At 41.5% G+C, this 144179-nt stretch overlaps 3 protein-coding genes and 1 long non-coding RNA gene across 6 annotated transcripts; all 4 read right to left on the bottom strand.

Moving 5' to 3' along the window:
• Nucleotides 1-33887: 33887 nt before the first annotated feature.
• Nucleotides 33888-129233, bottom strand: LOC308308743 (protein NLRC3-like; the record flags this gene model as incomplete). The annotated part of the gene is made up of 11 exons (XM_080754196.1): nucleotides 129138-129233; nucleotides 127869-127982; nucleotides 59978-60083; nucleotides 55842-57613; nucleotides 51865-52038; nucleotides 50872-51024; nucleotides 50188-50230; nucleotides 49678-49851; nucleotides 46773-47309; nucleotides 34597-34680; nucleotides 33888-34001 (listed from the first exon to the last, which is right to left on the bottom strand). Exons 2-11 carry the CDS (start codon nucleotides 127934-127936, stop codon nucleotides 33888-33890), a joined length of 3225 nt encoding a protein of 1074 aa, XP_080610322.1. The 5' UTR covers nucleotides 127937-127982; nucleotides 129138-129233.
• On the bottom strand, nucleotides 72263-74994 carry LOC308309072 (uncharacterized protein). 3 transcript variants are annotated; one of them, XM_080754535.1, is made up of 9 exons: nucleotides 74817-74994; nucleotides 74559-74630; nucleotides 74256-74312; nucleotides 74037-74107; nucleotides 73836-73913; nucleotides 73643-73722; nucleotides 73405-73491; nucleotides 73220-73297; nucleotides 72263-72988 (listed from the first exon to the last, which is right to left on the bottom strand). In XM_080754535.1, the coding sequence occupies exons 6-9, from the start codon at nucleotides 73679-73681 to the stop codon at nucleotides 72884-72886; spliced, it is 309 nt and encodes a 102-aa protein (XP_080610661.1). In that variant the 5' UTR covers nucleotides 73682-73722; nucleotides 73836-73913; nucleotides 74037-74107; nucleotides 74256-74312; nucleotides 74559-74630; nucleotides 74817-74994; the 3' UTR covers nucleotides 72263-72883. The 3 variants fall into 3 exon arrangements, with proteins under 3 accessions (XP_080610661.1, XP_080610663.1, XP_080610662.1); XM_080754537.1 differs by having other exon boundaries at nucleotides 74256-74309; XM_080754536.1 differs by lacking the exon at nucleotides 74817-74994 and having other exon boundaries at nucleotides 74559-74779.
• Nucleotides 92586-97807, bottom strand: LOC308309073. The gene is made up of 4 exons (XR_013963305.1): nucleotides 97228-97807; nucleotides 97050-97104; nucleotides 95963-96104; nucleotides 92586-94440 (listed from the first exon to the last, which is right to left on the bottom strand). It is a non-coding gene; the product is annotated as an uncharacterized lncRNA (long non-coding RNA).
• Nucleotides 100842-125043, bottom strand: LOC308308435 (protein NLRC3-like; the record flags this gene model as incomplete). Its single annotated transcript, XM_080753851.1, has 9 exons — nucleotides 100842-101018; nucleotides 112278-112831; nucleotides 115565-115614; nucleotides 116247-116399; nucleotides 116483-116529; nucleotides 117287-117362; nucleotides 118669-118817; nucleotides 121575-123493; nucleotides 125034-125043. 9 exons carry the CDS (start codon nucleotides 125041-125043, stop codon nucleotides 100842-100844), a joined length of 3135 nt encoding a protein of 1044 aa, XP_080609977.1.
• Nucleotides 129234-144179: the final 14946 nt, after the last annotated feature.

Below are 144179 nucleotides of genomic sequence, written 5' to 3'. Positions count from 1 at the left end.
ATGGAGGCATTGTGAGCTATTTTGGGCAAAGAGGTTGGTGTAGACTGTAGAGGGGGAAAGAGCAGACTAAGTACAGAGTGAAATGTTACGTGTATTGACAGTTCAAGTGGTTAAACATGCAAAAACACAAATTGACATGAATCCAAAATGCACTGATGATTGTGCTGCTAAGGGGTCCTCGGCCTGAAAACGTTGAAGACCCCATGGCTTAGATGTTCTGCTGTTTGTTTCCACACCGATAACCTTGTCAATAACCTTGTATGGGGGACTGGTAGCTCGATATCCTTGGATAAACAAATGCTGAAAAGTTCAGGCTCAGTGTGCAGTAGTCTGATAATCATAGATCTACACCCACTGATACAGTATGCCTGGTGCATCTACAATTCAATCGTAGATGCCGCCAGAGGCAGAGGTAGTTATCACTTCTCCAATAGACAAGCGAGAACTGAGCACCCCCACCCCCTTACCTTAGCCCCACCCCCTTGTTTCCCCTATCCTGTACATATAGTGTTTCTATAACTCTGATGATATTTGAATGTTTATATATATATATATATATATATATATATATATATATATATATATATATATATATATACATACCGTATATATATATATATATATATATATATATATATATATATATATATATATATATATATATATATATATATACATACCGTATATATATACACACACACACACACACACACACACACACACACACACACACACACACACACACACACACACACACACACACATACATATACATATATATATACATACATTGTTTCCACATCAGTTTTAGACAACTACCTGTAAATGAATTTAGATGGACAATGGTCCGCTCGTCCTAGAATCTTCGCTCTCCTGACCCCCAAACTGTGGAATAAACAGTATACTGGAGATGTGGCGTAGCGGCATGGATTTCTACACGACAAGGCAATTCTCTTGAATGCTGCTTTCAGGTAGCCTATGGCATGGAAAGAGAGCATTTGCTTTTCTTTCACCATAGTAAAATAGATAGATAGATAGATAGATAGATACCTTTATTATCCCAAGGGGGAAATTTAGTTGTCCAGTAGTAGCACAGCAGTATACAGTTATTTTCAAAGTTACAGAGACGTAAGAAAGATAGATAAGAGGGAAAAAAACAAAACAAAGACAAGAGCAGTACAGTACCAATAAGGAGAAGGTGCATCAATAGAGGGGGCGAATAATATATAAGTATATATACATAAAGTGTCTTGCAAAAGAGACCATAGCAGTCAATGCTAGTTAGTGCAAACAAGTATCTCACTGTCATTGTTAAACAAAGCAAAATACTCAGAAACTACCAACACTAACTGCATTCATTGTCTGGAGAGGGCACTTTTTACAGACAGGTCAAAAGGCAGGGGCTCAAGCCCCCTTTGATGTCTATGTGTGCATGTGCCTGCATTTGAATACGTTTTTTTCCACCACTGGTGAAAACCAGATGGGTGGAGGAGAGGGGCGGAGGTGTTCATATGAGAGAAGAGGAGAGGAGAGAGCATACATGTACTTTTGCAACCCATTGGTTTAACCCATTTAGAACGGTTACACATTATTGCGTATTATTATTTTATGCTTTAACTATTGAAAAATAGCAGATAAGCTCACAGCGCGGCACCGAGTGCCGCGCTGCGAGCTTGTAGATCAACTATTTTTTTTTAATCGAGAACATTTGAATTTTGACCCGATTCTATAAGTGTCTTTTGAATCCTTCTAAGGTTTTTTGATAAACCTATGTTTCTGTGTCAGCAATCTGGCTAGCCATCGTCAAAGAAAAGGTCCTTTTCACTTAACTGGAGCTCAGTTAGTCTGTTCTTGAGAGACTACTTTGTCAGTGGTTCTCAAACCTTTTCATGTGAAGGACCCCCAAAATTATATGTATTGGCCACGGACCCCCATCTCAAAAATAGGCCTATTTACTTCCAGGGACCACCCACCCAGAAGCCAAATTTGAGTTACAAACGTTTGCTTTAAAAAATAAATGTATTCAAAGATTTGCACACATTTTCACGACTATTTCAAAAATGGCAGATATACAAGCTCCGAGCTTGCATATCTGCTATTTTTCAATACTTAAAGCATTCATTAATGTTGGGCCTAGATGCTTTAAGTGCCATCAGTGGCTCCCTGCCCCTCCCAGATAAAGACGCTCCGCTGTCAGCCAGTGCCGCAGCGCGGACGGACGCCTCTCCCCCTCTGCCTTCATTAAAACTCCATCATATTAAAAAATCATTACAGCCTCCCCTCGCTGATGAGCCTTTTATTGCCTTCTCCACAAAATCCTTTTCCTCACTTCAGAGTCCATGAGTAATGAAAAGCTATAGGAGTTAGGAGAGAGAGAGTGTAAGAGATAGAGAGAGAGGGAGAGAGAGAGAGAGAGAGAGAGAGAGAGAGAGAGAGAGAGAGAGAGAGAGAGAGAGAGAGAGAGAGAGAGAGGTTAAATAAGGGTGATTTGTTGAGTGCTTGGGAGGCCCATTTAGATTTCTCTTAGACCATTAATTGCATTTTAAGCCATTAACACCGGGAATTATTTTCTACTTTAGCTATTGAAAAATAGCAGATCTACAAGCTCGTAGCGCAGCACCGAGTGCCGCGCTGCGAGCTTGTAGATCTGCTATTTTTTTTTAAATCTTTTGTGCAAATCTTTGAATGTATCTTTTTTTAAAGCAAACATATGTAACTCAAATATTTGCTTCTGGGGGTCCCTGTAACAAAAATGTTTGAGATGGGGGTCTGCGCGGCCAAATACTGTACATATAATTCTAAGGGTCCTTTGACGTGAGAACCACTGACATAGAAACATGCGTTTTTCAAAAACCCTAAGATGGATTTACAAGACATTTATAGAATCGGGTCAAAAACTTAATTCAAAAGACTTTTTCATTCCTCAAAAATAGTAGATCTACTGTATATCTGAGACTTTTCAATCGCTAACGCATACACTAATGGTTAATAATACGTAATAATGCGTGCCCGGTCTAGATGGATTAATTTAGAAGCTGTGTGATACACAAACACCCTCCGTCATATTGTTTTAGATTGTGTATACAAAGCCGAGAGAGAAGGAGAATGGAAGACTGAGTGTCAGTGAGAGAGCATTGGATCTTTTTCACAGCAGACATTTTGATGGGAAAACACAGCAATTAACACACATTAATTGTGAGAGTGTTTCATTTAGGCATTTTGCTGTGCCAGCATGAGGTTAACTGTATACAGTAACAACTAAATTACACACACACACACACACACACACACACACACACACACACACACACACACACACACACACACACACACACACACACACACACACACACACACACACACACACATTAATGTTAATCACTTGAAGCCTATCATTAATTGACTGTGGTCCCCCAGGGGTCTGTTCCTTGTATTTCCCCTTGAACCCCAATCTCGTCTACAAAAATACCCCATATGTAATGTAGATGCTCACTACGCATCGCAACGTGCCATGTTATGAGCTTGTAGATCGGCTATTTTCAGAATAGGGATTCTCGAGTTCATGTGGTTAAAACCTTCAGCTGTGTTTACCCGTCAAGATATCTTCTGTGAAAGGGGTTTAGAAAAATCTATATCTATTTTATTTACTGTAACTCAGCTTGTATTATGACAGACTGAGCCCTGAGAAATAGATATAGCTCCTAACTCCATGAATGATATTCTCATAATCCACAGCAGTGATTCCCAAACATACTGTATAGGGTCCTGACTGTGTTTCTGTCAGTAATTCGTTCCCCTGTACACAAAATCTCTGCCAAAAAATAGCCCTTCTACAAGCTCATCATAATGCATTGAAATGTGATATGTTGTGAACTACAGAAGTAGGTCTGCCATTTTGTGCCACATCTTCGCCTATTACAGTATAACGTATCCAGAATAGGATATAGCTATAGGGCTCATGTTTTTAAAAACTATAGATGGGCTTTTTTTGTTTGGTTCAAATCTCTTAATTGTAATGAAAAAGGAGCTTACATATTTATTTTTGTCTGTGATGGCCTGTCGTGATGCTTAAAGGAGAATTTTGGCCTAGAAGGTTATTTTACCTTGAATCTGCATTCTTCTCTCCCCAAAACAGTAATCTAGATGTTGTTTTTTGTTTCGTTTATCCTTACCGGCAAACTTGTCCTTTCATAGCATTTGTTCCTACCCGACCAAGGCTTCAGACAGGAGCGATTGGTTATATTGTTAGTCTGCTTATTTCTCTCGCTCAATTTTTTTCTATAGTGCAGAACGAGACCGTGGATTTACCAGAGTCTTCTTGTACTACAGACATGACTAAAGGAAAAATTACCTTCTAGGCCGTCAACAGGCATATCTAGAGTATTCTATACTGCAGACACATCTATCTGTTAATTAATGTTGCAGACCATAGATTTGAATTTGAAAGGAAATTAAATTGCTTTCATATAACACACTAACAGACACACGGCACGCACATACACACATTCACATGACCAAAGGCTCCCATTATGCAAAGATGTGCAGGCAAATGTTCTTACATCTCAAACACACACACACGCACGTACACACGCACGCACGCACACACCCACAGAGAGAGAGAGAGAGAGAGAGAGAGAGAGAGAGAGAGAGCGAGCTCTGTTTAATAATAGCCAACAATGAATGTCTCCCTGTAGAATAGTCATAAGGACTTGATTAGTCTCATGGGATGCACTACTGTACCTGTAACGTCCTGGGAGCCAGAAAGCATTATCCACACATGAGCCAATTTGGGGAACCCCCAAGTCTTTCTCGATTACATAATATGTAATCTCTCAAGACAGATTTGGGGTGAGCTAACATTTAGGCTTTTAACGTAAAATGTTGAGGTACTTTTACTTTACTTGAGTATTTCCAAATTTCAATACTTTTACCTCTACTTCACTACAATAATTTCATAGTTACTTTGTATATTTGGTTTATTATTACAGCTCTGTATGCATTTCGGCCATTTGAAAATAGCAGATCTACAAGCTTGTATCTGCTATTTCTGCTGGTTTCTGTTGTGTGACGTCAGCCTGCGCTGTGCGCAGTGTTGTACCCGAACGCGTTCAAAGAACGATCGTTCATGAACACGCTCATATTTTGGGCGAACGTGAACTGAACGTAATTGTTTTCGCTTGATGAACGATATTGTCGAACGCGGTCATTCTGACGCCCGTGAACGACGTTCGTCGGCGTTCGTCGGCCGTTCATGCGGCGGTCCGCGCCTCCGCGGTCGTCTGTCCTCTGCTCCTCTCCTCTCTCTTTTCATTCACATGCTCCAATAGTAGGCACTGCACGCAGCTCCTCGTGAACGTTCCTCCGTTGATATGCGGTGCTGTCTGCACTCTGGTGCTGCACTGTGAATCTCCTCCTCGTCTCGCAAGCCTGACTGACTATACTTTGTCCTACGTGTGTTGCACGGCGAAAATAGCTGATCTGCAAGCTCACAACGCGTCGCATCCACGAGACAACGTGAGCTTGTAGATCAGCTACTTTAACCAACGCGGAAACATGCTGTGCACGAGAAACGTCTGCCTTCTAGTGGGGTTCCTTGTACATGTAATTTTTTGTTTTTTTTCTAGTGGGGTTCCTTGTACATGTAATTTTTTGTTTTTATTTCAAATGTGTGTTAAAGTTTCTTTCACTTCCAATTTGTAGATTATGGTCTATAGAACAATTTTGGTTAGAGTGTCAAGACAGTAGATTGAAGAAAAATATATTTTTTGCCCTATTTCCAAAATGACCAAAATCGGAATTGTGTTTTTTGAACAATGTCTTAGTTTTCCCACAACTGCTGTGTAATATATATATATTTGTATTGCTATATCAAGTCAATACTGTGTGGGGAATCAATTGGAGTCAAATATTTGTTTTGAATATTATGATATTTCACACAATGAGACAATAACATGGTTATTACATTCAGCCCTTCACAATAAGGGTGCAGGAAGACTGGGAACTAGGCAGTGGGCACATAAATATTGTGGGCACCTCAATGTTAAGTTGGATGAAATTATTGCTGTGTGTGGTTCTATATGGGCTGAGTCAATAATTTTGACAAATAATAGCATGCAGCAACGTCTAAACATTTATATATATATATAGACCTTTATATATATATATTTTCCTTTTTTTCTTTTTCTTTTTTCTTTTTTTTTGAATAGCCAAAAGTATAAAAAAATATGGTTAAAAAAAGAACTAAAAAAGAACTATGTAGTTCATTTTGGGGAACCATGAACTTTAGTTCATAATGGGGAATTATGAACTAAAAATGAACTAGTTCATTTTAGAAGTTCTGAACTTGAACTTGAACTAGTTCGTTTTTAAAGTGAACTTTCCCAACACTGGTGTGCGTTGCCTAAACGGAAGTGCTTGTGCACAGCGGAAGCGCTGCGTTTAAGGGAAGTTACGTCATGCGGTGCAGGTCTGTTTACATCCCCCAGTGAAACAAACCTATATAGATTATAGCTCTTAACTCGCTCTTAAAAGGTACGTAATTTTGTCAGAATCCATGTTTTTGTTTGGATATTGTTTATTACGAGCGCAACCGAAGGAGAGGAAGAAGTAGAACAGATTTTCTTTCCAGCGAAGTAAAGCCCTGCTTCATCCTACAAGGCGGTCGCACATATGTAGTGAAAACAGCCGATCTACAAGCACCGAGAGGCGTTGTGTGCTTGTAGTTCACTAGTTAAGTAATTTTTTTATGATAAATACAAAACGAACAGTTTTGGACATACAAGGTTTCCATCCGACAACGACGATATGCTGCTATACTGAAACCTGCCATAACCCCGGGCCATGCCGGGTAAATCTCTTTCGGACGTGTAATTGCGACTATGAAAACTGCAGATCATGTGCGCGGGTGTGCCATGCCTCTGCCCATATATGGACATATTGTGTCAGTCTCATGTTGTCTATGATTTCAGAGGTCAGTCATCTCCATATTTCTGAAAATATGGACACATTTTTTCCGACTTAAACAACCAACCGCGAAGCGAGTCACACTTGAACATGAATTCCGTCCTTGTTCCTTTTATGCCCATATATGGAGATCCTTGATCTCAATATATTATCATCAATATTAAGCCCAAATCTGGGAACGCCCATATATGAACATACCGTATTGTGTCAGTTTCTGTTGTTTCAGCGTGATATTGTGTATTTATTTGTCTACGATTGCTTAGGATGAAGATGAGCTCATGTGCTTGAACTATACTCAGATAAGTTTAAAATTAAACAAATAATCTGTAGCCCCATTGTTGTCACCATGCACCGGCAAACCCTAAAGTGACATTTAGAATAAAAAAGAAATACTGTTAAAGTTGGAGTTGATCCTTAATATTTTAACTTAATACCACAACTGTGACCGTTACCAAAGCAGATGTGAAAGTAAATTCACCGATTCAAAACTATTCTATGATGAGCAGTTCTAGAAAGAGAAAAGTTACAGTAGAAATTGGGTACAGCAGCCCACGCTGAGAGGAGTGATATAAGCGTGTCAGATGGATAATTGCCCCATTCGTCATTCCTCTCTACGAGGCCACATTGATCAGAGCTTGGAAAGCACGGTGAAAGATAGCAGACGAAGCAGGAAGCAAGGAACAGGTAACCTCAGCCAAACGTTTTAACAGAGTTCTTGGAGGGTGAATGACCCTGTTAGGAGTTGTCTTCACCAAACCACTTGGCTTTGGGGTTTAAGCCATCAAGAGCTGGAACCTGGCACGTGCACACATAGACATCAAAGGGGGCTCGAGCCCCTGCCCTTTTTCTGTAAATAGCACCCTCACCAGACCATGAATGCAGTTTTTACTATGGTGAAAAAAAAGCAAATGCCCTCTTTCCATGTCATACCTGAAGGCAGCATTCAAGAGCCTTGTCCAAATTCTCCTGAACTTGAATGCAGCATCCTACCGGTATGTTGAAAGAATTGCCCTCTCCGTGTAGAAATCCATGATGTATGCCACATCTCCAGTATTTACTTGATTATGCTTAGTTCAGTGTGGTATCCGACCTTAGAGATTTCAGCCCCTGCCTCTCTAACATTCTCTGCACGTCCCTGCCTGGAACGCAGCTGTGTCACTTTTAGATTTCAACCACTTTAAACCATTATTTTGTATTTTGATTATGTCTTCCAAATCCTTCTGAGGCTTTTGAAAATCTCATGTTTCTATCATCAATGGTTCTCATACCTTTTCATGTCGAGGACCCCCAAAAAGATAGGTATTTAGCTGCGGACCCCCGTCTCAAAAATATATTGCTCTAGGTACCCCCTCAGAAGCAGAGATTTGAGTTACAAATGTTCGCTTTAAAAATACATTCAAAGATTTACATTCAAATATAGCAATTTTTATAGTAAAACATAAAATAGTGGTTAAAAAGTGAACCGGATGCATTCCAGGACTAACTGGGTTTAATCGAGACATAACGTTGAGACAGATGACGTTCATTTTGATTGTATCTTCATTATACATTCTGGCCAAGTGGAGGCCGAGGACTCCAACCTGAGCTTTCGGGGGTTCCTGGTTGGAATAGAAGGCAAGTCGTCTGCCAAGTCGTCTGCGTGAGCTTAGCTCATTACTCACTTCACAACATCACGCTGGGTGTTTGGACACGGCTAGGAGGAGCTCTGAGACTAAATATCGCTCGTTTGCTCTTTCTCTAATCTTGCGTCATTGTTTAGAAAGTATTATGTGAAACAAAGCAAGTGGCCACTTACGCTTAGTGTCCACTTTCGCTATAACGCTTTAACCCAAGCTCCCCATTTGTTACGTGGATGTAGGTGAAAGTTCTCTCTCTCTCACACACACGCACGCAGTACACGCACGCACGCACGCACACACACAATTAAACAATGCGCTTAACCACTTTCTAGACTTAGAAGAGGGGATCTGAGTTGGTGAGCTCACCACGCGTTGATGTTGTGACACGTTGTAAGCTCGTGGATAAGGTAATGTTCTCCGCAGAATATGGATGCTGGGGTTCAACTGGTTTAAGAGTTCAAGGGCTCCATTTTGATTGTCTTAAATTAAAGGCCTGTCCACACTGTCTCCGACCACTGAACTTTTCGTCGGAAATGTCCGGTTCAACTACAAAATGACGTCGTCACTCACATCTTCTGAAAAGCATTACTCCGAATTAGAGTTCGGAAAGCTGCATGTCGCAAAGTCCTAACTCTCAGATGAAGAGTTTGGTGGTCAGAGACCGTATGGACAGGCCTTTAAGTTAAGGCATAAGAGCTGGTACTTAAGACAATCAAAATAGGGCCTAAACAGGCACATGCACACATAGACATGAAAGGGGGCTTGAGCCCCTGCCATTTTATCCTTCCCTAAAAAGTGCCCTCTCCAGACCATGAATACAGTTTTTACTATGCTGAAAGGCCTCTCTTTCCATGCCATACCCGAAGGCAGCATTCAAGAGAATTGCCTTGTCCAAACTGAACTTGAATGCAGCGTCATATGTTGAAAGGGGGTGGTAAGGGGGTGGGATGGGGGTGGGATGGGGTTGATTTTTAAAGAAGATTTTCGTTTTAGTCCATAGTCTTTTGAATACAATTCCATTTAATTTTAGTCTAGTTTTAGTCGACCAAATATCTGATATCAGATTTGAGATTTGATCAGATTTTACACTTGCATGCTGAAAACAGACGATCTACAAGCTCACGTGTTGTGAGCTTGTAGTTTCAGAACGCAACCAAACATAAAAACAACTCCTCTTTTAGTTCTACTGGATCTCTTCTCTACTAATAGTCCCTTTCTAACATTTTAGTTGGTCTTAGTTTTAGTCATAGCTTAGTTTCTATTCAGTTCTCATTGAAGCAATAAGCCACAAGAGTCATGTGTTTACCAGGTATTTTATAACGGCTGAGAGGCATGGCCGAGTGTCTCCAACCCTCTCAGCCGTTATAAAATACAAGTAACCACATGCCTCGCGTGGCTGATTGCTTTTCTAAAACGGTTACAACATGGCAACATGAACAATCTTCGACATGTACCAATTAAAACTGTTCTATTTCACTAATAATTCTCTACAAGAAAGTATTTCCCAGCTTTTTTGCCAACAACACAGGTGCAGATAATTGGTGCACTGTGGAACTCTGTGGAAAGAAATATACGCACCTGGGTTTGATATGAACTGATTCAAGGTGTGGGTTATAGTTTCATATACCACAGCAATTAAGGGAAACCAGCCAATCAGAATCAGGGAGTGGAACTAGCCGTTTTAGAATCAGTTTTTGTCACTGAAAAAAAATAAGTTAGTCGAACGGTCGACGAAATCAACACTAGGTGGGATGGGAGTGTGTGTGTGTGTGTGTGTGTGTGTGGGGGGGGGGGGGGGGGGGGGTAATATAAAAGCCTGCCAAACCAACGGTGGGTGGCCTCATTACTCATCGTCCCCGCCACCCTCCCCGTTGCCTCCTGGCCCGCGCCCCGTCTTCTAATGCAGATTACAGGGATGTATGAGGGCTATTTTGTTCGCCGCGGGGCAGAAATGATGGCTTTGGCAAGAGGAGCTCCCCGCATCCCCCTCTCCCATGCGCGCCGCTACATCTGTTGCACTCCGCCAAGGAGCCTATCTGCAGATCCATCAGCGCAGCGCCAGGAACTTATCAGATCCCGGGGACCGCAAACATCTATCGTGCATTAATTATGGATGCTTGTGAGTGTGTGAGGAAATTGGGTCGCTCTATCAAGGTACTGCCATAACCCCCTCGATGCCATAGAGACGGTGTTTGGTTAAGTGTTTAGAATTAGAAACTTTGACTCGATGCTTGCCAGGGTACGGTGGGCACTGGGCAAAGGCACTTCTTCAAATGTTCTAGCCTCTTTGGTAGAAACTGTATTCTAAGTCGTAGGAATCTAGCGAAACGGCAAGAAGCGAGCATTGAGTGTGTAGGTTGAAGATATAATACGGTAAAAGGCAGTGTTTAGTCGAGTGATTAGTGAGACATGGTTAAGTGATAGTATAGGCCTACAGTAAGTATAGTTTTCTGTCAGAGAGTTTGCTTGTTATTTAGAAAGTATGTAAGTTAAAGGTATGGTAAATGATTTCATTTACGTTTCAGTTTCAGTTTTCATGTACTGTAGGTGACAGGGGGAGGCCTTCCTCCGACCATGATCAAGTGCCTTGAGGCGCGTAAGGCCCACCCCCACTCTATCCTGATTGGAGGAAAACCTGTCTCCTCCACCAAAACTGAAACTGCTTTTTTTTCCTCCTCACAGGATAGGCTGAAGTCCAAATATGGACCAAACAATCTATAGTAACTAGTATTATCAGAAATAATTGAAATTACTTAGGTTACAGTATTTTTAAGAGGGTATTCATTATACAAAAATCCCTATGAGGGGTTTCATAAACATCAGGCCAGTTACAGTAAGAGAGAGCAGTCATATATCTCTGACCGAGAGGCGGGACAAACACTGGTACTTGTTTCTATTTAAAGTTATTTCATGTATGCTCCCCTCATATATTTGTTCCATGCTAGAACCGAGTGAAAGCACTTATCACACCCGCGCCATTGATCTCCTTATGTTAAAGGCTCCTCTAGCGCACACAGTACTACTTGACGAGGCAGCTTCCTCCGTCAGCGGCCCAACAACCTGGAACTTAACTTCAAAAATCCTTAAAACTGTCCTCCCTGCCATCTCTTGGCAGGTTCAAAGGATTGATTCTTATACCACCTTTAATCATGATTGCACATGTTTCACTTGATTTATTAGTTGCTGTTCTTTTGTAAATGACTCTGTTTAACTCTCCCCACGCTTTGAACGTTAACGTTCGCCCCATTTTTTGCAGAACCTCGATGCCAATACGGCGCTCGTTCGGTTCGTTCGTCTGATGACTGTAAGCTGATGAGGTGTCGCGCGGCCGTCTACTGTAAACACATTTTCCGCGGTGATGGTGTAAAAAATCCATTATGCGTTAGATCAACGGAGAACAATTCACTTCCTTGTTGATTTCCTCTGGCTGTAAGGCTCTGTGGCCAGTGACTGGTCTTCTTCTTCTTCAACACATAACAGGCAAATTCACATTCATTCTCGCATGACGCCGCCCTCTGCTGCCTGGCAGACCAAAGTGCACTATTGCACAACCAAAAAAAATAAAAATAAATAAATAAATGTCTGTCTGTCTATCTACTATAACGTCGCAAAGGTAAGCCGCTTTTTGATGGCGCCAGACCCAATAAATAAATAAATAATCTGGCAGTAGGAGAGTTAACCCTTAAGTGCTGTTCGGGTCATTTTGACCCGTTTTACATTTTCATTTGGAAAAAAAAGGTAGAAGTTAAAAATGTTTCCACCTGAAACTCACTGGCCTTAAAGATTCTTCTGAGATGAACATGTAAAAAAAATATTTTTGCACTACACCCATGCTACACCCCCCTCATATTTTTTGAACCTTAAGTGCTGTTCGGGTCATTTTGACCCGGAAGCACAGAAATACACAGTATTATGCCAAAACACAGACACACAGTCACCCCCACTTCTAACACCCCCCTTCCGAAGCCCCATTCCGAACCCTCCCCCCCTTCCTATAAGCATGAGCAATATTGCCCAGTATTAAATGAAGTAGTTTTTTTTACATGGATTTCAGCTAAATCAGTAAAAACGCCTAGCTCTTTCAGTGTTTAATGTGATATAGCAAAGCAGAAATGCAAACATTTACCAAATATATCATATGAATTGTTTGGTATTGAGTCAAAGTCAATGTATCATGATGATTTGTTAAGTTAAAATTTATATTAGTGTTGTTTTTTTTAAACCAAATATCCACCGGGTCAAAATGACCCGAACAGAACGAAGGTGTAGTGAATCTGAACAGAACTTAAGGGTTAATGTATAATGTTTTATTTAACCCATTTAGAACGGGTACACATTATTGTGTATCATTATTTTATGCTTTAACTATTGAAAAATAGCAGATATACAAACTCACAGTGCCGCACTGCGAGCTTGTAGATCTGCTATTTTTGAAAAATCGTGAAAATTAGAATTTTGACCCGATTCTATACGGACCCGCATCTCAAAATGTTTACTTCCAGGGACCACCCACCCAGAAGCAAAATTTGATTTACAAACGTTCGCTTTGAAAATACATATATTCAAAGATTTGTACACATTTTCATATCTTTTTCAAAAATAGCAGATCTACTGTACAAGCTCACAGCGCGGCACTCGGTTCACTGGTTAAAGCATTCAATAATTCTAGGCTTATATTGTGTTTTGATTGTTCTGTATTGTAACCTCGGTCACATTGAAAATGAGGGCTTGCTCTCAACTGTTTATACAAGTATAAATAAAGGTGATGATGAAGTGCATATTATTGCATACCTAATCTCAAACAACCTGATCAGATATGCAACAATTGTTTGTTTTTAGTTTTACATGATATTTCCAGGCACTTTTACTTTTCTACAGAAAGGAAAATAGATTGAGGCCTCGCTACCTGTTGCACATTAAGAACATCCAATGCTGCCTCATAATAAAAAGAAAATCTCAACCGCAAGACAACAACATAATATACATATTAAAGGGATCCCTGGCTAATACGACAAATTTGCCTTAATACATTATAATTGTCCTCTATAACTTCAATGTAAAATTATAAACACCTTACATTTTTTACTTCTTCTAGAAATAGCTTTCCATAAATTCCATAGGGATAGACCACACATGGTTTTATGATATCATCAACTTGCGACGGGCATTTCCCCTATTGAGTGAAAGATTAGCCATTTCTAGAAGGAATACAATATTTAAGGTGTTTTTAATTTTATATTGTAGTTATAGAGGACAATTATGTATTAGGGCATATTTGTCGTATTAGCCAGGGATTCTTTTAAATTAAACTCAAGCCGGGTAAACTCTCTCTCTCTTTTATCTCTCTTTCCTTAGACTCTGCGTCAACCATGATCCCTTTCCGAGTTTAACTGTGGTTTCAGTGACAATATAGATATATATATTATTCACATTTCCAGCTGAACTGTCAAGCGAACTATACACATTTAATCTTTACGCGGGCCCGTTACTCATCTGCTCTGTAAATAGACCATTCGTCTTATTATTGGGTTTTTACGGCTTGACTGTTTGAGCGATCTGTCTCTCAAACAGCCTGCCAGGCTGACAGGCCAATCAATCATCTTTTCTATGAAGATGTCAGGGCTCATTGTGTCGGAGAGTTATGACAAACAATTTCCCACGATCCTTTTCTTTATGGACGATAGATCTTAAAAAACTTTGAAAACTTTTTTTTATGATACGCGGAAGACGTTTATTGTCTCGGCGTGAGTGATGTGCCGTACTTTGCGCCTCCATCTGGGCAGGCACTAAAGCAGGATTATTTAGCCATAGATGCATTTTCATTCAATAATCAGAATCGCTTCAGTCAAGAAGCAACGGTGGCCTCTTTACAGATATTTGTGTCGGTGTAACTCCGCGACCCCCCAAATAATCATATTTTAACTGGGGACACCCCCCACCCCCCACGCCCACCCTGTCGAGCACTAAGAGTTGAGTTATTACATTTTGTATAACACGGTTCTAGTGTGGAAATCGCCGATCTACATGCTCACAACGCCTCCCGTTGCGAGGCGTTGTGAGCATGTAGATCTGCTATTTTCACAATTTCTACCTCTAATATTTGACAATTTGGCCAATGTTTAATTTGTCATTTTATAGGTATTAAAAAGTCCTTAAATTGTCACTTTAGAAACATGCAGATACCCTCTATACACTCAAACTCTATGTTGGTTTGTTTACTGTTGAGTGAGAAAACAATTTTGCACATTAAGTTAATCATCTGGGGACCCCCCAAAATAATTTGGGAACCACTGGTGTAACTAACTTTGCAGTATGTTTATTGACACAATGTAATGTACAATGTTCCGCTCCCTCCACTGGCTCCCGGTTGCTGCCCGCACAGAATACAAACACTGATGCTGGCCTTCAAAGCAGCCAAAGGTACGGCTCCTCCATACCTCCCAAACCTGATCAACCCCTACAACCCCACCCGTTCACTCAGATCAGCTGACACAGGGATGCTGACAGAACCCTCGCTAAAAACCCCAGGACAACGATCCACACGCCCTAGACTCTTTGGCCTCCTGGCCCCCAAACTGTGGAATAAACTCCCTGTTGCACTTAGAACAACAGACTCACTCCCCTAGCTTCTGCCGTGGTCTGAAGACCGTTTCCATCAGAACTGACTGAAAAGAACTATATTCTTAACGTTTAATCACTTGAACCCCAGCATCCCTATTCTGCGGGGAGGGCTCACCAAAAAATAGCCAATCTACATGCTCACAACGTGTCACAACGTGTCACAACGTGACGTGTTGTGAGCGTATAGATCTGCTATTTTTGGTGAAGAGAGTTGGCTGTAGAAAAATAACTCATCAAGTACAGAACAAATCAGGTATTTTTTTACTAAGCATAGTGAAGTGATATTGATGTAGTAATTCCAAATGTCCAGATTATTCTGCGTCACCCTGGACTGGCACCACGGCACCCTAGGGTGCCACGCCACCCACTTTGGGAAACCCTGCTCTACACTGCAACAAAACCACGCTACAGGCGAATCAGTCGCTAACGACTATTCTAAGACAAGTCGCTCGAGCATGTCTTAATAAATCGTTTCATTTTGTTTCCGCGCGCCTTTTTATTTCAGCACTCAATACTGTATGTGTAACAGGTAACAGTTTTATTGCGAGGGAAACCATTACGCCGGCTCTTGCCTGTGTTCACTGTGTTGGCATTAAGCCTTCATTAGGCGCTGCAAAGTGCGATCAGCTCATTAAGAGGTGGCTGTGGCTTAACAAGGGATGCAAGTGGTTTGTGGCTAATGGCCGATTAAGGCCTTCGAAATGTGCTTTCGTGCAGGCCGACCCACGCAGAGATAAAGACACATGTACAATAGGCACCCAGAGACACACGCATGCACGCACGCACGCACGCACGCACGCACGCACGCACGCACGCACGCACACACACACACACACACACACACACACACACACACTGACTTAATGCAACATGGTAAACGGTTTTCATTTCTATAGCACCTTTATCCAAATTACTTTATGATGTGTATTTCATTCACCCATTCGTTCACTTAAACTTTGTACAACTACACTGATGGCGGAGGAAACCATGTATGGTACCAGCCTCATCAGGGGGCAGTTAGGGGTAAAGGCCTGGGTACCCGAGGCTAGGGGTAAAGTGACTTGCTCAAGGACATGCACTTCGACACAAAGCCAGGAAGACCAAGGGATGGAAATGGGTAATCTAATCTTCTGTTTCCCAAATGGACACTAGCTCCACCTCCTGAGATCATTGGGTGTAAGAAAGTAATGTTACTTTAATGCATGCATTGATCAATGGAATACTTCACAAAAGAAATTACTTTATTTCTGTTGTTAACTTACTAATTCACAGAGAATTTATCTTTGTAAAACATTCCTTAACTCATACAGTGCCTATCCCGAACAAGTTCGGCTTTATTTCAATCCAATACAATTTTTTTTTTATTAATTGACTTACCCTGAGCTGCTTGTAGAGTCGTGGGTGGTCCTGGCTCGTCCTACGCTAGCCAGCTAGCCATTTTACATGGTCCGACGATATATTCCATTAAAAATGGTTTAAAATACATTTTTGAGCCCCCCAATGTTCACTGAATGTTCAGCGCCGCTTTCGGAACGACGTCCAGTGTGCCTATCCCGAACATGTTCGGCTTTTTTAATGAAATGAATAAAATGATCCGAGGCCTTCTGAAGCCTGGGCCTAAATTTTCAATCCAGTGTTCGAAATCCGGCCGCCCCCCGGCCGCCCCCCGGCCGGCCGTTAGCCGCGAACGTTGCCGCGAATCGCCGCTGAATCCAATGAAAAACCACATCTTTGGAGGCCCATATCTCTGGATTGTGTTTTTAGGGATGCGGCGCGAGGTTTATTTACGGCGAAATCGCCTAAAAATGATCTTTTAAATGACAAAATGCTAATAGCTATTCTGTAGCCATTTTCATCCGGGACCTTTCCATGACGTGCACGAACGTGAGCACGCGCGTCACTGCAACGTGAGTCCCCGGATGCTAATACGCTCGCCTATGGGACAAACCCTGGCATTCTTTGGCGCCCTCTAGGGGCTGGCACTAAAACGGTTAACAGCGAATGAAGAATCCAAGAATACGCCCTTGTACTCCAAAATGTTGATCTCCTTCTGCCAAAGTCAGCTGAAAACGTTTCCAAAATGCCACCTATATCTTTTCAAATGGGGCTCCGCGGGGATAATAAGTGTCAATTCGGGGGTCCTACAGTGAAAAGGTTTGAGAACCAAACCACCTCTGAAGGCGATGACGTACAGTATATGTGTGATGCGCTTTCGTACATTACACATCCACAGACAGCCTTCGTCACACACCACAGCTCATACAGTGTATCTCTCTCTCTCCCTTGTCTGTTTTCCCAGCAGGTCCCGGGCTCAGAGGACCCCCCGGCCCCTCTCCTAGAGACCACCGTACCCCAGCGATCCCCCCAGGACCCCCCAGGACCCCCCAGGTCTCCCCAGGAGCACCACAGTCTCCCTCCATCCCTGTATCATTACAACAGTTGCATAAATGCAGACACTGAGTCCAACACTGAAAGGCAACCTCTCTAACACGCTTGCACACGCACGCACGCACGAGGCACATCACTGTTAGGCGTTAATGCATTTTGTTTTGTCCTCAAGAAATGCAAGCATGCGCACAGTACAGCCACAGTCCTAGCTCACTGGCTCACATGCACATATAAAACTCTCAAGTCTGTGCGCCATTGAGTTTGTTTCCTCTCACAGTTTGCACCAAGCACTTTGATTGTCAACTCCTGGGCCAAGCTACACCGCTCTTTCTCACAGTTCCTATTCTGTTTTTCCTCGACCTTCCGTGTCAGCTCACATCTTTCACTTTTTTCTTCTTTTTTTTTTCTTCTCCACTACAAAAGTGCACGGTGTATTTCTCATAATATGTAGTTCAGGTTTCGAGATTTGTTGGTGAAGGGCCAATCAATATAGACAACTATGCAGGCAGCATTGAAAATCAAATTCTCCAGCTAGAGTAAAAGGCCAGTAAAGGTACTGAGATTTTACCGTAACCCTAGGCTGTTAGTAAGAGAGCTGTCCATGCAATGAAAACAAACTAACGATGATAATAATTCTGACATTAGTTGGGCAGACAGACAGACCTTTATTGATCCCGGTGGGGAATTCAGGTGCCATAACAGCAACAGCTATACGTACTGTATGGATACAGAATAGGTACAGATAAGAGTAGAGATGTCAAAATATATATAAATAAACTAGACTGCACTCTGTCGGGGTGCCAACTTGCTCCTAGCTAGTGCACTCATAGTCACTTTCAGAAGAAAACGACAAGTGCGACCAGAAGAGCGCGCAATAGGGTGATGAGTGCTGTCTGTATATGACACCAGAGTGAAGATACAAGACAGGCTCAGATATTAAGTTCCGTCTTGTATCTTCACTCTGGTGTGCTGCTTTTTCCACTCATGTGGATAGGGTATATGCACATACGCCATTTTGTTCTACTTCCGGGTGTCTTTCGACTTCCTTCACAGGTGTTACCAATGATACTAATAATGAAGGGTCTGTTCCATTCTGGTCAAACAGAGTCAGGGTGCTGATATTGTGAATGTTGGCTCATTGGAAACACTCTGCTAAACCAGTGGGTCTCAAAGTGTCCTTGAGTGGGTTCTAAATGTCCCCATACAGGCGTGTAACTCTGAGAGTGTACAAATGGAAGAAATGGACCTGCAAGGGTTCATTTGCTTCCATTTGTTGATTCCATTTGTACAGTTTATGGGGGTCCTTGAAATTAAAGAACCACTGTACAATAAATCAAACAGCCTTAATTAGTATCATCAGTAACACCTGTGAAGGAAGTCGAAAGACACCCGGAAGTAGAACAAAATGGCGTATATGCATATACCCAATTCAGTTGTAGGCCTACCTAGAGGTAAGCACCCACTGCCCAAATCAGTGGCAGCAATCAGAGGAAGCGCACCTGTTCTCGTCTCCTGCTGTCTGTATATGTATGTGGGTGGTGGAATTCAGATCAATCAATAATCAATGAGAAAATGAGACAAGACAATGTATTAGGTGGTGGTGGTCAAGTTTATGTAAACATGATATCATGGACAGAAGTACAGTTTAACACTCTGGTCAGTGGTAAAGTAGTTCTGCCCAGAGGAGTTGTCAGACACAAGAGTTTACTGAAAGCCTTGCAACTCCTAACTATCAAGTATTAGTATCATCATAAAGACCTAGATATTGATATAATCAATGAACACATGATCTACTCTAATACGCACACACATAATCAATCATGATAATATCTAATCTAATACAGTGGCAACCTGCACCTTGTTATTTATATCAGGTTGCACTTGTTGGTGGTGGTGTCACCGTGAATGCTGCTTCCCTCATTGACCCTGCCTTTGTACGGCTACAGACAGCTGGATACTTACACGCTCTGCTGGTGTAACATAGAATCTGATCATAGCCACATGTACTGTCTGAGACATGAAGTATATTCCATAATAAATATTAACTGCTGCATATTACATATCGTCACTGTCGAGCAGAAAGCTCGTATCTCCCAAGTTTCACATTTGTACACTGCTTCATCTACAATAGTGGTTCTCAACCTTTTCAGGCTGTGACTCCCAAAATAATCATATTTTAACTGGGGACCCCCTCACCCTGACGAGCACTAAGAGTTGAGGCATTACATTTTGTATAACGCGGTTCTATTGTGAAAATAGACGATCTGCTATTTTCACAATTTCTGCCTCTAATATTTGACAATTTTGCCAATGTTACATTTTAATTTTAGAGGTGTTAAAAGGTCCTTAAATTACCCTCTATACACTTAAACGTTATGTTGGTTTGTTTACTGTTGAGTGAGAAAACAAAGTTACACATTGAGTTAATCATCTGGGGACCCCCACAAATAATTTGGGGACCCCCTGGGGGTCCCGACCCACAGGTTGAGAACCACTGATCTACAAGCACACAACGCCTCGCATCTCGAGGCGTTTTGTGCTTGTAGATTGACTATTTTCAAACCGTTTTGGACCCGACAACAACGATATTCAATCTATCACCCCGTAAATATGAGCATACACAAAGTGTACCACTTACTAATGCTACTAATCTCTTGTTCCCCCAGTCCTTCCTTCCTCTCTTTCTGTTTCCTCCTGCTGCTGCTGCTGTGAGATTGCTGGTGTGTCTTATGGCTTTTTATTCCTACGTGATGGTCGATGGGTTCATGTAGGGGTAGAAGCCACTAAACACGCGGCGAGCGGTCAGCGCGAGTGCCGCTATGCGCCATGTGGTCAGACGGCGGAGCAGACAGCAGGCAGCCTTGGCACTGTCACGCATCATATTGCTCCCACAGACCTTTGGTGATCATCTCAAAGGTTTCTCCTTGATGTGGCTCAGGATCCTGCGGTCATCAATATGTACATGGACAAATGTGTCCGTGGAAAAGACTCGTCCTTGTCTGTGGTAAATTTTAGATTTTTGAAGCGGTGAAAACCGCTTCCAATGAATGGCTTTGTGTGTATCACGCCCATATATGGTCATTTCAGTCCAGAATGAACAGGCTTTTTCAAAAACAGAATGTCCGTTTAATTACCATATATGGTGATGTCAGTCCAGAATGAACAGGGTTTTTCAAAAACACAAAGTATGTTACCTTATGTCCATATATGGTCACTCCAGGCCAGAATGAACAGGTTTTTCCTGTCCCGTACGTGTAAAATATCAGTCCAGAATGAATAGGCTTTTTCAAAAAGCAAAATGTGTGGTGTCCCTCCCGGTTAGATGAATGGATACTTTGAGGATTGGTCAAGCTTCACATGATAATTTGGCCTTCAGGGTTTATCTGTCTTGTACATGCAGTATCTATTGCAGATTATCAAAACAGATGAAAAATACATTCAGAATAGAGGTTTTATCTGTCCACCGCTTCACTTCGAACCGAGGTTTGATTTTTTGTTTTACATGCCATTATAAGGTTCTTATTTCGATCATAAGACCCTATTACTGAACGTCAAGTCTACAGGTTTTCTTCAGAATATGTATGACACTGACACTTACAACGACACTATGGCACATTATGAGTCCACTAATACTAGTGGTTCTCAAACGTTTTATTTGCAAGGATGCCCATAACGGAGTTACAGACCTGTTATGGTCATTCAGGGCTTTCTCTTTATGTGTTTCTGTAATAGTCTGCTCATTTTGTATGTCTGTGGCAAAAACATTATAGGCTAATCATAAAAAAATGAAGGACCCAAGCCAACATGGCGATGACAACTGCTCTTATCCAATACCATTTTGGCTGGAAAGAAGCAAATTAGCTTATGAGAATGGCTTACAGTGATAATTTTCTCTGATGCAGTACCCTTTGGGTCCCTTTGATTCCCGCTGCACTGCAGCTTAAATATCACGGCCTGGGCTTCTGTTTGTGGACTGTTGCCAACCAAGTTCATTCAATCAGTGATAAAACGGAAACATATAATAACAGCGATGATGAATGAAATAAGAAAGTGAAGAGAATAAAAAAAGATATCCTTGTGTCTGATGAAGACAATGACCCTTGAAATCAAATCCACAATTAAAGAAGATGACAACCAAGAGTCAGCCGCGGTAAGTAGCCAGCTCTTCTTCCTCAGAATGCAAATAAAGCCACACTGTGTTGCTCCATACCATAGGCTGCTGGCCATTCTTTATCCTGGGATAATACAATAATGAAACACCCTAATGTCATATACGGTATAGCATTGTGTTTTTGATATACCGGTGGGGTCCATAAATCCTTATTCGACTTTGTACTGTCATTGCCGAGGCAGTCTAATATTCAATAATTCATTTTACTCTGTTGCTTCTTATAATCTAATATTTAGAGCATGCATAGGATGGAGTTTCTCCCGCTTGCATAACATAATGGATTTATTTTTCAAAGTCCACACATCTGGGTCCATTACATTTTTTCTCCTTTGTAAGGACACAATGAGTCTGAAGAGAATAGCAGAGTAGGAGAGAGAGAGAGAGTGAGAGTGAGAGTGAGAGAGAGAGAGAGAGAGAGAGAGAAATTGTGGATTCTACTTTGGTCGGTAAGGGGTTACGCGTGATGTCAGACAGGGGTGTCGCACCAAATTCTGGGCCCTGAGTACAAGGATTCACTCAAATTTTGTGCTTTAACTATTGAAAAATAGCAGATATACAAGCTCACAGCGCCGGACCGAGTGCTGCACTGCGATCTTGTAGATCTGCTATTTTAAAAAAAGCATGAACATTTGTGCAAGTCTTTGAATATTTCAAATTTCTAAGTTTTTTTGAAAAACCTATGTTTTCTATGTCAGTGGTGCTCAAACCTTTTCATTGTGAAGGACCCCCAAAATTATATGTATTTGACCATGGACCCCCATCTCAAAATATTTAGTTCCAGGCCCCCCCCCCCCCACACACACACACATTTTCACGCCTTTTCAAAAATAGCTTATACTTTAGCTTAAATAGCTAAAGTATAAAATAATTAAGGCCCCTCCCTTCACCTTGGGCCCTAGCAACTCAGTCCCACTACCCCCCACCCCAAAACTTGTGATGCCCCTGATGCCAGAGGTTCTTAAACTGTCATGGCATCTCTTGGCAGAGCGAGCATGAATTATTAAAAGTATATTCTCTGAGATATCAGGAGACAAAGGGGGAACGGAACGGCAGGGGGGGTTGAATATATCGCTGCTGTCCCATCCACTGCCCCAGGGTGCTGTACCCTCTCTTCTGTTCTTACTAATGATCACTGGTACCACTGCTGCTGAATCAAAACCATGTGTTCTTTTTCCAGCCTGGCATGTACACGAATAAAGAACAATTTCCAATGAAGGGCACGGGGTCTTCACTCTTCAACAGGGTGTCCTCCAAATCTTTGTGTGATAGAAACTTTTTTTCTCCTTTTTTATATTAACCATTTGAACCCTGGCCCTAGGGTCCATATTCTGAGAACTTTAGCCAAAAATATATTTTCAGCAAAGAGGTTTGGTGTAGAGGGGAAAAGGAGCAGACTAAGTACAGAGTTGAAGGTCAAGTTTATTAAGTATTGACGGTTCAAGTGGTCTAATATCTGAAAACAGATATTGACATGAATCCAAAATACACTGATGATTGTGCTGTCAAACGATGAAACTGGAATCTATGAAAAGGTTGTGGGGGGTCCCTGCTTCATCTCTCTCTCAACTAAGGGGTCCTTGGCCTGAAAACGTTGAAGACCCCTGACATAGGGTTCAGCGGTCGCTGTCAAAGTCTCTCCTCTCAAGATTTCTGCTCACCATCTCGGGGAAGGAAAAGGCCATCCTTTTTAGATTGAGGACGGTGTATTAGAATTACACAATGGATCTTGATCAGCAATCAATTAAACCATGCATCTCCAAAATGTCAACTTCTCACGGAATAGAAATGAGAACCGACGGGTTTTAAAAGATTTGTTTTGGGGCTTTTATGCATTTATTGATAGGACATTTAGTCCAGGGGTGGACCACTATATCTTCACACTCACTCCAGAGGGCCACAATGCATAATACAGTCAAAAATAGCAAAAATAGCCGATGTAGATCTGCTACTTTTGCTATTTTTTTTATTGGAATCCTGGATAATTTTTCCTTTTGAATTGGAATCCTGAAAATATGTATTTCAAATGTTATATATGTTAACTTTATGAACTTAAATACAAATACATTGGGCATAAAAAAAGACCAGTAGGCTCCTAATATAGATTAAAGCGGGTTCCGATATTAACCTGCAGGCCGCAAAAAGTGAAGGTGGGGGCCGCATGTGGCCCCCGGGCCGCCAGCTGACAGGAAACGGGGAGAGAGAAGGTATTTTGTTGTGTTTTATTTGTATTGTATTGAATTGATGTATTGATGTGACTTCTATGTTGCTGCAACTCAATTTGCCCTTCGGGGACACAAAATACCGTAATTGCCAGACTATAAGCCACAACTTTTTTCCCATGTTCTGAACCCTGCGGCCTATACAACGATGCGGCTAATCTATAGATTTTTACAGCTAACGGCCACCAGAGGCGCTCTAGTAGGAAGCAGGAAGGACACCTGCGCCTTATAGTCAAGTGTGGCCTGTTTATGTACACATTTGTTTTTCGTTGTAATTTAGCTGGTGCGGCTTATATTGAGGTGCGGCTTATAGTCCGGCAATTACGGTAAACAAACCTTGGGATCAGGACTCGAACACGCGACACGCTGTCAGACATCAGAGCCTATCAGGGACGTGCTGGCCATTGGGAAAAGCGGGACAACTCCCGAACGGCCGGTTCATTCCCGGCCTGTCCAGGCCGGCCATTAGGAAAAAATCAAAATAAAATGTCCATTTTGGGGGCTGGGCGGCCAACAAAGTAAATCGTCACTGTCGGGCAGAAACCTTGTATCTCCTCAAATTTATACATTTTTTCGCAAAGCAAAGCCCTGCTTCATCATACAAGGCCGTCGCACAAAAGTAGTGAAAACAGCAGATCTACAAGCACACAACGCCTCGCTGTGTGCTTGTAGATCGGCTGTTTTCACCAGTTTAAATCATTTTTAAAATGATAAATACAAATCAAACTGTTTTGGACATACAAGGTTTCCACCCGACAACGACGAAATATAACTAAAAAAATAAATGAGGGCCTCTCCAACTTTTTTTCCCGGGCTGAATTAGGGGCCCAGCACGTCCCTGGAGCCTATATGCACCTGGACTGGTAGGTCAGAGGGCGCCCAGAGAATGACTGTTTTTGACATACATTGTAAAGCGTATGAAAAAAATGAAAAAAAAGTGAAATGAGATGAAATGAGAATGTGAAACGCCCTTGTAATTTTCAGATTGATGGTCGTGTTCGTGTTCGGAGTGGGTTTTCGCCAGCCCCTCGGACCATAACACTCAAAACCTCAAATCTCCAACATGTCATTCCCAGGGAATAGGGAAAAAAAATACCATCATCTATTTTCAGACTGACAAGCATGCCCTTTGTCCCCTTAATAATGTTATACAGTGTTGTTGAATGGCTTTCACGCCACGGTCCACAGGGCTTTAACTCTGCTACTGAAACCTCATCTCCAAAATGTCTGCTTCTCAGGGAAGAGTGAAATGATAGGCTTTGACTGAAGAAAGTGGTGGAAAAAGTACTCAAATGTAAGTAAAAGTATTAATTCTGCCGTGTAGAAATATTCTGTTACAAGTAAAATTCCATAATTAAGAAAAGTACAAAAGTTTTGGCATCAAAATGTACCTAGAGTACCAAAAGTAAAAGTAGGATATACTCATTATGCAGAATGTCCCATTTCAAGTTTTCAAATGTATAAACATCTTTTGAAAATATTAGATCGACTATTTTCAAACGGGCTTTACTTAAGGGATATTTGTACTTTACTTTAGGGCATTAACGACTTGTGATTTTTGCAAGTCGACTCGACTCAGTAAAACAATTGAGTTGAAGTCGACTTTATCGTTTGATGACAACATCACATCACACACGACCCTCCAAATAATTGTGGGGGGTCCCCAGATGATTAACTTAATGTGAAACATTGTTTTCTCACTCAACTGTAAACAAACCAACATAAAGTATAGAGGGCATCTTCACATTTCTAAAGTGACAATTTAAGGACTTTTTAATACCTCTAAAATGACAAATTAAGCATTGTCCAAATTGTCAAATACATAGAGGCAGAAATAGATCTGCTATTTTCACAATAGAACATTATTATTTTTGTTTTCAACTTCGACTTTCGACTTTCTCTGGTGGGAGTCGACTTGTGTAATGAAGTCGACTGAGTCGACTTGTCGACTTTTTCGTTAATGGCCTACTTTAATTGAGTATTTCCAATTTCCAATACATTAAGTTCTACTCTAATACATCTGAACTTTTATTCCACCACATTTATTTGAAACCTTTAGTTACTTTGTAATCGATAGCCACGTCCCCCAATGGTCATTGCGATATAATGATGTGTGATATTTATATAACCTATTCATGTATCCAGTCCCATTAAAGGCAGCTTTTGTAGTATCTGTTATCCTAACGGTCTGTCATCAACATTGTATATGGATTGATTATGTCTGCTTGTCAATAGAACAAAGGCTGCTATTCAATACTGTTACACAATCACACATCGACACAAACACATCACTGCCTTTTTATGTCTTCACAGGCTCAGCATTAGTCCTCCTTCTGAGATTTAGCTGAGCCCTCTGTCTCACACACACACACACACACACACACACACACACGCACACGCACGGTCGCACGCACAGGGGCGTCACCAAATTCTGGGCCCTGGGTACAAGGATTCACTGCGGGCCCCCCATGAATGTTAACTATTGAAAAATAGCAGATCTACAAGCTCACAGTGCGGCACCAAGTGCCACGCTGCAAGCTTGTATATCTGCTATTTTTGAAAAATCGTCAAAATCTGTGCAAGAAACCTGTTTCCAAGTCAGTGGTGCTCAAACCTTTTCCTGTGAAGGACCCCCAAGATGATATGTATTCGACCACGGACCCCAGCTCAAAATATTTAGTTCCAGGGACCCCCCCCAGAAGCAGAATTTGAGTTACAAAATAATGTTCGCTTAGAAATACACATATCCAAAGATTTGCACACGTTTTCACGTCTTTTTCAATAATAGCAGGTCTACAAGCTCGCAGCGTGGCACTCGGTGCCGCGCTGTGAGCTTGTATATCTGCTATTTTTCAACAGCTAAAGTATAAAATAATTCAAGGCCCCTCCACCTTGGGCCCTAGTATAACTCGATCCCACTCTCTCCCCCCCCCCCCCCCCAGTGTGACGCCCCTGCACGCGCACACAGTGAGGAATCGCCTCCGTCGTTGTCTGTCTTTCTGACGAAACCAGAGGAAATCCACTGGCAGCCTTGGGGAAGACCAAACCTCTCTCTCTCTCTCTCTATCGCTCTCTCTTCTTCTCTTCAATAATTCTTAGTGATGGCGGCCGCCCTTTGAGCCGCTGCTACAGCAGTTAGCGCTGCTCCACTCCAATTAGAGAAAGCCAAAGAAGCCCTCTTTATTTGTCAGCAAGCAAGACGGCGTAATTGGATAATCCCTGAAATTTGGGGGCGAGCACACACAAAAAGGCAATCTTTTTGTAATGTCTGTCAAATATTGACACAGATGAGCTCCGTGCGCGAAGCACAAAGTAAAGATCGGTTAGGAGCGAGGAGTGAGAGAAGGTTTGGGCATTTTTTTTTAGTCAAGGCCATTTACCCGGTGAGACCAAACCATTGGTTTAACCCAGTGCTTTTTCAACCTCTTTCATGATCAAGGCCTGTGTTATTTATTCAACATTTGAGCCACGGAACACTGTTGGATGAGATTTAGCCTCTCAGACCCAACACTTGTCCACAATTCCATGCTGTAGGCCTATTGATGTGGTACCATCAGGCAAACGTGTTCATCAAAGTAACAATTCATCTACCTTCTCTAATAGTGTAGACCAAGGGTCTTCAACAGGGGGTCCGGGACCCCTAGGGGTCCTCAGAGTTACTACAGGGGGTCCTCCAAATCTTTGATTGAAATCTTGCGACAGGGGGTCCTCCAAATCTTTGATAGAACTCTTGTGATATCTTGTGATAGAAACTTTTTTTCCCCTTTTTTTATATTGACCACTTGAACCCTATAGCGTCCATATTCTGAGAGAGAACTTTAGCCAAAAAAATAGCAGATCTACAAGCTCAACGCCTCACGCTGCAAGACGTTGTGAGCTTGTAGATCGGCTATTTTTAGGGGAAAAGAGCAGACTAAGTACAGAGTGAAAGGTCAAGTTTATTAAGTATCGACGGTTCAAGTGGTTAAATATCTGAAAACACAAAATGACATGAGTCAAAAATACACTGATGATTGTGCTGTCAAACAATGAAACTATATGGAATCTATGAAAAAGTGGGGGTCCCCGCTTCATCTCTCTCTCAATAAGGGGTCCCTGGCCTGAAAACATTGAAGACCCCTGGTCTATTGATATGCATTGTTAAATCACCCTGCTGTGACACTACAGTGTATGTATATAATGGTGTGAACTTAAAGGTTGTTTTATATCGACGTATGTCCGATTGTCCGTGCGCTCGAGAGGCACTGCTCAAAAAAGATACGGGACGGTGTGCGTCTACACACGTGACCGGACCAATACAGTACATGACTTGGTATACAGTACTTTTTTTGTGTGTTCAAAAAACTGGACCCTCCATAGCAGGGGTCTTCAACGTTTTCAGTCCAGCAAGGACCCCTTAGTTGAGAGAGAGATGAAGCAGGGAGGGACACCCCCCCCCCCATAACCTTTTAATAGATTCCATTTAGTTTCATCTTTTGACAGCACAATCATCAATGTATTTTGGATTCATGTCAATTTGTGTTTTCAGATATTTAACCACTTGAACCGTCAATACTTGATAAACTTGACCTTTCACTCTGTACTTGGTCTGCTCTTTTCCCCCTCTACACCAAAGCTCTTAGCCGAAAATAGCTGATCTACAAGCTCACACCGCCTCGCTGCGAGGCGTTGTGAGCTAGATCAGCTATTTTTATCAAAAGTCCTCCGAATATGGATGCTAGGGTTCAAGTGGTTAATGTAAAAAAAGTTTCTATCACACAAAGATTTGGAGGACCCCCTGTAGTAACTCTGAGGACCCCCTAGGGGTCCCCGGACCCCCTGTTGAAAACCCCTGCTCTATAGTTTAGAAATATCAAACAAACTTCTGGTAACCCACCCACCCTCCACACACACACACACACACACACACACACACACACACACACACACACACACACACACACACACACACACACACACACACACACACACACACACACACACACACACACACACACAGAGAGAGAGAGAGAGAGAGACATGCGCGCGCACGCACACCCAACAGGCATTACAGGTTGAAAAAAGTACACTGAAATGGCATTTTCTGTAGTCAGCCGATTTTTGAGGAATTAACGTGGAGCGTTCTTTTGCAGAAAACCCATCACAACGAGACACCCCCCCCCCCCCCCACCCCCCTCTCTCCTTTCAGCGTCTGCTTAATGAGGGCATACTGTCTGGCTGCCATCACAGCGCTTAGCAGCAGCTTAATGATATGTTAATGGACTGGCTGAACTGCCTCTCCGCTGCCCAAACAACATTAAACACCCCGCGGTTGATCAATCCAGAGTCCACAAAAAAACCCTGTAATTAGAGAGTGAGAGAACTTTGTCTAGAGCAGACAAGGTGAGAACAAGATTTATTCTCTCCCTCAACATGGACATGGGAGGAGATAGATGTCCCTCTTCACCTTTGTTGTAGGGGTAAACAGGCTATTGTTTTACGTGTTGGGTGTTTTCACCTCATGAATCCTAGCAAATCTACAAGATCACAACGCATTGCGATGCAGCGTGCCGTGAGTTTATCCACTAGATAAGCTATTTTTGGACAACTTTGTTTTTTTTTACAACAAGGGTTCATATTTTAGATTGTAATTAGAGAAAATAAAAAGTGAGTGTTAAAATGTTTTCATTTACTTCGCTCTATTGTTTTATCGCGTTTACCGTGCTAAAATGTGGGGCATGCGTACGCATGGTGGCGTGTGTACAAGTGGCTAAATATGTCTTTTTAGACACAATAAGCTAGGAGTTTCTTTATTGCTATTTACAGTAACACTTCTAGCCCCCATAAGTCACATCCAACCACGAAAGGTTGCGTTGTATCTTGGGAATTGGCTTATTCTGTGTAAAATTACATATTTAGCCACTTGTATGCATGCCACTGAAATAAGAATCTCTAAAACAATAGAAAGAAGTACATGAAATAATGTTAACACTCATCTTTTATATTCTTTAATTACAACCTAAAATATGAACCCTTGTTGTAAAAAAACTAAAGTTGTCCTTTAATGGTATTTCTATCTCTGAGACCCCAATTTATATTGTAGAATCAATGTTAATTTAACTCTGAGGGGGTACAAATGGAACCAAATCTACCCATTGGTTCCATTTGCTTCCTAACTATCATTTAGCTGGGGACCCCCTGGAACTCCCTCAAGGACACCTGAGAGTCCCCAGAACCAATGACACGGAGATCATTTTCATAGATCATTTTCAACACAGAAAGAAAAAGACAAATAAATAGATAAACTGCATTGATGGATCAGCCAAGCTGTTTGCGTTATTATGATCATTATTATTATTCTCATTCCATCTGTCTCTCCCTGACTGATGAATGACAGGAGAACAAGTAAGGTTGCAAGGATGGATGGAGCTTTATGTGGTGGTGAACAATGTGAGGCGGTGCAAATGTACACAAATATCTACAAACGGAGATCATAGATGTGGCGGAGAGAGTCGCAGCCCCAGCCTGAAGCCTCAAAAGTCTAGTATCTGCTCTCATTCCATAGGGATGTCCCTTTGGAATGATGGTTAAGATATTGGACTTTCACGCGGGAGACCTGAGTTTGAAGCCGTGTGGGGATGTTAGAATCACTTCCGTTACATAGATACTATAGCAACACGTGTTTCCCCTTGAGGGTCAGCCAGTCTATCTTTATCTATTTTGTCATCATTCTTATTATCGCAAGTTTGGATCATCTGCACTTCCAAACGCTCCTCCAGCTGTCTCTGGTGGAGGTAATGTGCCGAGGGAACGACTACACAGGATGATGGGGAAGGCAGATTACTGAAGACTTCACATGCAAATAGAATCATACTGACTCAATTCTGTGTGGCAAAAGTTTTACCCATTTAGAACGGGTACACATTATTGCGTATCATTATTTTATGCTTTAACTATTAAAAAATAGCAGATATACAAGATTGCAGCATGGCACTCAGAGCTTGTAGATCTGCTTCTATAAGTGTCTTTTGAATCCTTCTAAGATTTTTTTTTCTATGTCAGCAATCTGGCCGGCCATCGTCAAAGAAAAGGTCCTTTTCACTCAACTGGAGCTCAGTTAGTCTGTTCTTGAGAGACTACTGTGTCAGTGGTTCTCAAACCTTTTCATGTGAAGGACCCCCAAAATTATATTTATTTGGCCACAGAGCCCCCATCTCAAAATATCTAGTTCCAGGGACCACCCAGGAGCAAAGTTTTAGTTACAAACGTTCGCTTTGAAAATACATATATTGAAAGATTTGCACACATTTTCACAACTTTTTCAAAAATAGCAGATCTACAAGCTCACAGCGCGGCACTCAAAAAACTTCTCTCATGGGAAGTCCGTGGCATATCTTTTCAAATGGGGGTCCTTGACATGAAAAAGTTTGAGAAACACTGCTCCACGTAACCATGGAGATGCATGGTATGAGAACTCCTTCACAACTTGAAGGCAAAATTAAAATTGATTAGAAATATTGTCCAAATAACACTGACAACCTGTTTTCCATGGACACGATAAGCTGTGAATAATCCAATTAATTCTGGTAAACAGGCCTGCCACCCTGCAGTATTAACATCAACATCAAATGCACTTTGTTTGTGACATTTTTTCAACAACAACTCAGCTGGTTACACTCGATTCTTGCCACATAATGATTGCTGTTGACTTGTGCCTCACAGGATGATACTCAATTCATTTATGAGAACAGAAGTGTAACACAAGTAGTAGACCAGAATAGTGGTGGTGGACTATAGCAGTGGTTCTCAACCTATGAGTCGGGACCACCAGGGGGGTCGCCAAATTATTTTGAGGGGTCCCCAGATGATCAACTTAATGTGAAACATTGTTTTCTCACTCAGCAGTAAACAAACCAACATAAAGTTTAAGTGATAGACTAGGGTATCTGCACATTTCTAAAGTGACAATTTAAGGACTTTTTAATACCTCTAAAATGACAAATTAAACATTGGCCAAATTGTCAAATATTAGAGGCAGCAATTGTGAAAATAGCTGATCTACATGCTCACAACGCCTCGTGTTGCGAGGCGTTGTGAGCATGTAGATCAGCTACTTTCACAATAGACCCGTGTTAAACAAAATGTAATGCCTCAACTCTTAGTGCTTGTCAGGGTGGGGGGGTCCCCAGTTAAAATATGATTATTTTGGGGGTCGCGGCCTATAAAGGTTGAGGACCACTGGACTATTATAGCATGCTATAGTAGTGGAGGCCTCTCAGTATAGGGTGACCATATTTTCAGCCGCTCAAACCGGGACGCGAACCACTGTTACCTACATCCGGGACCATCAAAGCAATGCGCACGTTACCGCGCACACCCATTCTCTAACGTTCGTGCACGCGCACATACACACTGCAGGGTTGCATACCGGTAGCTTACAGGCAGTAGTGATTGCCAAACAGTCTCAGCGTTGAATTCAGACACGGAATGAATTTGTTCATGTTTTCTGATTGTTTAGGTGAGCATGTTTACATGAAAAGAACATGATAAACGTCTATGCAACCACTGAACACAGCTACTGTTATTTTGATTCTGGAGGAAACCAGGACAATTTTGTAGTGAATGTTGAAAACCAGGACATATTAGTGTTTTAGAGATATTTGTCGGGACACGCAGCTTGAAAACGGGCCAAACCGGGACATCTGGTCACCCTATTATGGTACTGTACTTTACCGTACGGTACTTTACCCGTACCGATACAAATTGTATGATACTATATTACTGACAAATTATGTGATTCTCCAAGCGGAGTCAAGGGACCTCCAGTCCCACAGGTTATCCCAAGGACAATTAAGTTAACTTTATTATCAGTCAACCCGAAAAAATATATGCAAATGAAAGTTGAGGCATAAACCACAACATGCAGATGATGGGGTGTGTTCTAGTAACAGTATGAGAAGACTACAAGGTGTTTTTTCTGGAAAACTGGGCACTCGAGAGAATACAATTCACTGTGACAGAAAAGGGACAACATCGTTAAACGGGTAACTTCCACCAAACACCTACCAAAAAGGTTTTCAGAAACAAGGTTTGTCTCTTTTGAACTTTTTTAATACCTGCGTTCTGTGTGTATGTTCTCATGACACCAACGGTTTCAAACAATGTGCATTCAAAGATACAATTGGATGTTTGAATAAACAAGTTTAATGCTTAACATTTCATGCCCATTTCTCAGACTTCTCTGCTTTAGTGCCCTGTATTCTCCTGGGCTCACTTTGTTCTGGTGGTGCCCACTCTTCATGTATATTCCCTTTAACGTCATATTTACAAATAAGGGTACATGGCCTTAAGGAAACTCATTCTGGGCTTCCATGATCTATTACAGGGGTCTTCAACGTTTTCAGGCCAAGGACCCCTTTACTGAAAGAGAGATGAAGCAGGGACCCCCTACATTTTGTATAAATGCGTTATGCAGATTTTCATCGACTTGTTTGACAGCACTGTCATAAGTCTATGTTGGATTTCTGTTAGTGTTAATGTTGACATTTAGCCACTTCAATCTTCGATACATAGTAAACTTGACCTTTCACTCTGTACTTGGTCTGCTCTTTTTGACCTATACACTAAACAAACCTCTTTGCTGAAAATAGCCGATCTACGGTAGCTCTCAACGCCTCGCAGTGTGAGGCGTCGAGAGAGCTTGTAGATCTGCTATTTTTGACTAAAGTTCTCCTCCGAATAGGGATGCGAAGGTTCAAAGTTGTTAGTTGAAAATAATCATTCTATCACACAAGGATTTGGTGCCCCCCCCCTGTAGTAACTCTGAGGACCCACTAGGGGTCCCGGACCCCTTGTTTGAAGACCACTGATCTATTATATAAAAAAAGTTTTCGGCGGTTCTCAGCCTTCGCCGGCCCAATCCTCTTTCTATTCTGTTATCACAAAACTCATCGGCCCGAGCAGCAAGCCGTTCACCCGGTGCAGGGAAGGGTTGCTGCTTTCCTCCTTATCAAAGCCCTCGGGTTGCTCCAGCTCCTGCTTCTAAAAATAGAAAAGAAAAAAAAAAACGAGGGGAGATTGGCATCGATTTCTCCCTGGCGTCAACAGCCTCCCCACACCACCACCACCACCCAGTGGCGTCAGTTCTGCAAAAGCTAGGGTATGGCAAAGATGGGAGTCCTCGTGGATAAGAGGCACTACATTTGGCACTACGGTTGGTTATATTGTGAAAATAGCAGATCTACATGCTCACAACGCCTCGCTGCGCAAGGCGTTGTGAGCATGTAGATCTGCTATTTTCACAATGTCTGTAAAAACGCATTTTGTCCGTTTTTTACACAGGTTTCTACGGTTTCTTGGGCTGGATATGGCAGCCTGGAACGGTTGTTCAAGTGCAGCTAAACCTGGCATGTTAGTAAACGTGCCACAATTAACAATAATGCATTGCACCTGTGCAGCTGACCTGTGAAACCTGGGAATATACCATTCTGTCAAGATGGGGAGAAGTGTGGAGAATAGTTAAAGTGACCATTTTGTTACATGTTGCATTTTTTTGTTATTTTACTATAATTTAACAACATAATAACCAGCGCAGATAGACAAACCATACCATACACAATTGACACCCCTGCCATACCCAATTGACGCCCCTGCCACCACCGATTGACAGCAGCCGAGGCCGCGGTGGCCCGCCGCTGAGCCGCCGAGGGAATCCGCCAGACTGCGTATGATGAGATGAGATGGGGGGGAGATAACGTCTTCTTGACAAGCGCCTCCAAACAACAACCAGCCTCGGCTCTAATCAGCCCCACCCCCCCCCCCCCCCCCTTCACTAAAAGTAATTACCACACGTGCACCATGGGCGCACGACACACGTGGACACACACACACACACACACACACACACACACACACACACACACGCGTGTACACCCATAGAGGTACACACGCAGGCGTGAACTCACTCGTTGTGCAGGGTGTGCACAGACTTGCATGCACAGGTATGTACGCGGCGCGGCGCGTGGCAGACAGATGCACGTGCGCGTGCACGCACGCATGCACACACACACAAGCACACATCACTGAGCATGTAATAGGATTCTGTTTAGCTGTGTGAACCCACCTGGTGGGTGTCTCCTGCCAAGTTAGATCTTTGACAAAAAAGGCCTTCTGGTTACACTTTTAACATACAGTAATATACACTGTTAAAGATGATGTATGTATGTATGTATGTGTGTATGTGTATGTGTATGTGTATGTGTATGTGTATGTATGTATGTATTATGGCTGCGAATCTTTGGGTATCCCACGATTTGATTTAGAATCGATTCTTGGGGTCACGATTCACAATTTTTTTCGATTCAAATCCAAAAGAATCTAATTCAGAAACGATTAATTTCCGATTTAAAAACAATTCTCGATTCAAAAAGATTCTCTATTCAAAACGACATTTACGTAGCTTTTATAATTGTAAAGGTTTTATCAACTTATTGCAATAATGTAAACAAACAAAGGTAAATCCAAGACAACATGTCTGATTTATGCATGCTTGCACACATTCTTTTAACTTGTACAAACACAACATAATATCTAATAAATTATCGTAATAAAAAAATCATAATAGAAAATCATAAAAATCATAATATCTAATAAATAATATCGAATAAATAAAAAATGGAAAATGAGATCGATTCTGAATCTTACCATGTTAGAAACAGGATTTGAATTCAAATTGTTTTTTTCCTGCATCGCATCCAGTATGTATGTATGTATGTAAATATATGTACAGTGTGTATATGGGTGGGTGACGTGACGTAACGTTTTCGCTGTCCTCGGTGTCAAACATGTATAAATAAAAAATATATTTGTCAAAAACCTTCTGAATATTGTGCAGGACATTAAGCTTTATGTGAACTTACTCAAGATTAAAACATTTCATTCCTCATTTCTTCAGAATCTTCAACCAAACATGGCAAAACTCATATGGTGTGACTGTCCTGACCTTGTTTCTCAAAGTGGGAACTTGAATAAAACTAAGAAAAAGAATTGCTAAAAATCATTTGAAAATGAATTTAGGCTAAGAAAAATTTCTATTTTGAGCCTATATCTTTTCAAAGTCAAAGCATAATGTTTTCAGTCATTTCTGATCAAAAACATTTTGTCCCCCAACCCAAAATCATTTGGTGTGACACTAGTTTGGAAAAATTAAACAGGCAATTATTTGGACACCTATTGGCTAGAGAGGTCCTTCTTCTGTAAGGCTATTCAGCACTCCCAGCACAACTGCAAGACAGGTGTCTGAGGTGAGTTATGATTTTAACATTTTCATGAAATGCCATCTTGTTGAAACGTTGACAAACTCACCATTCTGGATGTCTTTTGGTGTGACACCTTTTCTTTAAAAAAAGCTTAAGTTATTTGAAGTTTTGGTCATATTTCCATGTAGATCTAGGCTGCTTTGTTATAGCTAGCATGCTGTTAGCATGCTAATGTGTACATAGTAGCCTCAAGGTAAACCTAAATGGAGAAAACAGTAATATGGTGTGACACTTAATCATATGGTGTGACATGTCTGCTTGTCACACCATATGACTTGACTGTCACACCATATGATTTATACTGTATTTAACTACAGATATAACAACAAATAACAAAGTTCCATGTTTCTTTTGTACATTTAAACATTTGTTTTAAACATTTTTACATAAAATGTAATTTAGCTTCATTCAGTGATACTTCAAATTCATCAGACAGAGCAGAAACCCCTTCACAGAAACCTTAACATATTGTTTCAATCTAAACAATATTTTCTCTTTGTCTTAAACTATACATTCCATTTTCTTTTGTCAGCTGGAAAATGACAAGTGCTGAGAGAACGAGAAAGTACAGGGAGAAACTAAACAATGACCCAGCAAGGAGAGAGGAGCCAAAGGGGCGAGACTGCATTTTCTACGAAGAGCAGGAGGTTGTCTGTGGCATAGCAGAACCGCAACAAGGCAGCCGGTTTGCTACCCTCACCAAATACGACTGGCTGATGTACAATACAGTCTAAATGTATAATCTAATCTGATCTAATACTTTTGTACTTTGACTCACTGGACTGGACAGTGGACAGTGTTAAGGTAGGACCCGAGACAAAACTAGCAAAAATAGCTGATCTACAAGCTCTCAACACGTTGTGCTGCGAGAGCTTGTAGATCAGCTATTTTCAGAGTTGCGCAACCCAGCACTCTTTAGCTAGTGGAGATGTGGTGTAATGTCATGATTCCTAATTACATTTGTTCAACACAAAATGCTGTGTTCAAGTTCAGGAGACTTCGGAAAAAAGCAATTTACCTGAATGCTGAGTTCTGTTTCCACTAATTGGTGTTAATAAAATGTTGCCTTCAATGCCTTGGCTCCAAGTGTGGCTATGCGCCTTATTGTCCCTTTAGGATCCTTCTGCCGTGGGCCGGCAGAAGACTTAGGTGTGCGTAGCATTCCTGTGCACATCCTCATCATCCATCTACTACTACAATTCTTTCTTATCCCATGTTAAAGCCCTACAATAATATCCTGTTCAGAAATATTAAGGCCATGTTATCCTGGGTAATTGTTTAATCAATCAGTAAAGTTCAGTACTCACTAATAGGTAGGTTAAAACACAGTTTGCTTTGACACATGAAGATATGATCATACGGTGTGACACTAAATCATTTGGTGTGACATTCCAAATAGTGAGAAATCATACCTTTATTAATGATTAAACCAAAAAAATGTTTATGGATTACATAGAGAATATTATCAGGAAGAGTCACAAATATTTGTGTAATTTTAGAGAAAGTTTTGACAGAATACATTTAAAATATGTTGTAAGATCATGAACATGGGCCTCACACAGAGTGTCGATTATGAAAAAAATATACAGATATAATTAATTTTCAAAAAACTATAGTGGATCACTGGTTAGTTATGATAAAGGACTTTGATAAAGTGAGTAACTTAAGAAAGATGTACTCCATTTTCATTTTATGAACAATTATTTTCATGTCACACCATATGACGATTTTAGGCACAAGTACAACAAACTGCTGAATAAAGTCTGATTCCAATAAAATATCTAAAAACAAAATGTATTTCCATAAGGTTGAGAGTGAGTAGAACAAAAGTAAATAACTTTTATGCCTGCAATTTAAAGTTTTTTTAAAAACACATTTTTTGGGGCGTCACGTCACTGACCCATATGTATGTGTGTATAAATGCTAAGATTTTCATGAATAAATATAACATGCAATGATTTGTATTATGTAATTTCATTCATGAATATAATTGCACAAATTAGAAAACAAACGTTTAAGAAGTAGTGAAAATAGCTTGTGGATCGGCTGTTTTCACCGGTTTGGGTCCTGTGCAAACTGCAGGGTCTGATCTCTCTTTTGGGTCTCGACTTGAAAAGAGTGGGAAACATTGGCCCAGACTAGAGAGACAGAGACACAGACAGACAGACAGACAGACAGACAGACAGACAGACAGACAGAGACAGACAGACCTTTATTGATCCTGTGGGGGAGATGCTGTCACCATTCTGTCAGGCTGAATGGTGACAACGGTTACAATACAGACACAGAGGAAAAGAACTACTGAAACAAACAACATAAAAAGACACTATCAGCAATGAACAACCAGCATCCTTCACACACAGCACAGGAGCAGCAGGTGTTTGTTTCCTTTGTGGACTTGAAAAGAGTCCTTTGTTGTTGTTTGAGCACCAGATTGGTGTAATGTTCTGGGACGTGCAGAGAATGTTAGAGGGGAAGGGGCTGACATTTCTAAAAGGGCCTTTTGGTGAAAACATTGAAAATAGCAGACCTCCAAGCTCACAATGTGTCGCGATGCGACACATTGCATCTGTTCTAAAAGGGCCTTATGGTGAAAACATCGAAAATAGCCGACTTCCAAGCTCACAACGTGTCGCAGCGCGACGCATTGGAGGTCGGCCATTTTCGATGCTTGATTTCTACACATTTCTTGATTTCAACCTAAAACGCTGCATTCAACTTCAGGAGAGTTTGGACAAGGCAATTCTCTTGAATGCTGCCTTCAGGTATGGCATGGAAAGAGGGGACATTTCCATTTCTTTCACCATAGTAAACATTCATGGTCTGGAGAGGGCACTTTTTTATAGACGGATAGAAGAGCAGGGGCTCAAGCCCCCTTTGATGTATGTGTGCACGCACGTGCCTGGTAATGTTGTATACTTAAGCCTCCCCACATAATGTACTGTATAAATATATCCCGATGAAAAATAAATGCCTTGAGATTGAGAAACACAAATAATATAAAACAGTCGCCAGGGTTTGAGCTGGCAGTTGTACAATATACCCCTATGTGTATAGGCTACATTATTATATTTCATTCAAAGCTAACACCATTGAACCTCTGATTAGGCAATTATAAAGCTACACTAATGGCCCTGCTGTAATGCACTTCACGTAAACAGCCATTAAAAGAAAGAGAGAGAGAGAGAGGAAAAAAAGCCACTCTGAGCTCGGGAGACATTTTAGAGGAGGTTTTGCCGTTGCCAGGGGTGTCGCACCAAATTCTGGGCCCTGGGTACAAGGATTCACATGCGGGCCCCCCATGAATGTTCATGTGCTTTTAACTATTGAAAAATAGCAGATATACAAGCTCACAGCGTGGCACCTTTGGCGCTTTGGAAAAATCATGAAAATTTGTGCAAGTCTTTGAATATTTTTGACACGATTTATTAATGTCTTCTAAATCCTTCTATGGTTTTTTTTTTATGTTTCTATTTCAGCGGTGCTCAAACTTTTTCATGTCAAGGACCTCCAAAATGATCTGTATTTGGCCACGGACCCCCATCTCAAAATATGTTGTTCCAGTGAACCCCCCCCCCCCCCCCCCCCCCAGAAGCAACAATTGAGTTACAAACGAACGTTTGCGTATAAAATACATATATCCAAAGATTTTGCACACATTTTCACATCTTTTCAAAAAAATAGCAGATCTATAAGCTCGCGGCGCGGCACTCGGTGCCGCACTGTGAGCTTGTAGATCTGCTATTTTTCCAATAGCTATTAAGTATAAAATAACGAAGGCCCCTTCACCTTGGGCCCTAGTAACTCAGTCCCACTTTCCCCCCCTTGTGACGCCCCTGGCCGTTGCTTCCTGGTTGCATCAGAACAGCAGACCCATAATGAATTCAACAATCCAGAGGCTACTGCTGGGAACAGATTGTAGCAGAGGCAGGCAGCTCTAATAAGTAATAATAACACTGCGTCTATGGAACTGGGATTATTTCACAATAAGCAGCCTGTTCCACATTGGAAAGGCTGATTGTTTCCAAAAGACGAACAATCTCTAAAACTCTGTAGGCTATAAATGTCATTTAATTCTGTATTGTGTCTTCTTTGACATCGTTATGCAATTTACTGTAGGCTACGGCTATAGCCTATACCTCGTCTATCTGGCTGCTGCTTAATTTCCCTCTGAAATGAATAGTATGATCCGCTATATGTAAGCTTGTCTCGCTACTCTAGGACAGTGGTTTTCAACCTGTGGGTCGGGACCCCCGTCCCCAAATTATTTTGGGGGGTCCCAGATGAAAATGTGCAACATTGTTTTCTCACTCAACAGTAAACAAACCAACATAAAGTTTAAGTGTAGAGGGTATATACAGTAGCCTATATGCACATTTCCAAAGTGACTATATTTATGGACTTTTTAATACCACTAAAAATGACTTTAGGGCCAAACTGTCAAATATTTTAAGCAGAAATTGTGATGTAGATCTGCTATTTTCACAATAGAACCGTGTTATACAAAATGTAATGCTTCAACTCTCTTAGTGCTTGTCAGGTTGGGGAGGGCCCCAGTTCAAAAGCAAGGGCCTTTTCAATTTGAACAAGACATATGAATGGTATAGGGTTTTCTTGGGAAATTACGTGCTGCGTTGTCTACTTTGCGGTGTAGAGGTTTGTGAGCAACGAAACAGGATTACGACACTTTTATAATAAACACACAGAATGCCCCAATATGTCAGGCTGAGGCCAATACATTGTTGGCAGTCGATATGGCCAACAATAAAGGTTATGTGTCGCCATCATGTGGTTAAAATGAAGACCTTCAATCCAGCCAGACCTCTGCTTAGTGCAGCCTAGTGAAGATTGGTGGAAAAAAGGAAAACAAGTCTGGCCTAGGCACTGAAGCATATTATACCCTGTTATGTAATTTTCAGATCGTATAATATAGTATATAATATATAATATAGAAATTGAATTTCCACAAGGTAGAGTGACAATGAATACAATATATCCATATATATAGCTGTTGTTGAGTCAATCTTTTTGTGTCAAGTAACTTTAACTTACTGAGGTAAAGGTGACAGATACACATGCTGGGCCCCTGATTCAGCCCGGGAAAAAGAGTTGGAGAGGCGCTCATTGCACGGTATAGACTAGAGAGAGATCTCTCTCTATAGCGCTGCTGCTACTCAAAGATTTGCCATTTCAGATCATGACAAGTGACAAGCCAGTTGGCCAATTACTGTACATGAGTTATATTTCGTCGTTGTCAGGTGGAAACCTTGTATGTCCAAAACCGTTTGTTTTGTATTTATCATTTTAAAAATGATTTAAACTAGTGAAAACAGCCGATCTACAAGCACACAACGCCTCGCTGTGCGAGGCGTTGTGTGCTTGTAGATCTGCTGTTTTCACTACTTTTGTGCAACGGCCTTGATGAAGCAGGGCTTTGCTTTGCGAAAAAAAATGTATCAATTTGAAACTTGGAGATACAAGGTTTCTGCCCGACAGTGACGATTTACTTTGTTGGCCGCTCAGCCCCCAAAATGGAACGAAGGCCGACATTTTATTTTAATTTTTTTCCAGGAATGAACCGGCCGTTCGGGAGTTGTCACGCTTTTCCCAATGGCCAGCACGTCCCTGCATTGCACATACATTAACAGTTTTATAAAAGTCTATTACAACCCATTGATGTACTCCGTTACCCTGGTGTACAGGGATACAGTACAGTATACCGGGGGTGTTTAGCTCCCTGGTGTTGCCACACAATAGAAGTGTTTTATCTATCTATAAATGCGAGAAGTCTCTGCGTGTCTGCGTGTATGTAATCCGCGTATCTCGAGAACCGTTCGTCCCACCGGCTTCAGATTCGGCACGCGCGTTCTCTGCCGCGGCGCGGAGTGCAGTGCCCGGCCTCGACCCGACCCGACGCGCGTTTTTTCCGAAACGGCGCAAAACGTTCGGAATCTCCTTATGCGGAGCTGATTGTTGACATCAGGCTGTTCCGGAGGAAATCGGCGAAAGCTCTGACTCATTGTGACATCACTTCATAAAAGGCTCTGACATCACGTACGCCACATGAGTCAACAAAAAATCTCTGTGAGTGTGTATGTATGTATGTAATCCGCGGATCTCGAGAACCGTTCGTCCCACGGGCACGCGCGTTCTCCATATATGGGCATAAAATGAATGCCCCCATATATGGGCATAAAATGGATTGCAGACAGACAGATACAGATATCTCCATATATGGACATAAATGGACAGAGGCAAACAGATGGTCAAAGATCTCCATATAAGGCATAAAATGGACGCAGACAGACAGATACAGATATCTCCATATATGGGCATAAATGAACACAGGCAAACAGATGTTCAAAACGGGTCCTATGACAACAGGTATAATGAGGTTTGCATTAAAGGGGGAACCGGCACTGTGTCTGCAACACAGTTGGAGGCACAGACAGATACTCCATATATGGGCATAAAATGGACGCAGATAGACAGATATCTCCATATATGGGCATAAAATGGACCCAGAACTATAACTGCAGTGATCTCCATATATGGACATAAAATGGACGCCGACAGACAGACAGACAGACAGATATCTCCATATATGGGCATAAATGGACACAGGCAGACAGATGGTCAAAACGGGTCCTATGAAAACAGGTATAATGGGGTTTGCATTAAAGGGCGGGGCATTCATTCCCTATTTACATTGTTCCGAGTTGGCCAGGTCGCCGACTAGACGCTGGGCCGCCCGAAGGGCGGCCCAGCTTCTAGTATTATAAATGGTGCATTTGTATAGCGCCTTCATCCAAGGCTCTTTACATAGATTGTGCAACTGCTCCCACCTCACTGTTTGGCAGGGGTGTCACACCAAATTCTGGGCCCTGGGTACGAGGATTCACTGCAGGCCCTCCATGAATGTTCTTCATAGGGGAGGGGGTTTAACCCATTTAGACTAGGAATGCATTATTGTGTGCTTTAACTCTTGAAAAATTGTAGATAGCGCAGCTTGTAGATCTTCTATTTTTGAAGAAAATGTGTCTTTGAATATTTCAAATCCTAAGGTTTTTTTTTTTTAAAACCTATGTTTCTATGTCAGTCAGTGGTGCTCAAACCTTTTCATGTGAAGGACCCCCAAAATGATATGTATTTGGCCACGGACCCCATCTCAAAATATGTAGTTCCAGGGACCCCTCCCCAGAAGCAAAATTTGAGTTGCAAATGTTCGCCTAAAAAATATATTCAAAGATTTGCACACATTATCATGACTTTTCAAAAAATTGCAGATATGCAAGCTCGCAGCCTGGCACTCGTTGCCGCGCTGTGAGCTTCTATGTATGCTATTTCTAAAGAGCTAAAGTATAAAATAATTAAGGCCCCTCCTCCACCTTGGGCCCTAGTAACTCAGTCCCCCCCCCCCCCCTTGTGACGCCCCTGCTGTTTGGTGTTGCTGCTGCTGTCCTGTCTACTGACAGCTGTGAGAAAAGCAAACTTACGTTAAGATTAAGATGTTTGCTTTTCAAATGTTTGCGCACATTTTGAGATGAATGTATGTACTGTATCAACTCAGTCGCCACATGAAAACGTTGGCTCGTCACTAAATTGCGCTAGATGAAAACGTTCGTATATTAACGCAGGGGTTCCCAAACTTTTTTGTCTCAGGGCACCCCATAAATATTTTTTTGCATTATAATTTTCAACACCTTCTATTTATAGCATATCGTCGTTGTCGTTGTCGGGTGGAAACCTTGTACATGTCCAAAACCGTTAGTTTTGTAATTATCATCTAAAAAATTTACTAAACTAGTGAAAACAGCAGATCTACAAGCACACAACGCCTCGCAGCGCGAGGCGTTGTGCGAGGCGTTGTGTGCTTGTAGATCGGCTGTTTTCACTAGTTTTGTGCGAGTCAGTGCGACAGAGGTTTCTGCCTGACAGTAATGATATTTTAGTGATTATGTTGCGAGGAAAACGTTGAGATAACAGCCATTTTGGTTCGAACTGACTGAAAATAACTTTGTACTTTGCAAGTTTAAAATGATACTAAATATTTTGTGTCCAAATAAATTCCAAATATTATCAAATTATCTCGCGGCACCCCTGGACTGCCGTCGCGGCACCCCAGGGTGCCCCGTCACCCACTTTGAAAACCCCTGAATTAACGTATTATCGTCAAAAAAACGTTTCTATACGAACGTTTTCTATATCGTATCCAGATAACGTCCTCCTGCCAACCCATTGTTCCTGCCGCGACTGCAGGGGATTCCATATGACGCAAATGACCAAATATGGACAGGTGGGGATATCCCACACTCCCACGGCAGCCATAGCATTGTTGCAATGACATAAATATATTTGATTTTAATTATTTACCGCGGAGACTAAAACAATGTGAGAACTGTTACAATAAACAGAAATTAAAACGAACAGATTAACATAAATATTATATGTAAATATAATATATAATCATAACAATCACAACCTTTAAAGCAATGGCTGTAAATAAGGACAGTAAAGAGTTTTAAATGTGATGTAAAGTGTGAAACACTCATCTAAAGTGTTCCATTCCTTTTCTACCATTTGGAGTCCTTGCAGCCTGAACCCTCAAGCACTTACCAGCTGACGTCAGCAGGGGGCAGCAGTGGCTCAGTGGCTCAGGGGTAGAGTCTTAGAACACAGAGGGTTCCTGAAGGGTTCCCAGTTCGATCCCGGGCTCCCCCAGAGTTAGTGTGGAAGAGTCCTTGAGCAAGACTCTGAACCCCTTGCTCCTGGTGAGCATGGGTTCAGGTTGGTGCCTTGCATGGTTTCCTTCGCCATTGTATGAATGTGTGTGCGAATGGGTGAATGTAATGCACAATCTCTGTGCCTTGGATAAAGGCGCTATATAAATGCACCATTTAGGTCACAGGGATGACATTGGAATTGGGAATTGGGCCGTTGAACACAACTACATTTGGAGGTTGGAAGCACTCCTGGGAAATCACTCAACAGTGGGCAGTGGGACGGTATTGAGAGAGAGAGAGAGATAGATGACAGACAGACAGACAGACAGACAGACAGACAGACAGACAGACAGACAGACAGACAGACAGACAGAGAGACAGATAGACAGATAGACAGACAGACAGACAGACAGATAGATAGATCTATTAATTGGCAGATCTACAAGCTCACTGAGAGTGTACAAATGGAACCAGATGTGTGTGTGTGTGTGTGTGTGTGTGCGTGCGTGCGTGCGTGCGTGCGTGCGTGCGCACAGAATAACCCTCACAAAACAATCCACTATTATTATGTCTTTAATTAACACAATTGTGTCAGCGTTGAATGTAACTTTGGCACAATTTAAATGGTTTCATTTTCTTGAAGATATTAGTAAATATACATGAAAGGTTTGAAATAAATGTTTTACATTTTAAAATAAAATGTTATAGTTAAAAAGAACAAGGATTTTCAGAACACTTCATTGGAGTTTCCATTATCAACACAACTTTACAATATTCATGTGTAAATGTTCTAGACCAGATGTTCTCACACTTGCTGGTCGTGACCCTCAAAATAATATTTGAACTGGGGACCCCCCAAAATAATCAGGTTAGAACTGGGGACCCCCTAGAATAATCATATATAATCAGGTTTGAACTGGGGACCCCCCAAAATAACCATATATAATCAGGTTTGAACTGGGGACCCCCACCCTGACAAACTGTAAACTGTAGGAGTTGAGGCTTTACATTTGGTTAGACTCAGTTCCACGTTGAGAGGCGTTGCGAGCTTGTAGATCGTCTATTTTCATAATATTTGCCCCTTTATGTTATTTGACAATTTGTCCAATGTTTGACCAGTTTATAGATTGATTACTTTTAAAAGTGTTTTCATTGTCACTTCACTGTCATCTGGGGACCCCCTGGGGGTCCCTCTGGTGGTCCCCAGATGGGGGTCCCTCTGGGGGTCCAGACCCACAGGTTGAGAACCAACCTTTTCATGTCAATCTGAGAGGTTTGTGCCAGAGACTAAATTTGTACAAGATTCCTTGTTTGAAAATAGCAGTTGTACAAGCTCACAACGTGCCACAGTGTTGCGTGTTGTGAGCTTGTAGATCTGCTGTTTTCCAATAGTCTGTTCATATAGTAAATGTTTAAAGTGGTTACACAGATTTTGATGCTATTTACATGAATGTTTCTGGGGACCACCTGGAACACCCTCAAGGACCCCTGGGGGTCCCCAGACCCAACTTTGAGAATCACTGTATTCATGATCTATACATCTGTACAATATTCATGTTTAAATGTGTTAGGCCCCCCCCCCCCCCCCCCCCCCCCCCCCCCCCCCCCATCGCTATGGAAACCAAACCATATTGATTATGTAAACCCCCGCCACCCCCCCACTACACCTGATCCTAATTATGACATTATGAAACAACACCCTGTCTGTCTGTCTGTCTGTCTGTCTGTCTGTCTGTCTGTCTGTCTGTCTGTCTGTCTGTCTGTGCTCACACCCTGTCTATCAGTCTGTCCTCACACAGAGACACAGAGGAGTCAGGGTCAAACGAAAAGCCAGCATAGAGAGGTTCAGTAAATGTGGCCTGGACGGTGTAAATGTGTCTCAGTGTGTTTGAGGACACTTCATAGAAGGACAGAATCCCTTCAGGACAGTCCAGATACACTGCTACTCTGTTGGAGTCAGAGGGACGATCAGGAAGGTAAGTGTCCTTACTATTGTGTGAGACAGCGTATCTGTTACCAGGGTTACCACCTCTACAGGTGAGTCTCCAGGACATTTTATTGTATCCAAGTTGACACTCATCACCCTTTCCTTTCCTACTGATCCCTCTGTAGGTCACTCCTATATCAACCCTTCCACTCCTCTCTACCTCCCAGTAACAGCGTCCAGTCAGACCCTCTGTACACAGAACAATGACCATTCCATCAAACCTGTCTGGATGATCAGGATATGAATGAAGCTGTTCCACCCGAGTTGCCTTCCGGTTGTTCTCAGACAGAGAGAGGAATCTGTTTGTTGTGTTTGTGTCCAGTGTGAGACGATGTGAATCTGATGAGAAAACAACACAGTAAACATTAAAAACATCCCTCACTGAGTCACACACACACACACACACACACACACACACACACACACACACACACACACACACACACACACACACACACACACACACACACACACACACACACACACACACACACGGTAATAATCAGGAACAGTGTTTGTTTTGTTTTTGGTTTCCATAGCGATGGGGGGAGGGGGGGGGGTAACGCATTTAAACATGAATATTGTACAGATTTATAGATCATGAATACAGTGGTTCTCAGAGTGGGGTCTGGGGACCCCAGGGGTCCTTGAGGGGGTTCCAGGGGGTCCCCAGCAACATTCATGTATATAGCATCAAAATCAGTGTAACCACTTTAAACATTTACTGTATATATTTGACAATAAACGAGCTCACAACGCGTTGCATCGCGATGTGTTGTGAGCTTGTAGATCATCTATTTTCAAAATAATATCTTGGAAAGGCGGAGTCTCTGCCACAAACTCTTTTCAGATGGGAGTCCATGACACACACACACACACAAACACACTTTCCAAACATCAATTAATCATATTTTCATAATTCTTTCAAAAATAGCAGGTCTACAAGCTCGCAGCACGGCACCAAGTGATGCGCTGTGATCTTGTAGATCTGCAGACCTAATGTGTTAATACAGCATCACATACATTTGAACCCCTTTATCCATATTTTACACGTTGGCTATTTAACACATTTAGAGCTATAAAACATCTGTGTCATTTTAGATTAGATCTTTTTATTTAACAACAAGGAATGTCAGAAAACTCTTTTCTCCAGATTCTAACTTTTTGTGATTTTTGAGCGGTGGTCACAACGCTCCTATACGTGGCCGTGTGTGTGGGTATGTCTGTCTGTCTGCGTCCGTGTCTGTCTGTCTGTATGTAGCCTACAGTACCTTTTTTGACCACACATGTTAAGGGAGGGGCGCTGTTGTTCAGGCCAGACCCCACACACACACACACACACACACACACACACACACACACACACACACACACACACACACACACACACACACACACACACACACACACACACACACACACACACACACACGTTGCGCAGCCTCCACGACCACCGCTCAGTTCACACGGGTGTGATTTTCCTAAGTTAGTGCCCCCTACTGTACTTGATCATACTACAGTATTACACAAAAGTACCTAAAGTAGCAGATCTACAAGCTCCAAACATGGCGTGAAGTGACGCGTTTGGAGCACAGATGTTTTCCAGCTCTAAATGTGTTAAATAGCCAACGTGTAAAACATGGATAAAGTGGTTCAAATGAGTGTAATGCTGTATTAAACATTTTGCTGGGGACCCCCTGGAACCCCCTAAGGGCCCCTGGGGGTCCCCGGACCACACTTTGAGAACCAATGCTATAAAGAACCATCAACCACTTTAACCCTTCATCGACCGGTGTCTCCCAGGGCTCTATACTTGGTCTGCTCAGTTTCCAAAATAGCCGATCTACAAGCTCAAAACGTGTCGTAGCACGATGTGTTGTAAGCTTGTAGATCTGCTATTTACGATGAATGTTCACGTATTAAGACATGTCCAACATTGGGACGCAGGGTTTAAATGGTTAATGGTTCAAAGAAGGTTCTTTGAGGAACCATTTGTGCTTGTGAGCTTGTAGATCTGATATTTTTCAGAGCCCTGAGGAACTCCAGTCAGTGACGTGGGTTTAAGAGTTTAACATATAAAATAAATATCATTAAAATAATGTTTTATTAATTATAATCAGTTCCTGATTGCAGGTATAATTAACCACTTGAACCCTAGTGAACCTATTCTGTATTCATAATTCTAAAACAGCAGATCTTCAAGCTCACAACATGTTGCAATGCAACAAACACGACAGACAGACAGACGTTGTGAGGTTGTAGATCGGCTATTTTCACTGCTTTCAATGCTTTTATTTTGGGTGAAATGTTCTTCATTTCAATACAACAATACATTGATACAAAATTTAAAAAAAAGTACTGTAGTTGTAATTTGTACTTTTTTATACTTGAGTATTTACTCGAGTAAATACTATGTCCACCACTGGTTGTCAAGAAAAAAATCCAAACATGGAATAAATTCCTTCTCATGACATTTCCTCACTAATGTGTTTGTAAAGATGTCTAGTAACACATTTCAAAAGGTTGAAACTCCCCTAGGGCAGCGGGAACAGCCACGCCCACTTTTCCTGCTCGTCACAAAGCCTTGTTTTGTGTGAGAATCTATATTTGTGGGAGCGTGTCAAATTAAAAAGTATCTTTATTAGTTTGTTGAATACTAGGAGACACTGCTCCTCAGGAGTCCAGATCACCTGGAGGTCCTCTGGTTCCTCCAGAGGTCCTCCTGGATGGAGTGGAGGAGTGGAGCACCGAGCAGGACTAGGGTGCACCTCACCTGGGTAGAGGGGAGCATGAGGTCCTGGGCTGTTCCCCCTCTCCCCTCTATGGATGTGGTCAGCAACACCACACTTCTCAACACTTTTTATCTGCTGAATAAGAGCTAAGCCTGTTGCCACTTCACACACTGATTGAACTGTGTTTTAAATGGTCTCTCTAGGGGTCCTGAACCTCAGTTTGGGAACCACTGCCCTGGAGGGGGGTTGAATTTCAATGTTTTGGATTGTGTTACTAAACACCTTTAAATACATTGGTGAAGGTTTTTATAATATCCTCTGAATACAAGGAGGGAGGGGCCAACAAAGTATAAAACAGTGTATAAAATGTCAATGTGAAGGAAAGACAGACAGACAGACAGACAGACAGACAGACAGACAGACAGACAGACAGACAGACAGACAGACAGACAGACACTCACATCTTGTAAGGAGTTGAGGTTTAATCCAGTGTTCTCCTGAATGATTCACACTATAGGAAATAGAACAACAATGAATCAATGTCTGACTGTCTAACACACTGTCTCCACTACCTGGCATAGTTCTGTTCCTTTTGATATCTCTCTCGCACGCACGCACGCGCACACGCACACGCACACGCACACACACACACACACACACACACACACACACACACACACACACAGTATATTAAATCTATGTTAAAATATAGGACACTATCACTGTATGTTACATCTATGTTAGAATATATGACACTACCACTGTATAATAAATCTATGAATAGAACCATGGATCAAATAGGATCAAATGATCGTCTGGCACTAATTGTCCCAGAGTAAAGACTGAACTGGTAAAAACAGTGTTTTGTTTTAGTGTCCAAACCTCTTGGAATGACCTACAGCTCACACTAAAGATCTGTTCTCCTAGAACACGGTGGGCAGTTTTTATTTACAGAGTTCCATACTGACTTTGATAAAGTGAGCCAAGGGACAAAACTTGAAACGCACTCTAAACATATCTTTTAATTGAATCATAATTTTGAAATCTTTAAAAAAAAGAAGAAAAAAAGGTGAAGCCCACCTGGCCAGCCAGTTCAACATTGTAAGGGAAACACTGCACTAACCAACATGGACACAGTCCAAATCTACTCACTTCAGAGTCTCCAGTGCAGCAGAGAGCTTCTTCAGACCAGAGCCTCCTAAGTGGCTGAAGTTCAAGTCCAGCTGTTTCAGATGGGAGGGGTTGAAGGTCAGCGCTGAAGCCAGAGAAGAACAGCCTTCCTCTGTGAGCCCACAGCCTGACAACCTGCAGAGAAATCCATATTTAACAAAGTGCTGTTGATGTTCAAGTAGAGATCCACACAGAGAGAAAACACACTATTTATTTACCTCAGGATCTGCAGTCTACACTCTTCACTCTTCAGTAGAGCAGAGAGTTGGTCCAGTTGTGATTCCTGCAGGCAGTTGAAACTGATGTCCAATTCTTTCAAATGGGAAATATTAGATCTGAGAGCTGAGACCAGGATGTCAAATCCTGTCTGTGTGATGTTACAGCCAGCAAGTCTGTAATTTAAGATTACATATCTGGATTGATTATCAGAGTTTTGGAGGAGGGACCAAAGATATGGAAAGAACAGGCAGGCAGGAATAATGTGAAGTAAATCATGGTCATCTTCCAACGGGAAGCTAACTGACAGAAAACAGGAAGCAGTTAACAACAGATGATCCAGAAAACTGACTAAGAGAGGACAGACAGACAGACAGACAGACAGACAGACAGACAGACAGACAGACAGACAGACAGACAGGGTAGTTGGCAGGTATACAGTAGTAGATGGTAATCACATACTGTATAGTTATTAAAAAGTACATATAATATATAAACCAGTAAAACGCCTAAGGGCGAAAAAGCGACCTTGTGATAATTCCCTAGCAGCCATGATGGATCACATATTGTATTTACTGTACCGTATCATTGTGATGTGATGCCAGAGTGAGAACTAACCAACACAAACTCTGACCGTATCATGATTCTAGTCAGTGTGGGATACCATGATGTCAACTTAATGCACACTCTTCTTATTATAATAAAACAATAAATAATAAAACAGAAGTAATCTAAATAATGCTGGTTAATTAATCTAACCTCAGTATCTCCAGTTCACAATGTGGACTCTTTAATCCAGCAGAGATGAGTTCCATGAATGAATCCTTCACGTCGTTATAACTGAGATCCAATTCTCTTAGATGTGAAGGATTGGAGCTGAGAGCTGAAGCCACAATTTCATAATCTGGCTTTTCGAGTCGACAGCCAACAAGTCTGTAAATGTAGAATATGTCAAAACAGAGATCAACACGGATTAGATCAAGTTAATGTATTATGAGAAAGAAAACATGCCCCCAAAAAATCATGAAAAAAATCAATCAACCCCAAATATGAATCACATGGTGAGGGTTTTATTGTCAACGCAGCGCCAAAAGCATTTCCACTTAGACCAGGGGAGCCAAAATGTGAACATTTGAACTGGTTGTTGTGTGTGTCTTTAATGGTTATTTTATGTTCATAGGAGTTTTGTCATTCTAGGGTCAAGATCACTTGACCTTTGATGTTCAATGTTTTGAGGGCACAAAGGTCAAATGCCAGGACAGGAAGGTCATCAAATAAAACAATGATTTAAAGTCCACGGAAATAATTCATTTAACGCTTACTGGCATTTACGAGTATACTCGTTAATTGATAAGCGCACAAACCCACAAACCCACAGTCTCGCGCACACACACACACACACACACACACACACACACACACACACACACACACACACACACACACACACACACACACACACACACACACACACACACACACACACACAGTCAGACACACACATTTCACAGGAAATTTGTATTTTTTAAAGTAAAAAGAAAGAAAAAAAAACGTTTAAAATCGGTTCTACACGGCGACAGAATATAATAGGGTTTACTCCACTGGGGAGTAGAAGTAAATGTATTGGAAATAGGACATAGGCCTACTCAAGTAAATTAGCCTACAAATACCTCAAATCTACTTAGTTACTTTACACCAGTGGTTCTCAACCTGTGGGTCGGGACCCCGACCCCCAGGGACAGATGATTAAGTTAATGTGCAACGTTGTTTTCTCACTCAACAGTAAACAAACCAACATAAATTTTAAGATATAGAAGGTACTGTATCTACAAATGTCTAAAGTTACAATTTAATACCTCTAAAATGACAAATTAAACATCGGCCAAATTGTCAAATATCAGTGGCAGGAATTGTGAAAATAGCAGATCTACATGCTCACAACGCCTCATGTAGATCTGCTATTTTCACAATAGAACCGTGTTAGATAGATACCTTTATTATCCCAAGGGGGAAATTCAGTTGTCCAGTAGAAGCACAGCAGTATACAGTTATTTACAAAGTTACAGAGACGTAAGAAAAAGATAGATAAGAGGGGAAAAAAAACAAAAAAAAAACAAAGACAAGAGCAGTACAGTACCAATAAAGAGAAGGTGCATCAATAGAGGGGGCGAATAATATACATAGTGTCTTGCAAAAGAGACCGTAGCAGTCAATGCTAGTTAGTGCAAACAAGTATCTCACTGTCATTGTTAAATAAAGCAAAAATACTCAGAAACTACCAACACAACCTAATAGTGCAATGTCAAAAATCAGTGCGAAAAAAGAAGAAACTAGGAAGCGTGTCACCGCAAGACGCACATGAGCACTCTTCCTGGACGGTCCTTAGAGGTCAAAGTCAATACAGCAATAGTTCCTTAGAGGTCAAAGTCAATACAGCAATGGTTCCGTCAGTCTAAGTTAGGAAGGGAGACCTTTTCAAGCGTCCGTTATGTGTCTCGTTGTACAGCTTAAGGGCAGCCGGTACAAAAGATTTTCCTAATCTCTCACATCTCCGTCCTGGGTAGGTAAAGCGGTCGTTTCCTCTCTTACTCCAGTAACTGGTGATCTCTAGATGGAGGGGGTGGGAGGAGTTCTCCAAGATGGAATCTAGCTTCCTCGCTGTGCAGCGCACCCTGGTTACTTCCTCCACCCCCTGCGAGAGGACCCAACGACAGAGCCTGCTTTCTTCACCAGTCTGTTTAGGTTAAACGTGTCACCTGCTCTGTTGTTGCCACCCCAGCATGTTATACCAAAAAAGAGGACACTTGCCATGACAGACTGATAGAACATCTGTAGCATCCTATTGCACACCCCAAACGATCTCAGTCTTCTCAGGAGGAACAGCCTGCTTTTCCACTTGCTGTGAATCGCCTGCGCGTTGTCGGACCAGTCCAGTGACTATTCAGGTGTACTCCGAGGAATTTGTAGTTATCCACGAGCTCAACCACCTCACCGTTAATGGTGCTTGGCACCGGGGGGACTATGCAAAATGTAATGCCTCAACTCTTAGTGCTCGTCAGGGTGGGGGGTCCGCAGTTAAAATATGATTATTTTGGGGGTCACAGCCTGAAAAGGGAACCCCTGAGAACCACTGCTTTACACCACTGTCTACAGCAAGCATGGTTCCCAAACTTTTTAGCCCGTGACCCAAGAGGATGAGAGGATGCAGTTTAATGCCTTTATAGCCTACGTTGTCTTGTCTTGGTGTTTTGTTTGTATATTCCTTATGCCTGCATGGTTTTCACCACGAGTCCACAACGCACCGTCATGACGCACGGGGAGAGAGAGACGGACGACCATCAAAAGGGGCTTCCATTGAAAGCCATTTCCTCTCTAAACGGTGCACAGAAGCGTATTTCAAAACAAGAGCCTTTCTTACTGTATACTATCGATCATTCAACACGTTTATTTTGAAATTGTACTGGAAATAGAAGTATATAGCCAGATAGCCCATACTTCATGCCACTGATGTCAGAGCTGCTCTGCCAACCCCCCCCCCCCCCCTCCTCCCCCACAGACCGCCTCTGCACACGCGCACACACACACACCCACACCCACACCCACACCCACACCCACCCCCACCCCCACACACACACACACACACACACGTGTTTGATTGACGTCTTTAATCCACATTAATTGCTCCGCACAAGTGAGCGTGTACTTTTTAAAGACACGTGCGTGCGTGCGTGCGTGCGTGCATGTGGGTGGGTGGGTGTTCTGCACAGACTCTGTGCAGATTGTAGACATGTGTATAAGATGCGCACTGCACTGAACATGTACATGGTAACACACTGATAGCCAGGGTAGTGGTATTGATACAAAATGCCTGCTTTGCAATTCTTCTACATTCTGTAATTGTGTAAATTAAGTAATGAAAATGTTTAACAATAATTTAACCCTCGAGAGCATAATATGAAACCAAATTAAACCGTAATGCTTTCATTTTACGTTCTCAAGAGTTAAAGATCTATAAGGGTCCATTTGGTTAGCAACTCTTCATCATCTCTCATCATCAGCTGGGGACCACATGGAACCCCCCTCATGGACCTCTGGTGGTCCCCGGACCACTGGTTGAAGCTGGCACCAGATGATCAGATCATCCGTGAGAGTACATTTTTATAAACGTCTGGTTGATGCGCTGTTGTCTCCATTGCGCCTCTATAAATGTGCCCAAATTAACAGATGTATAAGCTATTGACGTGCCATGACGCAGTGCGTCATGGCACTTGTAAGTCTGTTTTTCGGCCCTCAACGAGCGCACAGAGAACTGCTGTAATGGAGCAGTGGCAGAGATTATAAATAAACTCTAGTTATAGAGGGTTAAACTAAATACAATATTTAAGGTATTTATTATTTTATGTGTGTGTGTGTCACATGACTTCAGGCTACGTGCACTGTCGTTGCTATGGCAACTCACAGCCTGCAGACACCCACCAGCTGTTCCATGGCTCAAATCAGGATTTGACGAGCGCTCGCCGTGGCAGTGAGCGACATGTGACGAGCACCCGTCATAGGCAGTAAAATATTTAATAGGAATATGCTTTATTTGCACATACACACTATACCACCAAGTCACTATTTGAGACCTGATTATTATTGGACATTTTACATCCACCATCATTTCTACTTATAGTGTAGATGTGATGGTAGACTGTTTCTCTTCTAATAGGTTTTCTAATCACATGACTACTAACCGAGCCTTTCTGGTGTTCCTCACAGCTGGGACCAGTCTGGATTTCCCCCAGCTTGTTGTTGTTCTGTATTTGTCCAGGTCCAACTCATCCAGAACCTCCTCTGACGTCAGCAGCATGTGGGCCAGAGCTGAACACTGGGAGTGAGTCAGTTCTTTCTTTGATCTGTCCCCTGACTCCAGGTACTGTTGGATCTCCTGATGCAGTGAGTGGTCGTTCATCTCCATCAAACAGTGGAAGATGTTGATACATCTGTCAGGAGAGTACCTTTGATCATTGATCTTTTTCAGGTTGTCAATGACTCTCTGGATGCTCTCTGGACTGTGGTCTGTCTGATCCAGAAGGCCTCCTAATAGACTCTGGTTGGACGGCAGTGAGAGGCCATGAAGGAAGCGGAGAAAGAGGTCCAGGTGTCCATTCTTACTCTCCAAGGACTTTTCAAAGGCTCTCTTCAGGAAGTCATCCAAGGTACTGACATCAACTCCCAGGAATGTCTTCAGTACCTTCATGTTCCTCTGTGTGTAACAGTGGAACAGGTAGACTGCAGCCAGAAACTCCTGGATGCTCAGATGAACAAAGCTGTAGACCTTTCTCTCAGATTGATCAGTCTCTTCTTTGAAGATCTCTGTGCACACTCCTGAGTACAGCGAAGCGTCATTCACATCCAGACCACACTCTTCCAGGTCTTCTTGGTAGAACATCATGCTACCTTTCTCCAGATGTTCAAACGCCAGCCTGCCCAGCTTCAGAAGAACCTCCCTATCAGCTTCCATGAGCTGCTGTTGATTCTCCCTCTGGTGTTGCTTCTTTCTCTGTCTCTTGTTTGGTTTCTTTTTCTTGTCTTTATTATTTACCTTGTGTGTATCGTCATACTTCAGATTCTTCCTCTTTGTCTGAACCCACAGGAAGTGGCTGTACATGGCAGTCTGTGTCTTTGGCAGCTTTTCTGTCTCGTCTGTCTTCAACATGTCCTCCAGAACGGTAGCAGTGATCCAACAGAAGACTGGGATGTGACACATGATGTGGAGGCTCTTTGATGTCTTCATGTGTGAGATGATTTTGCTGGCCAGCTTCTCATCACTGAATCTCTTCCTGAAGAACTCCTCCTTCTGGGAGTCTGTGAACCCTCGTACTTCTGTCACCAAGTCAACATATGCAGGAGGGATCTGATTGGCTGCTGCAGGTCTCGTAGTTATCCAGAGGAGGGCTGAGGGGAGCAGATTCCCCTTGATGAGGTTTGTCAACAGCAAGTCCACTGATGATGTCACTGTGGCATCAGAAACAATGTCATTGTTGTTGAAGACATCAGAATCAATATCAATGTTCTCGAATTTCAGCGGAAACCTGCTTTCATCCAGACCATCAAAGATTAAGCCAACCTTCCAGACAGCGAGCTGCTCTGCTGTGACCTTCTTTAATTCAGGGTGGAAATGATGGATCAGTGAGAGAAGACTGTGCTGCTCATCTCTGACCAGGTTCAGCTCCCGGAATGAGAAGGGAACCAGGAGAATGACATCTTGATTTTCCAAACCTTTTGCCCAGTCCAGAGTGAACTTACGCACAGAGAAGGTTTTTCCAATGCCAGCGATGCCCTTGGTCAGAACTCTTCTGTTGGGTTTATCTCTGCCAAGGAGGAGGGGCTTAAAGATGTCACAGCATTTGATTGGTTGGTCATGGAGGGTCTTCTTCTTGGCTGTCTCTAGCTGCCAGACCTCATGTTGGTTATTAACCCCTTCACTCTCTCCCGCTGAGAGGTAGAGCTCTGTGTAGATGCTGCTGAGGGAGGGCACTTCAGTGACGTATGTCACACGATCAAGACGGTTCAAACCGACCTTATAAACCTTTAAATACTCCAGTGGACTGACACCTGCTATGAGAAAGACAATGAAGACATGTTAAACATGTTAAAGTTAATTTATAACTTTACGTGTAATATAGCATACCATTAAAACTATTTCTTAAATACCCTCCAGAAAATCTACAGTTTGTCAAAAAATAGGGACAACATAAAGAAAAAACAGATAATTAATCAATATCATTGGATCATTAGTTTCTGTCTAAATGTATATGTTAATCATCAGTATTTGGACAGTGATACAGGAATACAATGTGGACATTTAGTCTGATAATGTTTTCTGCTAATTAAACATCACATGAATTGATATGAAATGTTAATTAGTGTACAATGTGTCCAGTCTTACTTTGTTCACTTGTGGTTTGACTGGATGTCTTCTGTTCAGGTGTGGTTCTGGGTCTCTCTCTGTGGAGATGAACACAATATAATATAGATAATAGATAGTTTAATAACTTATATTATTTAATTAACCACTTAAAACCTATATGCTTTGTCTTTCAATGAATAGTGCCGATATACAAGCTCAGGAAGTGCTGTGATGCCATGTGTTGTGAGCTTGTAGATCTGCTCTTTTTCCCATGGGTTCTGAAAATATTGTATAGATGAACATGTATTACATCACCTTGCATGATACAAAAACACAGCCCAGTTGTACACAAATGTTAATTTATATATCACTGTAGACTAGGGGTAATAGTTGTACATAATGTTCTTATATCACTGTAGACTAGAGGTAATAGTTGTACATAATGTTCTTATTAGGGCTGGGATGCGATTAAACATTTTAATCTAATTAATTACAGGCTCTGTGATTAATTAATCGCAATTAATCACATTTTAATCACACATCGAATGTTCTTGTATCACTGTAGACTAAAGGTAATAGTTGTACATATTGTTCTTATATCACTGTAGACTAAAGGTAATAGTTGTACATAATGTTCTTATATCACTGTAGACTAGAGGTAATAGTTGAACATAATGTTCTTATATCACTGTAGACTAAAGGTAATAGTTGAACATAATGTTCTTATATCACTGTAGAATAGAGGTAATAGTTGAACATAATGTTCTTATATCACTGTAGACTAGAGGTAATAGTTGTACATAATGTTCTTATATCACTGTAGACTAAAGGTAATAGTTGAACATAATGTTCTTATATCACTGTAGACTAGAGGTAATAGTTGAACATAATGTTCTTATATCACTGTAGACTAGAGGTAATAGTTGTACATAATGTTCTTATATCACTGTAGACTAGAGGTAATAGTTGTACATATTGTTCTTATATCACTGTAGACTAGAGGTAATAGTTGTACATATTGTTCTTATATCACTTTAGACTAGAGGTAATAGTTGTACATATAATGTTCTTATATATCACCGTAGACTAGAGGTAATATTTGTACACGGTGAACATGTGTTCTGGAGGGTCATCACTGAGATGACAGGACACAGCCCAGAGGAGAGGGTGGCCACCTGGTTCAAACACTTGTGGATGATCTACGCCCGCTCGTGACTTTCAGGCAAAACAAAAAGAAAATGTTACACCTGTGATACACACACATCAGGGCTGTTTGGTGAATGGCATGTCAGATTATCAGCACCGTGTTGTGTCTTATAGTGTGTACATTGTAATGGATTCACATACTGTGTGTGTGGAGGTCTAGGTTCATCACCAAAGTCAGGAGCTCTTCCTTTAGACCTGTCACTCTTCAGAGACACACAGCTGGGTGTTGGAGACTCTGGTCTGTGGAAAATCATAAACATGTTTCTATAATTATCTTGTCAATAAAAAGGTTTGTTCAACATGATGTATTGTTATTTCTCATTATAATACATGTAGGCTATAACAATTAAATATGAAAACGAAAACATTTTTGGGTTCTGGTTCCTCAACATTTCTGTGAAAAGGAAAAACATCAAACTAGAAAGGGACGCTCCACAGAGCGCAAACCTTCACCAGGCAGTGTTTTCCACTGCTTATTATTTATTATTGATATGGTTGATACCAACATTCTGTTCTTAGTATCTATTATTGGTATGGTTGATACCAACATTCTGTTCTTAGGAAGACAATCATCAAAGTTAACATTATTTGATTTTGTATAAAATCACCTCGAGGTAGAACACAGCCAATGTATTATGTGGATTTATTTAACAAATATGGAAGGATTTTGTCACTCTAAAATATTAAGAGCCAGACCACTATGTCTGTTCAGTAGAGTTTGATAACAACTAAATGTTGTTTTCTGTGTGTTTTACATTCTGACCTGGGATCAGTAGAGTGGTGTCCATCTTTGAAGAGAATAGGTCTACCCATGGACCAGTCACTCTTCATGGAGACACAGCTGGGTACAGGAGACCCTGCTCTCTGCTGATGGACCCTGAGAGAAACAGAGGATCAACATGATTTACTTTATTTATATTCAATCATTAGAATCCATGTGGAATCCACTCAGTCAAACGTCTCTTACTGTACATGAACTCTCTTCTCTGAAGTTTTCTTCTGGATACACATACTGTACGTGCCATGGAATGAGCCAATACGTCACATGATCCATTGTTTGGTCCGGCAAAAACTTGTGTGCCTCAATTATTATTATTGGCAGAATCGCGGAAAGTTTAGAATATTTGGCGGTTCCGTTTGTAAATATGAGTAACAGTATTGGGTTTTGGTTCCTCAACATTGCTGTGACGATAAAAAAATAAAAAAATACACATCAAACAAGAAGCCGAGTAAGCGAAGTGCTTTACAGAAGAGGTGAACGGAGGTAGTGTACTGGATGTAAATAAAAAAGTGACTGGGGGTGAGATCTGATTTATTTAACCATATACTGTAGGTGAACATTCAGCCAAAATAGCAGATCTACAAGCTCATGACTTAGATGTAGCAGCGACCCCCCACTGTGTATTGTAAGAATATGTGGAGAATAACCTTTTCTATAGATTTCATAGATGGCTTCATAGAGTTGTTTGACATACATTATCATTTCTATTAATAAGTTGGATTCATGTTAATGTGTTTTCAGACAGTGAACCTTTTTACTGTCATTGCCTCTGCTCTTTTTCCTTCTCACAAACCTACTCTCAGAAAATAGCAGATCTACAAGCTCATGTTCCCCATCACACAAATAATTGGCGGACCCCTGTAGTAAGTCTGAGGACCCCCTAGGGGTCCCAGACCCCCTGTTGAAGATCTTGCTCTATTTAATTCATTGACCAGGATTCCTATCTATACGTAGTCGCCTTCATTTCTCCTTGAAAAGGCCAAATACATATCATTTAGGGGGTCCAAAAGGCCAAATACATATCATTTAGGCGGTCCAAAATGTCAAATACATATCATTTAGGGGTTCCTGGCCAAATACATATCATCGCCAATTAATTGTATTAATACCAAATCGCAACAAGTTTTCTCAATAGAGCAGAGAGCCCATCTTGTCCCATCCTGACCAAGCAGTGGCAAAGCTCTTTTAAGAGAGAGATGCTGTTCATTGACATACTGTGTGTGTGGAGGTCCAGGTTCATTACTGAAGTCAATCAGTGCTCCTTTAGACCAGTCACTCTTCATGGACAGAAGGCTGGGTGTTGGAGACTCTGCTCTGTGGTGAACACTTCTGAATCATACAAAAACAACAAGAAAACATGTCTTTAATTATCACATGATTAGGAAGTCAGTTTATTCAGTATTCTTTATTGTAACGTGACGTCCCATTATTCAAGCATAACAGAGTAAAATTCCATGGGTTTCAGCTCCTCAACATTGCAACAACAGCAAACTAATGAATACAATAATAGAAAGACAAGCAGCAACACTGGGGTCCAAGCAGCAAGCACTGAGCCCAACTCGCCCATGTTGCCATTAAGTTAATGAAATGCCACCCCAGTTGCCACTGTGCCTTCCATTTCGGCGCGTCTGCCATTTTGGCTCTGCACATCCGGCGGTTGCAAGTTGCAACTGACGTTACACAATATCATGTTGTGATTGGCTTTTGGGCTTTGAATTCCTCTTCAAACCTTTATTTAACAAGGAAACTAACATCCCCAAAAGAAACTTTTAATAATAAATAACAGTATTGCATTAACTCTTTGCCGAAAATTCCTCTTCAATATTCAACACTGGAAAATAACATTACAAAAAAAGAAAACGTTTATCAATAATGAAAAATAATGTAATAATAAATATTAGCGGCGAGGGACCCCCGCACGGTGGCCGTGAGTGGCCGCTCTGCAGGGGTCTCTCGCCACTGACCTCGGGGTGACCGCAGCGGAGGTCCGTGAGAGGTGCCGCGGCGGGGGTCTCGCCACTGACCACGGGGCCGCTGACCGTCACCTCGCCGCTGACCACGGGCCGTTGACTGTCACCGGCGACCCTCCACTGGGGTGTCTCTCACCGCTGATATTTATTAACGTGTTATTTTCCTTTATTCAATAAGAATTAATCCATGTAGCCGTCTCTAAAAATGACTGGGCACCGGTGGCTGTGTTGGGTGGCGAAAACAGCCGATCTACAAGCCCACAAAGCGTTGTGCTTGCGATGCGTTGTGAGCTTGTAGGTCTGCTGTTTTCAGCCATATTGCGTGACGTCAGTCGCAAGCGCCGGAAGCGTGCCGAAAAAGCAGTCCGAGTGGATCTTGAACCCACACCACCCCAGATGCCACCCGGTTTCAATGCAAATTTCAAACATGGCCGCCAGGTGAATATGGTGAATAGCAACAGCATGGTCAGTCAGCTTCATGTTCCTCCACTGGCCATTAGGGGGAGCCATGCTACCACTGTTAACTACTAACAACTCTAAAGAAATCACAGGATTTAAGTGGTTTGTTTATCAAATAAAATAAATGGCAAATAAGTGGAGCTTACAGTATGGGTCACAGTGGCCGTAGGTTGAATTATTATTCATAAACTGCACATATCGTAACTTTCAGTCTATAGGTAATGCTTGGACAGGGAGGGCACACGATTATAATATTCTGTTTTATGTTTTAACAATGTGCACACTGTGCAACACATGTGCCATGTTCTAGTGTTGTGTATAATGTAATGGATCGACATACTGTGTGTGTGGAGGTCCAGGTTCACTGAAGACAGGAGGATGTCCCATAGACCAGTCACTCTTCATAGACACACAGCTGGGTGTTGGAGACTCTGCTCTGTGGTCAACACTTCTGGAATTATAATTATAAATGGTAAATGGTAAATGGTGCATTTATATATCGCTTTTAACCAAAGCGCTTTACAGAGATTGTGCATTACATTCACCCATTCACGCACACATTCATACACCGGTGGCGGAGGAAACCATGCAAGGCACCAACCTACTCACCGGGAGCAATGTGGGGTTCAGAGTCTTGCCCAAGGACCCTTCGACATTAACTCAGGGGGAGCCCGGATTCGAACTGGGAACCCTTCGGGAACCCTTCGTGCTCTAATAACGGTTTCTCTACCGCTGAGCTAATTATAATAATAAATGTTTATAAATTATATAAATATATGTGAATGAATGAAAATGTCAGTTTGTTCAAGATTCTTTATTGTTGCATCACATTATGAAAGCAGGGCTCATCGCCATCCTGGCTTGTGGTGAAATTCCATTTGTTGAAATTCCATTTTTGCCACATAGTGCGGGCCTTAACCCTTTGCCAGCCCCAGGGAGCCCCTTAAAAACAGGGGTGCAGAGGTACTGCCGTGGAATCTGCTATTTATTTATAAACATGTTTTAAAAAAGCAAAGCACCAAATCATAACAACACGCTCGGATCACTCCGTGCAAGCCAGCAAACCGTGCATGAACGGTTTGGTCGGCCAACCTGAATTGATGGTGCTGAAGGCAGTTTTCCTCCGGTCCTTTACATGGAGCGATACGGGGAAAACAGCGATAATAAACAGCACCCGAAAATACAATCCGTCTTCTGTGCACGCACAGCGATCTGAACACATGTAATCCACTCATTGTGAAGCCTTGAATCCGCCTCTCGTCTGATCGAAATAGACTCGGAGAATCGCTATGCTAACGGAGCCTGCATGCACACAGAGAGACGCAGTGGCTGCTATGTATTCTCCAGGCAGAGAGAAGAACAAGACGAAATGACGTCACTGACACGTTAACCCCTCACATCACTTTTTAAAGAGACAGAGCACGACCGGCGACTTTAAAAAAAATATATATATATATTATTAATTTCATTTTTATGGTAAAAGTACGGGAAAGTACGAGCGGCTGATTGCGTGGTCCGGACAAGTACGGGCAAGTACGGCCGGCTTACAAAGTGTTGTTAAGGGGAGCAAATGCTAATTTTGTGCAAATCAGTCTAAAAGCACCAAATTTTGCAAAGATGTAGCCCAGGGCTTGCTCTAATGATTTAGCTAGGCTAGGGCGCCCAAGCCGACGACCTTCGGGGTCGCCACAGCGGTGGAGATGTGTTTTTAATTAATCTATCATGGTTAAAATGGAGTTTGAAGTTACAAGAGAGTGTGTATGGGGAGAGGGCCTGGGCCTAGAGGGCCTGATAAGATTAACATCAAATATCTAAAAGCCTGATTAGATGATAAAATGACCAAAAGTCTTTTTTGAAAGTGGAATATCCCTTTAAAATCATTTTGATAATAAAATGCAGCTTTTTGTCCCAAAGTGACTGCAAAAGATTTGTTCCAAAAAGCGTTATACCCTGTATATACTGTATATATATAACATGTACATAACACCAAAATGTGATATAGCTCTAGATCTGTTTACACAATGCTGTAGCCCCTCCAACTGTATATGTTCCCCTTTTTCAACAGCTTTTATTATATTTTGACACTTGCTTTGACAATGTAAACGTGTGTTTTCTCATGCCAATAAAGCTCCTTTGAGTTGGAGAATTGGATGACCCCCCCCCTGTCTGCCCAGAGCACCTGATTGGATTACTGGTCTGTCAGTCAACAACTTGACCCCTCCCTCTTTGTTAGCTCATCAACTTGTGTCAACTAAGTTGGTCTATACTTTGTTGTGTGTCGGTGTTGACATACTGTGTGTGTGGAGGTCCAGGTTCACTGAAGACAGGAGGATGTCCCATAGACCGGTCACTCTTCATAGACACACAGCTGGGTGTTGGAGACTCTGCTCTGTGGTCAACACTTCTGGAATTATGATAAATGTTTATAAATTATCATGTGAATGAAAAGGTCAGTTTGTTCAAGATTCTTTATTGTTGCATCACATTATGAAAGAACGCGGGGGTACGGAGTGCCCACACTTCTCTCAAGTCAAGTCAGTTGATATTATATTTCCAGGTCGTTCTGACCCAGCAATTGGTTGAAATAGGCTCGCCAGCCGTGCTGAAATGAGCATGACTAACAGCAGATGGTAATATAAGATTTGAAAATGGATTAATTCATTGGAAATATCAGTTGTGGAGCTATTTTGCATGGGAAGTTTGGCTGATGATCCGGTCATCAAATTATTGGTTGAGAACCACTGGTCTAAGGCTATTTCTGCCGCCGCGCAGACCCGTTTTAAGCCAGAGAAAACGTTATGTGCACGCGCACGGACGCACGTGCATGAGCGTGCACGGGCGGGGAGTGCCCACACTTCCAAATTTAGCACTACAACACTGGAGACACATATCAAACTGTACACATAGTAACTTACAATCTATAGATAAACATTGCAGAGACATACTTAGTGTGAGGAGGTCCAGGTTGGGGAGGAGATGTTGGAGACTGGATGAGATGTTTGTCAGCTCCCTCCTCCTCTCTCTGCACACACTCACTCATCTCTAGGTCTATATTAAACCTGCCAGGGCTACAGTCAATGAAATAGATCATCTCTAGGTCTTTATTAAACCTGTCAGGGTTACAGTCAATGAAATAGAATATCATAGGTCTTTATTAAACCTGTCAGGGTTACAGTCAATGAAATAGATCATCTCTAGGTCTTTATTAAACCTGTCAGGGTTACAGTCAAAGAAATAGATACAAAACTGAATACTGGATGCATAGTCTCTCTCTCTCTCACACACACACACACACACACACACACACACACACACACACACACACACACACACACACACACACACACACACACACACACACACACACACACACACACACACACACACACACACACACACACACACACAAATGTACCTATAGGCTCTGAGTTCATGTGAACTTAAAACTACACAAACAGTATAAATTAATATGCAATTAATAAATACATAATGTGAATGAACACATTAGGCCAAACTGAGGCCTTTGATGTCCTGCACACTGGAACATGTGTCTCAGTGCTTGAATCCAAACAAGCACAGAATGTACAGAATGTAAACAACACCCATTCACTTATTCACAGTCAACATAAGACCAGACTGAACCAGACTGGTCTTAACACATTATCAATAGAAAGCACTTTCTCCAAATAATAGATGGACAGCCTATAATGAGGATATTGAGTTGCAAGCTGCTTTGCCTCATATTACACTTGGACAACCATTTCATACTCAAGCCCCCCAAGACCACCAACCTGTGGACATGGTCCAAGCTGCCAAATATATATATAATATAATGAGCTGACACTTATAGCCTGATCAGACCTGCATTGTGCGGCCTGGGGGCTGCATGCTACCCTTTGGTTCACTCTGACCGGCCCTTGTAGGGTTAATGGCAAATTACAACAAACACATTTTCAAATTTTACCTCATGCATGGACGAAAGTTTTTTATTCACGTACATATGGATGCAATGTGTACATCAGCACGTGTGCATGATCATTGGATCGTTGTCTCAAGCAGGTGGTCAGACTGGTAACAAGTCGACCTGCCTTACCTTACCCATCAAAAAAAATAAAGTGATAAAGTGGCTAAAAAAAGATGCCGTATGCCGGGTTTTCAACACAAATGTAACTACTGAGTATTTATTTACGGAAGTCGGAGGTAAAGCCATGTGTTTAGTTTGCGAGGAGCACTGCCTTTTGGCCCGGGCCTCCACAATATATTCTGTTGTTCATGTGACCCCATGGAAAAAATACTTGCCCACCCCTGGTCTAGATGTATAATGGCTTGTACGAATGGTTGGCATTTAACTTTGCTAGTATGGAAAGCTTCCTCTAAACTTGAATCAAAAGCACAGCCAGCTTCTAATAGGAAGACCACTCTGCTGTTCTCAATCACAATGACGCCTGGTGTATTTGCCATTATATTTGCAAATATGGGGGCCATTGCATTGAAACATTTCTGGATTTGTTTTGGTGCGTGACACATCTTTGGTAACAAGTATGTACAGTCCTTTGTAAACATGCACACACACACACACACACACACACACACACACACACACACACACACACACACACACACACACACACACACACACACACACACACACACACACACACACACACACACACACACACACACACACACACACACACACACTATGCATGTCAATAAAAACGGTTAACGTTAACCTTAAACACCTGACCATTTCAAACCAACAGTCAATCACTAAGCTTTAGTGTGGTTTCAAAATGGAGTCTGTTCTCCTCTCCACTGTAATCTAGTATCTGTGAACTTTAACCCCTGACTCACCTCATCAATCAGCACTCCTCTACTGTCTAAATTATATAGTAACTATATTATTATAGGCCAGGGTACAAAGTACATTTACTCTCCTTAATTACTGTACTTGACACAACTCTGAGAGTGTACACATGGAACCAAATGGAACCTTACAGGTCTTTAAGGTCTTTAACTCTGAGAGTGTTGGAACCAAATGGACCCTTAAAGATCTGTACCTCTGAGAGTAGCCAAACAACTGAGAGTGTTGTTTTGAAGTTAATAAATGATTCCTTTTTTATGCATCATAATCACACATAAAGCAATAAAATCTCTGTGAATTCAAGGCTTCATGGGGTTGAGTAATTGATGATGGGGGGTGGGGGGGGGGGGGGGGGGGGGGGGTGGGGGGGGGGGAGCTCATGGACTTTATAATTTTATTTTTATTGCATTCTTAAGCCAATCATTTGATGAGCCGCAGCTATGGAGACACAAAGAATGTGACAAAAACTAAATCAAATATCCATTAATTCAAGTTTCCATGAGGTGGTGAGTAATAGAAAAAAAGTCATTTAGGGGTGAACTGTCCCTTTAAGGGTTTACACTATTCAATAAGGAAGACACATCGTTGCTGTCGGGCAGAAACCTGGTAGATCTACAAGCTCACATCACACATGGGATAAACACATGGAACCAATAATAAACACATGCAGTTGTTACATAAACATATCAAACTCTCATCCCCCCAAAACAAACACAAAACATTAATATTGTTACATAAATGTATCATAAATGTATCAAACTCTCACCGAACATGAAGAAGGTTTATGGGGTTATTATTAGGCCAATACTAATTCGTATTCGTACTTTGCCTTTTTTTTACTCGTAAACATTTTTACCAAAAAAACTATACGTAAACAAATTAATTGGAAAAAAATATCCGTAAAAAAAAAAAAAGTATGAATGTTTTTGGGGAAGCTGCAGTGATTATAATGCCAAAACAAAAAAACAAGACAAAATACGAATATTTTCTTACTGATTTACGAGTGGTTTTGTTGGTTACTTCATCACGAATGCTTTCGTCATCTCACGCACACGAATCTGTATCACGCGCACACGAATGCATGCCTGGAATCAAACGGCCAATAATCACGTGATCAGCAGAGAGCCAATGGAGTGCGGCCTTTCCCACTAGCCAATCATAATTCTCCATTCTTGGCAGCGGTTGCCATGTCTGGTAAAAGTGAGTAATCTCTGCTTTCTGTTGTTTGTTCCTCACATAATATGCCCTATATAAAACCTATATCCACACGATATTTGTTTTTAAACTATTGACTAAATTGACTAATCAATCATTTTTATACATTAAATAAAATAGAAATGCATATATTATTAATACACACAATAAAAGCACTGATAGGTCACTTACAGATGCTGCAAATCAAAACTAGACAATTAACCTTACCTCCGGCCCTGACCTTTTTACTGTAAATACAATATTTATTGTTTCTTATTTTTTTCTTATGATTGATGATACAATGTGCACAATAGCCTAATGTATTTTATTATTCTGTCATTTAATGTACATAGCATCCATGAAATGTGAAATGGATGATTACAAAAACAGACCATTTGGCCAAAACAAACTAGTTACTATGATGAACAGTGTTTCATAACAGATTACAGTACAACTTTGACTGTACAACCTGGATTAATGAACATTTTGCTAATAAAGAATGCAATCAATTCCTAATGTAATTTATTTACTTACCAGCAGACCCTCTGATGTTATAACCAAGCTAAATAAGTGTTCATGTACAATAGGTTATTTCACATTGATGTTAGCAGACAGTGATGACCAAGATCAACTTTAGGCTGGAAGGAAAAAATGCTACAATAGTCAAATACAAATGCACAGAATTATATTTTATTAGACAGTGGCTCCACAGTGTGTGGCAACCAGGTTAATCAAACAGATTTTCCTGCCGAGTCCCCGTTTCAATGATGTGTTCAATTGCTGAATCTTATTTGTTAGTTTCTTTCTACATGAAAACTAATTATAATAGAACTTGCAGAATTAATTGTACAAAATTATCGATGTGATTGTTTAGAGATGTAAAGGATGTTTGGAGGAGGGTTTCAGTATTTCTAATGTAGGTGTTGTAACCAGGGCAGGAATTTCAGGGAGGCCATGAAGGCCATGGCCGTCGTTGCCCCTCAGTTTGGCCTTGTGCCCCTCCAAAATATGGCATGCCCTGAGGCCACAGTGGCCTTAATGCCCCAGCTGACTGTACCACTTTCTCCTCTGTCTCTGTCTTGCTAACATGTGACACCAGTGTCTTTCTTGTCATGTAGACAACAGTGTAGTATTGAGTTCCCATTTATAAACCAATCCAGTATCTTTGATTTGTACAGGGCTGAGGCTGAGCATCAGATTGTAAATACCCATTTATTTATTTCACAGCAGATATTCTACATATTAAATGTAACATTTAAATTAAATTCATTATTTAAATGGACTAAAATTGTTGTTTTATTTGATGGCCTTCCTGCCCCGGCATTTGGCTTTTGGACCCTCAAAAAATGGACTACACTAAAGGCCAAGTGGCCTTGCCCCTAAAACGATGAAATTCCAGGCCTGGTTGTAACAGTAATACAGTGCCTGGAAAGGGCATTACATAGAACTGAAAATGGAAGGACCATAGGTTAAGTGTCTGTTCAGCTCTACAACGCTCTTCAACCTACTAAGGCTAGACTCATTGGCTAAGTTGACCTCAACAATGAAGATAGATGTCCCTACTGTGGTGTCAAATTTCAACATCTCAAAAGTGCATTCTGCTGTAATTATATTAGAAATGGGCAAATAAATAAGAATACAAATAAGCAAATAAAGAAACATTGCACTGCCCTAAACTATTTTTAAACAGTAACAGAGCACACATGACGCACATTAACCACTGTGTGCTGGATTCCAGGTAGTGAAGACTGTACGAGGGAGGACGACACTTTGAGCAGAACACTTGTCGACATAACACCTGTCCAGGCAGGGAGGAACATGAACCCAGTGGGAATTAGGAACTTTGGTAACGATGCCACCCCAGAGCAAGAATATCATACAAGGTTTCATAATTTTAGATTGTAATTAGGGAAAAGCAAAGATGGGAGAGTTAAATGTTTTCATTTAGTTCTATTGTTTTAGCGATTTTAAATACTTTATTTCAGTGCATGTGTGCAAGTGCCTAAATGTGTCCTTTTAGACACAATAAGCTGGCAATTTATTTTATTACAATTTACAGTGACACTACTAGCCCCCATAAGTAACATCTGCCCATGAAAGATTGTGGTGCCTCTTTTTGAATGGACTTATTGTATCTAAAAATACATATTTAGCCATTGTACACATGTCCCCAAGCACTGAAAGCAATGTAATCAAAATTGCTAAAATTATAGAAGAAAATTAACACATTTTAACACTCATCTTGTCTTTTCTCTAATTACAATCTAAATATGAAATCTTGTAAAGGTGTCCATTCAGTCAAGTTTGCGATTCTATGTGGTGATGTCAGACGGAGAGAGAGAAAAACAGAGAAACCATCACTCCTCGTGCTCATGGCGGAGGGCGTTGTAGAAGCCATGGAAATCACTGGGCAACACCTGCTTCATTTCTTGCAGATGTTTGAAGTTCATCGCTTTAATGGTGCGGCGGCAGGTGTAGAGTGGGGACACTGTGATGTTGCTCTTCTTCCTCAGTGATGGGGACTCGTAGGGCTTCCAGGCGTCTGAGTGGTCGATCTTGTACTCCATACTGCCATCAACGTTGTACCTAGGATGAATACAAGGACAGTGACAGGGGAGAAAAGTCAGGTTTTAATACTCATATTAAATAATGTTTGTTTTGGTTTCCGCAGCCATGTCATTATTATGTATTCAAATACCTGATTGCTCAGAGGTCATGCACGGTGGGATCCCCAGTGACCTTTCCCGGGCGGATGGCTTTGCAGAGGTTCACCTGGCTGAAGTTTTTGAAGAAAGTGTGGTCTACATACTTCACTTGGTATGGCCTGGGATTGGTACGGGCTTCCCGGATGGCAACGACATACTCAGCTGGAACGCAGATGTCTCTGTTCCTCAGTCTTCTCTCAATCACACTGTGCACAGGATGTACTCATCATAAGAGGGATGTTCTTCGAGGAAGTGCACGATGCACGAAGCAAACTCGTTGGCAGAGAGACCAGCTTCACCCTCGTGCCATAAGTAATTTGATGCATCATGTGAAGTCATGTCATACATGGTAAAGTTATGGACACAGAGCTTGGTCTTGAAATAGAGGGATGAGGCCTGTAGCTTGGAGCAGAGCAGGAGCCCCTGAAGATCCATGCATGTCACCAAGGTCTTCTCACCTGCCTCGTCTTTGTCCTTCTGCTTCATGGCTTGTGCAGTGTCCTTTTTGTTGCAGTGCTCCTTCCATGTGGCAGCCTCAATGTTCCCAGCCTTGAACGCACAGCAGGTATCACACTGGTCTTTCTTCGGGTGAAAAAGAGAGTAATTCAAACATTAAACATTCTGGTGAACACTTGCCTTGACAGCGCCTGGATGCCATGGTCTGCACTGGAACGGATATACTCTGCATGGAGGTGATTGATGGACTTGAACACAGGCTCCAGGTACATCTTAGTAGCCTGATCTCAGACTCAGCTCACGCTTTAGTCTGAAACTGTGCTCTATTCTAAGCGATTTACAGGGAGGGACTTTTTTGCGAGCGCGCGCGAGTGATCGACACGCACGGTGGACGCGACGCACGGTCGCGGACTGTGTGTGTGTGATTGTGTGTGTGTCTCTGTCTGTGCCAGTGACAGAACTGCAACCAGAAACATGTAATCAACATAAACAGCTTGGTGAACTCAGCGCGTGCGTGTGTGTGTGTGTGCCTTCCTCAGCCTGCCTGTGTGTGAACTTCGTTTGAATCATTTCAACTGCTGCGCGGATTGGATATTCGTTAGACCCACCCCCCACCCCCCGCGCTCATTGGAGCAGCCGAAAATAAAAAGTGATTCCTGTACTCAGCTCCAGACCAGAGAAAGAGTCCACTCTGAGAGTGGGCGGGGTCTCTGGTCTGGAAGCAGGCTAACATCTTAGAGGACGAGGACCGGCAGTAGTGCGAGGGAACTTTTGGAAGGTCCAGAAGGAAGGTCTTCAAGAAGTCAGACTCCTCTTTCCTTACCCTCACCCGCTTCTGCTTATCTTCCTCAGTAGGGCTTTTCCCTCTTCTTCCTACCCACTTCAAAAAAGACCACTGCTTCAAGCCTAGGGTTGACAGGAACATGCGTTGGCACACTCCGAGTCTCCTGCCATCTACGACAAGGTGACAGAAAATGGATGCCGACCTCCTGGATTTCTCTGCTCCTGTCCTCCGTCGCTTTACACTGCTCACCTCTACCAATGATGCAACATAAATCTTCCTCTCCTCTCTCAGTCTAATTTCTCCCAGAAGTACTTGAAGATCTCTTCTCGCTTCGACTCTTCCACTTCTCTGCAGTGCAGTTTACTGGACCTGTGGCCGGCTGCAGACTGACATGACACACCCATTTTTCTTCCCTCCTTTAACACTGACTCTCTATTCTTCCTAGGCCAGATATGACTGGCCTATCATTCTACGCCTCTTCTGGATGTTGTTCTTCCAGCCCTCTGGATTTCTCCTCTTCCTACAGAGACCAGCATCAACACCTGAGGAGTCTTCTTCCACCTCAAGTCCTATATTGTGTCACAAAAAGAGAGAAGATTTGTCATTCAGACCATTAGTGTGCGAGTCTCTCTGTGTGTATCTGTGCAGCCCCTTGCGTGCACATCTGTGTGGGTATGTACATGTGTACTGTATGGATGTGTAGTTGAAAGAAAAGAGTTAAATAGCAAACATGCACCATGCAAGATACTACATTACACACATGTGCATCAATGTGTCCATATTAATAATGACAACAACACCTTCATTTCCAGATTCCGATTCACCAGGAGAATCACCATGTTGGTCACGTTCAGGTGTCCAGTTTCGATCAAGCGGATCTGGGAAAGAAAGAGGAACAAACAGAATGCACACGTTGACATAATTCAGTGTTGCTAGGACTTTGCATTCTTTGCTCTGGCTGACTTAAGCCTGGTTGTACACAAACCTTCTTCGTCCCCACTTGTGTCGTCATCCTCAACTCCTTCAGAATCTTCATCCTCCACATTTGAGTCCGGCTCAACTCTGTCTGCACCTAAAGAACAGAAAAGAAATATGAGATGTTCTCACATTAAGTGTGAGGCGCTTTCTGGTCATGTACAGTATGATTCTGAAGGAAAAAAATGAAAATGCAACATTCAGCAGTCACTATTTGTGTTTATTACAGTGATTATTAATAATAATACCTTCATATCCAGATTCAGCAGCACCAGAAGAATCACCATGTTGGTCACGTTTAGATGTTAGGGTTAGTGGTCGAGTGGATCTGGGAAAGAAAGAAACAAAATGAATGCAATGTTAACACACCTGCAATTCAGTGTCAGGCTTTGCTCTGGCCAATAGCCTCGGTTCCCTGGCACTTGTTAGTTTTACACCAACCTTCTTCTTCCCCACTTAAGTAGTCATCCTCAATTCCTTCTTCGCCTCCCTCATTTGAGTGAGGCGCAACAACTTCTGCTGCAGAAAAAGAGAAGAGACTGAATGTCAAATAGAAAACATGCAGCATTGACAATAATGCAAAGTGTCACATGTGTGCGTCATGTTTTTGTATGAAAGACTCTATACAGCTATTAATATTACCTTCATATCCAGATTCAGCAGCACCAGGATTATCCAACTCTAATTTAAGGTTCCATGATGAATCAAACCCTCTGGTAAAAACATAAGAGAAACACAATGTACAGTGAATGCAAAGTAGAAATTACATTGCCAAGATGTTGCATCCTTTGCCCTTAATCTGTTTTACCACAAACCTTACTTCTCTCTCAGTGGGTGTGTGTGCGTGCGACAAAGACAAACCTTCAATCTCCTCAATTGATGAGTCCTCCACAACTGCTTCTCCTGCTGCTTCTCCTGCTGAAAGGGGAAAAAGGTCACACAAATTAATGAAATGGCTACTTTTTAAGATTGTGATACTACAGCAGATACTGATTAACAATTTGTGTTAAGGTAATAATACTATGTTTGAAACTAGTACAGCAACAATTCAAAATGGGTACTTAGTGCATGTTTAGGGATTTGTAACTAGGACAGCAGGTACAATACAAAACCACACATATGTGTTTCTATGCACTATAATTCATAACACACCACACCACATACCTTCACTCCCAGATTGAATCAAAACAGCTGACCCAGCACTGGCAGCATCAACTTGGTCACAATCAAGTGCATCTTGGAAAGATACAGATTATCATTAGAACACTGAATACAGCAGCTAATTATTGTAATTCATGATTAAAACACTTTGATTTCCAAATTAATCACACAAGTTGCACCACAGCCAGAATCACTACACACATCATTAAACTGAGCTGACTTATTCCTATTTTTCTTTCTATTTTTTTTTATCCCACAAACCTTCTTCGCTGCTTTCACTGCTCTCTAGTACAGTCTCTGCCTCGTCATGTCTGCCCCTGACATACTTGACGCTAACCAAAGCACACAGCTCCTCCATAGAATACATCATCCTGAAATGTTATACTGAAAATAAAAGGAGAATACAGGGTTAAAATCAAGGGTAACACAATGGTGTAAAGAAATTAAGTACATTTTCTTAAGTACTGTACTTGAGTACAATATTGAGGTATTTGTACTTGACTAGAGTATTATCAATTTCCAATACTTTTAATCCACTATATCTCAGATCCAAATATTTTACTTTTACTCCACTACAAGCTGAATTATTTCCAATTTCCAATACTTGTACTCCTCTATATCACAGATCAAAATTATTGTACTTTAATACACAACAAGCTGAGTGCCTTTGGAGTACATTTACTCCAATGCAAGCTCACAGTGCGACTCATTGTGAGCATGTAGATCTGCCATTTTCAAAATATTTGAAATGGGACATTCTGCATAGAGTACTTTTACTTTTGGCACTTTAAGTACATTTTGATGCCAACACTTTAGCCATTTTATCAAGTACATTTTGAATTCCAGACTTTTACTTGTAAAAGAGTATTTCTACATTACATTATTGATATTTGTACTTAAAGTAAATATTGAGTACTTTTACCACACGTAATGGTACGTTTTTGTCCAGATGGAACCAAATGGACCCTTTATGGACCCGTTAAGGGTCCATTTGGTTCCATTGACACTCTATAGAAGTTGTTGTGCTGGCAGCTTAATGTAATGGTACGTTTGTGTCCAGATGGAACCAAATGGACCCTTTATGGACCCGTAATGATGTAGTAGCCTATTATAGACGGAGCTAAGATGCTAATGAGGCTAGCGTTAATATTAAACTTTCTTTACATCAAATAAAGACCCCGGACTAAACCCTAAAAGACACTACTGCTAAGCACATTTAACAAACGTTTTAATAGATAGATTGCTGTATTTTATGATAATAATAGCGACGTTATCTTACCTTTCTCTGTCTGTCGGCTCTGCTGTGAAGACTGTAGCATAGTTACATACGTTTCCCTTTTATAAATAAAAACCGATGACAACACTAACAAAAAAAATGAACGGTAAAATGATGAAGCATCCAAATAAAACGTATTTTGACAAGTGATAAAAGTAGAAAAAAGTGAAAAGAAAGCATTTTTATCTAACGAAGACGACAACAACACAACACTGTCTGTGGACGAACCGGAAGTACACAAAACGCCTCTGCGCGCCCGCCCCTTCCCCCTTCTGCTTGAATACTATACTAAAAGTATTAAAAAGAAAAGTACAAGACAGCTACAGTTCAGTGATACAAGGTCAACTAAAAAGAGAAATAAAAAAGATGTTGGGGTGTTTTTTTACACTGGGGTAGCCTATCTATCAATTCCTACAACATTAAATGACAGAATAATAAAATACATTAGGCTATTACCTTTATCAGTGCTTTTATCGTGTGTATTAATAATATATGCATTTCTATTTTATTTAATGTATAAAAATGATTGATTAGTCAATTTAGTCAATAGTTTAAAAACAAATATCGTGTGGATATAGGTTTTATATAGGGCATATTATGTGAGGAACAAACAACAGAAAGCAGAGATTACTCACTTTTACCAGACATGGCAACCGCTGCCAAGAATGGAGAATTATGATTGGCTAGTGGGAAAGGCCGCACTCCATTGGCTCTCTGCTGATCACGTGATTATTGGCCGTTTGATTCCAGGCATGCATTCGTGTGCGCGTGATACAGATTCGTGTGCGTGAGATGACGAAAGCATTCGTGATGAAGTAACCAACAAAACCACTCGTAAATCAGTAAGAAAATATTCGTATTTTGTCTTGTTTTTTTGTTTTGGCATTATAATCACTGCAGCTTCCCCAAAAACATTCATACTTTTTTTTTTTTTACGGATATTTTTTTCCAATTAATTTGTTTACGTATAGTTTTTTTGGTAAAAATGTTTACGAGTAAAAAAAAGGCAAAGTACGAATACGAATTAGTATTGGCCTAATAATAACCCCATAAAGGTTCTTCTGTTTCCAGCAGTCGAGTCAAAATGGAGCCTGAACAATCTGTCACTCTGATAATAAAACAACCTGACACACCTGTGTGTGGACTTTGCAACTGACTTATTGCTTCGCACGCACACACACACACACACACACACACACACACACACACACACACACACACACACACACACACACACACACACACACACACACACACACACACAGTGAGGGATGATTGAGGGCAGGTGTGTGCGTACCGTGTCAGGCTGTGTGTTCAATGTCCAGATCTATGTAGGAAGAGTGGGCACCACAACAACCTTAAAGGAGTAGTTCACCCCCAAAATGACTTGTTTTCTATTAATTACTCACGCCATGGAGAGTTGAGTCCAATAATATTTTTTTGTATTTGTCACATTCCTAAGACAAAAAAAAAGTATAATACTATAGTAAATTTACCCCCATTGATTCTGGATGGGGACCCAAATGCATGGGCCTGGATGGGGACCCAAATACAAGGCCCTGGAAGGGGACCCAAATGCATTTGTGTGAGAATCAATGGGGGTAAATTGACTTGACCCTTGACCCAAAATGTACCACCATTGATTCTGACCCAAATGCATTTCGGGCCCATCCAGAATCAATGCTGGTTTTTAAAATATACTATAATATATATATATTTTTTGTCTTATGAATGGAACGAATACAACATTTTTTATTGAACTCAAGTCTCCCATGGTGTGACTAATCAATAGAAAAAAGTCATTTTGGGGGTGAACTACTCCAACCCTGCAAGACCCAAATTAATTTTATACTTGCAAAAAAGAAAAAAAAAATCAGATGGTGTTGTAGGAGTCCTAATCAGAGGAAACTGTAATGTTTGCATTTTGGGGATATATTTTTCATAAAAATTGTGGATAATGGACTTGTAATACTAAACAATAGGATTTAACGTGATGTTAATGTGAAAAAAGAATAGGAAAACTAAAACATTTAAAAAAAAAATATATATATATATAGATTTTTTTTATATAATTTTTATTGGATATACTTTACATTACATGTAATGTTATGTAATCCTTTTTTCTTTTTCTTTTTTTAAAAGCACATTGCACGTGACGAGCAATCGCCACGCAGCAGAACAAAACATGGCAACAACATAACATACAATAACAACTTAAAAGCAAAACAAGACAAACCAAAACAAAACAGGACAAAACAAAACAAAACCAGACAAAACAAAAATGTGGGTCACATCATGGGTCACAGTCCGTCATCAGTGAAAGAGACACTGTCCGCCACGGCCACCAATCATGTCCATTGTGTGCAAATGCACCTGAGAAATGTTTACCTATTCTTCTAATGAATTAAAGTGTTCAATAAATGGTCTCCATGCTTCATAAAAGCCCTCAGTAGTTCCTCTTAGAGAGAACTTGATTTTCTCCAGACTTAAAAAGTACATCACATCATTGAGCCAAATTGAGTGAGAAGGAGGTATTGGAGACTTCCAGGCTAGCAAAATTCTTCTTTTAGCTAGTAGCATTGCAAAAGCGATCATTTCCATTTTTTGATTTGTAACTTGTAGAGAGTTTAGTGGTGTGCCGAATATGGCCATCAATGGACATGGTTGTAACGTGGTTTCAAGAATTTCAGACAGTGTGCCAAACACCAACGACCAAAATCGCTGCAAATGCGGGCACGACCAGTACATGTGTGTCAGGTGTGCTTGTGGCTGAGCACAACGATCACACCTTGAGTCAGCCTCAGGGTACATTTCAGCTACCCTAGCTTTACTAAGATGGGCTCTGTGTACAACTTTGAGTTGAATCAAACTGAGGCGGGCGCATGAAGTAGTTGAGTTGACTCTGTGTAAGGCGTGTGCCCACCACTCGTCTGACAGTTCTATATTCAGTTCTCTCTCCCATTTTAATTTTTTTTTGCCAAAAAGCATCGCTGGGCCTTGCAGTTGATTAAAATCAACCTTGAATAAAATAACATTGGCTCGAAGGTTATGTTAAGCATATTTATATATATTTTTAACTAAATCTTAATCCCATAATTTTTTGTAACCCATTTTTCCAATCCCACCAAATTTGAATCACGCATTGCAGGGCCTCTAAACAACAAAGAAACAAACTATTTCACGGGTAGGCCTATACTGGAAATGATGAACCATGTAACAATAACTGCCAAACAGGGTTTTGTCTCTCCATACCATTTGACAGTAATTGCTTTCACAAACCTGTGTGAATATTTCTTACAAAGAAATGCACACAACCTCCAAACTGGCATGTTGGGATATAGAACGCACTGTTTGAAAACAGTTGCACCATACAGTATGTTGTTCAAACTCTATTTCCCCCTGCCAGGCTCGTCGTACAGATTTTTAGGAAGGGGGTCAAGATCAAAGAGCTGGGCCCCCCTCCATGGCCTGCCCCCCTCCGTTATTTACCCGTGCGCAGTGCAGGCCAAAAAATGATTTTTTTTCCTTCTTTTTTTCTTCTTTTTTTCACAGGAAATTATTCATTCACAAGTAAAAAAAATGTTAAAAGTGGTTCTACGCGGCGGCAAAACCGGTTAGGCTTAATATAATAGGGTTTATATAAAGCATGATAACTTGCGAGACAAGATGTTCCTATTTTTTTTATAACGGCGAACAGGGACGCTCTTGCTGGCAGAGTCCTTCTGTCCATGTTCTGCTCCAAACATGTACAAATGCAATAAGGTGCTGACCGCATTGTCCAAACGGTATCTACCGACCCGCAAACTCCTTGCCATGTGTTAGTCCATATGTTTCCAATAAATTAATGTTTACTCAAACCGGTCTTGGACTCGGAGTCCAGCGTTCACTCGGTAGCTTGTTCTGCAAACAAAACGTATGCTTCCGCCTAAAACAACATCATACCCTAGTATCAGAGCGAATAGCGAAGTTGATCAATGGCACGTGATATGCGCGGCCATCTTCACCCAATGAGATTCCAAGATTCCACAGTGGAAACGTAATGATATCACAGCCTGCCTACCGTAGCTGACAGTGGCAAGTGCGCCCCAAATCTTTCCTACACAAACTCCTGAGTCCCGTTGGGGAAAAGAGTACCCTTTACCCCCCACTATCGGCGGCCGTGCCCCCTGCAGATGTATCCTGCTTTGTCCTGACGGTTGCAACCCACAACCACCCACTACCCTGGGCAGACAACCAGGCCTGGCAAAGATCTTTGCCCTGTGCACTGTCCCTGGACCGGAACACAGTATACAAACACCTCCATGTGTCAGAGTCCAGGAAGATAACTGAAACAATAGTACCCATGAATTACTGGGAGAATGCAGCTAGATTCACAAGTCAACCTCAGGTGTTGTGTTATGAGGGTCTGTCTGAACGTTGTTACTGGGAGGTAGAATATTACTGAGGTTTCTATATGGCAGTCTGTTATAATTATAATGAATTCATCGACAGAACAGATGAAAGTCTATCACTCTTTGGACACAATGACAAGTCCTGGAGTTTAGAATTAGTTGTGAGGTCGTGGAGACACAACAACAATGTATCTGCACAAAATTATTTTCATAAATCTAAATTAGAGGTGTGTAAGATATGGGAAGAATATTTTCTAATCAAAATAAAGTGTGCAAGAGCAATGTGTAAACTACACCACTCGTCGACCTGCTGTAGACAATCTGTGTTTGTGTTCAAAGAGGCATGTCTTATCTTGTACTCTAAGAGTTCTGTCCACCTGTATATTTAAATATTCTACTGAATAATGTACCATATTATTACTCATTGTTATTCAGTTCAATTAAATTCAATTCAATTTTATTAAAGTGTCAAATCATAACAAGTTATCTCAAGACACTTTACAAAGGCTAAAGAGCCGTGGGAGAGAGGGAGGTGGAGAGAGGGAGAGACAAGGGAAAGGGGGGGAGGGAGGGAGATACAAGGGACACACGCACACACATACACAGGTCCTGCATGCACATGTGCAAGAACGAACGAACGAACGAAGCAACGAACGAACGCACACACACACAGGCGCTGCATGCACATGCGTGTGTAGGGGGGAGGGGAAGGGGAGGGAAAGGGGGGAGGTAAGGGGAGGGGGGGTGGGGGGAGCAGAGAGAGAGAACCCGAGCAGAACCTGTACCCATGAGGTACCCCCTCGAGAGAACCCGAGCGGATACCTCACAGGTCTGAGGCCCCCACCCTGAGCAAGCAATTTGCGACAATGGTAATGTTATTGTACATGTAGACATTTAAAACTGGACCAGAATATTGAGCTTGTTGTTCGCATGTTAAGTAACAAAACAAACAAACGTGAATTCACGTAGAACACTGTGAGACCATCAGTTTATTTTGTTAGTTAGTTTAAACTGATTGTCTGTTTTCCTTAATAAATGTAGCTCTATTTCTAAATGCTCTTCCAATCATTCATGCGTTGCTTTGATTCCTTTTGTAATTCCGGTGTGGCCCGTTTGTGTTTACTGTCTATCAGGAAAACAATGTAGTGTACGCGTGCGGGAAACAGCATTTGTGTGTGTTCAGCCCATCCTGTTTTTGGACTTCCATCATGTGTGTTGTGTGTTGGGAACTCATCAAGGAATGCAAAATAAGTTGTTTAAATTAAGTTATTTCGCATTTCTCTCCTGAGAAAATGGCATACAATCCTCACTAACTCACATTCTGTGACATTCTAATCCATCTCAATCTAGTACAATATTACTGGGATTAAAACTGCATGTGAATAGAAACCTTATAGCTGTGTCCCAATTCAGGGGCTGCACACTTCATCCTTATTGCTTATCACATCTCTGTCTGTCAGATAGATATTCATACTGTCACGATTAACAAAACCTGCAGACCCAAAAGCAGAGTGGAGGTGGTTGGCAGACAGGAAGCAGGTAGGCAGGCAATGAAGAGAAGGAAAAGCAGGAGTAAAAGTCCACAACCAAAAACAAGGTGAGCAAAAAACAGGAACACAGTACTGCAGGCAGGCCCGGGGGAACAGGCTCTGACGCTCTGGGCAGTGTACCTATGATGCGCCCCCCCCCCATGTCCGTCCCACGAAAGGCCATGTTGCGTTCAGCTAAATGGCAGACGATGGAGATAATTCTGCCCAGCACTTCTCTCCAGTATGTTTTTTCTCTCTCTATTAGATCCATATGTTGCCAGTCCACTGTCTTCATAGTAGCCATGCCAATCTTGAGCGTGTGCCACGCTTCCATACAACGGGTGTGTGCTTTTGATTGCTCGTGAGATTTTAGAATATCCCCGACGTGTTTCCATCCATCATATCCCTCATTTGACAGAGTGATGTCACGTTTCCCGAAAAGCAAGCAACAAAAACAGAAAACCCTATCCTCAGATTTTGAGTACATTAGCCACGTTCTCTTTATTTGTTCTCCATTATTGAGTGTAATGAAATAGTAATTTTTGTGAAATCGCCGAGGAGGGGACTCAGTATTTTGTGGGAAACTATATTCCATAATTTGCTCTGGGCCTCTTTTAACGAGCTCTGTCCTGACAGAGTCAGTGATTCGTTTTGGCCACAATGCGGGGTCATCAGATAGAGATAAAATGACCTCTGCAGTCTCTGTCTCACTGTCACTGTCTTTTTCGCCCTCGCCCTCCATTGGCTCAATCACTTCATGATCATCATCATCATCATCATCATTTTCACTTACGGCTTCGGGCTGCTGCGTTCCAGCAGCTTGCGCTCCAGAAGAGCCAGCCACCACCACTTCGTCCTGGGCAGGCTCGGCAGGTGGCTGTGGATCCTGCTCCATTTCCCCATGATCTGAATCATCATCCCCGGATCGCGGAACCGCCGGACCGTCACTGGTACCGGTAACATTAGACTCGGGGCTGGCGCGCGCGGCCGCTGCGGCAGCGCCACCGGTAAAAAAAGATGTCAATTTTGGATATGATTCCAATTTTTTTGCCCTTTCTTCCTTCTTCCTCTTGTTTTGCGCCCCACTTGCTTTCTTTCTGTTCATTTTGTTTTGTTGTTGTCTCCCCTCCTGACACACTGCCGACACATGGGTTGATGGGTAATTAGTAGAAATGTATTTTACTGTGAGGCGCTCAGCACACCGGGGGCGCCGACTGCCCACCGTAATCGCCGCTTCTGACTGCAGGAATACACTATGTAGACAAAACAATACTAGGAATAACTGGATAGAAGCATTACCACACATAGATCGTGAAAACGATCTGGCAGCACACCATGAGGAGACCAGGGCTTTTATGGAGCGGAGGTAGATGAGGATATGGCAGCCAGGTGAGTGGGATGAGATGACCAGAGACAGGTGCGCTAATCTGGAAAGCCAGGAGCCAAGCCTATGCCCACAGTCAGACAGACAGACAGACAGACAGACACACAGACAGACTAACACATTCTGGACAAACACAGGACACTGGCAGGGGCCGGGTAACAGCAAAACCTTGGGGAGGAAACCCCGATTTGCCTCAGACCAGGGGCTCTGCCGGTGAATGCCGAAAAACATCAGCGACTGGGTAATCTGTGCTAAATCCTGCTGTCTGAAACTCAGCATCAGTTACACAGTACCGTAGGTATATAGTTGCCTCTGACACCTATAAGGATATAGCTATAAGGCTACAGCTACTGTATACAGGCATCCACGAGGACTTGAGGGAGAGCAGTGCCGGCGTCTTTTGCATAGGCAGTTGTCCAGAATCGCTGATCCGACTGAAATGCTGCTAGGCTAAATAGGCATATCCAGCTGTCCAGAACTGCCGATCCAACCCATATAATGATGACATCAGAGAACTCCATATATGGCCATAAAATCAACAAGGACCGACAGATACAGATATCTCCATATATGGGCTGGGCACAAAAGGGCTGTCCACTCTGAATTATGGCGGATAAATAAGTGGATAAATAAGTCTACTTATTTATCCACTTTATTAGACATCATGTGTTTGTATGGCATTGCTTTCTATTTCTACGCAATCATAACTGGGATTTGTCCAAATATGGACATCGAGGTTCCACATGGCATTGGTTAGACCTCCCTTTGGTTAGACCAACTAAACCTAAACCTAAACCTAACCCTAACCCTAACCTCAGTAAAACCAATGGTCTAACCAATGGGAGGTCTAACCAATGCTCAGTCCCCCTTCTTTAGTGCCTCTCAGTGTTGATTTTGTCGACTTAAACTAGGATGAAAAATGTCAGTCGACTACCCTTTTTCACAGATGAAAACTAAACTAAAACTAAAACAATAAGATATGATGACTGAAGCTAAGACTAAATATATTGAACATTTCCTCAACAAATAAAAAAAAACTAGACTAAAATGAAAATAGTTGATCTACAAGCTCACAATTGAGCTTGTAGATCGGCTATTTTCATTTTAGTCTAGTTTTTATGATGCCATTAGTCGACCAAATCAACTGTAGATGTACTCGGATAACATCTAATATGGTATTTAGTTGACTAAAACTAGACTGCAAGTAAAACATTTCAGATGACTAAAATATGACTAAAACTAAATGGAATTGTATCTGTTGTTAAGTCTGAGCCCTAGCAAACACACAGTCAAATAGTTACGGTTTAAAACACAATATTTGTTGCTTAATCAAAGAGTCAGTTCCCCTTACAACAGGTAAATAAGGTTCTTTGTGAGGGGCTTTCGAATAAACAACAATAATTCACATGCTCCAGGGATTTCCATACACATGACATTGAGTTTTCTAAGTTCAGTTGCCCTCGTAATTTGCCTACCATAGAAACATCGCTATTAGAGTAGTGATAAAACAAATTAAATCATGCTACAGAGGAGAACTTGCTAGTCTGAACTCCCAAGGAGGGAAGTCTATACTCCCCAAGTCTGTGAATTGATAATCGGCCTTGAATGCTACAGTAGGTGCTGACTCCTGCCATCAACATTTTCACCTGATCTGGGGTGCCCACTAGTGGCGGAGACTCCACACTGTCAAAACCAACACTACACTGCTGCTAAGAACATAGATTGTGTAAATGTCTTTAAGAACTTTATCATACCACCACTCTACCTGTACTTGTAACAACTTAATCTCTCATATCCAGTCATTTCAATTGTGTTTTTTTACAAAAGTTTTTCTGATGATATGTTCTGCATAGTACTGTGTTCTATCTGTCTGTCATTCAATGTTAAATGACTTAAAAAAAGATCTCAATTGAAACAAGCCATAGGCTTTCTTGGGCGTATCCTTTTAGTTGACCTTACACCAGTGAACTGTCATGAAACTTTACCTTTTCCTACATGCAAATTTGAATAAATGTTTCAATCAATCGATCAATCAATCAATCAATCAAAACTATGTACGATTAGTAATATAAATGTATATATACTGTATAATCTTACATAGTTTTGATTGATTGAACATTTGGAATCATCTGAAGGTCCCTGCATGGCACAATATTTTCAGAAGGGGGCCCAAGGGTCATCACCATGTTGGCTTGTGGTGTTTTTATTTTACATTTGTTCTCAAAATTAAAATTTTGCCACACACATACAAAATGACTAGACAATAATATTACCAGTATGGGTCCATTTGGTTCCCTGTGCTATGGGGGTCCTTGCCAATGAAACAGTTGAGAACCACCAGTAGCCTAGTAGTTGCACTCATAATGTGTCATAGTGAATCAGTGCATGACTTGACATTCATTATTTGGGTCTCATGATCAAAATAAGAACATGATGTGTAAAACAGAAAATGTGAAACCTTCCACGGACCATCTTTAGAACTTTATGTCATATTTTATCATAATGAATATCAGAATTAATTTATTATGACTTCATAGTAAAATGATACTCCATTCATATAAGACATTCTAATAGTTACAACAAAGGACATTCTTTTGACAATTGTGACAGCAGGCATCATGTTAAACATATTAATTCACAGTGTTAAACGCACTCACACTGCATACATAATTCATATACAAAAAAAGAAAACACACAGTAGCAGCAAAACAACACAGCGCGTCATATTCTCAAATGACAAATTTCTCAAAGTGGGGTCCTTTGAGGCGGTTCCAGGTCCCCAGCAAAAAAAATTTAAGTGGCTTATTATGTTTCCAACCCCAACCACTATTTTAAGCTTTAAACATAAAATATTGCAGATAGGCCTATACAAGCTCACAGGGCGGCACGTTTTCATGTCAAGGACCCCTAAAATGATAGGTATTTGGTCACGGACCCCCATCTCAAAATGTTTAGTTTGCAGGGACCTCCCAGAAACAACATTTGAGTTACAGATGTCCGCTTTAAAAGTACATTATATTCAAAGAGTTGCACACATTTTCATGACTTTAGACCCGAGCTTGTAGATCTGCTATTTTTCAAAAGCTAAAGTATAAAATAATTCCAGGTTAAAACGCAGCCTCATCTTCACTTTCAGGTAATATTTTTGGCACAGCGGTCAGACAGACCTAACACAGAGACATTTTGATCACGTGTTCATGGTAGGACACCTGCTGGCTGACGAAAGGTTTTGCAACTTAGACAAAGCATTGCAAAGCAGAATGCCAGCTTTACTTCAGATTAAACAAATGTCTCAAGGTTCACAGCTCAACAATATCCCAAGAGTGAGAAAATAGCCAGCACACAATTAATGTCCTTTTCACATAATTGTATTTACCTCTCCACACAGACAGTCTGTGTGAAAGGGACATGGCCATTTCCTCGCTGTCATTGCATGAAACCTAGGCCTTCCAGAATATGCCCCTTAACAGCATGTTGGCTTGCTGCTTAAACAAAACAACAACAACAAACCTGTAACTACAGTATAGCCTATTGTTTATTTCCTCATGCCTTGCCATGCCAAAAGGGTGTGTCTATAATAGCCACGAACGGTTTGGGAATAATTAAGAATCGTGGACAAAATCTTATCCAACGATAACGAAAAGGTTTTGGGTCTGAAAGGCTAAATCTCATATGCAGAAAAAATGGGTTTATAATACATTTAAAAAAAAAGTGGACTGTAGAATGTAGATGTCACTGAATGTAAAACTGTTCCTTTGACTCTGAATGCACACGGAAAAGGCCAATACAAATGATTACACAAAAAGAAACGTGTACCAACGAGACTTTCACAATACTTTGATCTAATCTCTAATCTAATCTCACTGCTCTGTCCAGAGTGGCAGCTGTCACCCTCCTGGCATGCACGAGCAAACAAAGGAACGTCGCAGGAACGTTTACAACGTCACCATTTGGTTTCCGAGCAAGCTGACTTTCTCTTTCCGAGAAATCACCTCTTACACAATCAAGTCCTCAGACACTGTGTGACACTGTTCTTTCTTCCTCGACAACAATTTGGAACCGCTTAATTCCACCGAAAATTACATTTGTTAAGAATACAAAAAATTGGGCTTCGGAATTGGAACAAAACAAAAAAGTATACTTGTTATTCTTCCGGGACAAAACAGATAACAGCATGATCTGTTTAGCAGAGTGTGGTGGCTCGTGTGGGATAATGATGGCATGCGTGTGTAGCGACAACTAATAACAGATTGATAAATGAAACCACACACTTTTGACCGCAGCAAATAGTGTAAAAGCAATAGGCTCATGGGCTCCACTCTATGCTATGAGGGCTGCTGGGTTCTGCTGGGGAAACTGGGGAAACAGGGGCATTTCTGCCTAATAGACCCCATGGACAGTCATTTGGGATCAATATAAGTAGGAACATTGGCCTAGATGTTATTTTGGGCAGCGTTGTACTTTAATTTCCCCCAGTGAAATGGACACTTTGGACAGGCCATGAGGCTACTGTATTCCACAGACAGTTAAAAAAACTGTTTAAAACTGGAGGGAAAGTCGGCTCACAGCCGGTTCTGTGAAAGAAACGCGGTTCCAGGACTCTAGAACAGAACCAGTTCTGGAAGCAAAGTTGTTTTGGTGGACGGAAGAGCCAAAGTCTTCATTTTACTGTAACTCATATAAAGTTTACTCAGAGGGTGTTTTGAACACTCCATAAACACGAGAATGTACTTTTATGAGTTTGTATCGTCTTCTTTTGATGTGAACATCAAGTACAGTACATCGTCTGCACCTCTAATCCTTAGCGGTCAACATTCAGTGAAAATATCAATGTTCACACTCTGTTCCGTCCCGTTGCGAAGCGTTCTTAGTACGTAGAGCTCCACGTTTTGGCAAAGACATTTTGGCCATAGAGGGTAAAAAAAAGGAGGGTATCATGCATAGACCCCTGGGGGACACTGGTCAGGGTTTGTGTGGTTAGTTAGTTGACAGTTTGTTTTCTCTTCTGGTTCCAGATGCGTCCTCTTTTTGTCGAGAAAATGACAGCACGAAACCTACTTCACAGGTTCAGCATTTAAGTTCCTGTCACGCAATACGGTTCCATTTCTGTCTACGATTCTGTCCATATCGGGACATATCCCATTTACCATTTACTTTGCAACGCTCGGCACGGCGACTCGCTAGCCTAATGGTTCGCTAGCATAGTGGCTCACTTGGCGGTGCCTCTCGAGGCTCAGGTCCGCTTTGGGCGGCGCGCCTCAGTCGTTTTAACAGTTTTTTTGCGGATCTCCCTTTAAGTCTTGTTTGCTGACGGCATGCACTGTCCGGGACGTCACCAAATGACTATCCCTGTCTGTCTGTCTGTCTGTCTTTCTGTCTGTTTATCTGTCTGTGTTTGTCTCTTTCTGTCTCTGTCTCCATTTCTCTCTCTCATCCTGTCAGCAGCAGTTCCTCTTCTCTCCATCGGAGGGCGTGTAGGCGGCGGCCGCTCCGTTGACGGGCCTGGAATCGGCTCGGAGGAGGACGCGTGGCGAGCTCCCCGGCTCCTCCTGGTGGACGCTGAGGCCGTTGCGGGACATGAGCTCCCGGGCCATCAGCAGGAAGGCGTCCTGCACGTTCTGGCTCTCCTGCACGGAGAGAGAGGAAACACAGCGGGTTGGTGAGACGCAGTCACCAGAGGAAGCACAGCAGTTACGGTACAGAGTAAAACGATGTACTGTGAGATACAGCAATTGGGTAGCGACACAAAGGGAAATAGCAGACAAGAAATATTATTGAGCGGTGCTAACTGCTCCAATACTTGAGTTAGTGCGTATGTCCATGTGTTTCCTACACCCCCACCCGTTCACTTAGATCAGCCAACACAGGGATGCTGACAGAACCCTCGCTAAAAACTCCAGGGCAAAAATCCACTCGTCCGAGACAGTTTGCCCTCCTGGCCCCCAAGTTGTGGAATAAACTCCCTGTCGCACTTAGAACAACGGACTCACTCGCTTGCTTTCGCCGTGGACTGAAGACTCACCTTTTCAGACTCCACCTAAACTCTTAGCACTACAGAAAAAATCAATGACCAAACATGAAGCTAGTTAGCATTTGTTTTTGTTTTTAGGTTTTTAGAACTTTGTTTATATTGTGTTTTTTCTAGATAGATATCCATTTGCATTTGTTATATTGTTGATGATGTACTGACATATTATCTTGTTTATTATTGTGATGTTATCTGCTTATTGTAAGTCGCTTTGGATTAAAAGCGTCTGCTAAATGCCTAAACTGTAAACTGTAAACTGTTTCCCATGGTATCAAATACTGATATCCTCGATGTCATGTGGGTCCATCACCATCACCAGCACCACTCACTTCACACTGGTGTGATTTTTTGCTTCACAAGCTTATAAAAATTAATAAATATAAGAAAACTGTTGCTATTGCAACAGAGTCAACAGTAGACAACAGAGACAGAGAGAGAGAGAGAGAGAGAGAGAGAGAGAGAGAGAGAGAGAGAGGTGTAGAGAGTGAAGACGGAGGGAGTCCGGAGGGAGAGAGAGAGAGAAACGAAGGAATGAACAGAGAGGTAGAATTAGAGGGATTGAATGCGTGTGTGCATGTGCGTGCGTGCGTGCGTGTGTGTGCGTGTGTGTGTGTGCGTGCGTGCGTGTGTGTGTGTGTGTGTGTGTGTGTGTCCGTGCACCTTAGCAGAGGTCTCCAGTGCAGCCAGGACTCCTCTCTCCCTGGCCAGACAGCAGGCCTCCTGGAAGCGAACCTGACGCTCTGACTCCAGATCACTCTTATTACCTGCATGGAGGCAGACACACATCACACATCACACCATCACACATCACATAACCTCTCATCTCCTCATTATAACTGTTAGCGTGAAAATTTCGCGAAAATTTCACTTTGTTGGTTGGGATGGGAAAATGAAAACCTGGCTATCTACTATTTCTAGGTAAAACCCTCCTATCTGCACTGCAGTGGTGTAAAGTAACTACTTTTACCTAAGTACTGTACTTACGTTTTGAGGTATTATTTTGTACTTTACTTTAAGGTGAGTATTTCCGATTTCCAATACTTTTACTTCTACTCCACTACATCTGGGATCCAAATGTTGTACTTTTACTCCACTACATTTATTTGAAAATTATAGTTACTAGTTACTTAGTTTGCAGATATAAATTATGATATGTTAAAACATACATAAACCACTTTATCCTTATTTTATACCTTGGATATTTGAAAATAGCCGATCTACAAGCTCACACAAAGCGTCGCATTGTGACTGTTGTGAGCTTGTAGATCTGCTATTTTTAAACATTTTGTTAGTTTACTTTTAGTCCTTTTAAGTATGTTGATGCCAATACTTTTGTACTTAATACTCAAGTAAATTTTGAATTCGGGACTTTCTACTTGTAACATAGTACTTAAAGGAGTAGTTCGCCGGTTTTCAACCAAGTCTGTGTTCTTTTAGTCAGCTACGTTCATGCTAAAATGCGTCTATTTCCTTACATTACTGTTCTGTGGCCGCTAGGGGTCCATCGTCTAGCTACGTCATAGACTATTTTGGCCAATGGAAAGCCTGGGTTCCCGAAGCTATGACGTAGCTAGACGATGGTCCGTAAGCTACTGAAACTACAATGGGATTTGACCCGGTGCGGTTGCCGTAGCCCCCCCCCTCAACACTAGCTAGCATTAACACAACAACAACAAACAGTATGGTTGTTTCAGACACGTTTTCTACTGACATAGGGACTTGCTGGCAGAATCTTCGTTAGAACTACTTTTTATATGAACTGGAGTAGGCTATACATTAGATTAGAAGAAGGAAAAAAAAGAAGAAAAAAAAACAGCGACGGGAACCAGAGAGAAAAGACGTGCGTCTGCCAGCTGGGACTCCACTACGCTAACATCATACAGACACACTGTTGTATGACCATTCTCTGCACCCAAGTTATTCTGCCCACCTTTGTTGGGCAGAATACTACTACTTCTTGCTGCTAGGATCCCTAAATTGAACTGGAGGAGACAACCGAAACACAATGGTATGTTTCATTCATGTATAACTTGTTTGTGTATGTGTGTGTCATCATCAATGTGTCCTGGCATACACGTTCTTATTTTAATCCCAATTACTGAATGTAAAGCCTGTACGTTTTCTTTAGAATATGTATGATGGCACTGATTTTACTAGTATTTCACATTAGGAGTCCACTAGTACTGTGGTTCTCAAACCTTTTATTTTCTAGTACCTCCTACGTGTCCATTTGGTTCCATTTGTACACTCTGACAGAGATGGAAAAAGGACAAAGATACTTGAGTAAAAGTAGGCTATCAATACTGCATAGAAACGTTCTGTAAGAAGTAAAAGTACTGGCATCAAAATATACTTTAAAAGTACAAAATGTTTGAAAATGGCAGATCCACAAACTCACAACACATCGCATCAACGCATTGTGAGCTTGTAGATCATCTATTTTCAGATAGCCTGGGTAAGTGGGTATAAAATAGGGCTAAAGTTGATTAATTAGGTTTTATAATATAATCATTTATGTGCAAAGTAACTGACATTTTCAAATAATTGTAATGGAGTACAAGTACTATAAAGTACAAGTACAGAAAGCTGGAAATATTCAAAGTACAAATACAGTACAAAGTACAACATTTTACAAGTACTACTTACACCACTGCTCTCAAAAAATAGAGAGCACTAGTAGGCTACTATTTAGGTCTAGCAGATCTGTCTCTGGTAATATTTAATATTTGTATGTGCATGACAAAAATGTACACCAGGGGTAGGTAACCTTAGGCACGAGTGCCAACATTGGCACAGGGGAGGGTGGGCACACTAGCAGAAGTGTGACACAGGATTTTTATTTCAAATATATATTTTAAACATGGTCAATTAAATGAAGTCACCTAATTTGCAGCAAATTACATCCTGCACAACTCTGACTGGGGAGGGAGTCTGGGAGATAAGTGACTAATTGCTAAGCTGGTATGGCGATGAACCCTTTGTGAGTGACAGAGACAATGCAACATGTTACAGTCTTTTCTTCTTCTCACTGCAGGCACTGCAGTATCGTTTGGAGTGTCCTGGAGAGTCGTCGCAAGTGGAGAGTCGACGTCTTCTTACCCTGGCATCATTATATTGTATTATACATAACAAATGCATAGAGATGTGAAAATATCTGATCCTTCCCTTGTCATAATATATAATAAAATAGATTCAATACATTTGATTTTCCTTCTTTTCTGTTTTTACTGTATTGAGTGCTGTGTGAACCTGCTATTTGTAACACAGTAAACACAGTACAATCAAATTGTCGATTGTAGCCTGTGCAGTTTAACAAACAGTGGCAAGTACTTCTGTTTCAGAGCATTACTGTAGTCCAGTGGTTCTCAACCTTTGAGTCTGGGAGTTTGAGCTTGTAGATCGGCTAGTTTCACAATATTTATCTGTGGAACGGAAACAAGCGGATGTAATACTGTACCTCAACTCCTACAGTCTAAGTGCTTATCAGGGTGGGGGTCCCCAGTTCAGTTGCTTTGGGGGTCACGGCTTGAAAAGGTTAAGAACCACTGCTCTAGTCCAGCAAATAATGGGTGATAAAGGCAGGCATAAAAAAATACTTGAATGACATCTAAAATATGACAGTTTGCAAGGATTAAACCAAAAAAGCTCATGACAATGTAATAGCCTATATTGTTTTTATTCACAATGTGATTCTTTGTTCGCCTGTAGTATGCCTTTTTGGTGTGTGGAGTCCACCTGAAATTGAAACAGTTATTGTTCTAAGAGTTTGTGCTGTCATACAAAGGACAGGTAGAATGGAATGGATGTATCTTTACAGAAGGAAGGTAGCTTCATAGATACTACTGACAAAGACATGGACAAAATGTGTTGACTGCAAGCATGCCTCGTTCTCTCATGCCAGTGTAGGATGAGTAGGATCTCTGCATGTATTAAGGTACGTGTATGAACATATAAATGTACACAACATGCACTTCAAATAGCACAGGTAAGGGTCAGTCTAAATAGTATAATATATCAAAAACATTTTTACATTGAAAGTATACACACAATGCCAGGTCTACAAATGAACCTGGCATAGGTTCCATACAATGTTATCTAAATTACATTTTAACCTTTGCATAAGCCTGCAAGGGCTAAGGTGGAGTCTGGGACCCTGTGTAGCTCACTAGCTCTGGTCCATAGCGTTAGTGGAGTTCTCCCTAACTTCGCTCCGGCTTGGCAAAACCGGAAAGCCGTCTCGTCTGGTCAGAAAATAACAAAAACTGTTTCGCCCCTCACCAAACCAAAGGTATCAGTGGGGTGTTGAAAGCTTACTCTACTTAGTGAACGCAATCTGAGCCCCCACCACACGCTTAAAATATATTTCTAGGGCGAAATGAAAAATATTCCAACAGATGGAGACATAATTTCTATTTTTTTACTATTTGTCCTCGCCATCACATTGCCAGCTCAGTACTTCCGCACAGGTTAGAGGACCACATTAACAGAGCATTAGTCTCGTTGGGTGTTATTCAGCTCTACGACGTTGGAACCATAAAGAGTGTCTCCATCCGGTGGAATATTCATCATTTCACCCTTGAAATGTATTAAGTGTGCGTGGTGGGGGCCCAGACTGCGTCTACCAAGGAGAGTAAACTTTCACTCCCCACTGATACCTTTGGTTTGGTGAGGGGCGAAACAGTTTTTGTTATTTTGGGACCAGACGAGACGGCTTTCCAGTTTTGCCAAGCCGGAGCGGAAGGTAGAGGAACATAACGTTAGGGAGAACTCCATTAACGCTATGGACCAGAGCTAGGACCTGTGGAGCGTTGTCCTGGATGGATTAGGGAAGGTTTGAACAGCTTCCTTGTTAGCTGATATAATTTAGCAGAAACTTAGTCTGCAGAAGGGCACGCTTCTTGATAAAGTATAATTATTTTGCTCCCTAGTCCTACGAATTGGAACAATTATTCTCACACTATTCTCATCTTGTTTCCCAATTTGACTTATTTCAATAACAAGCTCACAATACTCTCCGGCCATCAAATGACATTCTATCAATTCTCAACAGAGGCAAAACTAAATTTGCAAGAGGGGTTAGAGTAGTGTTAGTAGTCTAATATTTTTTAAACAAGATCATTTCGATGTATGCATCAAGATTGTGTGTGCTGCCAGGTTGGAACTGTAAGTTCCACTTCTTCCGCATCTCTTCTGAAGGCGATGTAGACAGGACTGCGATGTAGGACAGGAAGCGCAGAATCGCATGCATTTGAGCACTGTGGAAGGCTTCAACAGCACCTGTATGAACATAAATGTAAACAACATGCACATCACGTAATACAGGTGAGGATACAATAAATATAATTGAAAAAGGAAGACTGAGGTGCAAGTTCGTTCTACAGTTTGGGAGCCAGAAGTGAGAAGAGTCTGGGACGTGTAGTTCTGGTCCAGAGCGTCAGCGATTCTCACTGATGCTCTGACAGGCGGGTGACTCAAAGACTAGACAAGGATTTCTTGTTTGAGGGCTCAACTTCAGTCAAAATAAACTAAACTACTTTGCTACTCACCTAACCAAAGGTAGTTTTGCGTTGTTGAAAGTCTATTCTCCTCGGTGGGAAACCTCTCAGCACCCCACCCACTCTGTAAAATACATTATTTTTGTCATGAAATAAAATGCATCCACGTCAAGCCACCGCAGACAACCTGGAAATAAGCGGCGGTCAGAGTTGGATGCGTTTTATTTCATCACAAAAATAATGTATTTTACAGAGTGGGTGGGGTTGAGAGGCTTCCCACCGTGGAGAATAGACTTTCAACAACACAAAACTACCTTTGGTTAAGTGAGTAGTAAAGTAGTTTAGTTTATTGACCTAAGTTGAGCCCTCGTAGGGGTATAGAAATCCTGGTCTAGTCTTTGAGTCAGCCGCTTGTCAGAGTGTCAGTGAGAATCGCTGACACTCTGGACCAGAGCTAGGACATGGTTGTCCCGGATGTTTTAGGGTTCTGACATGTTCCCTGTGTTAGCTGATCTAATTTAGAAATTTAGCAGACACTTATATCTGCAGAAGGGCTGCACGATTCTTGTAAATGATTATTTTTCTCCCTAGGAATTGGAAAATTATTCTCACACTTTTATTTTATTTCCCAATTTGACTTATTAAAATAACAAGCTCATGACTTAGTGTACAGAGCAGGCAAGGCAACATTAGAGTTGAAAGAGGCTTTAGAGTAGTCTAATATTGAAAAATTAGATCACATTGCTGTATGAATCGAGAGAGTAAATAATATTCCTGGGAGTTCCTAGTAAGCTGCTTCTTCTACGGCATCTCCAGGGGTTGACACTAAGGTCTCAGAGGCACTTGCCCATCGGGCAAGTACAGGTCATGTTCTACTTGCCCGAAGGTAATGCCCACTTGCCCGAAAAGTAAATCGTCCATTATAAAATGATAGGTACGATTTTAATTACCGCAATTTAACACTTATTTCTTTACTTTCTGGGGCTGTGCGATAAAATGTCATACCTCAATACCTCCGAATCCAAATACCAAATACTTTAGCTATGATTGAATATGTCTATGGTTTCACACTTGTTATTTTATATTTTTTAATGTAGCAACAGTAAAAACAGCACATTATAGGTAAATAGTGCTCTTATTTTACATTCCACAGACCAGAAGACACAGCGCACTGGCCACGTTCAGGTGTTTAGACAGATATCTCGTGTTGTGTTTATAGACATTTGTGTCCCCTCTCAAATGAGCGCACTTGCCCTGTCGGGCAACCTGAAAGCCAACTTCACCTGCCCTGACGTTTTATTTACCTGCCGGGGGCAGGTGTGCAAGCCTTAGTGTCAATGCCTGATCTCTTCATTCAAAGGGCGATGTAGACAGTTGTACCGCTGTCTTCCCGCATGACTGCTATGGACATCATCTTGGACGGTGGATTATGTGATGTGTCAGCACCTTATGCAATTATAGACAAAGAGGAGGAAAAAAGTTTCAGGGTAAACAGATTTTTTACAATGACATTTCAAAATGTTGCCATAGCTTTTACCCCATTTCTAGTAATCACACCATGCAATAATGAGAATCCTAAACCAGTTTGCTAAAAAAAGAACAGATCTATAAGCTAACAACAGTAACACTGCATTTTACCTTCTTTCAAGTAATGTTGGGGGGTTGCTCTCGGGCACAAACCTCTTATCTCCATATTTAAACAGTTTTTTGTTTGTAAGTTTAAACCCTACTTTATACTACAGTGTAGTACAAAAGAATAAAAAGTAACTGGCAAAAGTGCTGGATGATTACAATTCAGGCATTTAGCAGATTTTAATCCAAAGCGATTTACAATAAGCAGGTAATATATCAATATAATAGGATAATGTCAGTACATCAACAACAATATAACAAATGCATAGGAATATCAATCTAGAAAAACAATAACATTTAGACCACGCACCTAATCAGTAAAAAAAACAAAAAACAATGCGATCTAGCTTCATGTATGGTCAATGAGGGAAGGGGAGTGTTACAGTACTGCTATGTGTTTTAGTGGAGTTATGTGGATTCAGTTTGTTTATGAGTTTGTCTGAATAAAATATATTCTAGTGATTCACACACTTCACAGTTGTAAGTACCCAACGTTTGGTTGCCTACACTAGGAATCAGAGGGTATTGTCATCATCATCATCATTTATTATAGCTCACGTTACATCATAATTACTGTGCAGCCACTGGGGGAGGGGTTGTTTGTCGATTCATATACATTATAATACAGTCCCCTCTGTTGACTTTTATCTCACCACTTGTGGGTGCCCCGCACATTTACATTAATGTTGGAACCGCAATGCTGTTACAGGCTAAAGAGTAGCATCGCTAGCAATAACAATAGCCTAAAGGTAGTCCTACCTCTTGAAAGAATACACCTTGATATGAAGCCTCTCCACCCATTAGATGGATGATTCTAAAGACAAGAGATGACAACACAATAAGTGTTACAAACATGAATCAAGTTGCAACCTTTGCTTGTACATTATACATTATGTTTCGTAGAGTGGCATTTTAATTCCAAACATACAGTACATACCTATGTTCTGCTTCTTTTTACAAGGCAGCAGTTGTCCATTCACCGTATTTGGGGGAATACAGATGGAACCGCGTTCTCCTTTATTGTGGTCTTTGTTTTCTTAGCTTTGCATTGTGTCCATCAATCCTGCCATTACATCTCTGTGCAGCAGCACCCGGGGCTCGCTCCGTCGCTCGGCTTCATTCAATCATCACACCACGGTAAAACAACAATGCCATGTTGTTTCACCGACACAGTTGCACACGTTTCAAAACTTCTACAACTGCTCAGCATCACTGCGGTCATAACATCCCATCTTCTTACTACGTGACTTCCAACCAACAGCAACAGCACAAACAAACTAAAACAGCAACGCAGCGAGGATGTTATCATGGTTACGCTGTTAGCTTAGCTTTGGCTCTCGTCTCTCTCCAAGCGCTGCTTGCGCAAAGGATTATGGGTGCTGTAGGAGGTGCTGTAGGAAGTGAGGTCATAGCTTCGCGTTTCCAAAAAAATGTAAATGTACATCCAAAATAAAATTCTTTTTTGTTTTCCAAGTTCGAATATCATATTATGGGATTACAAAAGCCCTTGAAAACGACCGGAGCTCCCCTTTAAGCTTTCAAGTCCCGAGTCCGGTCGAGTCTTGAAGCCAAACCTCACAGTAGAGGAGTAGTCCAAGTCACAACAAAACTCGTTTTCACATGTCTGTCCTGAAAGACTCAAGGCTCTGTGAGAATGACTGGTCCTAATAAAGACATGACTTGAACTCGCATGGGGTTTCCCTGCACAGGTTCCAACCCTGCTCACAGTGTGGTGAGGCTATCTTCACACATACCGGTATAGATATCACATGATGTAGTCTGTCACGTTTTAGGTCTTTATTTGCTTTCAATCTCAACTCTGTCTTGAGTCTGCGGATTCACACTGCAATCCGTTTGATTAGAACTGATTCTGAAAACGGTTGCTGGTTCACGCTGGCCAGCATTCACATTGGCAGACCTTCTGGCCTCCATGGAGACCACTAGCAATATACGTCCCGGTCCTATAGGTGGCGGTATTCGCTGGTGAATACAGACGTCATCAACTATGCGACATTGCTGATGCTGGTCGCCAATAAATTCAGGCACGAAAGTTGGTGTAACAATCCAATGATGCGCGACAGCGCAGTGTGGAACAGTCTTGGGTCTCGCACCCCCCTCACCTCGACAACTGTTTAACAAAGAAACAAGCCTATTTGCATATCAATAGACCTGTATAGTAGGTGTCGAGCGACGTTCGCTGATCTACAAGCTCACAATGCCTCGCATCCGAGACGCGTTGTGAGCTTGTAGATCTGCTATTTTCCAGGCGCATAAACGTGCAGAATGATGAGCGAGACGTGCAGCGCAGCGCACGTTGTATTTTTATTATTTAATAATCAACGTGGCCTACAATTGAAACGCTTTCACAAGCCACAGTGTGGCTTAATATTCACATTAAGGGTAACAAGCACGTCAAGCAGGCACAGCAGTGCACACATAACACCGTTAAAACAAATAAAACTTCTCCGCTAGGCCAACTCTGCCCCGGCCCCCGTCGCAAGCAGCACACAGTAGAGATGAGACATTCGCGAACGATTCGACTCTCTTGAAAGGCTCTTTTAAATGAACGATGGGATCCAGTCCGCAGTCGCGGGACACAGAGCAATGAGTCAGTGTCGAGAACGGTATCAGAAAAAACGGATGGGGGAGGCACAGCTCATGGACGAGAGCTAGCAGTGTGGACATGTCATGGACACAGGCTGCGAAACACAAACAGCATTTGGATTACAAAAACACTGGAACAATTCAGAAGCACTTAATTAGAAAATGTAACTAGTAGCTGTGTATGTTAATCTGACATTAGTAGGCTAGATTGTTTACTTCTTGGACTTGGACGTGCGTTTGTGCTGTGGCAGGTTATTTAATATGGGATTTTGACAGCTTGCTTCTTCCTCTTAATGGAGCACCGTCCCGGCTCCGAAAGTTTTAACGGAGCAGCGGTTCTGGCCGTTCCGTCTCACTTTCACCCCTGCGCTCAGTGCGCTGGTGCGAGACAATAAATAACTGTCGCCAATTGCTACTTCTCTCAATTGGAAGTACATGACACCAGTCCAGCGCACCGCAGTGGTAGGCTAACTGGTGATATAAAAATATATACATTTTTGACTCATTTTTTTTTCGACTCAAACAATTGGCGTTTGAGTCCTACAAGCAAGCAATCTCTCTGTTAGACCAGGCCATGTCGACAACTGTTACCCAGTGTTTATTTGTGGCGACGCCTGACTCGTCGGCATTATATGAGGTCACGTTCAACATCAATACCGTTTTTGAGGACGGTTGCTTCACACTGCAGCTCACCGGTCTCGAGGTCGCACAATGCAGTCTCGAGACTACCTCTTGAGGTGGTTTCGAGGCTATCCGTTTCTGAGGAAATCCGCAGGCTTCACACTGTCAAAACCGGTCTAAACATCTGCCAAGTAGCCTCGAGACCGGTCCCGAGACCGCAGTGTGAATCCGCTCACCGGTCCTCATCAAGACAATCACAGCCGTGATGACCGAGCGGTAAGGTGTTGGACCTTAACTCCCATGGGGTTTACCAGCACAGGTTCCAACCCTGCTCACAGCGTAGTGAGGCCGACCTCTCATTTAGGACATTAGGATATTAGGGTTGTGTTCACCTCGTCTAACGAGCCAGACTGTCTCCTCCCACAAGGTTCAAATGCTTCCGTCATACAGTCTGGAGCAGAGTGACTTGAAATGAGAGAGTGGTGCCACCGAGGGGGTCAGAACATGAACTGGTCACGTGACCCATGTTTCTGCTCGAGAGTGACAAGTGGGCGATTTAAATAACATTGGTTTGAAAAGCAGCATTGCGTATTTCGGCATTTTTAGGTAAATATACAACATGAGAACTGTTTTAAAGTATTTTACAGTGACACCTAAAGTCTCTGTAATGTTTACTTTATACTTTTGCCAATAAAACAATGTAAAATAACGTGGTTTAAGATCATTAAAGTCGGGCTGTTGCCCTGTCAATGGCTAATCACTGCGTCGTCATAACGTTGTTAACATGCACAATAGCACCACCGAGTGGCAGCTGAAAATAAGGCAATGAAAGGCATGTATCGGTACTCTGCTATCATGAGACTGTCCGTTGCTATTGCTTGCTAACCAATTCTCGCGATTTGTCACTTTAGAAGCTCCCCACGAGCCGCCATTGGACTCGCCCCATGAAGTGAACGTATAGGAGGTAGAACTCTCCATTCTACGGCTCTGGTCTGGAGCAACAGAGGCTCTGATCATGAGTAAGGGGATAAAGAGGATGTGAAGCATCCTCTTAACTTACGTTTTGTTTATACCAGGGGTGTCCAAACTTTTTTCAAGGGGGGCCACATTAGAAACTATTAAAACACATAAGGGCCGACTATATCTCCTGACATTTTCGGTCAGACAGTTTCAGTCAGACCATAACAAAGTCACATACTGTATATGCATTGCATTTAAACAATTTTATTTAACTATCATCAATATTTGATATCAATGGTCTTGTCAGGTGTGTGCTCTGAACAAAACACAAATAACCATAGCCATACAGTAAATGGGATAAATCATTCAATCAGTCACACTCTCACCTATGAGCACCAGCACTATGTTAGAGGCTCCGTAGTGCTCCACCTCGTGCACCCAGTGGGTGACGGAGTCGAAGGTGGAGCGCCGGGTGATGTCGTAGGCGATGAGCGCGCCGTGCGCGCTGCGGTAGTAGCTCTGGGTGATGGTCCGGAACCGCTCCTGACCCGCCGTGTCCCACACCTGGATCTGTCACACGCACACACACACACACACACACACACACACACACACACACACACACACACACACACACACACACACACACACACACACACACGCACACAATTTACAATTTAGGCATTTAGCAGACGCTTAATCCAGAGAGATTTACAATAAGCAAGGTAATACTTCAACACATCAACTGCATAGAAATAGTAATCTAAGAAAATGCATGTAGACCAAGGACCTATTCAGTAAAAACTATAAAAATCATATAACATATAACAAATCCTATCTAGCTTTCATGTATGGTCATTGAGGGTATAGGCAAGTGCTACAGTAAGTGCTATGGGCCAAGGTGGACTCTGAGTTGAGTCTGAAGAGTTGAGTCTGAAGAGGTGAGTCTGAAGAGGTGAGTCTGAAGAGGTGAGTCTTCAGACCACGGCGGAAGCTAGGGAGTGAGTCTGCTGTTCTAATTACAACGGGAGTTAATTTCACAGTTTGGGGCCAGGAGGGCAAAGAGTCTGGGATGAGTGGATCGTTGTCCACACACTCACGCACACGAAAGGTTAGCCTGGCTGGCATGGCCAGACTAAGGGTCGATTCATACTCCACTTTTAGAGACAAATTTATTTCGCTTTGGCTCTGTCTAAAGTACAATATGACGACAGGGGGAACATAGCAGTGGGCATGGTTAACTGGTGCCATTAAAAAGTCTCCCAGTTAATGTCAAAGAGTCCTTGAGCAAGACTCTGAACCCCTAATTGCTCCCGGTGAGCAGGTTGGTGCCTTGCATGGTTTCCTCCGCCACTGGTGTATGAATGTGTGCGTGAATGGGTGAATGTAATTCACAATCTATGTAAAGAGCCTTGGATAAAAGCGCTATATAAATGCACCATTTCCCATTTCCCATTCATTTTCCCCATAGATTACATACATAGATACACACTGTATGGATTTCACCATCATTGTAGCTATTTAAAAGGCATGAGGAATTTAAATTAATTCATAATATTATGGTCATTCTCACAAAAGCTGTGATAGCAGAGTGGTTAAGGTGCTGTGCTTGATATCTCTGTGCAAACAGTACAAATGCAAAAGTAGCAGATCTACAAGCTCGAGGCTACTGTTAAAGCTCGTGGATAAAATGCTGAGTAAATAGCTATTTTCGTCCATGCCTTACCCCTTATCCCTAAACTTCTTTGTCTTTTTTTTTACCATTTTGAAAAACATTTCTCAATAGTTCTAAGTTTAGGGAAGGCATAGGCGAAAATATAGCTGAACGTGTCTATCTAATTTTTTGGAACGAAATACAGTTGTTTTCTTTTTACTGCCATTCATCCAGACATCATTTCTAAGAGAGGAATCAGGAAACAGACCTAACTGTGTTATCTCACCGTCTGCTCTGCAGGTCAAAGGTCAACTGCTGACGTATATACCTGAGGAGGAGGAGATAGACTCCTCCCCCACCGCTGTCTACAAGCTGATCTACACAACGATACAAAGAGAGGCCTGTGTGGGTGGTGTGTGTGTGTGTGTGTGTGTGTGTGTGTGTGTGTGTGTGTGTGTGTGTGTGTGTGTGTGTGTGTGTGTCTGTGTGTGTGTGTGTGTGTGTGTGTGTGTGTGTGTGTGTGTGTGTGTGTGTGATAACAGTTAGGGAGATTCCACCATTCCTGAGGCTATGACCAACGTACTCTAGTAACTCTACACCATGTGACTGAACTGCGGTTGGTAGAAATACTGACATGTTTTGCTTGAAGTAAAAGTATCAATACTGCAATATAGGAATACCTCTAGTATAAGTAAAAGTCCAGAATCCCAAAAGTACTTGAGTAAAAGTATCAATGCTGCAGTATAGAAATACCAGAATTCAAAATGTAGCAGATATATGCTATTATTTTTCAATCTTGAAAATGTGTGCAAGTCTTTTTTTAACCCATTTCTTTTTTTCTTTTTTTTTTCTTTTTTTTTAAACACATGTTTCTATGTCAGTGGTTCTCAAACTTTTTCATGTCAAGGACCCCTAGAATTGTTTGACTGCAGACCCCCATCTCGAAATATTATGTGTCAGGGACCCCCCAGAAGCAAATATTTGACTTCCAAATGTTAGCTTTAAAAATATAAATATTCAAACACCTGCAAAAAATGCCACCATTTGTCAATTTGTCAATTTTGTGCGTGCGTGCGTGTGTGCGTGCATGCATGCGTGCGCTGTGTGTGTGTGTGTGTGTGTGTGTGTGTGTGTGTGTGACAAAGCTGACTGTAGGCCACGGGGCCTGGTAGGAACAGGAATGACTGGTTGATCATGTGAGTGACACTGACTGGCAGGACTGGTTCTGTTGTGTTGTGACGACACAGATGACACCCTGACAGATAAAGTGCTTACAGGATCATGTTTATAGGAAACTGCATGGTCCCTCCCCCTCTCCAAAGTGTATATTATAAATATAAATATGTGTATTGTGTGCACGCACACACACAAGTTACACATGTTAGAGGGTTTCAACAACATGTCCAAAAAGGAGGATAAAAAAGGCTGGCAACGTATTGTGATTCTCTGGTATAATTGGCAGCCGCCACATATGGCTGAGATACTGTTACTTATAGCCATAGAGTACTGAGTGACATGCTTATTGTATAACAGGGGTTGACACTAAGGTCACAGAGATGCCCACTTGCCCGACAAGTAAATCCTTACTCTTGTGAAACAAAAAACAGAATCAGTGCATGCTGCTAGTTGTAAAAAGGCAGCATTGTCCTTCATGAATTAGCCAATAATATTTAATGAAGACTGAATGCACTTGTCCGTCGGGCAACCTGTTTTATTTACTTGCCACAAGCGGTCGGGCAGCCGTTAGTGTCATCCCCTGTATAATGAAGGCACGTGCCATGATTTTGTGAATGTAACCTTAAGTAGAGCATACTGATGATGCTAGTATTGTTTGTATAGCACTAGGCCTACTGCACCTATAATATCGGGGTTCTGTCCTTGTATGCTCTGTATGTATGCGTACATGCGTGGATGCGTGCGCATGTGTGCGTGATGCAGCCTACAGAGTCAAAATATTGCATTTTACATGATTAGTATTATAAATACGTGGTTGTGTAAGAAGGCCTACATACATACTGTACTCTCTGTGAATGGAAAAGACACCTCAGCACCACTGATAAGATCAGTGAAGGTGCATCCATTCATTCATTCATTCATTCATTCTTCTAGGCGACACAGTGTTCTGGTTCCAAAGAAGCAGGAAATCAACACCATCTCCCCGACAAAGTCTGAAGCTGATTCTAGCTACGCTCCACTCCTCCCAGTACTCTTCTCCCTCCTGGCTCAGCCACATACCTGGCGACAAACGCATCTGCCTATAACAGCATTACTCCCTTAACTTTGAACTTTCACACTTGAGCAGCTAACATGAGTGTCAAAAAAGTGACTTTCTTCCAGCGTTTAGGTCTGTCCCATTGGTCAGTGTTTAAGTATGTCCCATTGATAATGTTTAGGTCTCTCCCATTGGTTAGTGAGTGTCTCTACCGGGTGAGAGTACAGCAGTGCTGAACCATGAACCTGTATTGAACCCTTGAGCTCCTGACCCCACAGAGGCTTAATGCCTCTTCGTTCACAGAGCTAAGAGCTCTTCCGGGTTATTCTTTTAACATGGGAGTGGATGGTGGTCAATGCATCAGTCGCGAGATGTATGGCTGTACCTAAACAGTTAGAACTGCAGACTCACTCCCTAGCTTCCACCCTAACCCTAAGACTCTCCTCTTCAGACTCCACCTTAGCCCATAGCACTTGCGACCTTGGCAGTTTATGCACAGGTTTAAATGTCATTTAGATAACATATTATGTAGACAGAAGCCAGATCATTGTTGACCTGGCATCATATAGTGTGTTTCAGTAGTTTCATGTACAGATCTTTTAATAACACACTATAACAGACATCCCAAGTCTCCCGGATATTGCGGGAGTCTCCCGGAAATCAGCGTACCTCCCGGACACCCGCGAGTGGCACTAAACCTCCCGGAAATCCCGGCCGCTCCCGCAAATGCTTGCCATATCCGTCTGGATCCGGTCGAAAGAAAAACTGATCTGCAACCCGCGATGTGTTCTAATTTGTTGTCGAACTGTCAATCTGGCAAATGCATGATTGTAATTCGCTGTGGGAGATGTAGGCGTCTAAAAGTGACCAACCACTGGTGTGGGTTCTCTTCTTGTGAGTCGAGACTCAAGCGCAAGAATATAATCAGCTCGTAACAGTAAACAGACAGGTTTTTGACAGGTCTTGCTTAATATGAATAAAATAACAATACATTACAGCTGTCGGTTCTTTTGCGCTGGACATACAACTGGACAAGCTGCGTCAGCCTGTGCGACGCACGGCAGCCTGTGTCTCACTGTGAGAGTGACATAACTTTCTCCCAAATAGGTAAGAAAGACATCATTCTATAAATTAACCCGATTATATTAAGCCTAAATGGTTCCGCCGCCGTGCAGAACTGTTTTTAACAGTTTTAACCATTTTTAACTGTAGAAAAATGAGTAAAATCCGAGAAAAAAACAATATGCACAGGAGACCTCCCGGAAATGGTGATCGCCAACTTGGGATTTCTGCTATGCACTTCAGCCTTATAGATATTTCAGCCATTTGAAAATAGCAGATCTGCAAGCTCGCGATGCGACACATTGTGAGCTTGTAGATCAGCTATTTTCAGAAGCTATTTTATACATTTCGATCTTGAAATATTAGACATTGTGCATAATGACTACTTTTACTATGGGTACTTTAGTGTATTTTGATGCCAATACTTTTGTAATTTTACTTTACATTTTTGACATGGGACTTGTACTCGTAACAAGAGCATTTCTACATTGCAGCATTGATACTTTTACTTACAGTAAGTAAAAAGTCTGAGTACTTTTTCCACCTGACAGTGGACAGCACTCTGACTAATGACTATTTATTTTGCATTGTGTTTTGCGACAGTTTTTTAATGATATAATCTGCATAGTTCTGTGTTCTATCTGTCTGTCATTCAATGTTATATGAGTTAAAGAAAAGGATCTCAATTGAAAAAAGCCTTTTTGAGGTGTTAATCCTTTTAGTTGACCTTGTACCAGTACCCTTTCCTATGCAAAACTTCTAATAAAGTCTTCAACAGGGACGTGCAGAGAATGTTAGAGAGGCAGGCAGGGGCTGAAATTTCTAAAGGGGCCTTTTGGTGGAAATATCGACGCGCTGCGACGCATTGTGAGCTTGGAGGTTGGCTATTTCCAGTGCTTGATACCACACTGAACTAAGCATAATCAAGTCAATACTGGATTTCTATTCAGGAGAGTTCGGACAAGGCCTATTCTCTTGAATGCTGCCTTCAGGTATGGCATGGAAAGAGGGCATTTTACAACCCTAACCCTAACCCCAACACATTGTGAGCTTGTAATGTAGATAGTCAATTTTCAAATGGCCGTTATATAGGGCTGAAGTGGTTCATGCATGTGTTGCAATTATAATCAAAATCTAGAAAGTAACTAGTAGTTAAGTTGTAACTAAAGTTTGAAAAAATTGCAGTGGAGCAAAAGTAGAGTAGGCCCATTTGCCTTTGAGATGTAGTGGAGTAGAAGTAAAAGTACAGAAACTCGGAAATACAATTAAACGTAAAAACAACACGTCAAAATTGTAGTAGGCCTATTTGAATAAATGTTTTAGTTACTTAGGCCTATGTGTGCACGCACATGCCTGGTAATATTGTATGTTTAAGCTTCCCCTCATAATCTACTGTATAAATATATCCTGATGAAAATAAACACAAATAATAAAACAGTCGCCAGGGTGTGAGCTGGCAGTTGTATACCCCTATGTGTATAGGCTACATTATTATATTTCATTCAAAGCTAACACCATTGAACCTCTGATTAGGCAATTATAAAGCTACAATAATGGCCCTGCTGTAATGCACTTCACTTAAACAGCCATTAAAAGAAAGAGAGAGAGGAAAAAAAGCCACTCGGAGCTCGGGAGACATTTCAGAGGAGGTTTTGCCGTTGCCAGGGGTGTTGCACCACATTCTGGGCCCTGGGTACAAGGATTCACATGCGGGCCCCCCATGAATGTTCATGTGCTTTTAACTATTGAAAAATAGCAGATATACAAGCTCACAGAGTTTGTAAATCTGCTCATTTTGAAAAATCATAAAAAAATATTTTTTTGTTTTTTTGAAAAAAAAAACATGTTTCTATGTCAGCGGTGCTCAAACTTTTTCATGTGAAGGACCCCCAAAATGATCTGTATATGGCCACGGAAACCCATGGACCCCCCCAGAAGCAACATTTGAGTTACAAACTTTTGCGTATAAAATACATATATCCAAATATTTTGCACACATTTTCACGTCTTTTCAAAAAATAGCAGATCTACAAGCTCACAGTGCGGCACTCGGTGCCTTGCTGTGAGCTTGTAGATCTGCTATGTTTACAATAGATATTAAGTATAAAATAACATAAGTATAAAATAACAATAATAAATTACTAGGGCCCCCCTTGTCAGTCCCACTTTCCCCCCCTTGTGACGCCCCTGGCCGTTGCTTCCTGGTTGCATCAGAACAGCAGACCCATAATGAATTCAACAATCCAGAGGCTACTGCTGGGAACAGATTGTAGCAGAGGCAGGCAGCTCTAATAAGTAATAACACTGCGTCTATGGAACTGGGATTATTTCACAATAAGCAGCCTGTTCCAAATTGGAAAGGCTGGTTGTTTCCAAAAAGGAACAATCTCTAAAACTCTGTAGGCTATAAATGTCATTTAATTCTGTATTGTGTCTTCTTTGACATCGTTATGCAATTTACTGTAGGCTACGGCTATAGCCTATACCTTGTCTATCTGGCTGCTGCTTAATTTCCCTCTGAAATGAATAGTATGATCCACTAGTCTATATGTAAGCCTGTCTCGCTACTCTAGGACAGCGGTTTTCAACCTGTAGGTTCGGGACCCCATCCCCAAATTATTTTGAGGTGTCCCCAGATGAAAATGTGCAACATTGTTTTCTCACTCAACAGTAAACAAACCAACATAAAGTTTAAGTGTAGAGGGTATACAGTATATGCACATTTCTAAAGTGACTATATTTATGGACTTTTTAATACCACTAAAATGACACAACATTGGCCAAACTGTCAAATATTATAAGCAGAAATTGTGATGTAGATCTGCTATTTTCCTGTTATACAAAATGTAATGCCTCAACTCTTAGTCAGGTTGGGGAGGGCCCCAGTTCAAAAGCAAGGGCCTTTTCAATTTGAACAAGACATATGAATGGTATAGGATTTTCTTGGTAAATTACGTGCTGCGCTACTTTGCGGTGTAGAGGTTTGTGAGCAACGAAATTGGATTACGACACTTTTATAATAAACACACAGAATGCCCCAACAGATCAGGCTGAGGCCAATACATTGTTGGCAGTCGATATGGCCAACAATAAAGGTTATTTGTCGCCATCATGTGGTTAAAATGAAGAATGAACTACCCTTCAATCCACCCAGCCCCATGCCTAGTGCAGCCTAGTGAAGGTTGGTGGAAAAAAGGAAAACAAGTCTGGCCTAGGCACTGAAGCATATACCCTGTTATGTAAATGTTCAGATCGTATATAGTATATAATATAGAAATGTAATTTCCACAAGGTAGAGTGACAATGAATACAATATCGTCGTTGTCCGCTGGAAACCTTGTATGTCCAAGAACGTTCGGTTTGTATTTATCATTTTTAAAATGAACTAAACTAGTGAAAATAGCAGATCTATAAGCACACAACGCCTCGCACCGCGAGGCGTTGTGTGCTTGTAGATCGGCTGTTTTCACTACTTTTGTGCGACAGCCTTGTATGATGAAGCAGGGCTTTGCTTTGCGAAAGAACATACACATTTTAAACTTGGAGATACGAGGTTTCCACCCGACAATGACGATATATTTATTTAACACCAAAATCAAGAGCTCTGAGACGACACGCATGCTAGTGTCGCTCCCGTTCTCTGGGCAGTGTCTTATTTATACAAGACAGTGTGACAAGAATAGGTGAAGGACATGCAGGTCTATTCTTAAAGAAGTCTTCCATATATGCACTGATGACGTCGGAGTAAGCATGGAGCAACTGTCCGGATAGACAGCTGTTGTTGAGTCAGTCTTTTTGTGTCAAGTAACTTTAACTTACCGAGGTAAAGGTGACAGATACACATTGCACATACATTAACAGTTTTATAAAAGTCTATTACAACCCATTGATGTACTCCGTTAGCCCTGGTGTACAGGGATGCAGTACAGTATACCGGGGGTGTTTAGCTCCCTGGTGTTGCCACACAATATAAGTGTTTTATATTATAAATGGTGCATTTGTATAGCGCCTTCATCCAAGGCACTTTACATAGATTGTGCAACTGCTCCCACCTCACTGTTTGGCAGGGGTGTCGTACCAAATTCTGGGCCCTGGGTACGAGGATTCACTGCAGGCCCCCCATGAATGTTCTTCATAGGCGAGGGGGTGTAACAGATTTAGACTGGCAACGCATTATTGTGTGCTTTAACTCTTGAGAAATTGTAGATATACAAGCTCACAGCGCAGCTTGTAGATATTCTATTTTTTAAGAAATGTGAAAATTGTCTTTGAATATTTCAAATCCTAAGGATTTTTTTTTTTAAACCTATGTTTCTATGTCAGTCAGTGGTGCTCAAACCTTTTCATGTGAAGGACCCCCAAAATGATATGTATTTGGCCACGGACCCCCATCTCAAAATACCCCCCGAAGCAAAATTGAGTTACAAAAGTTCACTTAAAAAATACATATATATTTAAAGATTTGCACACATTATCACGACTTTTCAAAAAAATGCAGATCTGCAAGCTCGCAGCCTGGCACTCGTTGCCGCGCTGTGAGCTTCTATATCTGCTATTTCTCAAGAGCTAAAGTATAAAATAATTAAGGCCCCTCCTCCACCTTGGGCCCTAGTAACTCAGTCCCACTTCCCCCCCCCCCTTGTGACGCCCCTGCTGTTTGGTGTTGCTGCTGCTGTCCTGTCTACTGACAGCTGTGAGAAAAGCAAACTTACGTTAAGATTAAGATTTTTTTTTTTAAATCCGAGGCACCCCTACATTTTAATTTTCACTCCCAACACCTTATATTTATAGCATATCGTCGTTGTCGGGTGGAAACCTTGTATGTCCAAAACCGTTCGTTTTGTATTTATCATCTATAAAATGTACTAAACTAGTGAAAACAGCAGATCTACAAGCACACAACGCCTCACAATGCGAGGCGTTGTGTGCTTGTAGATCGGCTGTTTTCACTAGTTTTGTGCGACAGAGGTTTCTGCCTGACAGTAATGATATTTTAGTGATTATGTTGCGAGGAAAACGTTGAGATAACAGCCATTTTGGTTAGAACTGACTGAAAATAACTTTGTACTTTGCAAGTTTAAAATGATACTAAATATTTTTTCAAGTGTCCAAATAAATTCCAAATATTATCAAATTATCTCGCGGCACCCCTGGACTGCCATCGCGGCACCCCAGGGTGCCCCATCACCCACTTTGAAAACCCCTGAATTAACGTATTATCGGCAAAAAAAAACGTTTCTATACGAACGTTGTCTATATGATATCCAGATAACGTCCTCCTGCCAACCCATTGTTCCTGCCGGGACTGCAGGGGATTCCATATGACGCAAATGACCAAATATGGACAGATGGGGATATCCCACACTCCCACAGCAGCCATAACATTGTTGCAATATGACATAAATATATTTTATTTTAATTATTTACAGGTGGTAACCGCGGAGACTAAAACAATGTGAGAACAATGTGGGATCCCAGGCTCCCCCAGAGTTGGTGTGGAAGAGTCCTTGAGCAAGACTCTGAACCCCTAGTTGCTCCCGGTGAGCAGGTTGGTGCCTTGCATGGTTTCCTCCGCCATTGTATGAATGTGTGTGTGAATGGGTGAATGTAATGCACAATCTCTGTGCCTTGGATAAAGGCGCTATATAAATGCACCATTTACCATTTAGGTCACTTAAGTCAGTGAGGGTGCAGGGATGACATTGGAATTGGGCCGTTGAACACAACTACATTTGGAGGTTGGAAGCACTCCTGGGAAATCACTCAACAGTGGGCAGTGGGACGGTATTGAAAACGAGCACTTCCAAACTCTCGATACGTGCGTGCGTGCGTGCGCACAGAATAACCCTCACAAAAAAATCCATTGTTATTATGTCTTTAATCAGCGTTGAATGTAACTTTGGCACAATTTAAATGGTTTCATTTTCTTGAAGATATTAGTAAATATACATGAAAGGTTTGAAATAAATAAAAATAAAAAAAACAAGGATTTTCAGAACACTTCATTGGAGTTTCCATTATCAACAAAACTTTACAATATTCATGTGTAAATGTTCTAGACCAGATGTTCTCACTCTTGCTGGTCGTGACCCTCAAAATAATATTTGAACTGGCCAGGGGACCCCCCACAATAATCATATATAATCAGGTTTGAACTGGGGACCCCCACCCTGACAAATTGTAAACTGTAGGAGTTTAAGCTTTACATTTGGTTAGACTCAGTTCCACGTTGCGAGGCGTTGCGAGCTTGTAGATCATCTATTTTCATAATATTTGCCCCTTTATGTTATTTGACAATTTGTCCAATGTTTGACCAGTTTATAGTTTGATTACTTTTAGAAGTGCTTTCATTGTCACTTCACTGTCCTCTGGGGACCCCCTGGGGGTCCCTCTGGGGGTCCAGACCCACAGGTTGAGAACAAACCTTTTCATGTCAATCTGAGAGGTTTGTGCCAGAGACTAAATTTGTACAAGATTCCTTGTTTGAAAATAGCAGATGTACAAGCTCACAACGTGCCACAGTGTTGCGCGTTGTGAGCTTGTAGATCTGCTGTTTTCCAATAGTCTGTTCATACAGTAAATGTTTAAAGTGGTTACACAGATTTTGATGCTATTTACATGAATGTTTCTGGGGACCACCTGGAACACCCTCAAGGACCCCTGGGGGTCCCCGCACCCCACTTTGAGAATCACTGTATTCATGATCTATACATCTGTACAATATTCATGTTTAAATGTGTTAGCCCCCCCCCCCCCCCGCTATGGAAACCAAACCATGTTGATTATGTAACACCCCCCCCCCCCCCCCCCACTACACCTGATCCTAATTATTACATTATGAAACAACACCCTGTCTGTCTGTCTGTCCTCACACCCTGTCTATCAGTCTGTCCTCACACAGAGACACAGAGGAGTCAGGCATTAACCCAAAGCCAGCATAGAGAGGTTCAGTAAATGTGGTCTGGACGGTGTAAAGGTGTCTCAGTGAGTTTGAGGACACTTCATAGAAGGACAGAATCCCACCAGGACAGTCCAGATACACTGCTACTCTGTTGGAGTCAGAGGGACGTTCAGGAAGGAAAGTGTCCTTACTATTGTGTGCGACAGCGTATCTGTTACCAGGGTTACCATCACTACAGGAGAGTCTCCAGGACATTTTATTGTTTCCAAGCTGACAGTCCTCACCCTTTCCTTTCCTAATGATTCCTCTGTAGGTCACTCCTATAGTAACCCTTCCACTCCTCTCTACCTCCCAGTAACAGCGTCCAGTCAGACCCTCTGTACACAGAACCTGGACCAGTCCATCAAACCTGTCTGGATGATCAGGATATGAATGACGCTGTTTCACCCGAGTCGCCTTCCGGTTGTTCTCAGACAGAGAGAGTTCTCTGGCTGCTGTGTTTGTGTCCAGTGTGAGACGATGTGAATCTGATGAGAAAACAACACAGTAAACATTAAAAACATACCTCACTGAGTGACACGCACGCACGCGCACGCACGCACGCACGCACGCACGCACACACACACACACACACACACACACACACACACACACACACACACACACACACACACACACACACACACACACACACACACACACACACACACACACACACACACACACACACACACACACACACACACACACACACACACACACACACACACACACACACACACACGGTAATAATCAGGAACAGGTGTGGTGTTTTTTTTGTTTTGTTTTTGTTTGGGGGGGGGGTGTTTATAGAATCAATATGGTTTGGTTTCCATAGCGACATGTACAAACATGTATGTTGGTACAGATTTATAGATCATGAATACAGTGGTTCTCAGAGTGGGGTCTGGGGACCCCCAGGGGTCCTTGAGGGGGTTCCAGGGGGTCCCCAGCAACATTCATGTATATAGCATCAAAATAAGTGTAACCACTTTAAACATTTACTGTATATATTTGACAATAAACGAGCTCACAACGCGTTGCATCACAATGTGTTGTGAGCTTGTAGATCATCTATTTTCAAAATATCTTGGAAAGGCGGAGTCTCTGCCACAAACTCTTTTCAGATGGGAGTCCATGACACACACACACACACACACACACACACACACACACACACACACACACACACACACACACACACACACACACACACACACACACACACACACACACACACACACACACACACACACACACACACACACACACACACACACACACACTTTCCAAACATCAATCATATTTTCATAATTCTTTCAAAAATAGCAGGTCTACAAGCTCGCAGCACGGCACCAAGTGATGCGCTGTGATCTTGTAGATCTGCAGACCTAATGTGTTAATACAGCATCACACTCATTTGAACCACTTTATCCATATTTTACACGTTGGCTATTTAACACATTTAGAGCTATAAAACATCTGTGTAATTTTAGATTAGATCTTTATATTTAGCAACAAGGAATGTCAGAAAAATATTTTCTCCAGATTCTAACTTTTTGTGATTTTTACTAAGGTAGCGCCCCCTACTGTACTTGATCATACTACAGCATTACACAAAATAATCTAGCAGATCTACAAGCTCCAAACATGGCGTGAAGTGACGCGTTTGGAGCACAGATGTTTTCTAGCTCTAAATGTGTTAAATAGCCAACGTGTAAAACATGGATAAAGTGGTTCAAATGAGTGTAATGCTGTATTAAACATTTTGCTGGGGACCCCCTAAGGACCCCTGGGGGTCCCCGGACCACACTTTGAGAACCAATGCTATAAAGAACCATCAACCACTTTAACCCTTCATCGACCGGTGTCTCCCAGGGCTCTATACTTGGTCTGCTCAGTTTCTCCCTCCACACTCCAAAATAGCCGATCTACAAGCTCAAAACGTGTCGTAGCACGATGTGCTGTAAGCTTGTAGATCTGCTATTTACGATGAATGTTCACATATTAAGACATTTCCAACATTGGGGCGCAGGGTTTAAATGGTTAATGGTTCAAAGAAGGTTCTTTGAGGAACCATTTGTGCTTGTGAGCTTGTAGATCTGATATTTTTCAGAGCCCTGAGGAACTCCAGTCAGTGACGTGGGTTTAAGTGTTTAACATACAAAATAAATATCATTAAAATAATGTTTTATTAATTAAATTCAGTTCCTGATTGCAGGTCTAATTAACCACTTGAACCCTAGTGAACCTATTCTGTATTCATGATTCTAAAACAGCAGATCTTCAAGCTCACAACATGTTGCAATGCAACAAACACGACAGACATACATTATGTTGTGAGGTTGTAGATCGGCTATTTTCACTATATTTAGACAGTTCTGTTTTAATGCATTTAGTTTTGGGGAAATGTTCTTATACAACAATGCATTGATAAAAAATTAAAAAGTACTTGTAGTTGTAATTTGTACTTTTTTATACTTGAGCACTTACTTGAGTATTTACTTGAGTAAATACTTTGTCCACCACTGGTTGTCAGGACAGAAAAATTTCCAAACATGGAATAAATTTCTTCTCAAGACATTTCCTCACTAATGTGTTTGTAAAGATGTCTAGTAACACATTTCAAAAGGTTGAAACTCCCCTAGGGCAGCGGGAACAGCCACGCCCACTTTTCCTGCTCGTCACAAAGCCTTGTTTTGTGTGAGAATCTATATTTGTGGGAGCGTGTCAAATTAAAAAGTATCTTTATTAGTTTGTTGAATACTAGGAGACACTGCTCCTCAGGAGTCCAGATCACCTGGAGGTCCTCTGGTTCCTCCAGAGGTCCTCCTGGATGGAGTGGAGGAGTGGAGCAGGACTAGGGTGCACCTCACCTGGGTAGAGGGGAGCATGAGGTCCTGGGCTGTTCCCCCTCTCCCCTCTATGGATGTGGTCAGCAACACCACACTTCTCAACACTTTGTATCTGCTGAATAAGAGCTGAGCCTGTTGCCACTTCACACACTGATTGAACTGTGTTTTAAATGGTCTCTCCAGGGGTCCCGAACCCCAGTTTGGGAACCACTGCCCTGGAGGGGGGTTGAATTTCAATGTTTTGGATTGTGTTAATAAACACCTTTAAAACACATCGCTGAAGGTTTGTATAATATCCTCTGAATACAGGGAGGGAGGGGCCAACAGAGTATAGACAGACAGACAGACAAATAGACAGACACTCACATCTTGTAAGGAGTTGAGGTTTAATCCAGTGTTCTCCTGAATGATTCACACTGTAGGAAATAGAACAACAATGAATCAATGTCTGACTGTCTAACACACTGTCTCCACTACCTGACATAGTTCTGTTCCTTTTGATATCTCTCTCGCACGCATGCACGCATGCACGCGCACGCGCACACACACACACACACACACACACACACACACACACACACACACACACACACACACACACACACACACACACACACACACACACACACACACACACACACACACACACACACACACACACGGCTAGAAATTCTTGAACACATGGATCATATAGGATCAAATGATCGTCTGTCTCTAATTGTCCCAGAGTAAAGACTGAACTGGTAAAAACAGTGTTTTGTTTAAGTGTCCAAACCTCTTGGAATGACCTACAGCTCACACTAAAGATCTGTTCTCCTAGAACACGGTGGGCACTTTTTATTTACAGAGTTCCATACTGACTTTGATAAAGTGAGCCAAGGGACAAAACTTGAAACGCACTCTAAACATATCTTTTAATTGAATAATAATTTTGAAATAAAATAAAATAAATAAAAACAAAGAAGCCCCATCCCACCTGGCCAGCCAGTTCAACATTGTAAGGGAAACACTGCACTAACCAACATGGCCACAGTCCAAGTCTACTCACTTCAGAGTCTCCAGTGCAGCAGAGAGCTTCTTCAGACCAGAGCCTCCTAAGTGGCTGAAGTTCAAGTCCAGCTGTTTCAGATGGGAGGGGTTGAAGGTCAGAGCTGAAGCCAGAGAAGAACAGCCTTCCTCTGTGACCCCACAGCCTGACAGCCTGCAGAGAAATCCATATTTAACAAAGTGCTGTTGATGTTCAAGTAGAGATCCACACAGAGAGAAAACACACTATTTATTTACCTCAGGATCTGCAGTCTACACTCTTCACTCTTCAGTAGAGCAGAGAGTTGGTCCACTTGTGATTCCTGCAGGCAGTTGAAACTGATGTCCAATTCTCTCAAATGGGAAAGATTAGATCTGAGAGCTGAGACCAGGATGTCAAATCCTGTCTGTGTGATGTGACAGCCAGCAAGTCTGTAATTAAAGATTACATAATCTGGATTGATTATCAGGGTTTTGGAGGAGGGACCAAAGTGATGGAAAGAACAGGCAGGCAGGAATAATGTGAAGTAAATCATGGTCATCTTCCAACAGGAAGCTAACTGACAGGAAACAGGAAGCAGCAAGTTAACAACAGATGATCCAGCAAACTGACTGAGAGAGGACAGACAGACAGACAGACAGACAGACAGACAGACAGACAGACAGACAGACAGACAGACAGACAGACAGACAGACAGACAGACAGACAGACAGACAGACAGAGGTAGTTGCCAGGTATACAGTAGTAGATGGTAATCACATATAGTTATAATATATATATATATATATATATAAACCAGTAAGACGCCTAAGGGCGAATTCATCTGCAAGTGTGATTCGAGTTGTGGTTGGTTGTTTAAGTTGGACAGAATAATGGACACAATGTTTTCCCAAATATGGATATGACTGACGTCTGATATCATAGCTGTCTTATGTTATAGACCACATGAGACTCACACAATATGTCCATTTGTGGGCATTCCAAGCTATGGGCTTAATATTGATGACATCTAGTGATCTCCATATATGGGCATATGCTTGTTTCTAGTCAGTGTGGGTTACAATGATATCGACCTTATTGTCTAAATGAAACAGACAGCTGGTGCTGGAGGGCTGGGGAACCAGCAAACCTTCCAGTCTGTGTTTACACCAGTTTGACACTCAATGATTGTGTAATTGGACGTGATAATTCCCTAGCAGCCATGGTGGATCACATATTGTGTTTACTGTACCGTATCATTGTGATGTGATGCCAGAGTGAGGACTAACCAACACAAACTCTGACCGTATCATGATTCTAGTCAGTGTGATGTCAACTTAAAGGAGTAGTTCACCCCCAAAATGACATTTTTTTCTACTGGTTACTCACGCCATGGAGATTTGAGTTCAATAATATATTTCTTTTTTCTCGCATTCCTAAGACAAAAATGTGATTATAGTATATTTTCCCCCATTGATTCCACATGGGGACCCGAATGCATTTGGGTCCCCATCCGGTGTTGGGATTAAAGTTCACTTTAAAAATGAACTAGTTCAAGTTCAAGTTCAAAACTTCTAAAATGAATCACTAGTTCATTTCATAGTTCATAATTCTATATTTTGAACTAAAGTTCATGGCTCCCCAAAATGAACTAACTTAGTTATTTTTCGTTCTTTTTTAACCATAATATTTTTATACTTTTGGCTATTCAAAAAAAAAAGAAAAAAGTTTAGACGTTGCTGCATGCTATTATTTGTCAAAATTATTGACACAGCCCATATAGAACCAAGAACCACACCCAGCAATAATTTCATCCAACTTAACATTGAGGTTTCCACAATATTTAGGTGCCCAGTGCCCAGTCTTCCTGCACCTTTATTGTGAAGGGCTGAAGGCAGAAGTTTCTAAACCTCGCGCACAGCATGTTTCCGCGTTGGTTAAAATAGCTGATCTACAAGCTCACGTTGTCTTGTGGATGCGACACGTTGTGAGCTTGCAGATCAGCTATTTTTCCTGTGCAACACACATGACAAAGTATAGTCATAGTCCAGTAAAAATAAGGCTGAGGTTGGACAAGAAATTATTATTTCGTTTTTCAACTGATTCTGAACGAGGCTTTACCTCATTCGTTCATCAAGCGAAAACAAAGGACATTCAGTTCAGTTCACATTCGCCCAAAATATGAACGTGTTCATGAACGATCGTTCTTTGAACGCGTTCGGGTACAACACTGGGGGGTACATTTATTGTAATGAAATTATTGTCTTAGAAGTGCAACTAAAACAAAAACAAAAACATATTATTGAACTTAAGTCTCCATGGCGTGAGTAATCATCAGAAAATAATTGATTTTGGGTGTGAACTACTCCTTTAATGCACACTCCTCTTATTATAATCTTATTATGATCAAACAATAAATAATAAAACAGAAGTAGTCTAAATAATGTTGGTTAATTAATCTGACCTCAGTATCTCCAGTTCACAATGTGGACTCTTTAATCCAGCAGAGATGAGTTCCATGAATGAATCCTCCACGTCGTTATAACTGAGATCCAATTCTCTTAGATGTGAAGGATTAGAGCTGAGAGCTGAAGCCACAATTTCATGATCTGGCTTTTTGAGATCACAGCCAACAAGTCTGTAAATGTAGAATATGTAAAAATCAACACATATTAGATCAAGTTCATGTTTGAATCACATGGTGAGGGTTGTGTACTCAATGCAGCGCCAAAATCATTTACAATTAAACCAGGGGTGCCTAATGTGAACAAATTGTGAACGTTTGTTGTGTGCATCGTTAAATGTTTTTCTATGTTCATAGGAGTTTTGTCATTCTATAGGGTCAAGACCACTTGACCTTTGGTGTTGTCAAAGGTTTTTAGGGCACAAAGTTCAATTGCCAGGGCCGGAAGGTCATCAAATAAAACAATGATTTAAAGTCCATGGAAATAATTAATTTAACACTGCCATTAACGAGTATACTCGTTAATTGATGCGTGCGCAAAGACACACACATACACGCACGTATGCATGCACTGACACACAGTCAGACACACACACACACACACACACACACACACAAACACACACATATTTCACCGGAAATTATTCATTAAAAAAAAAAAAAAAAAAAAAAAAGAGGTTAAAAGCGGTTCTACACGGCGACAGAACCGTTTAATATAATAGGGTTTACTCCACTGTGGAGTAGAAGTAAATGTATTGGAAATAGGACATACTCAAGTAAATTAGCCTACAAATACCTCGAAAGTACAGTACTTGAGTAATCTACTTAGTTACTTTACACCAGTGGTTCTCAACCTGTGGGTTCCCAGGGGGGTCCAGAGATGATTAAGTTAATGTGCAACGTTGTTTTCTCACTCAACAGTAAACAAACCAACATAAAGTTTAAGATTATAGAAGGTACTGTATCTACAAATTTCTAAAGTGACAATTTAAGGACCTTTTAATACCTCTAAAATGACAAATTAAACATTGGCCAAATTGTCAGTGGCAGGAATTGTGAAAATAGCAGATCTACATGCTCACGACGCCTCATGTAGATCTGCTATTTTCACAATAGAACCGTGTTATACAAAATATAATGCCTCAACACTTAGTGCTTGTCAGGGTGGGGGGTCCCCAGTTAAATATGATTATTTTGGGGGTCACAGCCTGAAAAGGGAACCACTGAGAACCACTGCTTTACACCACTGTCTACAGCAAGCATGGTTCCCAAACTTTTTAGCCCGTGACCCAAGAGGATGAGAGGACGCGGTTTAATGCCTTTATAGCCTACGTTGTCTTGTCTTGGTGTTTTTTTGTATATTCCTTATGCCTGCGTTGTTTTCACCACAAGTCCACGACGCACGATCATGTCGCACAGGGACGACCATCAAATGGGGTGTCCATTGAAAGCCATTTCCTCTATAAACGGTGCGCAGAAGCGTATTTCAAAACAAGAGCATTTCTTATACTATCGATCATTCAACACGTTTATTTTGAAATTGTACTGGAAATAGAAGTAGCCAGATAGCCCCTACTTCATGCCACTGATGTCAGAGCCTGCTCTGCCAACCCCCCCCCCCCACACACACAGACCGCCTCTGCACACACACACACACACACACACACACACACACACACACACACACACACACACACACACACACACACACACACACACACACACACACACACACACACACACACACACACACACACACACACACACACACACACACACACACACACACACACACACACACGTGTTTGATTGACGTCTTTAATCCTCATTAATTGCTCCGCACACGTGCATGCGTGCGTGTGTGCGGACGTTCTGCAGAGACTCTGTGCAGACTGTAGGTATGGGTATAAGATGTGCACTGCACTGACGTGTACAATGACTTTATAATGATGTTCTATCACGCTGTTGCTGTCCCAATGAGACTCTAGATCTGGTGGTCCCCGTACCACCAGATCTCTATAAATGTGCCGAAAAGAACAGATGTGTAAGCTGTCGACACGCCATGATGCAGTGCGTTGATAGCTTGTAAGTCTGTTTTTTTTTCACAGCCATCAACAATCACACAGAAAACTGCTGTAATGGAGCCGCCGTGGCAGAGATTATAATTAAAATATATAGAGGGCCAAACTATATACAATATTAAGGTATTTATTATTTTAGTTATAGAGGGCAATTAAAATGTATTAATTTTTCTCTTTTACTGCCAAAGCTTAGCTAATCATCTTGTCTATTCAACGCCAGCAAAACACTAACCTTTGATATTTTATAGAATAACATCCCTCCATTATATCCATCCGCTCAGTTCTTTTAAAAAGACGCCTGCAGGTCTTTTAGTGTCAAAAGAAAAGTGTAAAGATAGGGCCAGTGGAATGTGGCTTGCTTTCACCCAAAATCAACACATAGCAGATAAAAGTAGATGCAGGGCCTCTAAAAGGAAAAGGAAACCTTCCGCTTGTGTGTGTGTGTGTGTGTGTGTGTGTGTGTGTGTGTGTGTGTGTGTGTGTCACATGACTTCAGGCTGCGTGCACTGTCGTTGCTATGGCAACTCACAGCCGGCAGACACCCACCAGCTGTTCCATGGCTCAAATCAGGATTTGACGAGTGCTCGCCGTGGCAGTGAGCGACACGTGACGAGCACCCGTCATAGGCAGTAAAATAGTAGGAATATGCTTTATTTGCACATACACACTATACCACCAGTCACTATTTGAGACCTGATTATTATTGGACATTTTACATCCACCATCATTTCTACTTATAGTGTTATGTGTGATGGTAGATTGATTCTCTTCTAATACGTTTTCTAATCACATGACTACTAACCGAGCCTTTCTGGTGTTCCTCACAGCTGGGACCAGTCTGGATTTCCCCCAGTTTCTTGCTCTGTATTTGCCCAGGTCCAACTCATCCAGAACCTCCTCTGACGTCAGCAGCAGGTGGGCCAGAGCTGAACACTGGCTCTCAGACAGTGTTGTCTTTGATCCGTCCCCTGACTCCAGGTACTGTTGGATCTCCTGATGCAGTGAGTGGTCGTTCATCTCCATCAAACAGTGCAGGATGTTGATACATCTGTCAGGAGAGAACCTTTGATCATTCATCTTCTTCAGGTTGTCAATGACTCTCTGGATGCTCTCGGGACTGTGGTCAGTCTGATCGAGAAGGCCTCCTAATAGACTCTGGTTGGACTCCAGTGAGAGGCCATGAAGGAAGCGGAGAAAGAGGTCCAGGTGTCCATTCGTACTCTCCGAGGACTTTTCAAAGGCTCTCTTCAGGAAGTCATCCAAGGTACTGACATCAACTCCCAGGAATGTCTTCAGTACCTTCATGTTCTTCTGTGTGTAACAGTGAAATAGGTAGACTGCAGCCAGAAACTCCTGGATGCTCAGATGAACAAAGCTGTAGACCTTTCTATCAGATTGCACAGTCTCTTCTTTGAAGATCTCTGTGCACACTCCTGAGTACAGCGAGGCATCTTTCACATCAAGACCACACTCTTCCAGGTCTTCTTGGTAGAACATGATGCTACCTTTGTCCAGATGTTCAAACGCCAGCCTGCCCAGCTTCAGAAGAACCTCCTTGTCAGTGTTGGACATTGGAAGATTGCTAGTTGTTGCACTCACTCCCAGCAGCCTTTGTGTCGTGGTCTTCAACCAGGTCATCATCTTCGCCTTCATCGAATTTTCTCTTGGTTTTTGACTCATCGCACTGTCACCATCACCCTTTACTGAGCTTGAATGCTGTTGATTCACCTCATCCGTCTCGCCAAATTTCAGATTTTTCCTCTTTGTCTGAACCCACAGGAAGCTGCTGTACATCGCAGTCTGGGTCTTGGGCAGCTTTTCTGTCTCGTCTGTCTTCAACATGTCCTCCAGAACGGTAGCAGTGATCCAACAGAAGACTGGGATGTGACACATGATGTGGAGGCTCTTTGATGTCTTCACGTGTGAGATGATTTTGTTGGCCAGCTTCTCATCACTGAATCTCTTCCTGAAAAACTCCTCCTTCTGGGCATCTGTGAACCCTCGTACTTCTGTCACCAAGTCAACATAGGCAGGAGGGATCTGATTGGCTGCTGCAGGTCTGGTAGTTATCCAGAGGAGGGCTGAGGGGAGCAGATTTCCCTTGATGAGGTTTGTCAACAGCAAGTCCACTGATGATATCACTGTGGCATCGGAAACAATGTCATTGTTGTGGAAGACATCAGAGTCAATATCAATGTTCTTGAATTTCAGCGGAAACCTGCTTTCATCCAGACCATCAAAGACGAAGCCAACCTTCCAGACAGCGAGCTGCTCTGCTGTGATCTTCTTTAATTCTGGGTGGAAACGATGAATCAGTGAGAGAAGACTGTGCTGCTCATCTCTGACCAGGTTCAGCTCCCGGAATGAGAAGGGAACCAGGAGAATGACATCTTGATTTTCCAAACCCCTTGCCCAGTCCAGAGTGAACTTACGCACAGAGAAGGTTTTTCCAATGCCAGCGATGCCCTTGGTCAGAACTCTTCTGTTGGGTTTATCTCTGCCAAGGAGGAGGGGCTTAAATATGTCACAGCATTTGATTGGTTGGTCATGGAGGGTCTTCTTCTTGGAAGCTGTCTCAAGCTGCCAGACCTCATGTTGGTTATTAACGCCTTCACTCTCTCCCGCTGAGAGGTAGAGCTCTGTGTAGATGCTGCTGAGGGAGGGCACTTCAGTGACGTATGTCACACGATCAAGAAGGTTCAAACCGATCTTATACACCTTTAAATGCTCTTGTGGGCTGACACCTGCTATGAGAACACAATGAAGACATATTAAATAAGTTAAAGTTAATTTATAACTTTACATGAAATATATCATACCATTCAAACTATTTCTTAAACACCCCCCAGAAAATCTACAATTTGTCAAAAAAATATAGGGAAAAAAGAAATCCAAAACAGCTAAATAAATATAATTGGGTCATTTGTTTCTGTCTAAATGTGTAGGCTATGTTAATCATCAGTATTTGATACATGGACATTAGTCTAATGATGGTGTCTGCTAATTAAACATTTCATGAATTGAAATAATAATTTGTGTAAAATGTGTCCAGTCTTACTTTCTTCACTTGTGGTTTGACTGGATGTCTTCTGTTCAGGTGTGGTTCTGAGTCTCTCTCTGTGGAGATGAACACAATATAATATAAATTATAGATAGTTTAATAACTTATAATATTTAATTAACCACTTAAAACCTATATTCTTTGTTTTTCAATGAATAGCGCCGATATACAAGCTCAGGAAGGGCTGTGATGCCATGTGTTGTGAACTTGTACATCTGCTCTTTTTCAAATGGGTTTTGAAAATATTGTATAGATGAACATGTATTACATCACCTGGCATACATAAAACAAAAAACATCCCAGTTGTACAGTAGTGTTAATTTTATGACACCTTTTTTATTTTTTGTCAGTCTTAGTCCAGTTTTCAGTTTTTATCACATTTAGTCAATCTCATCCAGTTTTTATTTAGTCAAGTTTTAGTTGACTAAAAGTCAAGCATTTTAGTCTTCATCTTAGTCCAAGACAACATCATTTTAGTTAGTCTAGTTTAGTCAACAAAAACTGTTGACATTTTAGTCTAGTTTTAGTCAGGACAATAAATTGTCTCCCTTTACTCTCTGCAAATAATATAGAACATTTTCCATCTAAGCATAATTATTTCACATTGCATTTTCTCTCGTCTTTTTGATGAAAAACACAATTTGAATGAAAATACAGTAGGCTACAGTACAACAATACAACACATGCTTATAGAAGCAATGTCTAGTTCAACAACAACCAACTGATTCCAGTACAGTCCAACAAGACAACAGAACCAACTAGTTCAACCAACTGATCACAGTGCAGTAAACTACAGTACAGTACAACAACACCACCAGTATGTCCAGTTCACCCAACTGAACCCAGTAGCCTAAAACACATTGCTAAGCAACACCAGTAGGAACCACCTGTCCAATAGGCAAGCACATGTAGACTACTACACACCAGGGGCAGGTTGCACCACCAGAACGCAAGTTCTGCCCTAAGTTAGGGAGTAAAGTCCTTACTAGAGGCTTAGTAACTACTAGTTAGTTTGTAAATAAGTGAGTTACTAACAGGTGTTGCACCACGACTGCTTAAGGCATAACGTAACTAGTAATGCGCAGACTGTTCCTAAAGTAATGTATAGTCGCATAAAATGACATCATAGCTCCCGAATCCAATGAAAACAAACTGTTTCTAGTAAAGTAAAGCTTGTATCGTCTTTTGTCAACAGACAGAGCTCCGTCTCTCCACTGTCATACACAAAGTCATATCGGATTGTATCACAAATTATATTGGCCCCTCATACATTTTGCCCTGTTGTGAAGTAACACAGCGCATATTTGGAGGGGAGAAGAGCACCGTTCAAGTCGTTGTTGTGCTGTCTGCCGTGGCTATATGAACTGGTTGAAAAAGACTCAAATGAATTAAAAAAGTATCAATCCTGCAATATAGAAATACTCTATAATAGTAGACACATTGTGAGCTTGTAGATCGTCTATTTACGAATGGCCGAAATGTATATAGGGCTTAACGTTTTAAACAGATGGGTTGTGTCATTGTTGAATTAATTAAATAGACGATATAATGCTGTCTGCCACGTTAGTAGTGTAGTTGCTCTACTCCCATAGAGATAGGTTACTTAGTAAGGACTTAGTGCTGCCCAATGGTGTAAATATTTAGTAGTTACTTAGAGATACGTTAGAGTGGTGCAACACCTGACATTTTAGTAATGTGTAAGTCTTGACTTAGAAGCCATTTACGTTACAACTAGGCTACGTCATAACTTAGTAACAGCTGGTGCAACCCCGCCCAGTGGTGTAACATTAAGTGCATTTACTTAAGTACTGTACTTAAAGAGATATTCCACATTCAAAAAAACGTTTGGTCATTTTATCGTCTAATCAGGCTTTTATGAACACCCTGAACAGATTTTAATTTGCTTGATTCAATATTTAGAGATATTTGATGTAAATGTTATCAGGCCCTACAGGCCCAGTTCTTCGCCTGATTAGATGATAAAATGACCAAACGTTTCTTTGTAACTGAAATATCCCTTTAAGTACAATGTTGAGGTGTTTATAGGCCTGCTTGAGTATTTCCAATTTCTAAAACTTTTTACTTCTACTCCACTACATCTTGGATCCAAATATTGTTTTGATATAACACAACGTACTATCTACAAGCTCACGTTGTGAGCTTGTAGATCAGCTATGTTCAAACAATTTGTACTTTTACTTTTTGTAATTTAAGTACATTTCGAATTCCAGACTTTAATTGTAATAGAGTACCGGTATTTCTATAATGTAGTAACTATTGATACTTTTACTTAAGTAAAAAAAATCGGAGTACTTTTTCCACCACTGCATGCTACACATAACACACACGTGAGCGCGCGCACACAAGCCTGTTGCGTTCGCTTTGCTATGCTGTTCCCCATCATTTAGTCCATTAGCGTTCCAATTATTCCTTTATTTTACGTGTCGGACGTAAGTGATAGATTTGAAGCATGTTGCAAACACTTCCATGTCTCTGCAACACATATTGCGTCGCTTGGTAGTTTTAAAACTTTAACTGCTGTCTGTGAGCGCGCATCCATTCAACACTCTCTCTGTGTGTATGTGTGTGTGTGTGTGTGTGCGTGCGTGCGTGCGTGCGTGTGCCGCGGTGCATGCAGCACTGCACGTTAATCAGTCTCGTTCGTGAACTATTATGAAGACCGATTTTAGTCCAGTCTTTATTTTGTTAAAAACATTATTGTCTTTCTTCCTCAACGAAATTGCATAATGATTTTGTCCCAGTCATCGTTTATTCACAGGGGTGTTCGTGTTCGTCTAGTCTAGTCCTTTGAAAAATGTGCGTTGACGAACATGTTTCGTCATAGTTTTCGTTAACGAAATTAACACTAATGTACACAAATCTTCATTTATATTTAGACTAGAGGTAATAGTTGTACATAATGTTCTTATATCACTGTAGACTAGAGGTAATAGTTGAACATAATGTTCTTATATCACTGTAGACTAGAGGTAATAGTTGAACATAATGTTCTTATATCACTGTAGACTAGAGGTAATAGTTTTACATGGTCAACATGTGTTCTGGAGGGTCATCAATGAGATGACAGGATGGAAGAGGACTGAGGACTGAGGAGGGACACAGCCCAGAGGAGAGGGTGGCCACCTGGTTCAAACACTTGTGGATGATCTACGCCCGCTCATGACTTTCAGGCAAACAAAGAATGTTACACCTGTGATACACACAGATCAGGGCTGTTTGGTGAATGCATGTCAGATTATCAGCACCATGTTGTGTCTTATAGTGTGTACATTGTAATGGATTCACATACTGTGTTGTGTCTTATAGTGTGTACATTGTAATGGATTCACATACTGTGTTGTGTCTTATAGTGTGTACATTGTAATGGATTCACATACTGTGTTGTGTCTTATAGTGTGTACATTGTAATGGATTCACATACTGTGTTGTGTCTTATAGTGTGTACATTGTAATGGATTCACATACTGTGTGTGTGAAGGTCTAGGTTCATCACCAAAGTCAGGAGGTCTTCCTTTAGACCTGTCACTCTTCACAGACACACAGCTGGGTGTTGGAGACTCTGGTCTGTGGAAAATCATAAACATGTTTCTATAATTATCTTGTCAATAAAAAGGTTAGTTTGTTCACCATGGTTTATTGCCTTTTCTCATTGAATAACTGTATAATATGATTTACATTTTTGGGTTCTGGTTCCTCAACATTTCTGTGAAAAGGAAAAACATCAAACTACAAAGGGATGCTCCACAGAGCGCAAACCTCCACCAGGCAGTGTTTTCCCACTGCTTAGTATCTATTATTGGTATGGTTGATACCAACATTCTGTTCTTAGGAAGACAATCATCAAAGTTGACATTTTTTGATTTGGTATAAAATCACCTGTAGGTAGAAAACAGACCAATGTATTCTGTGGATTTATTTATCAAATATGGAAGGATTTTGTCACACTAAAATATTAAGACCCAGACCACGATGTCTGTTCAGTAAAGTTTGATAACAACTAAATGATATGTTGTTTTCTGTGTATTTTACATTCTGACCTGGGATCAGTAGAGTGGTGTCCATCTTTGAAGTGAATAGGTTTATGCATGGATGCATCACTCTTCATGGAGACACAGCTGGGTACAGGAGACACTGCTCTTTGTTGATGGACACTGAGAGAAAGAGAGCATCAACATGATTTAAAACAGAACTTGACACTAAGGGTTGCCCACCCCCGGTAAATACAACTTTCAGGGCAGGTGGAGTTTGCTTTGAGGTCACCTGACAGGGCAAGTGCTTGCAAGTGTCTAAACACCTTAACGTCTATAAACACAACACCAGATATCTGTCTAAACACCTGAACGTCTATAAACACAACACCAAATATCTGTCTAAACACCTGAACGTCTATAAACACAACACCAGATATTTGTCTAAACACCTGAAAGTCTATAAACACAACACCAGATATCTGTCTAAACACCTAAACGTCTATAAACACAAGACCAGATATCTGTCAAAACACCTGAACGTCTATAAACACAACACCAGATATCTGTCAAAACACCTGAACATGGCCAGAGCCGTCTGTTTTCTGGTCTCTGGTATGTAAAATAAGAACACTATAATGTGCCGTGTTCAATGAATTTATTTTAGCCCCAGATAGAAAAAACAAAAATAAAAAAGTATTAAATTAACAGTAATTTTCACCAACATTTTATAATGGATGATGTACCTTATGGGCAAGTGAGCATGACCTTTGGGCAAGTAGAACATGACCTCTACTTGCCAGATGGGAAAGTGCCTCTGAGACCTTATTGTTAACACCTGATTTACTTTATTTATATTCAATCATTAGAATCCATGTGGAATAGACCCAGTCAAACGTCTCTTATATGAACTCCCTACTCTGAAGGATACACATACAGTAAGTAGGTCATGTCCTAGTATCAGCCAATAGGGGAAGGGGATCAACGTCACATGATTCATTGTTTCGCCCGGTAAAAACCAGGATGTGTCTCTCAAATTATATGATTATTATTATTGGCAGAATCGCGTAAAGTTTAAAAGGTCATCACTGAGATGACAGGACAGAAGAGGACTAAGACCAGAGCCTGGAGGAGAGGGTTTACCACCTGGTTCAACCACTCTGATGTTAAGGGTTTCTGGCTGCCTTTTATGGTGTTAAATGGGGTGTGGATGATCTGCATGTGCTCATGACTTTCAGGCAAAAATGAGTTACTGGTGTTATTATTAAGGTGAATGGCACATGAGATTATCTCCACTGTGTTGTCTTATAGTGTGTACATTGTAATGGATTCACATACTGTGTGTGTGGAGGTCTAGGTTCATCACCAAAGTCAGGAGCTCTTCCTTTAGACCTGTCACTCTTCACAGACACACAGCTGGGTGTTGGAGACTCTGGTCTGTGGAAAATCATAAACATGGTTCTATAATTATCTTGTCAATAAAAAAAGTTAGTTTGTTCACCATGGTTTATTGCCTTTTCACATTGAATAACTGTATAATATGATTTACATTATTTGGTACTGGTTCCTCAACATTTCTGTGAAAAGGAAAAACATCAAACTACAAAGGGTAGTTTGGTGATATCAACATTCTGTTCTTAGTATCTATTATTGGTATGGTTGATATCAACATTATGTTCTTAGTATCTATTATTGGTATGGTTGATACCAACATTCTGTTCTTAGGAAGACAATCATCAAAGTTGACATTATTTGATTTGTTATAAAATCACCCCTGGGTAGAACACAGCCAATGTATTCTGTGGATTTATTTATCAAATATGGAAGGATTTTGTCAGACCACGATTTCTGTTCAGTAGAGTTTGATAACAACTAAATAATATGTTGTTTTCTGTGTGTTTTACAATCTGACCTGGGATCAGTAGAGTGGTGTCCATCTTTGAAGTTAATAGGTTTATGCATGGACGCGTCACTCTTCATGGAGACACAGCTGGGTACAGGAGACCCTGCTCTCTGCTGATGGACCCTGAGAGAAACAGAGGATCAACATGATTTACTTTATTTATATTCAATCATTAGAATCCATGTGGAATCCATTCAGTCAAACGTCTCTTACTGTACATGAACTCTCTTCTGTGAAGTATTCTTCTGGATACACATACTGTACGTGCCATGGAATGAGCCAATGCGTCACGTGATTCATTGTTTGGTCCGGCAAAAACTTGTGTGCCTCAATTATTATTATTGGCAGAATCGCAGAAAGTTTAGAATATTTGGCGGTTCTGTTTGTAAATATGAGTAACATTATTGTGTTCTGGTTCCTCAACATTGCTGTGACAAGAAGAAAAAAAATACACATCAAACAAGAAGCCGAGTGAGCGAAGTGCTTTACAGACGGAGGTAGTGGTCTCACTGGATGTAAATAGAAAAGTGACTCGGGTGAGATCTGATTTATTTAACCACATCTAGGTGAACATTCAGCCAAAATAGCAGATCTACAGGCTCATGACTTAGATGTAGCAGGGACCCCCACTGTGTATTGTAAGAATATGTGGAGAATAACCTTTTCCATAGATTTCATAGATGGCTTCAGTTGTTTGACATACATTATCATTTCTATTAATATTTTTTTTTTTTTATTTGTTTATTTGCACATTTTTTTAAAAGAACAAAACATTTGAAACAAATTATATTTGACTTGGGTTGTGCAGGTGAGATTTAAAAAACCCAGTTGGGTTTATAAAGTAATCTCACCTAAGTTAACAGAATAATACAAAATAATCATAAAAATAAAATAAAATAAAAATAACATATAACATAACGACACAAAATAATACAATAAATGAATATGCAGTATGAAAAGTAAATACATTTAATAAAATAAAGAAAAGAAAAAAAAAAGGTGTGGGTGTGGGTGCAAAGGTATGTGGGTGTGGAGACTGAAACTTTATTACATCAAGTGGGTTCTAAGCTTATATTTAAATTGATTGAGTGAAGTAGACTTGGATGAAATTGCAATATGACTGTTCCATAGCTTAGCCCCCCTGAACTTGATGGAAAACTGACATAGACCGGTACGACACTTTGGAAGATGCAGATGATTTTCCTGTCTTGTGTTGAAATGGTGTACATCACTGTTGAGCTGGAAAAAGGTTCTACAGGGCAAGGAAAATGAATCAGGCTGCATCAACACTTTGAAAATAAAATTGCAGGTTTGGTATTTATTTAAATTAAAAATAGATAGAATATTGAGCTGTTTGAAAAGAGGGGCAGAAGGAGCAGACCAATCACTATATGTAGCAATCCTGCAAAATCTTTTTTGCATCTTATGGAGTTTATGTAAATGAGTAGGATATGTAGCTCCCCAGATTGTATTGCAATATGTAAATGTAATATGTTGGATTCATGTTAATGTGTTTTCAGACAGTGAACCTTTTTACTGTCATTGGCTCTGCTCTTTTTCCTTCTCACACCTACTCTCAGAAAATAGCAGATCTACAAGCTCACGTTCCCCATCACACAAACAATTGGCGGAACCCTGTAGTAACTCTGAGGACCCCCTGTTGAAGAACCCCAACCCTGTAATTCATTGACCAGGATTCCTATCTATACTTAGTCGCCTTCATTTCCACTTGAAAAGGACAAATACATATCATTTAGGTGGTCCAAAAGACCAAATACATATCATTTAGGGGGTCCAAAAGACCAAATACATATACTTTAGGGGGTCCAAGAGACCAAATACATGTAATTTAGGTGTTCCTCGCCAAATACATATCATCGCCAATTAATTGTATTAATACCAAATCACAACAAGTTTTCTGAATAGAGCAGAGAGCCCATCTTGTCCCATCCTGACCAAGCAGTGTCAAAGCTCTTATAAGAGAGAGATGATGTTCATTGACATACTGTGTGTGTGGAGGTCCAGGTTCATTACTGAAGTCAATCACTGCTCCTTTAGAGCAGTCACTCTTCATGGACAGAAGGCTGGGTGTTGGAGACTCTGCTCTGGGGTCAACACTTCTGAATCATACAAAAACAACAAGAAAACATGTCTTTAATTATCACATGATTGGGAAGTCAGTTTATTCAATATTCTTTATTGTATCGTCCCATTATTCAAGCATAAGAGAGTAAAATTCCATGGTTTTCAGCTCCTCAACATTGCAACAACAGTGAACTAATGAATACAATAATAGAAAGACAAGCAGCAGCACTGAGCCCAACACACCATAGACCATATTAACATGGTGGCCATGTTGCCATTATGTTAATGAAATGCCACCCCAGTTGCTTCATATCCAACACACCATAACAACAGCATGGTCAGTCAGATTCATGTTCCTCCACTGGCCATTAGGGGGAGCCATGCTACCACTGTAAACTACTAACAACTCTAAAGAAATCCCAGGATTTAAGTGGTTTGTTTATCAAATAAAATAAATGGAAAATAAGTGGAGCTTACAGTATGCGTCACAGTGTCATAGTTTGAACTAGTATTCATAAATTCCACATAATAACTTTCAGTCTATAGGTAACGATTGGACAGGGAGGGCACACTATTATAATACTCTGTTTTATGTTAACAATGCACACTGTGCAACCAATGTACCATAGTGTTGTGTTTAATGTAATGGATTGACATACTGTGTGTGTGGAGGTCCAGGTTCATCACTGAAGTTAAGAGGTTCATCTTTAGACCAGTCACTCTTCATAGACACACAGCTGGCTGTTGGAGACTCTGCTCTGTGGTGAAGACTTCTGGAATCAAAACAAATGTTTACACAGTTTTTTTTCAGGTCAGGATTTAGATGTAGTTTTTAGAATCGGCCTCAGTCCAAAATGGGTTAATGAAATGAACACATAAATAGCACCGCTCACCTCACACTAGGTGTGATTTTTTTAATATATCTATTAATCAAGAAAATGTCTGTCTGTCCGCCAAGTGTGAAGTGAGCGTCCTTTATGCAAGCTTGAGGATTGGTCAAGCAACAGGTTAGGGTGGCCTACGGTTAAGGATTAGTATATATAATTTGCACACTGCAACACACGTGTCACGTTACAGTGTTGCACGTGTAGCCTTTTTTTAATGGATTGACATACTGTGTGTGTGGAGGTCTAGGTTCATTACTGGATATTATAAACAATAAATGTTTATACAGTTTTTAATGAATATTTGAAGTTTTTCAGGAATATATAACAAATTTTTTATTTGTTTGGTGCTTTCAGCCACATGGAAACTGGGATTTGGGTCGCTAAAACAGATCTTTTTGTAAACTGATAAATAAGTCAAGATTTACCAACAATATCCGCTTCAGTGGATCTTTGTGGACTGGAAAAACTGAGCTGCTGTGTAAACAATGACGTTGAGTGCGTGCATGAGTGATATCTCCATGCATGTGTGAGGCTCCGTCCAAACATTTGCAACAGCTATCGTGTCCGTGTCGTTTGAGAACGAGGGGGAGGAGGGTGGGTCCAATTCATTCTCAATGAAGGTCACATGGTTTTTTGTCTCTTGCAAATCTCTTGGCCAAAAGACAGCCTTCGGTTTAGCAAGAGACACGGCAACGACATGAAACCATGTCACTTAGATATAGAATGCATTGTACATTGTATTGATACTCTGAAAGAAGTTCAGAATGTTAATGAATGTAGAATTATGTGCAGGATGTAATTAGTTGACTTAAGTGATTTAATTGACCACGTTTAAAACAATGTTTGGTTTTAAAATATAAATCCTCTTTCTCACACTGCCAGTGTGCCAGTGATCACCCTCCCCTGTGCCAATGTTGGCACCGTGCCTAAGGTTGCCTATCCCTGGTTTAAACAATTCAAATGATATATCTTCGGCCTTCGATGTATTTTAGGTCAAGGATTCGTTGAGAGGGATTTGAAGCAAGGACCCCTTAGCTGAGAGTGATTTAGCAGGGACCCCCTTAGCTGAGAGAGAGATGGGACACCCAGGGACCGCCACTGTATATTGTATAAAACTGTGCTTCAGATTAAACTTTTATATAGATTTCATAGATGGCTTCATAGAGTTGTTTGACATACATTATCTTTTCTATTAATATGTTGGATTCATGTTAATGTGTTTCAGACAGTGAACCTTTTTACTGTCATTGGCTCTGCTCTTTTTCCCTCTACACCTGCTCACAGAAAATAACAGATCTACAAGCTCACATTCCCCATCACACAAAGAATTGGCGGACCCCTGTAGTAACCCTGAGGACCCCTAGGTGTCCCGGACTCCCGTTGTAGACCCCTGCTCTATATACTTCATTGACCAGGATTCCTACATGGTCGCCTCCATTTCCCCTCTAAAAGGCCAAATACATATCATTTAGGGGGTCCAAAAGGCCACAAACATATCATTTATGGGGGTCCCCGCCAATTCAATTTTATTAAAGTGCCAAATCACAACAAGAAACTGTGGTGGTAGAAATGTATAGATTACCAAATATGTGCATTGTGTTCTTGTTGGCCTCCCATTCAAACTGATTGAGTTGTTGGTCAACTAGCTTTTACAGTGCATGTGCTAATTCAACTCAACTACAGCTGTCAATCTAAAAGCTGAGCCATCTCCCCCACACATACTTTTTTTCCCCAGTTAAACATGCTTCTTAAAACTACAGTGAACGTCTATTGCATATGAGGATTGACATACTGTGTGTGTGGAGGTCCAGTTTCATCACTGAAGTTAGGAGGAAGTCCTTTAGAAATGTCACTCTTCATAGACACACAGCTGGCTGTTGGAGACTCTGCTCTGTGGTGGTCACTTCTGGAATCATAAAAAATAATAACAATTATAATCATAATGTGAATGAAAACAATCTGTTGGTTTAAACCAGGGGTCAGCAACCTTTTTGAAATCAAGTGCCATGTTTTTAGTTTCTAGATAGTCAGTGTGCCATGTCAACATACTGTACATATTTTAATGACACCCCATCAAAATTATGACATATTTTGATTGTCAGGACATCGTTATGGGGCTTTTAAGCCGTGACATCATTTTGTAGTCAGACCTCCAAGCAGATTTATTGTCAATATCTGTCCCTCGCTATTTCAACAGATCCGAGACCAAAATAACGACTAAAGTATAATTCTACCACTTTCCTTTCAACAACAAAGAGAAGAAAAATTTGTAAATAGTAAAAATAGTAAAAAGATTCACTTTTTTGGGGGCCAAAAGTTCTCCTCTGCCTACAAAATGATGTCAGAGTTAACAGCCCCATAACGATCATTACACTTGCAGCAATAACCCACCTATCTCCCCGACTCCCTCCCTCCCGTGTCAAGAAATCTTGTGAAATAAAATGTCGCCAACCAATGTAATTAGTTGATTTAAAGCTATACTGTGTAAGATGCTCAACTAGTGGTCAGTAGCCCTATAGCAAACCGCGGTCGCGTTCGCGTCTTTCGCCCGTTTTTCGTACCTTCACACCCCCGCGTCTGCCTCCACAACGCCGAGAGCTATCTTTAGAGGGGTCCCTGGTTCCTGTGCGTTCAGGCATTCCGGAGAAACGGACTACTTCACCCTGCCTGGTAGGCGAGATTACCTTTTGAGTAAAGAGACACACGGGCGACTACAAATATGGCGACCCCACTTCAAGATGCGCTGTGATTGGCCGGTAGTGTACCATGTGTGCATGATCGGCGATGTGATTGGGCAACGTATACACAACGTATACAGATGATGCAGATTACGTCATTTTGGCGCGAAATCCGGTCCACGGCCAGGATCATAGAAAACATATAAAGAGAAGGCTTCAGAAGCTGAAAATAACGGAGTGGGTGTTCTAAAACTTTAGCGATTTAACAGTTAGGAATATTTTAAGATTTGTTTTATAAAAAAAGTTACATGGTACAACTTTAAGTGATTTAATTGACCACGTTTAAAACAATGTTTGGTTTTAAAATATAAATCCTCTTTCTCACACTTCTGCCAGTGTGCCAGTGATCACCCTCCCCTGTGTCAATGTTGGCACCGTGCCTAAGGTTGCCTACCCCTGGTTTAAACAATTCAAATGATACATCTTTGGCCTTCGATGTATTTTAGGTCAAGGATTCAGTGAGAGGGAGTTAAAGCAAGGACCCCTTAGCTTAGAGTGATTTAGCAGGGACCCCCTTAGCTGAGAGAGAGATGGGACACCCAGGGACCGCCACTGTATATTGTATAAAACTGTGCTTCAGATTAAACTTTTATATAGATTTCATAGATGGCTTCATAGAGTTGTTTGACATACATTATCTTTTCTATTAATATGTTGGATTCATGTTAATGTGTTTTCAGACAGTGAACCTTTTTACTGTCATTGGCTCTGCTCTTTTTCCCTCTACACCTGCTCACAGAAAATAGCAGATCTACAAGCTCACGTTCCCAATCACACAAAGAATTGGCGGACCCCTGTAGTAACCCTGAGGACCCCCTAGGGGTCCCGGACTCCCGTTGTAGACCCCTGCTCTATATACTTCATTGACCAGGATTCCTACATGGTCGCCTCCATTTCCCCTCTAAAAGGCCAAATACATATCATTTAGGGGGTCCAAAATGCCAAATACATATCATTTAGGGGGTCCTCGCCAATTCAATTTTATTAAAGTGCCAAATCACAACAAGACACTGTGGTGGTAGAAATGTATAGATTACCAAATGTATGCATTGTGTTCTTGTTGGCCTCCCATTCAAACTGATTGAGTCGTTGGTCAACTAGCTTTCACAGTGCATGTGCTAATTCAACTCAACTACAGCTGTCAATCTAACAGCTGAGCCATCTCCCCCACACTTACTTCATCTCTGTCAGCAAATCTGTATTTCTGTTACTGTTAGTATGGTGTCCTTATCTTTAGTACATGTCCTTGTTTAGACCATGTTTAGAATAGCATCTCTGTTAGAATGGAGTACAAGAACTGTCTGAAAATGAGGCAGAGGCAGCTTGTGCCCCGAGACATACTGTGTGTGTGGAGGTCCAGTTTCATCACTGAAGGTAGGAGGTAGTCCTTTAGACCAGTCACTCTTCATAGACACACAGCTGGCTGTTGGAGACTCTGCTCTGTGGTCAACACTTCTGGAATCATAATACATGTTTGTATAATTATAATGTGAATGAAAACAATCTGTTTTAACCACTTAAAACTACTGTAGCCTATAAACTGTATCATCTGTCTTCAGTATATTTAGTCAAGGAACCATTAGTTGAGAGAAAGATGTAGAATAGACCCCTTAGCTGAGAGAGATGTAGCAGGGACCCTAGTGACCTTAGCTGAGAGAGAGAGATGTAGCAAGGACCCTGTGACCTTAGCTGACCTTAGCTGAGAGAGAGAGAGAGAGAGAGAGAGAGAGAGAGAGAGAGAGAGAGAGAGAGATGTAGCAGGGACCCTGTGACCTTAGCTGAGAGAGAGTTGAAACAGGGACCCTGTGACCTTAGCTGAGAGAGACATTATCCCTTACACATTAGACTGTATATTGTATAGGAGGAATCACATACTTTGTGTCAGCAGGTTGATCTTTAGAACGGTCACTGTTCACTGATAGAGACTTTGGTCTGTCTCTTCTCTTCTCCTCTGTGTCCATGATGCTCTTTATTCAACCTGCCAAATAAATAGATCACAAAACATTATGTTGGAGTGAAATGTTTTTTGCGACCGAAGGTCGCATTATACCCTGAAAAACCTCGTAGCTTGTCTGTCTGTCTGTCTGTCTGTCTGTCTGTCTGTCTGTCTGTCTGTCTGTCTGGCTGTACAGGAAGTGATGTCAGTGTGATGTCAGTGAGTCACAGTGATGTGGTACAGAATGACTCATATGTGGGCATAAAAAGGATGTCACGTGACATCACGTCCTGTACTGACAGTCAGACAAGCTACGAGATTTCTCAGGGTATAAAAGTCCATATATGGTCATTCCCAGAAAAAATAAAAAAAATTACTTTTATGCGTGACATCACTTCCTGTACTGACAGTCAGACAAGCTACGAGATTTCTCAGGGTATAAAAGTCCATATTATGGTCATTCCCAGAAAAAAGAAAAAAAATAACTTTTATGCGTGACATCACTTCCTGTACTGACAGTCAGACAAGCTACGAGATTTCCCAGGGTATAAAAGTCCATATGGTCATTCCCAGAAAAAGAAAAAAAAACTTTTATGCCCATACATGGAGATTTCTGATGTCATAAATCCCAAGCCGAAAATGAGAATGTTAGGGTACCTCATTATGCCCATATATGGAGATCCACAGGCATCAAACCAAGGCCCTAACTCACCAAGGCCCTGCTTGGCATTACTAATTAATTCGATTTACTATATTATCATGATGTTAATGCCGGCGATTCAATTAATCGATTTTCAAAGTTCAGAATCGATTTTCCCGATTTTATTTATTTATTAAAAAAATAAAAAAATTAAAACCTTTTTTTAATTTATTTTTTTAAGGCGAAATTAACCTGAAGGTGAAATAACCACTTTCAGTCAGAGTAAGTACAGGTCCTAAAGGAACAGTTTTAGGTCATGAGGATGTCATGTTATGGCTAAAGCTAGCACAGTGCTGTAGGCCTGCAGCACAAGAATTTTTTTTATGACTGTTGTGTTCTGTGTTTTCTGGCATCTTGACCAGGAACATGTTGTTGTAATGTTTTACCACTGGCACTTTGGCTGAAATAAAATGTTAATGTCAGAAAGATTGACTGACTTTATTTGGCTGCATTGATTTGAAGTATATGATTCAACTTTTAATGTTTTATATTGTTTAGAATTGTTTTAATTAAAATGTTTCAATATAAAAAAGCTGTAATTTTTGGGGAAAAATTGCAATAATCGTGATTCGAATCGCAAATCGCAGGAAAACGCAATAATCGTGATATAATAGAATCATAAGAATAAATAAATTATAGGCGTATTAACAAAAACAATGTTTTAACATTTATAGCCTATAATTATACAGAATAGCCTATATGTGTGTTTATTTATGTCCTCGCTCATTTTAATAGCTCTGGATTAAGAGCTGGGTTTGTATAATAGTTTTTTATTGTAACAATGTTTATACCTCTATAGTCTATGGTTTATACGCCGTTGTACAAAGAAAACCAACCTACAAGCTAACAGTGCGTCGCATTACGACCGACGCTGATGAGCTGATGTGGCCAAAGGCTGATCTGGGATCAGCCGCGCCCCTGCAACTTTATCATCTATTTTAAAATAAATTGACCAAATTTTGACAAAACGCATATGATGGTGATTGAAAGGCAATTTTTAACTAGCGATAGGAACCATAAAGTATTCATGAAAATGTTAATTAAGGCTAGAACACGAAAGGGGAAAATGAATGGGATCCATTGGTGAACAATTCTTTTTGCTACCGGCCGGGGGGGGAAACAGCGCAACTAGCGGCCAATCATAGGAAGTTTTACTTCCGTATTGGAGTCATTTTAAATCGGCAGAACTATGCCCCTGGTCCGTCCGTCCGTCCGTCCGTCCGTCCGTCCCCCACGCCATGTCACGTGACATCACGTCACACTTTTGGCCCTACTCTTAACTCCGCCACCGTTGGCCCTATCGATGCCAAAATTTGCACACACACTCCTTGGATGGCAAATCCAAGGAGATCCAACCTCCGCCAACCTCTGCCCCTGATTTCTCACATGGCCCTCTTATAGCGCCACCATCAGGCAGATTTTAGCAAGACACATTTTTGGACACTGCTCCTACAGATTTTGGCCCTAAAATCACACAGAGCGGTACATAGTATCTATTAAGTCATGTCATCAACATGGATCTTTTCCTCCTTATTGGCAACGATTGCCTTCTAAAGTTTGTGTATGCGACGTGACGGTCGCTTATCTCCCGATTAGGGATCTTTAGTAATACTGGTCACGTTATACAGTATGTGTCTATAGAACATGATACAAACACTTACTCTACATGTATCACTAGAAGGATGTTTCATATGTGCGTCGATCGTCTCACTCCTCTGCTGTTGGTTAAGATGGAGTCTCTGTCTTTCTCTTCTCTTGTGCTTCAAAATGGAGGCTGTAGAGTTTCAGTGCAGAGAGACAGAAAGGAAGTGTGTGTGTGTGTGTGGGGGGGGGATAACCACAAAGAAGTGAGAAGTTACACATCATCACAGTCAGGAAGAAACAGCTTTGTGTGTGTGTGTGTGTGTGTGTGTGTGTGTGTGTGTGTGTGTGTGTGTGTGTGTGTGTGTGTGTGTGTGTGTGTGTGTGTGTGTGTGTGTGTGTGTGTGTGTGTGTGTGTGTGTGTGTGCGCGTACGTACGTGCGTGCGTGTGTGCGTGCGTGTGTGTGATTTAACCCTTAAGTTCTGTTCAGATTCACTACACCTTCGTTCTGTTCGGGTCATTTTGACCCGGGGGATATTTGGTTTAAAAAAAACAACACTAATATAAATTTTAACTTAACAAATCATCATGATACATTGACTTTGACTCAATACCAAACAATTCATATGATATATATGGTAAATGTTTGCATTTCTGCTTTGCTATATCACATTAAACACTGAAAGAGCCAGGCGTTTTTACTGATTTAGTTGAAATTCAGGTAAAAAAACGACTTTATTTAATACTGGGCAATATTGCTCATGTTTATAGGAAAAAATGTAAATCAATGTTTTTATGAACTCCCCCCCCCCCCCCCGCCGCCCATTAATTGAATACTTGTGGTTCAAGAACAGGACATCATTCTCACATAGAGCTGAACACACATGTGAACACACATGAACGTCACATATGAATATACACTTGAACATATTCACTAGGACGGAGGTTTTCAAACACTTTGGTCTCAGGGCACCCCTGTAAACAACATTTTCATCCACAGCACCCCTGAATTACAGTGTTACTTTACAGAACCTTATGTTTATGTAAAATAATGTAAAATTTTCCCTAAGATACAGTACAGTCACAAGGAAAACTTCAGATAAGTGAGGGGTGAGGGGTGAGGGTGAGGGGTGAGGAGGGGAGGGGTGAGGGGGTGTAGGGTGTGTGTGTGAGGGGGGGGGGGGGGGGGGGTGAGAGCGATAGGAGGGAGGGGGGGGGGAGGAGGTGACTGTGTGTTTGTGTTAGTATACATGCTTTATTTTATTTTTGTGCATCTGGGGTGGCGGGGGGGGGGGGGAGGGGTGGTGGGAGGGAGGTGGGGTTGGGTTGGGGGGTTAGAGGGGAGGGGGTAAGGGTGAGGTGAGGGGGGTTGGAGGGGGGAGGGGTGGAAGGGGTTAGGGGGTGATTGTGTATCTGTGTTTGTACATGATTCCTTGTATTTCTGTGCATCAGGGGAGGGGGGGTTAGTTGTTGGGAGGGGGAGGGGGGGGGGTGGTGTGGGGGAGGGGGGGGAGGGGAGGGTTCGGAATGGGGCTTCGGAAGGGGGGTGTTAGAAACGGGGGTGACTGTGTGTCTGTGTTTTGGCATAATACTGTGTATTTCTGTGTATCTGTGCTTCCGGGTCAAAATGACCCGAACAGCACTAAAGGTTCAAAAAATATGAGGGGGGTGTAGCATGGGTGTAGTGCAAAAATATTTTTTTTACATGTTCATCTCAGAAGAATATTTAAGGCCAGTGAGTTTCAGGTGGAAACAATTTAAACTTCTACCTTTTTTTTTTCAAATGAAAATGTAAAACGGGTCAAAATGACCCGAACAGCACTTAAGGGGTAATATGATCATTCAATGTCATTGTCATTATGACTCAGGGTAGAAGACAGTCTTAGGTTTAGTTTAGGATGACTCATCACCACTGGGATTGGTAAAGTGAGTAACACCCACAGTCACTAGACTAGACCAAAGGGAGAGACCATGATCTGGTATCCATCCATAACATTCTCATTCCACACCTCTTACACCATCATATGGAATGTCCTCACATCATTATTATATTTAGAACAAATATAACATTCGCATTCCACTACTCTGACACCATCACCTCACATCATAATTGTTATATTTAGAACAAATATAACATTCTCATTCCACTACACCATCATATGGAATGTCCTCACATCATACATTAAAGGATGTGAAACATTGCTTTCTTTCTAAACTGTCCTGAAGAACATCTATCAGAAAACCACAAGGGGAGGTCGATTTGATTTAGGAGGCGTCAACACACTGGTTCTCAACGAGGAGTCCAGGGATATACAGTGTGTGTGTGTGTGTGTGTGTGTGTGTGTGTGTGTGTGTGTGTGTGTGTGTGTGTGTGTGTGTGTGTGTGTGTGTGTGTGTGTGTGTGTTGTTCAAATATAGCAAAGCGTTGCATTGCAGCAAGTGACCCGCCCTACTCTGTCTCTGATTGGTTTAGGATTACACTTGATGAGTGATGATTGGTTAAAGGTAGTGTCAAATATCATGGTAAGCCAATCTGAGGCAGTGTTGGGTGGGTCTTTGTTTTCCTGGAGCAACCACACAAATGACACACACACACACACACACACACACACACACACACACACACACACACACACACACACACACACACACACACACACACACACACACACACACACACACACACACACACACACACACACACACACACACACACACACACACACACACACACACACACACACACACACACACACACACACACACACACACACATCAGAACTATACAGACTGATACAGAAGGCAGAGGGAAAAGAAGGAGGAGTGGATGCACATTAAAAAGTTCTGCTATATTGTTTATATTTTACATTCAACCAAACTTTTATAGATTGATAAGCAGTGGTTCTGATACATTGTATAAAACACAACATTAACCTCTATAAAGAAAAAGACAAGACACGTGTGTTCTAGTATTAGAGGTGTCTGCAGACACATGTGTTCTAGTATTAGAGATGTCTGCAGACACATGTGTTCTAGTATTAGAGATGTCTGCAGAGGCACTATGCAAGGATGTGGTCAGGATGACAGTTTCACTTCTGTCATGCAGCCTTCTCGGGGGCGGAAGTGGCTCAGGGGTAGAGAAACCGTCATTAGAACACGGATGGTTCCCGAGAGAGAGTTAGTGTCAAAGAGTCCTTGAGCAAGACTCTGAGTCCCTAGTTGCTCCCAGTGAGCAGGTTGGTGCCTTGCATGGTTTCCTCCGCCATCGGTGTATGAATGTGTGTGTGAATGGGTGAATGTAATGCACTCTCTCTGTAAAGCGCCTTGGATAAAGGCACTATATAAATGGTGCATTTACCATTTCTGTGACCACATCCTTTCCTCTCCTGCTGTTCTCTAACACCACAGCAGAGCTGTTAGCTGCACTTCCATATGTATCACAACAACATACTGTATGTACACTCACTCAGACATTTATACAACTAACGCACATCATCAACTTACCTTACCCCGTCAAAACAAGATGCTAGTGTTTGTAGAATTGTTGTCTCTGTATGTTTTGGCCTACAACTATTTAAACGATAACTCAACTATCTGAACTATATGTGGTACAGTCAACCTCTTGACCTTGCCACGTTCTCTCTGCAGTTTCATGGTATGCACTGAAGTCAGTCGGACACAGGCAGACATGTGTATGAAGAAACACTTTCAGGTGTTGACAGGCTACTGTCACTAATTGACAGTCTTGCATTGACCGGCCGGTCATAAATGTAGGCTAGCCTCCGGTACTTTGCTCTTTGCATAACTCAGTAAAATAAGCCATATCTCCACAGATAGGCCTGGCCTACTGCATGGCACCCAACTAGACAACAACAATGAGGGGACGATTTCAATAAATGACACACCATTTGAAAGCTTACATTCAGTACTTTCATGATCTGTAAGAAGCTGGAAAATGACCCTCACATTACATAATCATGCTATTCATAGACTACAACACTGTAGTCCCCACCAGGCTGGCCATCACACTGGATGGCTGGGGTGTGACGATGTGTGCTTGGATAGTGGACTTCCTAACTGCCAGACCACAGTAGACAGGGTGGGTAGTGTACTAGGGCATTCACGAATAGTGATTTTTAGTATTCAAATTATTCGACCTCAAAGTATTCGAATAGTCGAATATTCGACAGGACTGGCCAAACTGTCAAATATTAAGTAAGCAAGAGGCGAACATTTTGAAAATAGCCGATCTACATGCTCACAACGCCTCGCATTGCGAGGCGCTGTGAGCATGTAGATCTGCTATTTTCACAACATTTATCTGCGGTCACATTAAATGTAATACCTACAATTCCAAGTGCTTGTCAGGGTGGGGGTCCCCAGTTCAAATATGTTTATTTTGGGGGTCACAGCCTAAAAAGGTTTGAGAACCCCTGGTATAGAGCATTAACAAATTCATCCACCAGGGGCATTGACAACTCGTTCTTATGACTTCCTATCTAGCCAAGCTTTATAAACTATATATTTTTTTTTAAGAGAAAACAATAAA

Source organism: Nannobrachium achirus (assembly GCF_963921795.1).
Source record: "Nannobrachium achirus genome assembly, chromosome: 23".
NCBI lineage: Eukaryota > Metazoa > Chordata > Actinopteri > Myctophiformes > Myctophidae > Nannobrachium > Nannobrachium achirus.
The sequence above is the reverse complement of the archived record's forward strand: the minus strand, read 5'-3'. Positions and strand labels throughout refer to the sequence as shown.

Bases quoted from the DNA above. Each gene is read 5' to 3' on its own strand.
- LOC308309072 (XM_080754535.1), bottom strand. From the start codon at position 73,681: ATGGTGATTCTTCTGGTGCTGCTGAATCTGGATATGAAG. The intron at 73,492-73,642 runs GTATTATTATTA...TCTGTTCTTTAG, and splicing joins TGCTGAATCTGGATATGAAG to GTGCAGACAGAGTTGAGCCG. The intron at 73,298-73,404 runs GTTTGTGTACAA...TTTCTTTCCCAG, and splicing joins CACAAGTGGGGACGAAGAAG to ATCCGCTTGATCGAAACTGG.